This window comes from Athene noctua, chromosome 11 (assembly GCF_965140245.1).
Source record: "Athene noctua chromosome 11, bAthNoc1.hap1.1, whole genome shotgun sequence".
NCBI lineage: Eukaryota > Metazoa > Chordata > Aves > Strigiformes > Strigidae > Athene > Athene noctua.
In genome coordinates, this window is record NC_134047.1 from 23,288,341 (window position 1) to 23,407,117 (window position 118,777).

General features: G+C 43.6%; 2 protein-coding genes across 4 annotated transcripts; both read left to right on the forward strand.

Annotated features, from left to right (window-relative positions):
• Positions 1–7,854: 7,854 nt before the first annotated feature.
• On the forward strand, positions 7,855–65,027 carry BRWD3 (bromodomain and WD repeat domain containing 3). Of its 3 annotated transcripts, XM_074914943.1 has the most exons (40): positions 7,855–8,059; positions 8,203–8,261; positions 8,411–8,440; positions 8,794–8,853; positions 17,467–17,617; positions 20,068–20,166; positions 26,582–26,742; positions 28,545–28,766; positions 30,440–30,540; positions 31,247–31,317; positions 32,487–32,587; positions 34,364–34,404; positions 38,429–38,533; positions 39,511–39,664; positions 40,147–40,281; positions 41,106–41,234; positions 41,643–41,868; positions 42,547–42,717; positions 44,555–44,738; positions 45,207–45,300; positions 45,954–46,103; positions 46,970–47,046; positions 48,001–48,178; positions 48,779–48,895; positions 49,341–49,448; positions 50,956–51,080; positions 51,298–51,380; positions 51,836–51,947; positions 52,334–52,395; positions 52,475–52,630; positions 53,330–53,450; positions 54,220–54,345; positions 54,434–54,515; positions 56,058–56,114; positions 56,647–56,787; positions 57,049–57,201; positions 60,040–60,203; positions 60,757–60,854; positions 61,337–61,495; positions 62,710–65,027. In XM_074914943.1, exons 1-40 carry the CDS (start codon positions 8,023–8,025, stop codon positions 63,495–63,497), a joined length of 5,388 nt encoding a protein of 1,795 aa, XP_074771044.1. In that variant the 5' UTR covers positions 7,855–8,022; the 3' UTR covers positions 63,498–65,027. The 3 variants fall into 3 exon arrangements, with proteins under 3 accessions (XP_074771044.1, XP_074771041.1, XP_074771042.1); XM_074914940.1 differs by lacking the exon at positions 45,954–46,103; XM_074914941.1 differs by lacking the exons at positions 7,855–8,059; positions 8,203–8,261; positions 8,411–8,440 and having other exon boundaries at positions 8,817–8,853; positions 17,508–17,617.
• Positions 65,028–71,876: 6,849 nt separating this feature from the next.
• On the forward strand, positions 71,877–72,803 carry LOC141964773 (syntaxin-1B-like). The gene has a single exon (XM_074915477.1). It carries the CDS (start codon positions 71,877–71,879, stop codon positions 72,801–72,803), a length of 927 nt encoding a protein of 308 aa, XP_074771578.1.
• Positions 72,804–118,777: the final 45,974 nt, after the last annotated feature.

Below are 118,777 nucleotides of genomic sequence, written 5' to 3' on the forward strand. Positions count from 1 at the left end.
AAGAGTATTGAAGCATCTTCTGAGCCTCTGTTCTCCTTAAATTCCTTCAGCGGTGCTCAGCTCCTAGAATTTCTCGCTGATGCTTGCTCAAACCTGATGCATTCAGCCAGCGGTGAATAAAAACCTGTGCCAAGAGGTTAGCATCACTCTCGATGGGATTTTTTTCAATGCCCTGTTTCAGGGTGCACTGTATCTCCCAAGGAAACATTCCTCGGCCGTGCTAGAAGCATCACAGGAAGAGTCACAGCAACAATAAAATGCACAAATACGAGGGCATGGGGGGCTGGTACGGTCGACAGGCAGCAGCAACACGGTCCAGCTGCGAAGGAGGGTTTGGGAGAAAGTTTAAGGTCTGAAAGATGTTACCTGAAGCAAACTAAGTCACTCTGAGAGGAGAAAGGAGCAAAGAAAGGAAAAAAATATTAAGAGACTGAGATCGACTAGACTGGCACAGAAAAAGAAGAGAGAGAGGCGTCCAGAGGGACATCAGAAAACACGCGGGGAGAAGAGGATCCACAACAGAAGAACAGCAGGATCCTTTACACTTAATGGAGAATGTGGAGGCTACAGAGGAGGTGCTTTTTTCCCACCCCTACAGTCTGTGCAATTGCCTTCCATGCTTATCTCATTATAATCCAGCGATAAGAATGAAACACCTCAGGAAAATAAAGACCGATAACAGAATTCTGTCTTTATGGCCATGAGCTTCACCTCCTATCTGCTGGCCTTGTGTGTTGTTTTCCATCAGATACCAGCCCAGCTCTCAGCCACACAGAACTCCAGGACTTCACAAACTCTGAAGGAAAACTCTTTTATTGGTGTCAAAGAAATGAAAGGGAACAGCTAAAAGGGCAAGTATTTGCAGGTGCTGGAAAACACTTCACCAGAGATTAAATTAAATTAGTCCTTCTATCAAGAAAACCTTTAAAGGACCTTCCAGGAATTAAGTCATCTCCAAATGGACATGACAGAGAAAACATATTCTAGTGGGCTGTATCTCAAGCCCTAATAAGTTAAGGCCCAAAAAATTAAGAAAGGGAGATTCTGAAAACTGAATTCCTGAGGATATCAGTGGAAAGACTTTTCCCAAAGATAAGAAGCTGTAAGGCTATGGGAGAATGCATATGTCCACTAAATGATGGAAGTATGAGGACTAAATGAAATATGTGGGTCACTGTTTATTACAGAGGAATTTGTGGAGGTTTCCACGTTAAAGCCTTTCTTTACAAGGGGTAAGATGGAGAAGGCATCTCAGACATAAGATGACTAGAGGAGGCTTTCAAATTAATGAATACAAATAACGGGAACAAAATTCCTGTATGGGACAGCATCTTGACAGTTCCAGAAAAGTGTTGAAATATGAAATTGTCAGACTACTTAACCCTAGTTTGAAACCCCTTGTCTGAATCAGGCCTGAGATTTAAGGCCTAGAACTACAAATGAAACTCAACTTTGATGGATGCAAATTCATGCAAATCACTACATACACGGAGGAACGAGCTCTGACCCTGAGGAGATCTTGGCATCGCTGCGCTGACATCTTCACAGAGCTGCACACAGCGCTGAGGCAGTCGGGAGGCAAACGGACCGTGAGGAATTACTGGGGAGGACACGGAGAACAAATAAAACTGAGCGTTGTTACGGCGCTGCGCGAGCCCGTGGTGGGGCCACGTGTTTCAGCCTTCTCTTCGCAGGATGGATAACCAGAGAAGGTGGAAAAACACAAGGGTGAGGGAGTAGAGGTCTGCAAAAATCACCTTGTGGGGTTAAATAGAGTAGGGCTTTCTTATCTGGAAAGAGAATATGACAGGGGTACATAAAGACCCCGGTGAAAGGGGATGGCTGCTCCTCGATTTGCTTTTAGTTTTGTCCTCTTGGTGTTACTGCACAACTCACAGAGCCCGTTTCATTTTCCTCATCGTCAAACTGGAGCATTAGTTTTATTAGTGACTTAGAAAGTTCGTTATCAACTCATACTCCTGTGGGCAAACTTACATGGAACAGTTTTCTAATCCATCACCTCGTAATTCATATTTAATTTCTGTTTTTTATAAGACTATTTAAAAAGTATTAATGAGCTTATTTATAATGTCTACACGTTATGGATATCAATAAATATACAAAGTACCTCAAACCGTTTTTAAACTTTTATTTCAATAAAAGCAGCACTTTTAAAAACCCTTGCGAACCCTGTGCGCTCCTTCACAAAAATAGCTAATATTTCTGTGAAACTGACAAGCAGAATTAAAACATATAAAAATCCTCACAACTTAACAGAGAAAGGGCACGGGATACACGGGGACATAATTCTATTTAAATGACATACTCAGCTGAGGGAGTTTAGTAAAATTTGCATGTCCAGCTACATGGGGAGAGAGGTGGTGAATTCCCAGTTGCAGTCGGACGCTGTGTGCCCAGGCTGTAAGGTTCCTGGGCACTTCCAGGAGTCAAAAAATGGAAGGATTTGGCCCTAAAATACCCCCAAATCACAAACCAAACATCAAAGGATTATTTTTTAAAAAATTAGCAAGGTTTGAAGTTGCTGACTTAGCCCCACCAGGGAGTACCAGGTGGTATTTCTGGGGCCAGAGCCCCTTTGTGCGCCGTGACCCCGCAGACGGGCACGGCCGTGGCCATTTCATGAGAAGGGCCGTGCCAGGCAGCTGGAAATGTTGGGGACAAGGGGCTCATGGGGACACAGAGCCAGAATCGAGCCCTTTGACACGTATGTAGCCAACTGCAATTGTAATACCAACAAGAACAAAACCTACCCTGTTACTTACAACTAACAGGAATTTTCCTGCTTATGAAACTCACGGGGTTACAGGCACTTTCAGGTATAATGTTGAAATTCAGCGATGTGGAATATATACTGGAATGCTGACGTTATTTACCTGGTCCTTCCCCTTACAGAGCTACGAGCACACAGGTACACAGATCACCGTTGCCCATTTGCACATACATTTCATCCCTATTTGAAATTTTGCGTTTCGATGTACAATGGAGACACAGACAAACGTTTCCTTAAGATTCAGAGAGAATTAATTTGAAAACTAAGCAGATACTAAGTTCCCCCAGTCGCAGCAGTGCTGTACATACCGTCTAGCCGACCAACAGCTAACACCAGTTAATGGCTGCCATAAGAAATATGAGATATGGATCAGTCCACGGAGTAACAGATGATTCTGTTCCAGGCAGGTGGCATTTTAGGCTCAAGTGAAGGGATTTTAAGATTCTCAAGAGGAAGAAACACCGTATTTTACATCATGCAGAACAATTAATCTATCAACTTAGATGATTAGAAGATAGAATTTAGAAACAAAGGAGAGTGGCGTCCTGACTATTTCTCAACAGCCTTTCATATGGGATAGTGTTACACCCAACTCTCGGGCATCGGGCACCATCTAGAGGAAAGATTGGTACGATGCAGCAGGGAAATTAAATATTAAATTTTTAAAAATAGCAAAAAACCTAAAGCAGGTCTTGTATAATATCTAACAGCTACTGAATTATTCTTTAGCAGCTCTTACCCAGGGAGAAAGCCATATGAAGGAACGGAAATTTGGAGATTTGTTCCACAAGACAGGATGTTGATTTGCACACAGGACCTCTGCACTCAAGCAAAACCCATGACTGTATTGTTAGTTATTTTGCACCTCCTATTTTTTTTTTTTTTTTAGAAAAAACAAGCTATGATACCAAGATTTAATTTTAAGGTTGCTGCATTTACAGATAATCTTAAAGCAAACTTTGACTTTTCAATATCCATATTTGCTTAGAACTGCGTAGTACAAGCACCATTCCCCAAGTTCCCTCTAAATAACGCTTGCTTTGACATCAGTTAAACTTTGGATTTAACTTCCACAACAATTAATACCCTTGTTCACCATTTAGCTGCATAAGAAAGGCCCGAGATGAGCAGGATGTACATAGAAATGTGCATGGAAAATACTAAAAAAACCAAAAAAAAATCCCAAGCTGAAAATGCTTAACTTGCTCTAGGGTTAAAATCCAAACAGATTCAGACACACACTCCCATGTACATTTACTGAGAAGGGAAGCCTGCACACCTACACGATTCCACTCTAAACTTTGTTTTTTTTTAATTTGCAACTGCACATTTCTGCCTGGTTTTGAAAAACTGCAGTCATGTTTTCACACTATGTTAAAACAGAAGTCAGAATTTGACTCACTGTGACACTATAATGATAAATAAGAGAGACACGCATTTACCTGGTGTTTCAAGCTGACTATGGGGAAGTTCATTTAATTTTCTAGTCAAATTAAACAGTGATAAACTCTGCTGGCTTGCACTTCCTCCCAACAACAGCCATAGAGTGTGATGGAGCATTTTGCAGAGGAGGTAGAGGCTGCCAGTGACCAAGGTATGAAAAGTGCTCTGAGTGCAAGCACTAGTGCAGCCCTGCGTGAACCAAAAAGAGGCAAAAAGCTGAAAAATGGCTTATTGTTAAATGCTGAGAGGTTTCTACAACATCAGACTGGTCGAAGCGATGGTATTTGAGTATTACCAGTTTCTACTCCTAAAGATCCTTTAAGGGCTTTCACTTTTGTTTATTTTTGAAGAGCATTATGGAAAGAATCTGGTAAAATCCAGCTTCCTCCTTAAAGCATCTCTGCTTCTGAATACCTCTGCTGTTCATTGGGGAAGATTATGCCAGTGAGCACGTCCTTCACTGCTCGGTGCCACTGCTTCTGTTGGCATTGACATGATGGAGTTGTGCTTTGGAAAAAAGATGAATAAGCACAACCATAAAATCTTGCTTTCGCTGGGAGATTTACTACCATCCCTCAGCACGCTACTTCTTGGATGCAGAGGATCCAGAAAGAGATGAGTCATGGAAGCTGCAAGATCCGCGTGTGGCTGCAGTGTGCTGTGGAAACGGGGCGCCTGGGGAAGGAAAGAGCCGCTCGAGGATGGGCCTTACTCACCACAGAGATGAGTCCTGGAGGGGAAAACCCGGGAGAAGCAGGAAAAGGTCTTGATCACAGCCCTTGCAGCAGCCTTGGGGAATAATAAAGCAACTGGGAGAACGTTAGGGCTAGGAAGCGGAGGTGCCAGGGAGCCAGCAGCACGGGAAGAGGCTTGGGAGCCGCTGCAGAGCAGTAAAGCCGAGCCAAGAGCACGCCAGCGGAGCCTGGCCAAGGGAAAAGTTACGCAACGGCTGTTTTGGGCATGACTAATGCTCTGTTTGTACTTGAGCCGAACGCAGGATGCCGCGGCCTGCGTACCTGCGCGCTGCAACACGGGCGGAACAAATAGCTGGGGGATTACGAACGGGCCTCCCATCTTGCTGGTGCCTGAAGGTGGCTGAGCTGCAGCGAGGGCCCAGCGTGGAGCCCTCCCAGTTTGGGGCTGCAGGGTCGGGTGTTTCTAAGCACTGTGGCGTGGGAAGGACACAGGTTTACTTTGGGACTGTTTTCTATCCCAGGCTTCCCAATTGAGAGCCCATTTTAGCAACCGTAGATATTTCCATCGGCTCTAGGTAAGCCCTAAAAGAATAATCCTGCCTCTTACGGTGGTGCAGCTTCACGTGTAGCCACTCCTCAGCTCAAATAAAAGTAAATTGTGAGTAGAGAGATCTTGTAAGGCACCAACCAAAAGGCATATGCATAAATATTAGGTGACTGTTAGCACTGGAACGCACCAGGACGTAACACTATACATTTGCAACGCTGTGTTTGCTCATGACGTAGAATTCTATTCAGCTCAGAAACATTGGGATGTATTTTCAGGGCATATTATAAAACATCCGTATTTTTTTTCTTTGCGTTCCCATCATGCATAAAAGTACGAGCTTGCAATTCTCAGCTCTGGAGACAGGTGGGAGAAACATTACCTCTAAGGATAGTGAATATCGGCATGCTCTTCTAGCTGGTAATTTATTCTGAGAATTGCAGTTTTGCACCGTATCTCTCACAGGAAGCAGCTGGGCTGTAACTTCAGAGGTTCCAGTTTAAGGCTGGAAAGGTGGGAGAGTTGTTACTATCGAAAAGCCACTAGAAGTGGGGTTTACAGCTTGGTAAGGTGGCACCTCGTGTCTCTGCTAGTGATGAGCTGATCAACAAACCTGCCTTCAGAAAGATTCCAAGAGCTACCAGGTGAGCGATTTTTTAAAAATTTAAACTCTCCTTAGCAGCTTGAGAGCTTTAGAAAATGAAGAAGAACAGAGGTCCACACATCGCCCAGTTAATCCGAGCTCCTGGCACAAAATAAACACCTTGGTGTAGGTGAATAGAGGCAAACTGTGCGGAGCAGCTGAATGTCAAGTCCCCGACTCTTTCTCCAGAGCTCCTGGTGCTTGGTCGGGTACCTTGAAGCACCCCGAGAAAAGGCTGCCAGCAGGAAGGACCACATCCTGACCGTAACAGCAGGAAGAACTCTGAAACAGCACTTCACAGAGAGCCGAGTCATGAGTAGCTGCTATAAATATATGCTTAAAATGAATTTATTCTTAATGTTTCAACAGCATCGATTTACGATGATTCAGCTCTTGGTATTCAAAGCATGAAGATGAGTTGTCTTTTTTTATTTTCCAGTTATGACAGTGATTGTTACATTGCCAATGCTCAGGGAGTTCTAATACCAATTGTTAGGTATTTATGGTGGCAAAACACAATTTTACACTAAAGAATGCTGTCAATTCACTTAATATGTTTTAGCAACTTAGTGGTAAAATGACATCAATTTCTGGAGCTTTGACAGGACGCTTCCCATTGAAAAAAATACTTGTTTCCCTTAAGAATATCTACAGTGACTGATACTGAACCCTTTTCTCGCTGATGAGAACAGGTGCTGTATCAAATCCTATTTTCATTTCCTGGACACTGGGCGGGAGCGAACAATTTTAATTTGTCTCCTGAAGCCAGCTGGCACCCTCCGTTCCCCATCCCCTGTGTCCCTGGGGGTGCATCACTGTCTGTGCTGAGGCGGACACACGGGTTTTGCATGAGGTTCCTCTAAACATTGCGACAGCTGCCCGACACCAGGCATCTCAACGCTGTCTTGAGCGCCTGTTTATGGTGAATTAAACAATTGCAACAACACAAGTAAATGTATTTTTCTGTACTCACAGTACATCGACCTAGAGCTGCCTCACAGGCCCTTCCCCTCAGCCAGACCCTTCTGTTGTTGCCAGCTCTCCGCCCTCACCTTCCACCCGAGTGTCCCCCATCCTCCACAAAACGCACATGGGCTCCATGGGCTAAAGATTCCCTGCTCTTTCTTTTCAAAACTAATTTTCTGGGCCTTTGCTGAGGTCTCATATTTCCCAACTGCTACCGGGCCAGGAGGCCGCCCCGTGGTCCTGTGCCTCTGAGGTGGGAGACTGGGCTGGGAGGAGGCTGAGGCCGAAGGGGGGGAGCTGAGGCCGAGGAGGGGATCTGAGGTCTAAGTGTGGGGGGCCTGAGCCCGAAGGAGAGGTTCTGAGCCCAAGGAAGGGGGTCCTGAGGCCGAAGGCCTGACGGCGGCCTGACGGCGGCCTGACGGCGGCCTGACGGCGGCCTGACGGCGGCCTCACGGCGGCCTCACGGCGGCCTCACGGCGGCCTCACGGCGGCCTCACGGCGGCCTCACGGCGGCCTCACGGCGGCCTCACGGCCCAGCTGCTGCTGCTGCCGCCGCCGCCGCGAGCCGCCCGGAAGCGCCTCCTGGCGCGCGAGCCCCGCCCCGCCCCTCCCCGCCGTGCGTCACCGGCGGCCCCGCCCCCTTTTCCGGCCGGGCGCTTCCGCCCCGGCGCCGCCGCCGCTTCCCCCCTCGCGCGAAGCCGCGCACCGCCCCCGTGCGGCCGGCGGCGCGCGCTGCACCCCGCTCGGCGGCCGCCTCTCGGGCCGGGATATCTATGGGGCGACCGGCGAGGCGATGAGCCCGGGCGGGAGCCGGACCGGGGCCAGCGCCGCGCACGGGCAGCGCGGTTCCTCCATGGGGCTTCGGCCGCAGTAGTGAGCGGCGTCTCCCCGGGGCGCGATCCGCCACCTCCCCTCCCCCTCGGGCCTCCTGAGGAGGATGGCGACGGCGGCCGCCCCGACCCAGCTCGAAGCCGGTGGGTATCGCTGGCGGCGGGGGTTGCCCTCCGCCCCGCCGGCCGCCCCCCCCCCCCTCCCCTTCTCCTTCCGCGTTGTAACCGTGTCCCCTTCTCCTCCTCCTCCTCCTCCCACCCCCCGGTCCCCTTCCGCCCCTCCGCAGAGCTCTACTACCTGATCGCCCGGTTCCTGCAGTCCGGACCCTGCAAGAAATCCGCCCAGGTGAGCGGGGAGCCGGGGGCTCCGCGGCGGGCGGGGACGGGCCGTGGCCGGGCCGGGGCAGGAGGGCGGCGGGCGGGGGAGCCGCTGCGCCGCGGCCGCCGGACTCACGTCCTTTGTGTGTGTGTGTCCGTGTGTCCGTCTGTCCCCAGGTGCTGGTGGAGGAGCTGGAGGAGCACCAGGTAAAGCGCCTGTCCCGGCAGGACGGGGAGGGGTGTGGGGGGGGGAAGCCCTGGGGACGGGAACCGGGGAGAGGCGGGGGTCGCGGCGGTGGGAGGGGGGGGGTGTCGGGGGTTGCCTTGCCCCGTCTAACCCAGCCCCGCTCCTCCCGGGGCTGCGGGAGACCCTGCGGGAGGCGCGGGTGCCCCCGCTGCGGGCGGTGGGGCAGCGGCGGAGGGGGGCTCCTCCCCGGGGCGGGCTGGCACCGGCGGGGGCTCCCCTCGGCCTCCCGGGGAGGGGTCGCTCCGCGCGGGGCTGACGGCCGTCCCCGTCCCTCCTCCTCCTCCTCCTCCTCCTCCCCGTCTCCCTCCCGCAGCTGATCCCCCGGCGCCTGGACTGGCAGGGCAGGGAGCACCGCCGGAGCTTCGAGGACCTGGTGAGCCAAGTTTCACTCCCGACTTCCCCGACAAGTTTCCCCCCCCCAACCCCACGCCGCTCCCCCCCTCCCCGTCGTGTGTGTGTGTGTGTGTCCCACTTCCCTCCCCGTCCTCCCTCACGGGGCTGCGCCCCGCCGAGGCCCGGGGGGGGGGGGGGGGGGGGGGGGGGGGGGGGGGGGTGCGGAGCGGAGGGAAGGTTTGGTCGGGCCGGGGGGGGACACCCCACCCCACACGCCCCCCCGGTGCGGCGTTGGGGGGGGGGGGGGGTGTCTGTTCGGTGCCGTCTGACTGCGACGTGCTGTTGTGGGGCCGGGCGGGTTATCTGAGGGCACGTACCGGGGGCCCCGGCCCGGCGAATGGCGCCGCGTCTTACAAGCCGGAAAGCGGCGGCGGGCGATGGAAGGCGGCAGCTGATTGGCTGCGGCGCCGCCGAGGAACTGGCAGGGAGGGCGGGATGGGGCGGGGGGCGCGGGGTGACGCGCTGGGGCGGGGGGTGTGTTTGTGTTTGTGTGTGTTTGTGTGTGTGTGTGTGTGTCCCAAACCCCCCCCGCCGCCCTGCGCTCCCCTCACCGCCCGCCGCTCCTCCGCCGGGGCGGGGGCGGCTCCCCGCGGCCTGTCGGTCCCTTTGGCCGGTTTTTGGGGATCGCGGTGGCTGCGCTCCCCGTGACCCCGCCGCCTCACGGCGCTGTGGCTTCACCCCCCCCCCCCCCCCCCCCCCTTTTCCCGGGCGAGCGGCGCTGACAGGGCCTCGCCCCCCCGCACCCCCCCCACCGGGGGAAGGCGGCAGCGCGGCCAGAAGGCAGCGCCCCGCGGGCTGGAGGAGGCCGCCGGTAGCGCGGTCGGGGGGTCGGGGGGGGGCCGGGCGGGGAGGGGGGAGACATGTCGACGTGCTGCCGGCCCGCTTGCGGGATCCCCCGGCCCGGGTGAGGGCTCCCCGGCCTGTGGTGCTGCAGTGCTGCTGCGCACGGGACGGCCGGGCCTGCTTTAATAGGGGGCAAAAAAAAAAAAAAAAAAAAGGATTTTGTTTAGGAAATGCGTTGAAACTATTAAATGCCGATGAAATATGTGGAGTGGCTGCTTTTGCTGGATGTGAACCGTATGAATATCTGTCATTGAGAAAGGTCGGGGGGCCGGGGCTGTGCACGCGTGCTCGTACCGGCCTGCGCCTGAAAGCACCAAACCCAAAAAGTCATTGTGATTTGTTTCCGAAGGGTGCAAATGGCCTTGTTTCCATTTCTGGGAGCTCTGGGTAATAACGTGCGGTGCTGATACAGCGCTTCGCACTTGGAGTGCTGTAAACTTTACTAATAGCTTTTATAATATTGATCTACTGCATCCGTGTGACCGTCGCTGTCTCCTCACCTGGAAGGAATTGAGAGGACGGCCTTGCCTTTCCCGTCTCGCCCAGCGCAATGGTGCTGTGGGATTTTGACGTGACTGTTGCTCAAACTGCTTTGTGGCTTGCTCAAGAGTTAGTTTTCCACTTTAGCAATCCTGTAGGTAGAAGCTCAGATGCAGATGGGAGAGCTCCTTGTGTCGGGATGAGGCTTTTGTACCTGCTGGCTTTCCCTTTCCAAAGCGTATTAAGAATTTAAGATGAATATTATGATTCATCGTACCTCTTGTGGATAATTCCGGGACTCTGTACTGAGTGAACAGACACGAAGTAAGTACTGCATTCAATAAATTTTAATGCTGTACAGTCTTCCTAGAGAACCTGAAATTGAGCTATAGGCTGTTTCAGGTTTAGCTTGTGACTGCACCCAGTACCCGAGAGGAATATTAACAGTGGCAGGATGAAGTCTGATTTCAGACCTACTGGTTTTGCTCAATCAGTTACACTAACATACATTTTTTTTCCTTTCATTCTATGGGACATGAATAGAAAAGCCTTTAAACCTTCTTTTTGTGTATTAGGGGGCTCTGTTGTAGCCGTGCCCTTTTCTTTAACGTTTCAGAAACGGGAAACAAACCGGTGTAAAGTGAGGCTTGGAATTAACGGGAAATTGCTTCTCGGTGTATAGAATTATCAAAATTAAGCATAAATTTTTTTTTCGCCTAGCTCAGACTAATCAACGGTAATCAATCCTTTTAGATTGCTTTTTTATCTAGTATTACTTAACTCTGTATCATGATTTACAGTAAGGAACAGAACTATAAATGAATCATTACAGCGGGAGAGGCTGGTGCTAGTTAGGATGAGCAGAGCTTCTCTCTGTGAATCCTCAGGCTGAAGCTTTCCCTGTTGAAGATGTCAAAGAAAGGCCTTTTTTTCCTCTCATTTGGAATTTGGACCTTTGATTGCATATGATTGTGTATTAACCTGAACTACAAGGGTTAAGAGAGATGTCTGAATGTTATGTTCATAACAAAGCTAGGTTTGCAAAGAACACAAATAACTCTGACCTTCATTTTAATTATCTCAGTCACGTAATGAACCAAAAATAAATTACAGATGCTAGCAATTGGAGGTAAAGTTTTTCCCACCTGTTTCTCCTTTTTGAACACTTGCAGACAGAAACCCAAACTCAGTTACCATCTCTGCCCCATGTTCCAACTGCTGCTTAGGCAGGCCTGAGATAATCAAACCCAATGAGAGTTTGCAAAGCCAGAGAAGGCTGATTTTTTTTTTTTTTTTTTTTTTTGTTTGTGTGTTTGCCCAATATTCTGCTTTGGCAAACCTAAGGTATTTCTTGTTCTAATTGCTGATGTTTCCGCTTTGTTTTCCATTCTCAGTTGAACAGTGGTATTTTCCAGAAAATATGCCGATACTCTTGCCGTTGTGTGTGTTATTGCTCTTAGGCCTTTTGGAAACAATAAAGATGTAACAACCAAATCGCCTACTAGGTGACTTTTATCTAGGGAATGTTTACCCCCGCTTCACTCGAGTTTTTAGTCAAGATCTGAAAACTCTCTGTTGAGAATTATTTTTGATTTAAACTTGGCCTTCTACTTTAAATGCCAGGTACCACAAGGCAGAAGAGTAATTTAAGTCCCACTAATAAGAATCGTACCTAGCGAGCAAAACCACGCAGAGAATACTAGCTTACGTGCATTTGTGTTTGCTTTGTCTTTTCTGCTTATTTCCACTTTGGAATACTTTTTTCTGTGCAACATGTGGCTGCCTGTCTAGGTAATCGTCCAGGTGTACTCCAGAGTGGTTTTTGCTTTGTTACTGTCTGCTGGAGACATGCAATGTGTTTGTAAAGGGGAGGGCCTTCACTCTCCTTATGAAGGCCTGAAGTGTGTTAAACTTGCGTGCAATTAGTGCTCCTATTTTAAATTAACCGTAGCAGTTCAGTTTGGAGCCAGCTGTTGTGCAGATGAGTCAAGCTGAGCCGCTTCAGATAATCAGGACAGTCTCCAGTGGACTGCTGGTCGAAATTATCTTTGTTTATCCCTGATAAAGATGACTGGCTCTGGTCTGGTGTTCAGGAACTTTCTGATGGGCTGTCTCTTCTGGCTCAGTCCATTACGATCTTTGTGCTGAAGATACGTGTAATTCCAGGAAAAACGGGGAATCGGCTGTTGCTGGAGAGTGGAGAGCTTGCATCCGTGAGCGGCTGTGCTGGTATGGAACAGCTTATGGGATTTGGCTTTGAGTTTCTTCCTTGCCCATCTGCATTGATTTAAAACTAGCGATGAGGCTGAGGTGCTGTTATTTATAGATATCACCAATCCCGGCATTAGCAGCTGAGAGATGTTATGGTTTTGTCACCTCAGGAAAATATCATCTGGTAGCGTGGTAGTTCCAACCCGTTCTCTCTGGGGGAAGCGAGTGGATAATGGCTTTTTAAATTCATCTGTATTTGCATACTGTTGACATCTTGTGCAAGTCCAGTATCCGAGCTTCCTTTTGCTGAGATTCCATATTTGACGTCTTGAGTAATTTCCTGCTTGTTCAGCTGCCTTGGTCCTCTTGGTCTCCTCTGCTGCTTTTTGATACAGTTGTCAGTGGATTCTTAACGGATGGTTCTTTTGGCAAACGAGAGAAGTGTCGTACGACTGCCTCGAGGTTAGAACTCTGCTGCTGATGCACCACTGCCTGCCCACAGGGACCGGGTACGAAGGAGCCTCCCAAGGTCTGCCATGCGTTGCTCTTGTGTCAAATTCAGTCTGTGCTTTGCAGCAGTTTTTCGCTGGGCTTCCCAAAAGAGATGTTTCAGAGCTGTCTGGTTCCCATCCCTGGGAAGACAGACATCTTATTATAAGTAGTCATCACAAAGAGTCTTTTTTTTTTTTTGGTTGTTTGCTTCCTGTTTACTGAAGCCTTCCTTGAAGGAAATACTGTCAGCAGCAGTGCCAGGGGATTTCGTTTGCTTCTTTCAGGGATCAACAAGCTTCTTGCCTGTCTTCTTACCTGTTGGTGAGGACCCTTTGCTCTGCAGTCTTTGAGATTATGGGGTTATGCATCCAACAACAGAAGCATAAACAGGTTTAGGGCTATGACTTTCTCCCAGCCCCAGTGTGATTTCACTAATAGTTCTTTACTTGCAGCTGCTTATCGCTGGAACCATTTATTTGCATACTGGTTCAAGCAGTCGTTAGCATTCACCTGGGGTTGTTTATGTAGGTTTTTTTTTTTTTTACCAGAACAGATTCATTTCACCCAATTCTTAAAAGTTTTTAGATCCACAAGACCAGTATGGTTATTGTGTCAGAGAACTCTTCCGTGGTACTGCGGCATTCTTCTGCTCTCTCATTTTAACCTTTATAGGGTCTTTCACATCTTAAGGCAACAAAACAGTTTTATAATTTATCCCCGCGTGCAGAACTTGCTCTCACTTCTTCTGTGTTATTTTAACATGCTCTTTTAAAAGCTCTTGTTAAGCGTGTTATTGGCCTGTATTACTCATCTCTGTTTTTTTTCTTATTTTCTAAAATACTTTCTAATATTCTAAAAATATTTTCTAATATATTTGAGGAGGTGATAATATCCTTGTCATTGTTTAATTTTGCTGTATGGAGTTTGGACTAACATACACTAAGAGGTGTGGCTATAACTGGTGCTAACCGTTGCCTTTTTCCATCCTTTGTTTAATGAAAATTTGATTTGGGAGACTTTTTTTTTTTTTTAGCTGTATGTTTCCAGTTTTATGTTTTGGAAAGATACTTAAAATCCATTTACAGCTATCTCACCTAGAGGTGAAAGGATGAGGTTTTGTTTCAAGTTCTATTTGGAACCTGAAAATAGAATTGCTTGTTTTGCTCTGGGCTGTGGTTTAAGCATTTTATCTGGAAGTTGTTACGGAAAAAAATCGCCAGGAGATTTTGCTGCTATTGCTGCCTGGCTATGTAGCTGTTTGGTAATAGCAGCAGTGATAATATTCAGATTTAGGGCCACTTATTTGGGCTGTTCTGGCTTGTAGAAACATGAAGATGTGCAGGGAAAGAAATGTGATACAGCCTTTCTTCTGTAGTATGGCATGGTTCTGATTGCGGGTGGCAAACCTGGTGGGTAGGGCTTGTTAATGAAGTGAACGGTCACTTTGATATGTGCCTGGTCTGTGCAATATGCTCCACGTTAAACGTTGTTTAGAAAAGTTTACAGTCTAATAAAACCGCACACTAAAATCTAGATGCTTCAGCAGCTCAGTTGTGCCGGTTTAACTCTGGCTCCATGATGGATTTGCCAATTTTTCTGGTCTGGGCAGTGATCAAGCAGATGTCTGGTATCCTGAGCTGCTTAACGTCTGGATGTCCCAGGGAAATCACCGCCAGGCCTGTGCAGATAACTGCTGCATGCTCCGTGAGTCAGGCGCGTCCAGCTTTCACCCTGGCCCGCACGTGTGTTGGTGTTCGCTCTCTTGGCTGTTCTTTGTGAAACTGGGGCTTCGTCTGCGGATCTTTAAGCAACAAAGTCCCTTTCTGATTCTGAGTGGATAGATGCACTGAGTGAATCGGGACTGCTCGTTGAATAACTTGTGCTCTGCCTCCCGCAGTAGGATATTTGCTGCCAGGCTTAATTCGGCACCTCTCTCTAGACATCGAATAGTGGCGATACTTCAGAAACAGCGAGCTCCTGAGTGAAAAGGAAAGCGTTTTGCTGCATTACACTAGGAGAATGGTTTGGACTTTTCTGTGAAATTTTCTATTTCCAGAGAGAGTGGTATGTTGGTTTTTGGTTTGTTGGTTTTTTTTGGTTTTTTTTTGGTTTTTTCCTGCCTTAGAATTAAAATGTAAAATTCCACAGCTTCTGGATTGCTTACTCTTTTTCTTTCTAATCTTTTAATCTTAAGCTTGATCAGTGGTTAGAACTGGCAGTTCTTGACTGAGAAGCATGTTGTTAATTATCAGAGATGTAAAAAAGAATTTCATACTCAGTTTTTGTTAAATTGCAGATTCTCTCTTTAGAATTGCCTTAGTTTCAGAGCCTTTCAGATCCCTTTCATACTGAAGGGAGACTAGTGCAGGATAATAAAACATTTTGAGGAATTAATGCATTTATAATATTTCAGGAATGAGTAAGAATGATAGGCAAATAGAAAAGTTCAGATAATCCTTTTATCTCATTTTGACTTCTGTTATATCATGTAATTTACAATGAAAGACAACTCATGCTTATACACTAAACCTCACTGGCTTTACAACTGGGAAGATACCAATATAATTTTGGAACTCTATGATTTGGGGGAGGAAAAAAAAAAGTTAGAATGGCTGGAGAACCCGGTCAGTGCAGGAGAGCATTCGTGGGGTCATTTCTTGATGCTCGCAGTGTGAAAAGTCATGAAATGGGACCATGTCAGGGTTATTTTTCCTGCAGAGGTAGGATTCCTCTGGTTCCATGACTGATAGGATGTGTGGAGAAGCCTGTCTCTGTTCTGTAAGAGTTCCCATTCAGATTAGAAGAGGTTTTGGTTGGGTTTAGTTGTCTATATCATTAGAAAAGCCTTTCCTTGTTGGTTTTTTTTTTTGTTTGTTTGGTTTTTTTTTTGTTGGTTAAAATCTTATTTGTGGGATGGTGCCGATCCCGCTTGTGATGCAGTCGATTACATTATACTGCCGTGACTCACTGTGCTGAGCCCCGTAGCACCACTGCTGTTGCCCAATTGGAACGAACAGTTTCCCAATGACATGGAGTAATCATCTGTTTGATGACATAGTTCAGTGAACAATGTTTTGGCAGCAGGTCTGAGCAAAGTGCTTACCTTTTCCTCCTTCCCGATGCGTGCCGCTCCCCCCGGTGTGCGGGAGCAGGAGCTGGCCATATCCCTGGGGTCTGGGTGGACAGGAGAGCTGGGCCTGTCTGATGATGCTCTGCTGTGCAAAGAAGCGGTCCTACCCCTTGCTTTCCACCAGCTCTGCTTCTCTGAATCACAATCAGCTGCTCTAAACCGGGCAGAAAACCTTTCCCTTCTTTTGTGGGGTGAGCGTTCTTAGCCAGGGGAGCAGAAAGGGCTCCCTCCGCAGTAGGTGAGCACTGGGGCTGGTGCTGAGGGGAGCTTGGTCGTGGTTTTAGCCAGACTGGGGGATCATTCTGGCTCACTGCAGCTGCACAACAACTTGTCCTGCCCCACCAGGAGGGAACTGCCCTGTCACCAGCATTGGCCTGTGACTGGACGCATTTGAAGTGGTCATGTAGGCGAGAGGGGTGTGCGCAGGCACATGCCTCCTATTATTTCTTTACAATGAGCACTCTTCTGGCCCTTTCAGGCCAGCTTTTGTATTATTTGGCATTAGTTTGTGGCTTGGTAAAACAAAAAGCCTGGTTTATGGCAATCTCTTTCTCCATAATATTGCAACAGATACAAAAGTTGTAAATAGTTCTAATTATTTTTTCATCTTCAATCACAGGTATGTAAGAGCTGAGTGACCTGTTGATCTTTAAAAAGGAGATGGATGTAGCTGTCTGTCCTGTGTTGAAGGAGCTAAATAAGCTCTGATGTTGAGTTTGTGCTGCCAGCTAGTAAATATAGTAGAAGTCGGGCAAGTGCAGGACTTTCTGGATAACGAGGCACAATTTATTTGCTGTTTGAATAGACTGTCGGAAAAACTATTGTCTCTCCATAGAAAACAGCCTCTAAAGGAGGAAAAAAACCCCCCAAAAAAGAATGTTTTTCTCAAGATGACAAATTAGGAGCGGAGCCTGCACATGTGGGTCTTAAAGATACTTACTCCCAGTAGCTAAAAATCAGAGACTGGGTATTGCTTTTAGGATAATGTTTAGGGTTTTTGTGTTTCTTACAGTAATATGTGCTTTTTACAGTAATATGAGTGTCTGGCAAGCATGTTTCAGCTAAGCAAGAAATACTGTCTGTGAAAAGAATGAACCAAAGGGTAAAAAAGGCTTAAAAAAAAAGTCCCCAGGCAATACTTTGTTTGGTCAGAGCACTGCACTGGGAACTCTTGAGTTTCAGGGATTTTTGTTTGTTGTTAAGTGACATCCTAAATTACAACTGTAGCTACTACCACCTGGAATTTCTGGTCTGGCTTTTTCAACACTCCATGTCACTTTAAAAGTAATCTTTGGTATAATCAATTTTGAGGGGGTTTTCCGGGGTTTTCGACTTGATTTCAGTAATTTTAACACTTTAATATGAACCAAAGAAAGAAATAGCAATAGCAGCAAGAATAAAGCCATATTCAAACGTCTGCATTATTTATGTGTTTAGGTGGCTGTCAATGCACACATCCCTCCGGATTATCTTCTTAGGATCTGTGAGAGACTTGGACCCCTTTTAGACAAGGAGATCCCACAGAGTGTCCTAGGTGTGCAGACCTTGCTAGGTGTTGGGCGTCAGTCTCTCTTAAGAGCAGCAAAAGGTAAGACTCACAATTTATGTGTGATTGAATTTTATTTTAATGATCAAACCCCTTTTGTTTTGATTCATGTTGTGGTATCTACATGTGTTTTGCATGAACCCTGGTTTGTCTCCTGTGCTCGTCAGCTTTCTTGTTGCAGTCTTGCTCAAATGCAGTTATTGCTGGCTCTGTTGCATATGTGTTTCTTTGGCTGAAAATACCATTTTAGGCAGCTCTTGCCTGCAGCTGCCTGATCTTGATACTTGCTTCCTCTGCCTCCCTTCCCCAACACACTGGACGGGTCTTTGTGTAAATGATGTGATGAACTGGATTAGAGATTGGATCCGTCTGAAAAATAGCCCTTTTTTTTCACATACATATAGACACGACTGTATCTAAAATAACCCAGCAGTCTCTATATTTTGTGGAACTGTTTTTCAGGCTGATTTGTTCCATTATTTAATTCCCTGGCCGTGCAGGCAGATGTCATCTTGAAGGGCAGGGTGGCATTTGGGGCAGCATTTAGAGGGTGGGAGAAGGTGGGGACTGATTCTTCAGTGATAATTCCTGTTTGTCCTTGCTGAAAGTTAATTTGAATGAGAGCCCCCATTCCTTTCATGAATAGAGCACCGGTCCTATTCTTTTTGAAAAACTGCTCTGAGATAATGATCCAGAGAGCACAGTTTTGTGTTATGACTCAACAGATCTGAGAGCCATCTGCTATTGAAGAGAGTTGTTCCTCCCTTCCCTCCTCACTCCATGTCCCTGCCACTTCTTCCCCGTAGGAGCCAGAACTTACTTGATCCTGTGATGTGCTGATTCAGAGAGCTAATATGTTGCAAAATTTGTTATTGCTGGTTGTAGTGAATTAAATTAGCTCATGGAAGGATCAGAGTGCTGGAGGTGACATAGGCAGCAGGAGCATCCTTTTGGGAGGGGGGCAGGGATGGGAGAGCAGGACCTTCCTGTTTCAGTGGCAGTTGAGCACTTAATTTACTGCATCCTGTGAAGTCACACTTTGATGCTAATGAGGACTATAGCATTCTGCTGATCCAGTGGATATCACCTGGAGGGATGTGCTGCTTGCAAACACATTCCCCTACTCGAAGTTCTGGGATGGACTCTTTGTTTTGCCTATGCCTTGCTATAATTGGGTGGAGAATTTCAGGTTTGCAGGGAGGCCTGCAGAGTGACATTCCTTCATTCCAAGTTTGGTTTGCATCTAAAAAGAAAACAGCAACAAAGTGGAAAGAGAAAATAAACATTTTAGTGCTAAGAAGCGAAGTTCCTTGAGTGAATTAGGGGACAGAGGCTGGATGAATCACTGAAAGATGAAGTGCTTCCTAAGCCATGTGATAAATTTATTGCCAAGAGACTTCTGTTAGATTTATGGTGCAGTTTTTTTCCCCTTCAGAAAAAGGTGCTGTGACGTTGTACCGTTTGGCATGTAAACCACACTCACTAATATGAAACAGTTTACCTTTTTCAAAGTGGGCATACCTGGATTTCCACTCCCCCTAGTTGTGCATCAGTATGAAGTTTCCATTTACCATTAGTATTGATAGCTGGTTTAGAAAGTATGAGTGCTGTTTGTAACGTGTATCGTTGTAAGACTCTGTGGTACAGTTTGAGTTTTAATCCAGAGGTGCTCTTGGGAGTCTCTTTGGGTCGCGTAAGCTCGTGCACTTCATGCTCAGATAGCTGAAGGGTGATGCACAGATCCACCAATCTGTGGCACTGTCCTTCTGTTTCAGTACTTACGCACCGTGGAAGCTCATTTCTCTCCTTCCAGATGGCCAAAAATGGAAGGAGTCCAGGTCTAATTTCTGAGGCACTCTGAACAGTCTCAGAAAAATCACTATTGTTCTGGAGAGAAGGCTCTCTGAGGCCAGTTGGCAGCAGATAGCTGGAGTGTCTTTAAAGAAAACAGTCTTCATTTTAAAAACAATGATTTTTGGGGGCTGGGGTGCAGAGGAGGATCTGAAAGGAGGGCATATTGCCACCAATTGCAGGAAAACAGATTTATCGGCAAAAAAAATTTCTCCCTTTTCCCACTTTCAGAGAGCAAATGTGCGCCTATGTGTATTCTCAAACGCACAGCTCATAAGAAGAGGTCCTGTATGTGTTGGGATTGCAGAAGGACTAAAACGTACCGAAGTTCTGTCCTGCCTCACTCCGAAGTGCACCCACTTTTTTCATTCTCTTTTTCTTCCCATCGATTCAGACTCCCTGCTCACCAAAATGAAGCAAAAATAAACTGAAACCATTTACAGTCATATCGCTTAGGAACTAGAAACCGGAGTAGCGATCTCCTTTAAGTGTCAGATCTCTGACAAACTGTTCAAAAAGACAGATTTTATTTCGGGATGCTGGGAGTGGTGCTCGATGCTCTTGATTTTAAGGAGAACAGGTCAGTTGGACGTGGTTTGGCTGATTGTTTCACTAACCCTCTGTTAATCTCGCTGGTACAGACTTCAGGCATACACTATGGAAAGGATCTGCATTTGCAGCTCTTCACAGAGGCCGGCCTCCCGAACTGCCTGTAAATTATGGGAAACCACCAAACGTGGGTGAGTTTTGAAATACACAGAAGATGGTTTTTTATTTCTCTGTATTTTTATTACCGTTCCAGCTGAAAGTTACTCTTACTGACTGAAACGCTACTGTGGGTTGGCATTAATGGCTTTTTTAACGTTTCGTCGTGACTTAGTCTAAAAAAAGGTTTCTCACTGACAATAGAATAACCCTTTTTGTGTTATTCAGGCTCATATATTCCATAATGTGTGTACACACGTTAAAAGTTGTGGCCACGTTGAAAAGTTTTGCGCGTCAGCTTCCTGTTTGGGGGGCAGTGTGCTTGAATATTTTTTTTTTTATGATACACCTACATAATGTGTACATATGCTTAGAAGATTGAATAAGCATGGTGACAGGAGTGTGTAAAGGATCTTTTCATACAGGAATCTTAGCCAGAACAAAGCGCCTGGCTCCCAGGGAACTTTTTTGACTCAAGAATTCATTTTAGTTCGGTTATGAGAGAAAACAGACTGCTTGTGACATCCCTTTCCAAAAAGAAAATAATCACCAAACCCAACATTTGGGTTACTTCAGTTTTAGTTGTCCATACAGTTAGATAAAGAACTTGTATAAAACTCAGGTATATGTAGGCATTCAGCTTGCATATCATCAAAGAGCTTCTCTGTTTTGCTTAAATTGAAAAGTATTTTCCTTGTATGGTCTGAATGTTCATGAACTGTTTTTATAGCAAACAAATTTGATTCTTGCAGGCATAAATATAAGTCCTGTCAGACATGATTTGTTTCTTATTAGGATATTTCATTTGTATTTACCATTTGTTTGTGCAAATAGATAGGCTTTTCCTGGTTTGTTAGGGAATCCATTCACATATGTTTCTCCCATCCCTTTGAAGGCGTAAGGGTGATGAGGGCAGTCTTCAGTTCTACCACGTCTGTTCCTCTATTTATGCTTCTGAGAAGAGACTTTCTCTCTCATTACTAAAAAATAATATTTGTCAGACACGGAAGTGCCCAAGCCTGGGCTGTTTGTGGCTGAAATCGATAGCACGCTTTGCATAAGGTCTGTGGTGGTGTGGCAGCAGTGTGACGGAATAGCAAAGTTAATTATGGGTCTTCTGTGTGGAAAAGAAATGGCTGTTTGCCTGGAACTAGTGCACAGGGAACTATTGCATTAGTACCTTCCCTGATTTTGTCGGATAATTTATGAGTCATACTGTGGATGTTAAAAAAAAAAAAAAAAAGAAAACTATTTCCATATATTAGTATGGTTACTTTTCCATATATCAGCGTATTTATTCTTTTAGGCTGGTTCTGAAGTTACTTTATTGTTAGCAGTTGGGCTGAGGGATTGCTAGTAGGCTGGATTATAGATTTATTGCACACACTCAACTTGTGTAGTTGTATTTCTATAAGGACTCTTGGATCAATTCTTTCATAGGAGGGGAATCAGACCATCTGGTTTTGGAATATGCAGTGTTATTAATGAACCATACGAGCAGATTGGACTTCAGCATTTGTCATGCTTTCATGACAAGGGTCTGTGCTGCTTGCTTGGTGATTATTTAGTGATTTAGAGAACAGAATGATATTTTGGTTTTGGTGTTTTCCTATGAATTGTTTTTTTAAAAAATGCAAAGGTACTATATGGAAAAGGGTTCTTTAGAGCCAGGAATTCATTTTTATAAGTATTGGTTCCTGGAAGAATGCAGTCCTCCTAGTAAGAGAAGAAAATGTGTATAAAGATTGAAGTAAGAAGTTGACTGTGGTTAAGCTGTACTGGAGGCAGGAGGTTGGTTTTGAGATTCCCCATTGTTAATCTTGAAGTGGAAGTCACAGTTCTTCTGTGGATATTTGTGCAAAATGGGTGTTGGTTTGTTTTTTTTTCTGATGAGTAGTGACAGCCGCAGATGCTGCAGTGTATCTGTGTGTCTTGTTTTAAACTACAGGATGAAGAAGTATGCCCAACCTCTTCAATATTTTGGCACAATTGTGAATTCCCATACTGTGCTGCCTTAAATTGAGTTTTCTGGAATTACTTGCTGAAGTAGTTGGCCGAAGTAATAGACACCCATAATAATGTGTATCCATGAGTGAGATAAAGTGATTGTGTAATTGCCTGTGTAGACAGGTAAATAAGGTAGAGAACTAGCAACTAAATGTATTCTTATGTCGTTGCCCTTCCAGTATAAAGATTTAAGCTTGCCACTGTGTGTTTTTCTGCGGTGCGAATGGGGTTGCTTGTGGTTGCCCTCCCAGCTGGAAGAGTCCATAGCTGTAGTGGTTTGTCCTTTTGTTGGGGTGACGCTTTGTGATCTGTACTCCAAAATAAAAAGTCATGCACAGCCAAACTGGAGCAAGAAATCAATGTTGCCTTCTGCCGGCATGTCTGTGCAGAGCTGGGAGTCTTGTGGCTGGGAGGAAGGGCTGACCTGTGGACGTGGTGCTCGGGTCCGTGGGGTTTGTGTGTGGAGTCTTGGAGGCCTGTGGTGATCTGCTGGGGGAGGAGAGGAGGGGAAAACGCTGTCCCAGCTTGGTGCTGCTGGCAGGCTGACGTGGTGAAGGATGGTCTTTTAGACCGTTTCTCTGCAGGTTTTGCAGTGGGGGTGGGTTTAGGATTCCCTTTGTGCTTTTCCAGTCAGAAAGTTGGAAGATTAGTTGTACAGTACCTCAGCAAGGGGAGTTACTCACATACGATAAGCCCGCTTTGGAATACTCCTTTGATTTTTGTCAGGACTTTTTTTTAATTTTGCAGGCAACACAAAGCAGATTAGAGAGAGGGTTGTTTTTCCTCTTTGGTTGATTACTAGAGCTAACCTGAGTGTGAAAATCTTTCTGTAGGTAACTGTTGTTAGTGAAAACAGCACAAATTTTGGAACCAGAAAGTTCATGGCCAAGCCTCAGTGAAGAGCATGAAAATTTACAGCCAAGGTGATCCAGCTACCTTAGGCCTGCCAAACAGCAGGGCTGCCATGAGCTCAGAGATCAATGATGCTCTAAATGAGTTCCATGAGGTCAGCAGCTATGAAAGCTGGAACACTTTGTTCTTTTGGTGCTTTTACTGGGTCTAGCTGTCTTTGTGGCCACACAACCACTCTCTGAAAAGATATTTTGCATGTGGGAGCCAACTGTGTTTGTTTCCCAGTGTTCTTAAGAAATCCAGACTCGTGTTTTTTCTGTGCACACTGTGAGTGATGATACCCATCTTCACAACCGGGGCTTACTCACCACACGTCCTGGCTGTGTAAAACGTTAGGTCCTCATTGCAAAGTTACAGTGCTTATTTCAGAGGGTAAAACAGTATGATGTGAAATCATCTCCTTTAATACCAGAGAAACTCTTTTAAAAGCAAATGTTTCTACCAGCATTCCCTTTTCTATTTTTGCTTGCAAAAAGTGGAGTGAGGCAAGGGTTTACAGGGAGAGGAAGAATTCAAGCAGTTTGAAAGTTGGCTGCAGATAGCTGACCTCGTCTGTGCTGAAATGTTTTAATTCCATCCAAAGCTGTGACGTAACTTTGAAATTTGTGATGTCTGCTGGTTGTTTTTGAAATTTTGTTTTCACTGACGAGTTACCGATGTAAGGTTTTGGTCCAGTCCTTCCTAGGTGAGCTTTCTTGCCAGGGTTTTTAAGTTTGTGCTCTTTTCTCTAGTAGAATGGATTGTGATTTGTTTTTTTTTTTTTATTGTGCCTTACAAGCACAATACCTTCGTTGCACTGAAGAAAGCAAACTTTACGGGGATTTTTGTCCTATGTGGGTAATTCCCTATTTAGGTATTGTGTATTAATGCTCTACTAAAAATACAAGAACTGAAATTGGGGATGTTTGTTTTGTTTCATGGGGGGCTTTTTACTTTGCACTTCCTTTGAAGGCAGTGATAGTTTATAAAGTGTGGGAAGACAAAAATCTCAATCACAGCCTTGTGCGTGTGGCACGTGTTTCTGGGATCCCCTAAGCGTTTTTATAGAGGCTCAGATACATGGAATAGTTGCTCCTTTTTGTTCAAAGATGCTGTTGCTTTGATCAAGGCGGTACTCCTTACAGCACAACAAAAGTTCTATATTTCTCTGAAACTTGTGATTGAAGCGTTTCCTAAGCGCTGCTTTTTATTTTTTTTTTCTTTAATTATCCATGAGAGATTGAGGAGTCTCGTCCCCGTTGTGCAAAGAGGGAAATAGACACAGAAAAAAGTGAAATTACTTTCACATCCTCTGAAACTGAGCTTATTGCAAGTCTGGGAATTGACTGGAAAAGTTAGGTGCCAAGTGCCAGATGAAAGGCTGTGGGAGTTAGGTGCCTGACTGTTCCTTATACCTTTTAGTGCTTCCTTCATGTGATTTACAACAAACAGCACTGGCAAATTTTCAGCAGGATTGCATGGGAACACTGGAGTACACAGAAGGAATTATGATTATTGGGAATATTGTAAACTACGAGTATACCTTTTCGATTCACGCAGTTCTTTGTGTGATTTAAAAAAAAAAAAAAGTTCAAAGCCGTTTGAAATTGTTTAAAGGCAGATACACTGTTATTATGCATTTAAATGATTTAAGCATTGAAAAGCACAGCAGAATTACCATATTGCTAAATTACTACATCTCTGTGTTGGCATAACGGTGTCCACGATGTGGGGGAAAGGGAGGTGTAATATTTTTAAGAACTTGGCTTTTAAGCTGGCATATTTTAATAGTAAATAAAATAGTGTGTGGGCAAACCTGACGGTACCTTTATACAGCATTTAGCCCTACAGGATCTCTGTGCCCCCCTGTGAGAGGTGGGGAAAAAGGGTCAAAGATTTCATTTTTACTTTGCTAGGGGAGACAGTTTCATTTAACAGTTCCTGTATAATATCAGGCATCCATTGAATAGTAGATAGATGGTAAATTAATTTGGTTTAGTGTGTTATGCTTTTAGTATTGCTGAATACGTGTTTTTACATGAAAAACAAATATTGACTGAAGGTGAGGTCGCGGTGGGAGCCTGTGACTTTTGCAAGCATCTACACATTTTATGCAACTTTTTTTCTTGTGTGCAATGTTTCAGTCCCATCGAGTGCCTAAAAATAGTCCAAATTTCAGAGCACAGAACTGAGAAACCAAAATACTTTTGGTAAATCTGGAAACAATTTATTTTCCTCGCCCATTTATCCCTTTGCTTGTGTATAAATACTCAAATCTTAAACATTTATAGAAGTGTGTTATGGGTTAGTAACCCTTCGAAATGATGCTTCTTTGTAGGTTTTATTAAACATTCTGTAATCTTTTTTTTGTGTACGTAGGCAATGATACGATGATACAATTAAGAAAATGGGTCAAGGTGTTCACTATACTTTTAAACTAAAGGATTGAAAGGCACTAAAAAGCTTCGTGCTGCTCCTGTGAAGCCCTGCCTACTTCAATGTGCAGTAGGCGAGATAAGGGAGCCTGCTATCACAAGGACTCAACAAAGCCCAGCAATATAGCAGTGTTAGATCTTTAAGGGCCATTGCAAAAAACTCAAAACTTTCAAATCAAAAGTTCAAGCGGTATAAATTAGGATGGGTAAAATTACATACCCCAAATGGTCTCAAATTAACACGTTAAATCCAAATTTAGCATTAGGATCTTTCTGCATTCTACAGCTGCCATAATCTTCATTTGGTGGTGTGTCCCAGCAAAGGCAACACCTGCCTGTTTTCTCCTTTTTTTGTCTAGTGGAAAGATTTGTAGTCACCGTCACTGAAACCGCTAACAGGGCGGGTTTTGTGCATTTAGATTTCAGGCTGTTCTTGTAAGGGCTCCTAGGTTTAGCAATATGAAATAATCTGTTGTTGTTGCAGTTTTTTCTCGTGCCTGTTGTTCTTCTGACTGGGGCTGTTTTGCACTGGTGCTACATATTTCTTATTCTTTAACTACATTGCCATAGAAATGCGATGCTGCTGCTGCTCGTGATGAGAGAGGTTTTGTGAGGAACACGTGGAAGACAATTGACCCTCACATATGATCTGGAACCCATTCCAAAGAGAGATTTTTATCACCGAAAAAACACTTAAAATAAACATTATTATACGCCAAAAATACATTTCTTGAATTTGTTTTAAGGAAATTCTATGTTACTAATAAGGAGTTTTCCAAATCCATATGGAATATGTGTATCTGTTGCCTGTTCATGAACTGAACACTTGGAATAACTTTTAGTTGTGATGGGAACTCTTTATTTTGCTTTAATTTTTGTGTTAGAAAGCAGGTGCAGTGTGTGGTGTGGTAGGCAGGTATTGAAAGGCTTGATCAGGAGTGGGCTTTCTTTTTACAAGACTGTACAGAATGTTCTGATAAGGTGGAAGAGGCTCAGATTTATGGATCATTATAATAAAACTATTACCATACATTATATTTAATTTAATATTTATTTACTTTGAGTTCTGGACAAAATTCATGTCTTAGTGTTCCTCTATTCTGTTTTTCTCTCCCAGTAAATATAATTTCTGCCAGGCAATTAACTGGATGTGGACGTTTCAGCCACTTGTTTCCAACATCCACCTACCAACATATGAAAATGCATAAGAGGATTTTGGGACATCTATCATCTGTTTATTGTATAGCCTTTGATCGCAGTGGAAGAAGAATTTTTACAGTAAGCTTAAAAATTATACTTTTTGTGCAAGATTGCTTTGCTTGGTTTGATTTCTTTCTTTCTTGAGTCCTGCAACAGCCTCTTAGTCAGTGATTGAGATGCAGACGCGGCTTCCAGAAAAAGAAGGGAAGAAAAATCTTGAAATGTATGGAAAACTCATCTCTTTCTATGCTAATTTTCACTTTTCACTTGACTTGGTATTTTAAAATTGCTCATGGCTCCAGTGTACTAAAACCTAGTCAGCTGTTTGCTTCCCCATGTAGAACCTTACAGCAGGGTTGTTCTGGTTCAGAGCTTGTAACTCTCACTAGAAACACGTGCTCGTTTTTCTTTATTGATCATCTTCCTTGCTGAACGGCACCTGCAGTATTCTGGGATTTGGAGTTAATTTGCATGCTGCTTGCTGGGTTAAATCCTAACCCTTTTTTTTAAAACTACGTTTTACCTTTTGATAACTTTGGAAATGGTGGCAATCCTTTCCTTACATTTCAGTAAAAGCTTGATGATAAATAGAAAGCCTCATTACTTCGTCTGCAATTTACTTCTCTACTAAATTTTCTTTCTAGAATTTGTAGTATGTCAGTGAATATATGAATATTATTTTAAGTTTTTCTCTAAGAATATATTAACATACATTTCTGGGATACTGCCCTTGCTTTTTTGCATCTTTAAAAATTCACAGAATTCTCAAATTAATAATAATGCATCTTTTAACTGTTAATGTTAATCCCTGTCTTGTCTTTGCCCTCGTCTCTCACTAATAGGAGTTTAGAAACAGATTACGTGGCGGGCTAATGGTTGTCTTTGTGTTCTTGCTAGCTTCTCCACTCATTATAAATTGGTCAGATAGAGATGTTGTTAATGATAATTACTCTGGGTCATAGTGAGGGCCTTTACATTTTTGTTTACACCATAAAGAAGTCTTTCTCGTTTGCAGCTATATGAAGAACTGAAAGTGATCTGTGTTTGAATTTAGCTGCCGTTGATAAATTGTAATTTGAAGTCCAATGATGTTGATATTGCAGTTAGTTTTATTGTGTTATGTTTTTGAATACATAGTGGCAATCCCAGCCACTGGTATTAGTATTCTCTGTAGTATCTCAATAGTGGAAAGGTCTGTGAACTGTCTAAAAATTCTTGGCAATATTGGGATTGAGTATGAAATTCTATAGCTGCTGCTGTAGGTAAAAGTATTTTACAGTGATCGATGTCGATATGCTTTTGAATTGTGTCCTGTCTGGAACTGAGATCTCACTGACACAGTATCTCGGTTGCATGTGATGCTGCACGGATTCTCTCCGAGTGGTCCAGCTTTCTTCTGTTATCAGAAATGGAAGCTCGTGGTGCAGCTGCCTCGCAGCTCCAGGAGCACGGCAGAGGCTCCGAGATCCCTCAGATGCTTAAGTGCTCTTTCCCTCGGACCTTAAGTCTCGTGATTGTTTTGATTTGACTACTGGCTAGATCCAGCCCACACAGATAAATATGTCTTATGGTAGTACGCAATGAACCATTTTATCTGCTTAAATTTACCTTAATTATTACTGAACTGTACTGAGAGGAGTTGTATTAGCTGCGGTAATCATATCTGAGCGTGAAACATAAGACAGTGGCTTCTGTTTTATAAAAATCTACATCCCTGACTCCACAAGATGATTCCCAAATCTCACTGAAGTTGTTCTGGCAGGTTCATGGTGCAGCAGTGCTTTAGATACTTGTTCTTCTACAGTGTGCCTGTGTATTATGTGCACATAAACCGTGTATGCTATTTTATATAATCTTTGGAAATTTTTGTGTGGCATTAGGGGTCAGATGATTGTTTGGTCAAAATCTGGGCTACAGACGATGGGCGCCTGCTCTCAACGTTGCGAGGACACTCGGCTGAAATTTCTGACATGGCTGTTAACTACGAGAACACGCTGCTTGCTGCAGGCAGCTGTGATAAAGTAGTCCGGGTATGGTGTCTCCGAACCTGCGCCCCAGTCGCAGTGCTGCAGGGCCATTCAGCTTCCATTACTTCCATACAGGTAAGGAATGACTTTTTTTTTTTTTTTTTTTTTTTTAATCCTAAATCCTTGAATGAAATCCTAAGAGATGTGGATTAGCAATCAGGAATAAAACTTATCTTTTCGTCTCTGCTTGGCAGCATAGTTTTGCCCCAACTCAAGAGTGTTGTTTCCTGGGAAACTCACTCCTGCCCAGCGGCCAACTGCTGCCTGAGGGGATGATCCTGTTTCTTTCAGCTGCCTTTAACTATGTGATTCCATTGCTGCTTCCTTAGAGATAGCACTGAGAGCATCAGATCAACTAGCTGAGCCAGACAGACGAGGTTGGCACCTTTGGTGGTAGTCCTGGCCCAGCAGCTGACCCAACAGCCGTGTGTTCGTAGAGAATATTTATTTTTCAGAAGAATACCATCAGCTAAAATTCCTTACTCCACATTTCTTACTTGCTCGTTATCTTAGCCTGTACCATAAGGAGCTGTTCTGGATATTGTAGCACACGTAGATGCTGCAGCAGCCACAGTAGAGCACAGATGAGGCTTTGCAGAGAATCTGTGCTTGTGCCTGTGCAGTTTCAGATGTGTGGCAAGTGCCTAGTGAGCAATAGCAGAGCAGGAAAAAAAAAACCCCAAACCTAAACTGCCAGTACTCAGTTCTCTAGTGGTGGCACAGTCAATAATGGCTAGTAATTTGTGGTTTATTTGCTTTAAAAAAAAAAAAAAAAAAAACCCCAACAAAAAACCTGCCAGGCAGAAACCTTCAACAAAGCAAAATTCCAGGATAAAAAAGACAATCCCTACAATTTGGCAGGTTATGCATAGAGGGGAGAATGAGTGGGGATGTTTGGCTCAGAATCCCTCTCTGCTGGAGCCTCGCTGCCTTTGATTCATCACAGTCTTCTCCAACATGCCAGTAGTCCCTGGGGGTCTCATTTATCCCCCACTTGCCTACACTTCCAATTTCGTCTGATTTAAACTATGTTTCACTAAGTTAAGTTACTTACAGGAGATTGTTTTGGAGATGTATTTTACAAGCTGGTTTTGTGTTTTGTATATTATTTGTTAATGTATACATGCATCCCTCACAAGCTTATTGTAAATCTCTGGTAATTCAGAGGATAATCACAATCAGTCGTGGCTTTTTGAGGAAACAATGCTTGATTACTTTATCATATTACCGGGTAGCCAGAGGATTAAAAGGATTGCTGCAGTTATGAAATTAAAGTGAGAGACTAGAATGAAAAGATTTCCTCCTCCTTAGAGAGGCAGAGGAGAGGCTCAGGAAGAGGGAGGGAGTGGGGGGTCCTGCTGCACTGCTGGTTTTCGTTGGGTTTGGATGGAGGAATCATTTTTGTCTTTGTTACCATGTCTGATCCAGTTCTGCTCTAGAAGGAAGTATTTCCTCATCTTGTTGCCCCATTAAAAGGGTCTAGGCTTGTTTCATTTCCCCAATTTACTAACTTCGGTGTGGTAGAAACAGAGACTTGCTAGTCAAATTGTAGATGTTTTTCATTTCTTTAGCTTTATTTTTATGGAAGTTCATATTCTGTGGTTATTCTTGATCGTGCTCTCTGTACTCCTGGGGAGCAAGCTAATATGCTTGTGAAAAAGCTTCTTGTCAACGTCCATTTACAAGTTTCTAGCATGTAAGGGGAAAAAGAAATTAGCTGGTTTAACTGTTAACAACTTTATTTTTAGTTCTCTCCAGCAAGGAAAGGAACAACACGATACCTCACTTCTACTGGTGCTGACGGAACAATCTGTTTCTGGCAGTGGCACGCTAACACCATGAAATTTAAGTAAGCCTGTTTAGATAATAATCTTAAATAAAGGACAAATTTACTTTTGAGTTTTTACTGTGGAGAGGAACGCTGAGATAATTAAATAAGGACGTGTTCTTCCTCAGTAAACAAGTTTCTTGGGATACGTTCTCCCGCAGACAGGCTGTGCATGAGTGTGTGGGGCAGGGTGTGCTTTCTGACGTGTGGGGGGGTCTGTGGTGTTCCAGCCCAGAGGGGAGGCAGAGATCAGGGCTATTAGTTCTGCATTATGTGCTTTGCAAGCCAGTGTTGTGAAAGAACTTTCAGCTTTTACGTTTAGGACTAAATCCTTGTCCAAAATGGACAGGCAGAAGAATTTATTTGCTTTTCATCAGAAGAACGCATGTATGTAGATGACATCAAACTCATATTCAATAGGGAGTCAATGCTGTTAGACTGATGGTGTGCCAGGTTTTGTTTCAAATAGATTTAAATTGCTGAGTTATCATGATAAATAAGTTAAATAGTCTTTTTAGTTTAGAAAATGATGGTTTTCTTGCGAAACTATGGAAGAAAAATACTAAAATGTAAAATAAGTTCTAGCAAACTGATGTGAGAACTCACAAATAAAGAAATTTAGTATGGAAATATTGACCTTAACCTGCTGAGCTGCAGTGCACTGTTCTGGGTGAATGGCATTGGAATAAAGTAATGAAAAGTGGAAATGTTGTGTTGTTGCATGTAGGGATCGCCCTGTAAAATTTGCGGAGAGGTCCAGACCTGGTGTTCAGATATCTTGTTCATCTTTCAGTTCAGGTAGGTATGCGTTGTAAGGTAGCTGAAAGTATTTTATGAACTCTAATTCCTTTCGTGACAGGACTGTTACTTCTATTGAGATACAAATGGTATTAAACCCTTTTTCGGTTAATTATAGCACTGTCAAACTGTGATATTTTGACATTTTCCATACTAAGCATCTGCCTCAAGCTGCTTTTTCTCTTTTTTTTTTTTTTTTTTTCCCCCTCTAATTTAAGCTAAAATGTCTTGACCACTTCCAAGGAAGACTGTGCTTTCAGTCTGTTGTTTTGCACATCAGAGATTTTTCTTTGTAACATCCTTTTAAGGTTTTACCTTGTAAAGTTCTTGAATGAAAAGTTCTCGAAATCTGGCAGACAGGTGGTCTCTGTTCAAAGGTTACGCTTCTGCTAGTCTTCCAAATTTGGTTAAGTTCTAGGAGGATCAATTCAACGTGTTTGAAAATATCAGCTTAACTGACATCCTTTGTTGTAGCTTTGAATTCTCCAAAATAGTGATTTTTGAAAACAATATTACGTAATTTCTCATGCATTTTTGCTATCTGAAATGGAGAGCTATTCTAGAGCTGTGTGAGCCTTGCCCACGTTCCTTTTTTTAAAACCAGAAATCCTGAAATAACTAAAACCATTTCAGTGCAGTAAACTACAAAATAGTGCCCTTTTTGTGCAACCTTGTAAACAGAACAAACATTACAAGCAAATAGCCTGATCACCAAGTCCCTATTCAGCAATAATTTCTGATGTGTGTCAAATAGATATTGAAGATGCACTTAAGTATTTTCTCTGATATTTACCAGTGAGAATATGAAACTATTCCCCATCTAATTTTCCACATAGGCTGATGGAGAGTGCTGTGGTAATTTCTGAGGGGAAAGCAAAGTAGTTTGTTGGATGAGTGTTGTACCTTGCAATATTCTCTTCCTTTGGTCATAAAGGTTTGCAGCTGGGAAATATTGTAGAGCTCGTAGTTATGCTAAAGCTGATAAGGTTTGAGGAAATACAGATGAAAGGAAAAGCTCTCAGAGTTAACTTCTTTGTTCGGGACATATGTTTTGATTACATTGAAATTTTCTGTTTAAAACTGTAGTTTGCTGCTTTAACAATAAAGCAGTAAATAAAGTAAGTTGTTCCTAGGATGGCTTTTCTCACAGAAAACACTGTCTTTCTTAGGTGGCATGTTCATTGCAACAGGTAGTACTGACCACGTGATAAGAATTTATTATTTGGGCTCAGAATCTCCAGAGAAAATGGCTGAATTAGAATCTCATACGGTAAGAAGCAAACCAGAAAGCAAATTTTTTTTTTTTTTCACCACTCAAGCTTGTTTAAGGAACTTAGGTTTTGTACATCCTATTTGACTTATTTTCTGTCTTCAGAGTTTAGTTGGCTCTCAACACTGTGGTATTTAAATGCCTGGAAATTTGTGGTGTGTTTATTTTTAAATTCCTCTGAGGCAGGAGATGTGTGCAAAATACGCTTTATGTGTTTTATTCCCCCGGGAAACTGAGGGACCAGGTAATTTTTGACGAAAGTCTGTGTTGGAATTAGGAATTAAAGCAGTATTCATGCACAATGTCATTTTTCTTGTCAAATTTACTCTTGAGTATTTAACTTTAGTTGTGACCACAAATCCACATAACAAGAAAAAACAAAGTAATTCTGGTTTTAGAGTGTGCAGTCAAGCTTTGGATCATGATGGTAATTTCATTTAGAAAATAAAGCATGCCTAAAAGCATCCTTTCTCAGGTAATACAGAAGGGTTCTCATAAAAATTCCAACTATTTTAAATATCTGTGCAATGATGTTAGTTTTCAAGTTTGATTCTTGATAGCTTTTATTAAAACCGCTGAATGTCTACGTTTCAATGAAATCCAGTAAAGAAGCATCACTAAAACGGTATCAAATTTTTCTTCATTTCTTAGTTGTTACTGAGAGCAGGTGATGATTGCATTATTTATTATGTGCATGGTAAACAATATATCAGAAAGGCAAGCTTATAGCAACACTGATAGGGCTGTCACTTGTGAGGAGTTTGGAGCATTTATCTTTGAACCTTAATAGCCCAGCTGCCCGCCTTAGCAATATTTTATGGATTAAGGCTGAGGTCTAAATTGATTCACTGAACTTCAGTGGGAGTCATGGGTCTCACATTTAAGTCTCAGAGCTCCAAGCCAACAAATCTAACAAGTATTTTGCTCACAAAAGAAAAAAGGTTTTCTACATTCAGCAGTTCAGGTCTGGAAGAAACTAATTCCTTTAATTTTTATTTTTTTTTTAAAGTCTGCTTTTCTTAATACTACAGACTGCTGTCAGCCCGCCCCTGAGAAAATCCCAAATCGGTCCCTTGGTTATCAGGAGGTGGAGATGTCAGTGGGAGCAAAGATAGCAAGTGCATGTAGGCAACAGAAGTATTTAACAAAATAATAAAAGGGAAAATCACGTCTAAAATGTAACGTTTGTTTCTCAACAGTTTAAAAGTGGGAATAAGGCCAAGGTTTGCATTTTGGTGATGAAATATTTTGATGCGCTTTAACGTTAGGTCTAAAATTTGCAAACCTGCTATGATCATTTATTTGGTCTTGTGGAGGGCTGTACCTGCCAGGCCTCGTGAGCTCCAGGGGTCTCTTATTCCTGTTAACTCTGTGGATCCAAAAGGCTCAGGGTTTCCTAGGCAGAGCTTCCCCGGGTGGGGGGTGTTTGGTCCTGTGGCACTGGGCAGGAGTTGAGCTGCTGCAGCTTCCTCCTCCTGCACGTCTCAGTGTCAGGGAGGCTGAGCTGGACATGGTTTCTGTCTCTGAGCTCCTTCTGGAGCAACACGAAACCCTCACCTCTGAAGTTTTGTATTTCAGGGTCTTAACACAGTATGTCTGGGGAAGTTTTAACTTCAAATGTGACTTTTCTGCATTTGAATGTGTAAGGCAGTGTGTTGTAGGAGACGCATGGGAAGATGCAATTTGCTCAATAGAAGCTCATCATTAAGATCTCTTCGGATGAGTTTTTCATTTTACAAAGCACTTACTACTATTTTTTTCTTCCCTCCTATTTAGGACAAAGTGGTTGCAGTCCAGTTCTGTAACAATGGTGACAGGTGAGTGGCTGTCCTAGGATTTTGACATGAAAAGTATGGTATTTAATTTTCCAAATAACATTTCAGAGAAAATTTAATGCAACAGGAAGACTGCACATGGGCTCTGATTAATCTTAGAGAAAATATTTGAAGTATGTTACAAGATGTGTGTTATGTCCCTGAGCCTGGACTCTGCTGTAACAACAAAAATATTCTGTAACTATGCTTTTGCTTTGTATTTTTCTAAACAGCAAATTGGAAACCAAATTTTGTATCCCTTCTGAGCAAGAGTAGCTTCTTAGGTAGCCTTAAGGACAGCAGGAGTGCTCTTACTGCAGGAGTGAGAGCATTGTAATAAAGGTAGTTCTAAGCAAAAGTTAGATCTGTTATACATACACAGATGGTCAGACAGGTAGTTCTGCAAGAAGCTGTGGTCTGACCTTCGTTAAAGGAGCCTCTCTTGCAAGGCGCTTTTACCTGGTAAGATGGCAATAACATCTGAGTATATTCATTGTTCATAATGGGATCAGGGATTTGGTTTCTCAATCACTTTTCTTATTTTTTCTTAACTAGAATATCAGGTTAAATGTAGGGGAGCGGGGAAAAGCTCGGCTTTATCATTTCAGTCCTGTTAGAGCCAGATGAAAAACAAGCACATATACATATTTATTTATCTGTGTGACTCTTGTTTGAGTTAGTGACTTCTGGGCACCCTTTTTTCCGGAGCTGCAGCCAGTGCTGATGGCCAAGTTAGAGGCCAAGGCGAGGCCACGCTACCCATGACAGTAGCGCTTTCGGTTGCGTTCAGAGGAGATCTGTTTCCCTTGTTTCTGTACTAGGGCACAGATCAGAAGGCCACTTCGCTTCTGTTTTTCCACTGCTCTTGCTCTGTCCTCTCTGTAGTAAGTAGTATGGGAATGTAACACCCTGACTTCTAAAGAATGATGATGTTAGGTCAGCTCTGTCTGCACTGTCCGAAACGATGTACAGAGTCGGTGCAGTCGTCTGTGAAAAGAAGATAAACATGAAGGCTGAAATAAGACTTGGTATGTGGTCAGAGGTGAGATGGAAGGAAATCAAGGAAATAATGACATCTAAATGATGAGCATTGTGCATAATGAAAACAAGGGACTGTAGAACTCCTTTTACCTTGTTTTTGATTTTTTTCATTACTTCACTGTGCTCTTACTTATGATCCCTGTGAGAGTTGTGTTGAAGCTGAGAGTGTTGATAGATTATCTATATGTTGGGTTTTTTGGTTAAGATTTATTTCTCTTGCATATGTTATCTGTATCATTTATACCAGCTGGGGATCAGAAAGCAGCCAGTGATTAGCATAATTTGAAAACATTTTCCAAATAATATGACATTGCTGATATGTTGCTGAAACAGAACACCATCCAGCCTTTGTTGTCTGTCTTATTTAATTCCTTGGTGAGTGATTTCTTCTGCCAGTCCCTCTCTGGGCACAATGAATAAGGAAATTGTCTCCTCTCATGCTCAGAGTTCTGAAAAATACGGGAAGAGTTTTCCTAAAAACACACAGAATTCATAAGAGCTTAACTTCTGTGAGGTTCTACAGTGATAAATGTGAGATGATGAATAACCAGGCCCTCATCCCTCATCTTGTATTTTTATAACTCTGAAATTTCCAGGAAAAAAAAACAAAAACCAAACAAAACCACGATTTATGTCCAGGGGGGAGCAAGCAAAGAACAGCTCTTCAGTGGGGTGTAAAGATGTAGTTGATCCTCACATGCCAAATTTGGATCTACTCTACTTAATAGATAAGACTTCTCTGCTTAATTTGTTTGCATTTGAGATTAAAACTTTCTTTTACACATGTTCTTATTACAATTGTTTAGTTTTTCACAAGGATTTGGATGTTTTCTGTAATACTTCAGTAGTATCCTACCATATTTTTGCAGTATCTCCTTGCAACCCACTATCTTTAGTCTTCACTGAGACACCGGTACATCTGGGTAGCTTAACATCACCAAATGTGATACTAAATGGGCTAATCTTTACATTTCCTGGAGTGAAGACTGCGAGTCTGTGTTCATTTATGTGACTACTGATGAACTACAGTCCTTACTTTCACCAGCTGCTGGAACTGAGTATGTGGGACAGTTACTCTACACGCACATCACACGCTCTGAACTCGCAGCCCTTGGTTGCTGCCGCCTGTCCAGAACCAGTTACAGAGACACAATCTTAAAACTTTTGGGTCTTGATGATCATTTAGTCGGTCTGCTTTATTATTCATAATAAATTACTTTTCTCTGACGACATACCTGGCAAATATGTGAATTTCTAGTCAAATATACCAATTTCCAGCTAATTTCTTTAGGTGATAACAGTAATTTTGTGGTCTTAAAATTTATCAAGTGAACCATTCCAACCTGCAGAGCTTTCAGTTTTTAAAACCGTCCTAAGTCAGGATGCTATTTCTGTAGTGATGAAAGTCAGAATGGTTGTGGTATAAAGGTGCCTGTAGGCACGTGTGTGCGTCAAACCTCTGCAGCACAGCTGTGTTGGAGAGTGGCGTGACAAGCTTTGGTTAGTGATCAGCACCTTCGTGTAAATGGTTTTATACCAGCTTTTGCTCATATTCCTTATTGTGCTTGGCAGGAGGTTTAAGGGATGTGTGCGAGCAGGAGCCTTCCAAGCAAAACTGTAGCTTTGCCCGTGGAACTGCACCTGTACTCGAGATCTTTGTCATGTAAATTATGTGGGAATGTACTGGTATAACTGTACTAACAGTTCCTTGCAAGCAGCGTGAGAGCACGGGTCTCCCTGGGGGTCTTGGGTCACACAGTCACTGAAAATTATGTGCTGCAGTGATGCTTTTAATGGAAGAGTGATAGCTTCCTTTCTGTTTTAATACAAAAAAGTAAAAATAAGATAAATGTCACGAGCATCATGATGAAAAAATTCAGATCAGGGAAACTGAAAAGGTAAAACAATCACTTACTAAAATAAAATTGCATAGGCTTGCTTTTTTACATGTAATTCTATATATAAATGGAATATACTTTTAAAGGTGTTGGCTGTCCTGTGAAAACATATTACTTGGGGAGCTTTTTGAAAAATTCTCAACAAAAATTATTTCTGTGACAACGAGAGCCAAGTAGCATGATGCAGATAAATGCATTTGCTGGATGCTTGAATTTTTTTAAACAAGGAGGAGTTTAAAAATGAAAATACTCGTGTTCAACTTCACAGGCAGGGCTACCTGTTTGTATTTCCCTTCCCCATCTTCACCCTCTCCCCAAGTTAATATATTATAATTTATGCTAGACTCCTGGCATGCAGTTTCTTTTTCTTCGCTGCCACTATGAACTGCTCGAGAGATTTGCTGATGTCATTAAAAAGGGAATGTGCAGCTTGTATGAATTACGACATTGAAGTCATTCCAAGGCCATCTGCTAGCTGTAGCCAAATGTAATTAATGTTGTGGGATATAAACTCTTTTGTACCGTACAATATCTGATATGAAAATTGTAACCTCACTGTCTTTTAATTACATTCTCTAGATCAGAGATACACAAACAATATAAAGAATAAGTGTTGAAAAAAGATGAAATACATTCTAGCTTCTGTGCTGGCTGGAATGGGTGTCCTCTTGGCTTGCCAGCGTTTTGTAGCTGCCTGTTTCCTGTGGCAGTAGTTCATGGATATTTTCTGAGTTGTTAAACACGCCTGTGTGTGGGCATATATAGAGTAAGACGAGTATATATATCCACGTCCAAGTGTATATACACTTGTGTGCGTGTGTGTTTGCAGAATAACATAAAAGTGCTTGTAGCAACCTTTCCCAAGGTGAATGACAGTCCTCTGCCAAGCTCTTAAATATTCTTGCCACAGGATTGATTTAGCATGGCCACGCTGGTGCTGAGGATGGAAAACTCCACAGCAAAGCTACTGAACAGTGAGAAAATAAGATCCTAAGATGGGCATGTGGGTATTAAACCAAGACCAGCAGTGACGTACGCTTATTCAGAATTTCATGACTTCTTTTCTTTTTTTTTTTTTTTTTCCATAGCTTAAGATTTGTCAGTGGAAGCAGAGATGGAACAGCAAGAATATGGCACTATCAGCAGCAAGATTGGAAGAGTGTGGTCCTGGACATGGCTACTAAAATGACAGGGTAAAATAAACCAAACCAGAACACGCTTCACAGCCACATTTACGTGCAAACCAAAATCTTACATCATACTGAAAACTATTTATTTACTTCCGTTTTGAGTTAGTCCTGGTGCATTTTTTTTTTGTGTGTGTGTGTGTATTGAAAATGCTATGGCTCTGTCTGTTAAGTTACACAGTTATTTAGCCCCAAAAAGAAAATATTAATACTTTGGTAGTTCCCTACTCTAATGGTTGAGGAATATTTAGTATTTTACATATGAAGTAAGAATGTCAGACAGAGTTCTTCTCACGGAAAGAGGGTTTAGTAGAACCTCACTGATCCTATAGTGATATGCTAATATATCTAGATCTAGAGTGTTTATTAATATGGTCTTTTTCCTTAAGTTTTCAAGTAAGAGGTGAGATGTCGTGATTTGGTTCTCGGGTTCAATTAGGGTTTTGAGTTTTTTCTCTTCGGGATCCTCAAGTGACTTCTGTAAATGGCCTTGTAAATGAATATGTGCAATAACAAAAGGCAGAAACCCATTAGGCATTTTTCTTTGCAGAATTCTTTATATTTCATATGGTTACATTTTTAATAAGTAAGCTGTCGAAGTATAATTTGGATTTATTTAGCAGGTTCTTGCTCATTATAGTGTTTACTCATATTGATGACGGATAAGAAAAATGCCTCGTAGGAAAAAACTTAATGGAACTGAATGGCTTGAAATTGGGGTAGGTGAGGGTGATCATATATGAAGAACAGAAGAGAAACTTGTCCTTTTTAAGAAAATCAAACTCTGTAAATCTTAGTGTCCCTGAGTATTTCCTGTATCTGGTTTTTACCACTGCAGAAGCCATCCTTCATTCTCCTGCCTTAGCCAGTAACCACAGTGGTGGCAGCCGTTCTCTCCCTGATTTCATACTGAATTAGCAGTGTTAAATGTTTCCGTATGCAGTTACTGATTTATTTCTTCTTTAAATTATTAATTTCTGTAGAAACAATGTAGCATCTGGGGAGGACAAGGTGACTAAGCTGAAGGTTACTATGGTGGCTTGGGATAGATACGATGCCACTGTCATCACTGCAGTCAACAATTTCCTTCTCAAAGTGTGGAACTCATCCACAGGGCAGCTTCTTCATAGCTTATCTGTGAGTAAAATTCAAGTGGGTAAATTCCCAAATGGATACGGTTCAACTCTGAAAGTGATTTGAGGCTAATCAGCATCATCATTCCCCTCGATGAGGAGTGTTTTGTCTTGAAGTATGTCACCTGTCTTACACTTTTTGGGGGAGAGGAGCTGAGGACCAAAATGCTGCCAGACTCTGGTGAGTGCTGGCTGAGCAGGGAGCCCTTTGAAGGCCACCGTTTGTGCCCAGATTAGAGGGTTGCAGCTGTCCTCGCTGCTGATTTCTGCTTCCTCCCCATGCCTGTCCCTCGCAGCTGTGCTGAGCTGCAGTCTGAGGCACTTCCCAAGTGGGCAGTGATAATGCCAAGCCTCTGACAGAGATGTTGAAGAAGTACAGGTCATGGGTGACTACCTGAACTGAGATCCTCACGCTAAAGGCTAGCGTGTTTGGAGATATCACATGGAGAAATAACTACTTTCTTTTTCACCCTGCTTTCATTGCAGGGTCACGATGATGAAGTTTTTGTTCTGGAGGCCCATCCCTTTGACCAAAGGATTGTACTTTCAGCGGGTCATGATGGAAATATTTTTGTTTGGGATATAGACAAAGGAACAAAAATTCGCAATTACTTTAACATGGTAAGAATGATCAGGCAAGGTGGGTTGTTTTGTTTTTTTTGTTTTTTCAGATTTGTGTAAAACTAATCTTGAGGCAAAAGCAGATTTCGTGATACAGCTGTTGCACCCAATGTCACAACAGGATTAGGGGAAAACTACATATAAAAAAGAAAACTCTTCAGTAAGCAATACCAAAGTATGTTTTTGCATATTGCAAGGTGTAGCAGCAAGTCTTTCGTGGGATCTGTTACATCTGAGTACTATTCATGTGTATGGGCATGCTTATACCGTACTCAAGATAATAGTGACTCCCCAGGTAGAGCAGCGAAGCCTGTGTGTTGTAGCACAGTGCCATGGTCTGGGAAACGGTACGGTTGGCTCTGTGCTGCATTTATCTTCATGCACCCAGTGCCGGGTTTGTTGGTTTGGTTCCAGCGCTGAGCAAATGCAGCTGTGCTGCTTCAGGACCCGAGCTGGCCTCCTGGCACGTGGGGCCGCGAAACCGGCTTGTACGGAGCCAAGACACAGCAGATCTTTGGTGCAGGCTTGCCCCGTGTCTGCCATTAACAGAAAATGTAGACTTCTGGGCAGTTGTTTCAGAACGTACATTACAAGTTGTACTGAGATTCCAGGACAAAGAGATAATGCAAGGTTTTACTTTGTTGCTCAGTGAAGCTTTAATAATTAAGCGGGGGAAAAAAAAAAGTGTAAATCAGTCTTGAGTGAGATGAGAAATTACACCACATTAGGATTAAATACCTGTTTAAGCACAGGTGATATTTTTGTAAAAATGCTCTCACAGCGAATGCATGGTTGTGAAAAGAATGCTCTCTGCTTGTGTACAGATTGAGGGCCAAGGCCACGGAGCTGTTTTTGATTGCAAGTTCTCACCAGATGGACAGCATTTTGCCTGCACAGACTCTCACGGACATCTGCTACTATTTGGTTTTGGATGCAATAAATATTATGAAAAGGTGGGTTGAATGGATTTTAAACTCTTCTGTGCCTGACTTGATTTTGTCTTAGAAGTATCTGTTTTACAGTTTATTCCTTCACCCTGCCCCAAACAAAGTAGTAATTAGACCGTGAAGCAGTTGATGTTTACCTAAATGAAAAAGGTTTAGACAAGAGAATCTCTGGATAGGGGAACAAAGCATTAACTTCTGTCTGTTCACCTCTGTTGGCATATTTCCCTCTTGAATTTTTGCATCAGGCCTCGGTAATAAAAACACATTTGTGGTAGGAATCTGTTGTCTGTCATAACATTTCTTTTGCTAATCCTAAGCGTAGGACTTGTGGTTTATGGATATGGGAGCCATTCCAAAGCAGCAAGACAGCTGCAAATGGCCATTGATTTATTTACTAAATTGCTTTTCTTGCAGATTCCAGATCAGATGTTCTTCCATACGGACTATCGACCACTGATCCGTGATGCTAATAACTATGTGTTGGATGAACAGACTCAACAGGCTCCGCATCTTATGCCTCCTCCATTCTTGGTGGATGTGGATGGAAATCCTCATCCCACGAGATTCCAGCGGCTGGTACCAGGGAGGGAAAATTGCAAGGATGAACAACTTATTCCTCAGCTGGGATATGTAGCTAATGGTATGCTGTCTAAGACTCGTGCATAATACATGTATTGAGCACCAGCTCAGCAGGATGGTACTGTAAGGATTTGTTTCAGTTGTCTTCTGAAACTAGTGGTTTAAATTCAGTGTAGGGGTAGAAGAGGAGATGGGGTGGCTTTATGACATAAAGGAAGTGTATGGAATCAACTTGAGTGGAGGCAAGAGGAGGAGACTGTGGTGTTCCAAAATCTGTGGGCTTCTGCCAGGTGTATGACAGCATGCTTAAAGAATTGTCCCATACACCTCAGTGTAACTATGTATGTGAGTAAGGAAGAAGGAAGGTAAAGAAGACATTGAAAAAATAGATTTTGGGTTTTTTTAAACAGATTTTTTTTCACGTAGATATAAACTTCGGCAAAATGCTGATCTTGAGAAGAGGTCTTCCATTATTACCTACTGAAGCATAATTTTTTTTTCTGCTGTTTCTAAGGGTTCGTGTTTATATTTTGTGTGGTCCTTAATTTTAAGTTTTTATTGTATTCTCTTTTAAACTTTGCCTCCGTTTATTACATGAGAGCAGAAGGCCAGCTGGTGATCAGATGTTTTGCAGAGCAGACAAAAACCTGCACAATTTAAAGTTTGATTGTGTCTGTGGTGGTTGGTAAAGCAGAAATTAATCATTTTATAAGCAGCTGTGGCTTTTGTTCTTGTCAAGGTGATGGCGAAGTAGTTGAACAAGTCATCGGTCAGCAAACTAATGACCAGGATGAGAGTATCCTTGATGGCATGATCAGAGAGCTACAGAGGGAACAAGATCTGAGGCTAATTAATGAAGGAGAAACTCTTCCAAACCCTCCACTCAATAGATCCCACTCTGTTAATGGAGGTAAGTGCCTCTTCTTCACCTCCATCATTTCTTTTCCTAAAGCACAGTAAGGTACCAATCAAAAGGTGTTAATGTAAGGTCTGAGACCCTATCTTTGAGGATGGTTTTCTCTCTTGGTCTTGCACACATTGTTAACCTGCGTGGAGCAGTTGGACGTTCTGGTGCCAGCAGAGGAATTAAAAGTTTAAAGGTACAAGCTGAGGGCACACAGTGGTCTAACTAGGCTGTATCTGATTACCTAGGACTATTAGACTGTAATTATTCCTCTTCTAAACCTTTCCTAAAAAAATCAAGTTCACTAGTATTGTCTTGATGTCAGTCACTGCAGAGATGATACTTTGTAACTGCATAATATCAAGATAACAGCATATAATTAGAGAATGTCAGTGGAATACAATGTTGTGACAGACTAATGGCTTCCTGTTGCAGAATAAATGCTAAGGCTGAGCATCGGTGTTTATAAAATAAACATGTCTGCTCTGTCTTCGTGTTTCCTTAGAAAGCCCGAGATTATTCTCGTGCTAAGTGTTCTGCTATTGTGATTTTATTTTTAATACACAAAGTGATTAAAATTTTAAAACAAACTCAATCAGATGTGCACAGCTGACTGTGAAGCAGCTGACTGAGTGCAGTTGATGTAAGAGAGCAGATGCTGTGGACTTGTGCTGCAAGTCATCCAGAGCTTTTAAAAAATTTACATCCGCTAATAAATTAGTTCTAGGTTAAATGACTGATTGCACATGTTTGAATTAGATTTCCTGGCAAAGCTCATTAGGGTTGCTAGATTTGGAGTTGCTTGTCTTTTAGACTCAAGAAGGAATAGGAGAAATATTAGTGAAGAATGCTGAACATACACTTTTGCTTTGATCTAAATTGCTGTTGTCAGGAAGGTGGCCTAGAAGCCAGCTTCAAATCACAAGAAATTTTTTTGGCTTTTTTGTGATAGCTGGGTGTGTTGTGCAGTCTTGGTTCTCAATTTTATTTGTGTGGCCCTGTAGTTGTGTGAAAGGGAATTTCCAGATACGAGCAGTATAGAAATCAGCTACCTTGCAGAACTTGCGTTGAGCAGTGACTTTGCTACAGGGACTGTCCATTTGTGTGAGTTAATTAGAGTATGTATAGAAATACCTGATAGTTAAATAGCTCAGTGTTTTTATATAGGTTTGCACAACCGTGAATGCAGTTTATTCATGCAGTTAATTATATTTAAACATGTGGAAGTTGTGTTGATGCATTCCCAAATGATGAGATAAATTAAGGCAATGATGACGGTGAGTCTGATGTTATCAGCCTTTTTGCCTCACTTTGCTACCCAAAGTGTCTGTTTTCTCCCGGGTACGTCACACTTGTTGTGCCACCCAGTGAAGAGCCCAGACCAGGAGTGGCACTGTAGGTAAGTGTTACAAGTACAGAACAAATGGGAGGTACAACAGAAACCTTAAACCTTGCAGCAGTCTATTACTTTAAATGTCAACCTCAGCTCTTTTTGCACCGTAGAATTTAAGATTCGTGGTTTCAGAGCCTTTAAGCTGTTGTCAAGACTGGTTTGAAGGTCACTTAAGGGCCTTTAAAACTTTCCTCGTAGATTATGTTCTTTTCTTGCCTCGGTTATCTCTTAAGATACAGCAAACCACAGTGATGTAACAGTAGCGTATGCATCTCCAGTAGTCCAAGGCCAATACACAAAATTGTTCATCTGAAGTAAAAGACAAAGCCACTTAACGTAGAATAAATATTGTTAATTGCCAAAAAGAATCTTGGTGCAGTCCTTAGGCTTGGAATTCTAGATTTTATTGATGGTTTACAGAAGTGAAGAAAAATCTTTTTTCTTCCTTAGCTCTTCGAAGTCCAGGTTTGGATGTTACATCTCCACCAAACGTTGGTCTCCGGAGAAGTGGTCAGATTGAAGGGGTCCGGCAAATGCATCACAATGCGCCCCGAAGTCAGATGGCCACCGAGAGAGACCTGATGGCGTGGAGCAGGAGAGTAGTGGTGAATGAGCTTCCCCCAGGCATCAGCAAGTAAGAGGCTGAGGGAGACAGAGGAAAAACATTAAATTGTGCGGTGTTTAATGATCTTTCCATACATCTGTTACAAGTTTTAAAAAGTGATTTTTCAGAAATGTGTTGGCTTTTATTTGTTTTGAATTTCAGATATTAGTGGCAGCTGGAGAGTTGAGAATAGTAATTCACAATTGAATCAGTAGTTCAAAACCCACATTTTCCTGAAACTTTATTTAAAAAAAAACCCCATGAAAATAATTTTAATGCAGTTCAGTTTGCTTGAAAATAATTATGCATGTTCAGCTAACAAGTTTTCTTCCTTAACTTGTGATTTCGGGAGTGAAGTTTGTGTGGATGCTGCTAGGAGGAACTTGTGCACAGATTTCTTATAGCAAGGGAACCAGAAGTATTTGAATGCATATATTGAGATCGACAAGTTATATGATGATTTATTGAATAAAATGGATGTTTGTTATGTATAATTAGGGTCCAGGAAGAATGTCGAGCTGCCAAAGGTGAAATTGAGATTAATTTATACACTGTTGAAAAGAAGAGAAAGCCATCCCACACCTTGCAGCGGGTGAGTTAATTCACTAGAAGAGAGAACCTGGGTGTGAAGGAGTTCTGTGCACTGAGCAAAACAAAAGACAAACAAAAAAACCCAAACCAATTTTATTAAATGATTTAGAAGATCAGTAGTACTAATTGTTTTTCTGGCTCTCTGTCTTCCTTCTGGAACCGTAATTTGTCTGTCTTTGTACTCTGATATGGGAATAGTGGTGGTAAATCTCTATCCCTAAGGCTTCAGTAGTGGGAAGATGCTGGGAAAGGAAAAGAGCAGAGCCACAGTGGGTGTTCAGTCTGATTGGTGGAAAGTAGGAGAAATATTGGAGGTGCCACACTTTTTTAAATGGCTAGCTTTTATCTTATCCAGAGACTGCAGGTATTTTTTGGAAAAAAAAAATCTATTTCTCCATAACTTCCTTTCTAAGGACTGTTACTTTAAAAAGTAAAATTGATACTGAACCAAAAAAACCCACTCCTGCATGTGCACTGCAACAAACCACAAGTGTGTAGAAGATATATTTTCATTTAAAAAATCTAAATTCCCTAGTTGTCATTTGTAAATGGGACCCAACATACAGTCACTTTAACGAGGCATCTTTTAACTCCATAATTCATTATTAAATCTCTGCTCTTTTTCTTCTTGTCCCTCCTGCCCCGTGATAAAAGAACGATTACCAGCCAGGAAGTGGAAGGTCTTTGAGAAGAAACCAACGCAAGCGCCAGCACGCCTACCAAACACGCTCCACCATCGAGCACAGCCAGGCAGGAGCCAGCCAGAACGCTCGGGCACGGGAGGAGTCAGACAGCTCCTCAGAGGTCTGCCACGGCGGGTCCTTTCACTGGGTTCCCTCTTCACAAATAGCGTGGTTTGACAAGAGATGTGCTGAGAGCACTCTTACCATCTGGGCTCCAAGCTTCTCCACGTAGGAGGAAGCGCTCTGATCGTTGAGTCTTTTGGGTTTGTGGTGGTACTGTTGGATGTTGATCCTGGAGAGTGAAGCATCGTTTACCATTTCCAGTACAGTATTCAAAACTAGCTTAAAACAGGTTGGGTATTTTTGGAAATCTGAAACATTTTCAAGTAACTTTAACTGGGTTGCGTTAAACCACTTGCTATTTTGGGATTTCATACAGCACGTATATTCTAGGTCATATTCAGTACTTTGATTTCCTCTACATCTGCAGACTGCTGTTGAAAGAGATTGAATATTGGTATTAATCATTGATATTGGCAAGGGAAGAACTTAAAATATACCAGATTAAATATAACTTGTTCTCATTAAGGAAGCATGCAAAGTAAAAACAGACTGAACATTGTCACTTTGTAAATGCGTTGGACCTACAGAATAGCTATAAAGTTGGTTAATTGACACTAAAATTTATTAATCAAACATTTAAATAAGAACTCATTCTATGGTTCTAGTACCATTAAAATTCACATCTCTTTCTATAGCACTTACATAAGCATATAGTATAATTTAATTAAAATACAGAAAGGAATTGTGGACTTACTGAAAGCTAAACCAGTCCTTAAATACAAAGCTTTCCTCAGGTGAGACAGCTAGTATAACTTGGCTTGCAAATAAAAATACTTATTAAACTTATTATAATAAACTTTAAATAATACTTATTATTTATTTTTATTTAAAAATAAAAAGTGAAACCTTTTGTTTTTAATACAGGAAGATGAGACTGTTGGCACAAGCGATGCGTCTATGGATGATCCTGTGGCAGCGTGGCAAAGTGAAAGCAGTTCCAGGTAGCTTTACTGGTCTCTTAGTTGTTAACGTGAATTTATTATCTCATTTAAGACAGTTGACATTGTGATACTTTGGCTACGAGTCAGTACAGATGCGTTACACCTTGTGATGGACTGAAGCAAAGTGTTTAGTACCCTTAAGTAGTACTAGTAGTAGTAACCAACAAAATTTCTGGAGTCTGTGAACAAATACTTTTATGTGTTTGAGTACTAAGAAATTGTAGAAGATTTTATATCAGTATTTAACAGAAAAACCACCGTGAAAATTCTCTTAGTTTTGAAGACTGACTCTTTTTCCAATTCTTCATGAAGCATTTTTTTTATTGTTTTGGGTTTTTTTCAAAGTCAGGAACAGTTTTGAATTTGTAAGAAAATGTTGTCTTTTAATTAAGAACTGCTTGAAAAAAATCAATGCCAGTTAGTCATATGCAATAGAAAGAGCAATATGAGTGCGTACGTGTCTTCGTGCATCAGCATTTCCTAATTTTTCTGCTGTTTGTATCTATTTGTCTACAATTTCTACAGTCTCTTAATGTTATGATTTTATGGCTGCAAGGACCATGAGCTCATATAAATACTCAGATTATTCAGATATTAAAGAAGTCAGAACTGTATTTTTAGAAGAGTTTTCTAGTTTTTGAAATTTTTCACACATTTTGCGCAGTCAGTTCTTACGAAGTCCATCTTTGAACCAGTGGGACAATTAATATGAAAATAGATGTCAGCCATAACTGTAGCTTTACCATGAGATTGCAACTGGTAAAATAATTTATTGAAATACACAAATTAGAGGGCACTTATTTTTTTAAATTCACATGAGAATGACATTTTGTGCTAATCCTGACATCTGTTCCCCATCACCAGAAGATGAGGTTGAATGGTTGGACCGTTCACTCCGTTGTGTGTGAAAACTGAAGTGCTGTTTTCTTTCTTACAACTTTTTATTATCCACAGTGATTCATCAAGTGAATATTCTGACTGGACAGCAGATGCTGGAATTAATCTCCAGCCTCCAAAGAGACAAACCAGGCAGGCGGCTCGGAAAATCTGTAGTAGTTCTGAAGATGAAAATATGAAGGGAACAAAAGGACTGGAGCCAAAACGAAGGAAACTTAAACAGCCTAGAAAAAAGGTCAGCATTTTTAATTTTTTAGTGTGTTTTTTACTTTATGAATATAATTTTTTTTTTGAGTGGATGATTTGAAAGTAAAATTTTTCACAAGTAAGTATGTAGTAAGAAAGAACCTATAGATAGCGTAGTAATTGCTATCCCTAATTTTGCTACCCATCATTTTTTTGTTTGTCTTGCTGCTGTGTGACATAGATGTACTTCATGTTCCGTGCAGGTAGTTCTACTTTACAGATGGTGTGTTTCCTCGTAGATTTGTGCTCGTCATTGCATCTAGATTTACTCCAAGGTGGTTTTGTTGTAAAATTATAACACGTCTGTATTGTATCTACACTGTCAGATTTCTTTTTCCTAGTATTTTCTTAAGATGTTTAGAATCTTTGTAAAGAAATATCTTTATTTATGAACATTTTAATCTTATATTTATAATGAACACATCTTATTTCTTGCTATTTAGCTGAGGTTTTTGGAAGGTTGACATTCCAGCATTTGCTTTACCCTTCTATCTAGTTATCTTCAGCAAGCACTGTATGATGCAGTTTTTCTTGTGTTCTGCCATAGTAATTCCGACTTGCATTCTAAATTTCATGTCATATATTTAAGAAACCAAGTGGACTGCTTTCGATGGAAGGTGAGCCCAGCGAGGAATGGCTTGCCCCACAGTGGATCTTGGATACTATACCCCGCCGCTCACCTTTTGTCCCACAAATGGGAGATGAGGTAATGAGTGTAGCCATTCCGTAATTCCCATCAAGGCTGATGAGCTTGGTTTGATCCAGACTGTAATATCTAGCAACATTTTCAGTGAATCATTCTCAAGATAGGCTGAGTTGTGATAACTTTTTTTATTCTCAGGCAATCAGCTGTTTTCATATAGCTGTCCTGTGTCTCTTCCTGCTACTCATATGTGTGCAAAAAGAATTGATTGTGCCTCTTCAGACAAACCTGCACACTTCTTAATGATCCCAGGTTTGAAAGCACATAGCAGGTGCCACTTTGGGGGCTGATATAAATATTTTTACAAAGAGAAGAGTGCTTTATAATGAAATAAAGAAGTATGTTCTGAAAGGCATAATGCCTGTTGTGTTCATAGAAATTTAAACAGGAAGAGAACTATCAGTAAAATAGTCCTTTTTTTCTTTTTTTTTTTTAATTTTCTTTCAAGATCATATACTTTAGGCAAGGCCATGAAGCTTATGTGCGGGCAGTGAGGAAAGCAAAAATTTACACCATTAACATGCAAAAACAACCATGGAACAAAATGGAACTCAGGGTAAGTTAAATAATTCAAAGAGTGGAATGTCTCGGTAATGTTAAATTGACATTAAAAACCAGTATGAAAAATACGAAGAAAGCATTACTTTAAAATGTTAATGTCAAAATTAAAATTATAAATCTTAAAATTAGGGGGTTTATTAACACAGAGCCTTTACATCAGTTCCTGATGATAGGAAGCCAGAAGGGTATTAAAGAATGTGAAAGTTTATCTAGTGTGGTGTTCTTGCCTGGTAGATTAAAAAAATGTAGAATATTAAATGAATTTTAAAAGAAGTCAGAGTGCGAGTAGTTAAGGACTGGAACAGGTTGCCCAGGCAGGGCATGGAATCTCCATCCTCAAAGACTTCTCAAAGCTCAACAGGGCAAGCTCTGAGTGACTTGATCTAAGTTAGACCTTAGCCCTGCCGTAAACAGGATTTGAGACTTGATGATTCTCAGGGGTCACTTTCAACCCCAATTATTCTATGACTCTGTTGGATTTTTTTTCTTAACACTAATTCATTCAGAACCCCCCACACAGAGACTGTTTGTAGTTCTCTCAACACTCTGCAATGACCCGAACATCTAGGTTCTATTTATTGTTTTTAACACTGTGGTAAGATGTAGGACATCACCGTGTGAAGACCTAAATGGATGTGCAAAGCTCTGTTAAACTGTGGATCTATCTAAGCACATAGTTGTGTATGTGCTTAAGTTCTTGGAGGGACAAGACAACATCTTACAACATATTTTTACAAAATAAAAATATTATGGATTGCTGGAGCAGATAGTAGGTTTCCACAGTTACACTGGTTTTTTTTATCCTTTTGCTTTGAACCGCTGAGTCCTACTTAATCCACAGTGTTGCTGTGTTTTATTTTTTTTGCTTTACTCAGCTTTCATATCAAGAGAAGAGCACGTTTATGTTCTAATACTCATATACGTGTATGCCAGTGGTTCTATTAATGAAAATAATTGCTTTACTGGAAAAATATCCAGGAACTAGACCTAGGTATTCAGTGATTCCAGCTGTAATCTTCAAAGGCATCATCACATAAGGAAAAGGAAATAGCATTTCGCTTAGGATAGAGATCTTACCACCAGCTGCTGTTTGACAGGACGTGAACATAAAAGGCTATTGTTGAATTTCCGCTTTAAGAGGAAGGATTTCCTTTTATTACCCCTCTGTGTTGCTGTGCAAGGGTGAGAGGGCCTGGCTTTGGTCAGGTATAACCTTTGGTGCTGTCAGTGTGGTTAAAACCAGAGCGAGTGTGTTCCTTAGGAACATTATTAGAAAAGTTAAATAATTTGTGTGTATCCTGTTCACAAATCTACCAAGGGACTATATTTTTCCTCTTTCTTTTTAACTGATTTTTAGTATTTTGAAAAAGAAAACTTTTATGGGTGAAATTACCTGGGCTGTAGAGTGAAAACATACTTGGATTTTATTAATATTTTTGGTACTTTAACATGGATGTTTTTACTGTTAGCTAATTAAAATAACACTCCCTATTGATAAATAGGAACAAGAATTTGTGAAGACTGTAGGAATTAAATACGAAGTTGGGCCTCCTACACTCTGCTGCTTGAAGCTCGCATTCCTAGATCCAATCACAGGCAAAATGACAGGAGAATCATTTTCCATAAAGTAAGTCACTGAAATGCTGATGATACTCTTCAGGAGATTTTGTTGCAGTTTAGAAGCTTCCCCCTATTTCTTTTTTTCCTCTTGCAAGGCATGATGACAGCATTAATTATGCCAAATTTGAAAACAAAACACATGAAATTGGTGTTTTGTGTCTGTGTTGTAAATGTGGAAGTATGTTTATGGGTGATAGAAGCAATGTTTTTTCTATTTCATTAAGGTACCATGATATGCCAGATGTTATTGACTTCCTTGTGCTGCATCAGTTTTATAATGAAGCCAAAGAAAGGAACTGGCAAATAGGTGACTACTTTTTTTTTTCCACTTCTGTGTGTTTTGCAACATTTCTGCAGCTGTTTAATGTGACACAGTGTCTCTGTTACATGGTGTAAAGGATTATACCACACATGATACTGTAGCGACCGCTGGAAACTCTTTTGACTTTTGCTGCAATTCCTGTAGCAGAAAAAAAAAAAAAAAAAAGAAATGAGAGAAACTGTTACGGAGCCTGTGACAGCAGAAGAACCTGCTGTTATGTTGTGATTTGAGGCATGGAGGAGGCTGTGACTAATTACTAGAGATGTGAAAGTCCTCCCTTTAGGGGAAAAGCTTGATTCCTATAGTGCAAAATGTAAGAACTGAAGTAGTAAAAAAATTGAAGCAGTGCGTTTATGAAAGATGAAGTTAGTTCTCTAAAAGGAAGCATTTAACAATTATTTATGTTGTTCTTTTGCTGAATGCGCTCTTTTTCCTTACAGGGGATAGATTTCGCAGCATAATAGATGATGCTTGGTGGTTTGGAACTGTGGAGAGTCAGCAGCCTTTCCAGGCGGAATATCCCGATAGCTCCTTCCAGTGCTACTCTGTGCAGTGAGTATTTACACAGCTGTGATGTTAGCACACGTGCTTACGTGCTCTGGGCCTTCTAGACATTTACATGCAACTTTATGCGTACCTCAAGAGCTAGGATCTTTTTTTTTCCATTTAAATACATAATCAGCCACTTTGGTTTTATTTATTTAATTAGTAACTTATTCAGAAACCAACACTTTTGGTGTGAACAGCAGTGTAGTAAATATATAGGAGATGCAAGAGAAAAATAAGGAGTTGGGATGTAGCTAGCAACATATCTTGTTTCTAATGGGTGTGAGCTTTTTGGTTTAAGTCTGGTGGAGAAAAGGTTTATTGTTATGTGCAGCTCTAACTTACGTGTTTGAATGTTTGGTGGTTTTTGTTGTTGTTTTTTTTTTTAATAGCTGGGACAATAATGAAAGAGAGAGGATGAGTCCATGGGACATGGAACCAATTCCAGAAGGAAGTAAGTGTGTGTTGAATTCATGTCTGTATACGAAATAAATAGCTTTTTTAGTACTTACTGTTGAATTCTTCATATTTAGCTGCTTATCCAGAGGAGGTTGGTGCTGGAGTTCCTGTGACTCCAGATGAGCTGACAGCTCTTCTCTACAAACCCCAGGAAGGAGAATGGGGGGCCCATTCCAGAGATGAAGAATGTGAGCGAGTAATCCGGGGGATTGAGCAACTCCTTTCCCTCGGTATGTTTGGAGAGAAAAGGTGGAAGGATTGACAATATTGGTGTGGAGGCCCATGACTGAGGAGCGGATAGGATGGAGTGTTGGGAGTTGGTGTGGAGTATTAGAAATGGAATCAACTCAATCATTGAAAAGAGCCTTTTAAATTTCACATGGTGTCCTTTTTGGTTACAGTCCCTTTTTTGGGGGGGCTTGACCTGCTTCCTTTCAAGTTAATGGGGATTCTCAGTAGGTCTAAAGATGAACAAGCGAAACATTGACTTAAACCCCTCAAAAAACAACCAACAAATGCTCACCAACAAATACCTTGTGATTAGTTTGGAGCCGTTTAACAACATGCTATGATTTAAATTCTATATTTATACACAGGGCATGTCTGTATTCTTAGTTTATGTTGCTTGTTGAAGTATTCCTGTTGTAAGGGGATATGCCACGTTGCTCTTTAGCAGTACAGTTGACTGCTGGCGTGCAAATCTCAGATGCAATACTTTAAAAACGCTTTTTCAAGAGTAGTTAACAGATGGTACAAGAGGAAGAATCCTACCCTTTGGGTAATGACATATCCAGCTGTAGATCTGCATTGCTTATGCTGAATTCTTAGAAAGAAACCCCAGAAACTGTTACAAGGAATCTAGTTATCTTATAACTTCCCTTCTGGTGTCTTCTGAGGCATCTAAATGAATTTGATCTTCTGTCTTTCAGACATTTCTAATCCCTTTGCTGTTCCGGTGGACCTTAGTGCCTATCCCATGTATTGCACTGTTGTTGCTTATCCAACTGACCTTACCACGATCAGGAGGAGGCTTGAAAACAGGTTTTATAGGTTAGTTGGATTTTTATTTGTTTGTAATCTACATTTACTATAGCCCCATCGAGGACAAGATGTTTAGCTGAATACTAGATAGTGCAACTTCAATATATTTCTTTGATGAGCCAACAGGGTAAGATCAGATTCTGTTTGGCCTTGGGACAAAGTGAGTCTTCCTGAGTAATAGTTTCTTTCGGCCACGTTAAGGAAGAAGCTGGTGTAGCTGGATCTGGAGTGTCTTTCTTGTTTAACATACTCAGTTTTATCCTCTGGATGCAGTGTAAGCAGAGCATGTTTCCTTCATCTGGATCTCTACTGCTTTTGAAGCAGATGCTTTGCTTCTATTGCAGTTGCCAGAAGTGGGTTAAATAGTGCAGCAAACTGGACATCGCAGTTTTTCTGATTAACTTGGGGATAAGTAGTGTCCTGCTCTGTTTTATTCCATCAGAGGATCACTTCATCTCTAAGTTTTTCTCTAAGTGGGAGCAGTCAGCGGTGTCTTTCAGTAGGTTTGTTTCTGCTTTTCATTCCATTTATTGCTGGCTTGAGGAGGGACATGTTTTTTTCCACAGAGCTGTCACAGCCTGGCACCTCGGGGCAGCCAGCAGTATGGGAACAGAAACCACTTACCTTGGTCTCTAGCAACCTCTTTCTCCTGGATCTGAATTATCTGATTCCTTTTATTACTGAGGAATCCTACTAAACTCAGAAAGAAAATAATATACACCTTCCTCTCCATCCCATCCCTTCTCCTTTTTTTTTTTTCTTTTTTTTTTTCTGTCAGGAGAATCTCTGCACTGATGTGGGAGGTACGATACATTGAACATAACGCCAGGACTTTCAATGAGCCAGACAGTCCTATAGTCAAAGCAGCCAAAATTGTAACAGATGTCTTACTTCGCTTCATTGGGTAGGCATGGCTTTTACTTTATAGACCAGACATCTTGAGTTTCTGAGCTATTTGATTATGTATTTTGGCTTTTGTTGTTGTCCCGCAGGGATCAGAGTTGTACTGATATATTAGAAATATACAACAAGGTGAAAGCAGAAGACCTCAGCAGTACTGATGAAGAAGAGGAGGTAAGACTGTTAAGTCCAACCATCAGAACTTCTTGCCTTTTTAAATTCAGCACTGGAAAGAAATTTGAGAGAAGGTTTTTGTCGAGTTTTTATTTTATGGGTATTTGCACTGAGTTTTTGAGATGAACCTATTTAGGCCATTTGTATTACTCACCTGGGGCAATAAGCTCTCTTAAGTAAGTAAAAATTATTCTTGGAACTGCCTGTCTTTAATCTTCTCTCAGTACACGATGTTTTATTGTGTGAGGACGTATTAGTAAGTAGAGGAAGTACAAACTGGAGCTGTTACTCAGTCTGCTGAACCAGAAGGGCAGCAGCTCTCCCCCTGTCAGCGAGGCAGCAGAGCTGGTTTTCTTACGTAATTCTGTGTCATTGCCTGTCACTTCTACCACGGAGTGAAACGACAGGTAGAAACCAGGTTAGCTGTCACTTCCTTTAACTTTTTCTCTCTCCTTACAACTTCTCCCCTTCAATGCAGTTTGTAAACAATTTGAGATGTGCTGTAGTGACCTGTTAGAACCTGAGCCACTTGGGCTTGTTTCACTTCTTCAAGTGTTGCTTTCTAATACATGAGCTAGTATGAGATTTAGTGAGGACGTTTCTTCCCTCCTCCCTCCCCCAAGACGTACTCTGTTGTTGCAGTTTATTTAAGTTAAATATTGAAATATTTTGAAACCTTTGATGCTGCTTGAACACCTCAATACTTATGGCTGGTGCTATTGTCTTGGATTTGTATTGAAACTTAACATCTATACTGCAACATCATAATGACTTTTATAAAACTGGAGATAGAATAGTGGCATCTATTTTCACAGACTATTTTGAAGAAAAGGAGGGATTTCCATGACTTAAATAACAGACTCTCCTTCCCAAGTCAACCTTCTTGTGTCAGGTGTGAATTTCATCCGTTCCATGTCAAATAGTGCTAGGAAGTGTCCAAAATTGCTACTATATCGCCTTCCTTTCTCTCCAGCCTTTCAAAGGGCTGGGTTTTAATATGTTTTGGTTTATAATATGTTTTAAAATGAGAAAGAAATTACTTTCAGAATCTTTGTAGGAACTTCCCAGTCCTCCCCAAATTATTTATTTGTAATTACTGGTAGAAAGCTGTGTACAAAGGAGTTCTTGTTGTAATTTCTCGATGCAGATTCTGAAAAGAATATTACGTACACTTGATGTAAGTAAGGCACTACGTGAAACCTGAATAAACTCACTACAGATGCTCAGGGCATGAGCATTTAGGCAGGGGAGTACAGCTCTGCAAGACTGGGACTTAGCTGAGTCTTAAGGACTGAAAATAAGCCATTCATATTTCTCCCGTGTTTATGTATAATTTTTATGGAAGCAAACTTGGAAAAGAGATGAAACAGCTTATCCACCTGATTATTTTTAATTTACGTAAGTTCTAGTTTGAACCATTCGTTGCTTTTGAGTAGCTTAAAATTGTGTTTGTTGTTGTTGGCTGCGTGGTTTTTAACCCTTTTCCCATTGCTGAGCGTGGGTCCAAGCCCACACGTCTGTAATCGTTACCTTTGCCTTTAGGTGGCAGAAGTAGATGTAGATTCTGATGCTCCAGGAACTTCCTCTGGAAAAAGACGAGTGAGTAAACATTTGTGCTTGGTCTGGCTTGTGAAGGGAGGGAGACCAGGTACTGAAACACTCATTTAGGGCTGGAATGCTTTAAATTTGTCATAGCCAGTAGTCTGAGGGACTAACTGTGTGAATTCGATTGCATGTAAGTGTTGGCAGCCTAAGTTATTGTGCAGGAAAATTTACTTAATTGCTGATAATTACTTTTTTTTTTTTTTCATTTGATTTGAAAGACAGCTAGAACAGATTCAATGTTCAGTCAAATTTGAATGAAAGCTGATGAAAATAGCAAGGCTGGATCTGAAATATTGCATACCTCTCATGAGTTTGAGTGTCTGTATATTACCAGAAAAGGCATATTTCCGCAATTCACATACTGAATATTGTTGTGCCATCAGCTATGCTTTAATCTTACTGCAATTCTGGTTTTAATTGTGGAAATCTGCTCTGAACCAGAACGCTGGTAAATTAATAGGCACTTAAAGTGAAAAATTTGAATATTCTGAAAAATTATGAAATACATACATCTGTTTCCCTGCAGGTAAGACGACGAATAAAAAGACAGCCCGTGAAAGCAAGTCCTGATGCTTGGAAAGAGCAGTGCAAGCAGTTGTTAAACCTGATTTATGAAAGAGAGGACTCTGAGCCTTTTAGACAGCCGGTTGATCTCTTCTCCTATCCTGTAAGTACAACTTCCATATTCAAAATTTAAAAAGCCTCTTGTTCATCTTTTGGCAAAACATCCATGTTGGGCCTGTTTCTAACCTTTCCCTTTACGAGTTGGAATGCACCGTGTTCTGTGCTCTGATGTTTTCAGGGAATATCTGCAGTAACTCTCAAGTAGAAATAATTATTTGAATGCCAGTGTTGTGGATGAACACTTAGATGTATTTATTGCTGTAGGATTTGACGGCCTTTATTATTTTCTTGTGTGTTCTTCCAGGATTATCGAGATATTGTAGACACTCCTATGGACTTCAGCACTGTGAAAGAAACCTTGGAGGCAGGAAACTACACTAGTCCCTTGGAATTCTACAAAGATATTCGTTTAATATTCTGCAACTCTAAAGCTTACACTCCTAATAAAAAGTCTCGAGTAAGTAATAACTTTTAATGCCTTCCTTACAAAGACCCTGGCCCTACATAAATACAGTGCATGAAGTAAGGTCTGTATCTGACGAGCAAAGCACTGCATTGTGAAATAAAAATAAGTAGTACGTGTTAATTCTGGAATCTGTGGTTATAAATTTGCTTGGTTCTGCTCACGCAGATCACTTCTGAATTTCATTTTCACTTGCTGAACTTAAGGCTTCTGAGAAATTGTGTGATTACTTTTGCAACTCTTTCTCTGAATATTTGGAGCAGAGAAGTGATCAACAGTTGCTTTTATTTTTTCAATCATTTATTCCTGGAAACAAGGCCATCAGCCTGCTAACTGCATATATATATATATATATATATATATATATATATATATATATATATATATAAAGGATCTTTTTTAATCTACTGCTAATGTAAGCATTGTGCAGTATTTCTACTACTGGAGGAGATGAGAGCATTATGATATTTAATCTTTTTCTAGTGTACTTAGTCTACTTGGCAAGACTCACACAGTGTTGTCTGTGTTTCTCAGGTATTAATCTTGCTTTTTTCTGCATTCAGGAATAGGAATCTACTCAGGCAGAAAAAATGTGTTGGATTAGAGCCCTGAACAATATGGCAAGAGGGAAAGGGGGATTAAAATGTTAAAATATAGATATTTTATGAGATAGATGAAGTGACTGTGAAGTGTGTGGCTGATCATGTAATCATGGCTGTTTAATACGTGTTCCTGTGCAGTACGTTGCCTGTCATCTTTTCTTAAGCTGCTAAATGATCAAATGATTCTAAAATTTTCCAATGTTTCAACGACGTATTGTTTGTGCTCAAAAAAAATCACAAGTTGGCACGACGACACAGACGCATTTTTCACCACTGTTGATGCAAAATACAGTTTGAGTGGTTGATGTCTTCATAATATAAAGCAGACAGAATTTTGACTGTGTTTCCTGACATTAAATCATAACGTTATTATAAAGAAAAGCTGTATATTCAACACGATGCTTAAGTTGTGACAAAATCACATCTCTGAAACGTGTCATTTAGCACAGATAAGAGTGCTGGTCACAAAGTTGCCTAATATTTTTTGTGTAGAAAAAGGAGCGCTTATAAATGACTAAGAAATTTGGGACTAGACTGAGAGAATATTACTTAAAGCACAATAATACATAGAATTTAATATTACTGTAAAATGTTGGTGTGACACAAGGTTTTGTTACGCTAGGCACTGTCGAGGAGGAGGAGGAGGAGCAGAGTGTGCTGCAGAGAGCTCTCAGTGCATGCGTAAACGGTGCTGGATGGGAGGAAGCAGGAGGTTGTGTGACCTCATCACTTGAGGAGTAATAGTCTGAGCTCGTCAGCGAAATAACTGCGTTTTGTGTAGTCGGGCTGGTGAGAGTAAGCTTGAAGGAGGATGATACTGTGGGAGAGGGGAACTCCAGCCTGGCGTTAGTGTGAGAGAAAGCACAAAGCTGCTGTTGCTGAAGGTGGTTGGGGTGTTGGCGTTGAGCAAGGGCTGGAAGGAGGGCTGCGGGCGGGCTCTGCAGGTAAAGAGCAGTAACTTTTGCTGACTTTAATAGCAGGGAAATCCGTAGAGGATTGCTAGAAGACAAGTGATTTGAGGGTGTTTTATGGGCGGTTGACATCAGAGTAATCTCGGTGAGTTATTTACTGCTGCTCACTCCCTGGGAACTTCCCTGTGTGTTAATAACGGAACAGCTTGTGAGTCAACTCCCAAATTACTTTAATAGAGTGGCCCATCAATATCCATTTGCTTAAATACTGTGAAGTGCCTCGGTGAGGTGATCCTTGCTGGAGGGCTGGGGCACACAGCTGGGCCTTCTGCCACTGCAGGTTCGTCTGCTGCCAAATGTGTGCCAACATGCTGAGGTTTTCTAGCCCGTTTTCCCATCTTTACAACAGCATTCTGGACGGTGGCAAGAAGGGCAGGGTACTACGTACCAGAGCTAAAGAAGGAGACGTTGCTAAAATGTAAGGCTCTGGGCAAAAATTAAGTTATGTGAACGTAAAGAAAACTCTACCTCAAAGAGATTTTATATTCAGACTGCAAGAAATGGGAAGAGGTCTGGGCATAAGATGATGATAACATCTTGCTGGTGTTTACACAGTTTTCAGAAGACTGGATGCAGCAGAAGGGTATGGGTATGAGGAAGGAATCAAGATGTTTGTTTTCTTTACGCTGAGTTTGAACTATTTGTCGTAACTCAAACACATCCAAGGTAAAATTGTGAACAGAAGTAAATACAGTCTGAAATAAGGAGAAACGACGAGTGAATTTGTGGGTGAGGCTATGGAGAGGCAAGAGGACAGGAAAATGGTTTAAAGATTTAAACACCTGGTTTACAGGAATTGGGAATGAGGACATTTTAGGTGGCTTCTCTGTGCAGCTCTGTGGGGGTGGTGTGAGGACTCATCACTAGGGAATAAAAGCAAAAAGCAAAGGTGAGGGGCAGCAAAATTCAATTGTGTTTTCCTTGATACTTCAGGTTGTCTTACAGCGTGCTTTCCTGCTTTGTGGAGGTTAAATAGGGGGCTGTATTTCAGTAATCTAGATACAGAGTTAAAGGAAAATGGGTAAATATTTTGTACTATAAGTAAATCCTTTTATGAAAACACTTTCTGTTGTGAGAAGACACGTGTACCATGAAAGGAAATTATCTGTAAAGAACCTTGCAGTTGACTGTCATCATGCATTTTTCTTTTGCGCTACAATCTGGGCATCTTTGTGATTTTTAAATTTTATTTTTTTTTTTCCCCATGATCTTCTAGTTATTCATCTCCTAATCAATATGACCATGCTTTCTCACTCCAGATTTACAGCATGACACTTCGACTATCTGCCTTATTTGAAAATCATATGAAAAATATAATCTCTGAGTACAAGTCAGCAATGCAATGTCAGAAGAGGAAAAGGCCACGGTACCGAAAACGGCTAAGAAGCAGTAGCAGTTCACCCTCGACTAGCAGAGCATCTAGGTAACGTTAACCACCAGTGTCGGTAGAGATGGCAGTGACAGACAGGCCTTCCAGAATGAGCAGTCAGTAACAGCCCTGCTCATTTCCTGATGCAGTTTGCTCTTTCGGGTGGTAAAATCCTGAGCTCAAAGGCCATGCTCAGTTTGTAGTTTGTGCATAATTCTGGTGAGTGAGAGACTGCACAATTAGAAATATTCCGTCTGGAGGAAGTGGCTGACCAAGTTTTCTTCTGCCTTTGTTTAATAACTTGTTGAAAAAAGTGTTGTATAACACTTTCTCTGACTTCTGTATGATACTTTGTCTACGTAAACTGAGTATTTGTTTTAAAAGGTGAGATAAAATCTTGTTCTTGCAAACTCTTATGCTTTTAGCAAACAGAATGATACTGTAACTATTTTTAGTTTTTCTACACCTGGGCAAGCACTGGGAAATAGAGATCACTTGTGTTAGGCATTCATTGCATAAACCAAGGCACTTAGAGGGGGAAATTGGTGTTGGGTTTGAGTCTTTGCTACTAACGGTTTTATCTCTTTGGTATATTTTGTGTTTTCAGCCCAAAAGGGAAACAGAAGCAAATTAAGATTCAACCTAAACCCAACCAGAATACCTCACTGCCTTTGACTAGGACTAGTTCTTCAGTTTCATCTCATGGTGAGGAGAGATTTTTCTAAACTGCATCCTTTCTCTTGCAGCAACTTGTACGTGCAGATTAAAGCTTATATTCATGTGTCACATGCACAACCCACCTGTTTGAAAGGGCAAGTAGCAAGGTCATGGAAATCTGTTGTCTGTAGGTTGTGTTAGTTGAACTTGGCCCTCCAGCTGTTGGTATGTTATTGGTAAGGGTCAGAGAACAGGGAACCTGGGGCTGTCCTTGGTAAGAATTAATCTAAGGACAAGACCCCGGACTTCCTACGGGCTTCTCTTATACAGCCATTACAAATATGTTAAGCTTACTTTGGATTACACCCTGGAGGAATCTGTCTGTTTATGACTGCAGAGGCAGCTTGGGGAGAATAAACCCCTGGACTTGGGCTGTTAACTCAAGTGATACAAAAGCTCCCCAGAATGCCTTGCATTATTAACAAGAGGATAAAAATTACTCTGTCACGTTAGTGGTGTCCTGTCTAAAGTTTCAGATACAGCAGAAGAACCTCTGGGTTCAGCCACTGGTGAAGAGATGGAGGGTCAGCCATCTTCCTCAGGCTCAAATGCACAGAACCGAAGTGGGAATACCATTGATCCAGGGAAAAGTAGACCAATCAGGAGTAAATCTACACCAGTGAAACAAGGTGAGAAATAACAAGCATTCTGTTCTTTGACTGACTGGTTTCACTCGAAATGAAAGATGTTGCTTCTGTCTGATGCTTACGATATTCTTGCCTGAGTCTAGCATTATGCTATATCCCCAAGCCATACTAAAGAACTGAATTCACCTTAGTCTTACAGTTCTGTGGTCTCTTGTCTGAAGTGTGGTGTGCACGAAATGCCACGTTCAGTTCAGTGAGGTCCTTCAAAATTTCTCCAGATGGAAAAGCTTGACTGCGCTTAGAATCCTTGAGAATTACAGTTCCCTCAGGAGTTAGAAAAAGGAAAGCCAACCAGAAGAATCCCCACCCCAAAACCTTGTCTTTTTATTAATCAAGTTGAAACCAATGATGAAAAAAAAGTTTTGAAAAATTTAAATATTTTTATCATAATCAAGACTATAAGTCGTTGTGATTAGAAGGGAAACACTGTGTGAAAACTGTGGTATTTAGTCTCTGGGACGTGGTAACCAGACTTGCCACTGAGGCTGAGGGTGTTGAATGAGCATCAACTGAAAGCCTGAAGCCTTTGTGGAGTCCGTACCGCTGTGCTGTAGCAGGGCAGGTGAGCTTTTCATAACCCATGTTAAAGATGATATTTAATCTTCATTGGCAGATTCATAACTCTGAAAACATGTAGTATTTTGGGTCCCCAGCCAGCCAGATACTTTATATATTTTTAAGTTAAGGTGTTCAGCAGTCCTAGTGAGGTTTTGGGGTTTTTTACTGTCTTGAAATTGTGCTTGCCACAAGTGTTCCTTCTGTGAACTTGCATTTGATGGAGAATAAATACAGCTTGCAGAGTGTTATTTTAATATAGATGGGTTTGAAATGGATTTTAGAGGTTTTTCTGCCTTGGCATCCTAGGTAGGATTCATGTGACGAAACGTTAGATGTTTGTCTCTAACCTAGTCACTCTGGGATCCTTTTATTGACTGGATCTTCCCTTGAATTCTTTGTCAAGAGAGTTTGCAGTCCTTGCCTCCAGATAAGATGAACTGTGTTTACTTTCTCTGATGAGTTTTCCCCTTAGAGCACCTTGTTTGTCTTCGCAGCATATAAAGGTCATCTGTGGTGAGTAGCTCAGAGCTGGATCGTCCCCAGAGCGCAGAGGCAGATGAGGAGAATTCCACTTTTTGTATCCTATTTGGCTGGGGTGTGATGGTGATAACCAACAGGGTTATTCTGTGTTTGCTTAGATCACTCTCCGGATGGACCGCTTACAAATGGAGATGGCAGAGAACATCGGACAGGCGTCAAGAGGAAGTTAATAAGTGCGTCAGAAGAAGATGAGCATTTGGAGGAGGTGGAGGAAGAGGAGAAGAAGAAGAGAGAATTAAAGGAAAAATCTCGCTTATCTTCATCAGAAAGTGGGGAATCGGGATCCAGTTCAAGTTCTGACAGCAGAAGTGGTTCCGATTCAGACTCTGAATCGACATCTAGAACAGACCAGGATTACATTGATGGAGACCATGACTACAGCAAAGTTGTGCAATCCAAAAAACCCAAAAGAAAACTCAAAAGAAAAATCACCGGTGGGAAACGGAATTGGCAGGGCAGAGGGACAGGGAGGAGAGGTAGGTGGGGGAGGTGGGGGAGATGGAGCAGAGGGGGAAGAGGTGGTAGAGGCGGAAGAGGCTGTGGCAGAGGAAGAGGTGGCGGCAGGGGAGGAAGAAGAGGCCGGGGAGGCAGAGGAGCCTCGCGAGGAGCCACCAGAGCGAAACGCGCCCGCATTACAGACGATGAATTTGAAAACCTGTTTGGAGGACAGTTTGGTGAAAACGTGTTTGGAGGGCGATTCAGTAGACCGCCTCGAATCAAAACAAGGAACGAGGGCAGGAGAACTGTCTTGTACAATGACGATTCTGATAATGACAATTTTGTGCACACCGAGGATCCTTTGAACCTTGGTACTTCCAGGTCAGGCAGGGTGCGGAAAATGACAGAAAAAGCCAGGGTCAGCCATCTCATGGGATGGAATTATTGACAGATGAAAAACTTTGGAACAATTTTAAAAGAACTTCAATGGCCTTCTACTGCAGGGATTTTACCAGAAAATCTACCAAGCAAGTTGTGCGGGGACTCCACTCACGTTTCACAGTGGTGCTTTTCCATTATGTCAGTTTGCGTTTGTTTTAAAACTTCAGATCGCCACACTTCATTGGTCAAAACAAGCCTTATTCATTAGGCCTTAAATTACAGAAATTCTCCCCCACACACTACAAGTTCATCACATTAAAGAGGCTTCCAGCTTCTCAATAAGAACATGACATTCTGAGTCACGATTATGACTTCTCTCCCTTGTTTTGTTTTTGTATTATAGAAATAGCACCTTCTTACAGAGTTTTTATGTGGTTTCTGCCATAAATCCTTATACACAGTAATAATTATAACTTTTGCACAATACACCAATCCTAAAGGCAGCTATAAAATGTTTACAGTTTCTATATTGTAAGAAGGATCTGGATTATTTTAATTATCGCAGGCCAAACGTTCATGAATTGTGCTGAACTGAAGTATGTCTATACTACAGTTACGGGGGTCCTGATGTGCTTTCTATCGGTTCTTTATTCATGTAAAAAGTGACAAAGGGTTGGTGCCTTGTAAATATGTAGCAAACCTTTGATGTGGTGTGTCCTATGTGTGCATTAACTTTATTAAAAAGAGAATACTTGAGAAGTATGAATATCTAGACAAAAGGTGCCAAATGCAAAAGTTACTTGCATCTATTTTCTTTTTGTCCGCTCATATTTTTATAGTATTAATAGAGATTGTGCAGCTAAGGGGTAACTTGCAACATTTGAAAGGTTCCTCCTCTTCAAAGCATAACGTGATTTTTAATAGTAGCTCAGCTACCTCTATTTACAACTACTGGAAACTTAAAAGAAAATAGATGCTATTATTCAGTCCGTGTTGAAGAAGAGGCAAGAAGGAGCGTAGAGGGATGGAATTGCTCGCGAAGTTGTAGAGTAACGGTGTCTTGATGAAAACAAATCTAAGTCATCATCAGAGTTTTCAGAAGCATAATGTTTTTGGCAGATGGTGGTTTGTTTGTGCAGATAGGCCGACTGTCTCCCACACATTTCTGCTGCCACTTGCTCGGTGCAAATCTGTGTTTGGTTTCATTTGCCCCTGGAAGGTGCTGAGGGAGCTGAGCGGAGCTGGGGTACCCACCTCGCTCCCGCTCACATCCTCCAGACGAGCTCTTGTATCTCCAGCTTTCAGAAGAGATTTCCTGGTGCACTTGCACTCTCGTTATCCTGAGAAACGCTAACTTGAAAACAGAAATCGTTTTGGTAGTGGTAGTACAGTACGTGACGACATTTGTGGTCTTGCTCCTCGGTGAACAGAAAGGGGTGTTTGGCGTGGGCTGAGCTGGAGGTGAGCAGCCTCTTGCTTCGTAGTGACTTCAGTTTTTTCCCGTTGTCTAAACGAACCTGACAGCTCTAGCTTGGTTAAGAGAGTGGGTTAGATTACACAGAGAGAACAAATAAAAAAAGAGACTAGAAAATTTTGATGGGAGTTTTTCAAGATTGATTTTTTTTTTTTTTTTTTTTTTAAAAAAAACCCCTTTCATCCAATATCCTTAAGTTCTTCTGTGCACAGCTTGGTCAATAATTCTGGAAAACCTCAGGCAGCAAAGAGTGACCCATGTATATTCTCAGATGCAGAAGGAATTTAATTTTTGACTTTCTATATTAAGCACTAGCTATTTTATCTCGCTTTCCAAAAATTCTAGTTAGATGCAAAATGACTTGAAAAAAAAAAAATGCAGAGGTTTAGTTTTGTGATGGAGGAGAGTATATCCTAAATTGCTCAGAGCATTAATATGAGTTTATGGTACAGTACAAAATCACACTTTTAATTTTTTAAAGAGTGTTTTGAATCGGCCGTAATCTATTTCTGGACTTGATTCAGTTGTGTTTTGATGGGGGGGGAAAAAAGGGTGCAGAGGCTCTCCTAGTTCTGTATTGGGCTTTAAAATATAAACACGTGTCCTATCATCTCTCTCATATATATGTATATATATACACACATATATATTTATAAGAAATGTATTATTTCTTTGACTGATTGGTCCTTCTACATATGGTAACCAGAAGTAGCATGTATGCATCAGTTCATAGTCAGAATCATACCCTTTTTAGATCAGTCCTGTTGAGCTAATGTAAACACTATGGTTTCTGTTCTAAAGCCTGAAAATCTTGAAATGCAAAAGAAATGCTTTTCCTATATTTCTGACCGGCCGAAGATCCACTTACTTATTTATTTTGTGTAGGGGTTGGGGAGAGATAAAACACGCGGATTCCAGAGAAATCATTTTATAAGTTTGTGTATTTTAGCAGCAATTAGAATAATATTAAATATGTTCTTAAACGTATCTTTTCTATGTAATGAAGTACTGTGAAGATAACAGTGAAGCATCACTTTGCTGTGGCGTAAGTATTAATCAAATGTGTTACATGATTAAGAGCTAGACAGCAGGGTGTGCTAGAACAACAGAACTATTGCTTAGTGTAAAAAAAAAAAAGCAGCTTTTTTGTGCATGAGAACCTTTTATAAGCATGAAAGAAATAACTTGGTTTTAGAGATGTTATTTTTACTTGCTTTTGTATCTGGATTCTTTCTCTGAGTTAGGCAGTTGATTTCTCATAGCCTCGTTCTGTGGAATAATTATCATTTCGTAGTAACTTGGACACTTTCTCTCAAAACCCAAATCGTATCAGGAGCCACATACGCCTGCAGAAATCTTCGTATCAGCCCAACGGGCGCAGCAGAAGCAGTAAAATGATTTAAACCTCGTACTGTCTCGCTCCCTGATCCAAACCCTGGGCGCTCAGCCAGCACCTCCCGAGGCTGCGCTGCCCGGTGGGTTGCAGAGTCGGGACCGTAGTCTCTCTCCTTGCACTTTTAACAAAAAAACCTCCAGAACTCTGCCTAAGAAAAGGGTTTGAGGGTCCGATTATGTGTCGGACTCCTGAAGGCTAACGAGGCATGCAGGCAGGCCGGGGGTTCCTCTGCTGCTGGAGAATTAATTCTCAGGCATCGTGCGGGCTTCCAAGTTTTCTCTAGATGTGCAGCTCCCTCTCCCGAGGTACCGGGGCGATTGAGGGTGTTTGGAGACCCCTTGGAAAACCGTGCCCGTGCCCGGAGGGGCTTTGCTGTCAGCAGAGCCTTAGCCCCACGTGCTCCATCCTCCGTGCGATGGGCTGGAGGCCCTGGGTGCGCCTGGTCCCCGCTGCCTCCCGGGCACGGATCTGCTCGCTCTGCCCCGCTCCCCTTTCCTCCCGGCCAGGGTGAGAACGGTGAAGCTTATTTGGCAGAAGGGATGTGCTGTTGTCTCAGTTCAGCCCAAACTTCACCTGCTTTTTATTTTCTCTTATCACCTTTCGTTTTTCTTTTTGCCACACTCCGCCTCTCTTCTTTAGCTTCCCTTTATTGCCCCTGTACCTTATTTAGGATACGCTTTTGGAAACTTATGATATTTTAATGAATTTTATTTCAGCTAGACTATAAAATTTAAATTTTTTATGCCTCTTTTTACCCCAAGACTTTCCATATTTTTTTTATATCTGCCTCACTTTATTTACTAGCAACGTTCCCAGATTGCTGGGGGCAGATTTAATGAAAATGGAAAGTTTATGGGCTGGCTTGTGGGCTGCTCTGTGCCCACCCCACCCCGAGTGGAAATGCTGCCAGGTCAGACGGGGCAGCCGTTGTGCTGCTTTACACACAGCTACGTAAAACAACGCTTACTTCCACCCGGTATCCCCTAAAATGTGGGCTCTGTGTCTACTGAATTACTCCTTTTTTTTTTTTTTTCCCTCTTTTCCCCTTGCTATGTGAATTGCAGCTAACGTAACGCTTGTAGAAATTGTCTGCTCCCAGCCTCATGAGATACCTGTCTTTGAAATAATCCGTGAAACTTTTACGTTGGTGCTTTAAGTTAGATGGATCTTGGCGGTTTTATCACTCCTCTCTCTCTTTCTATCACTCCTTCCTCCATAAACTAAGCAGAGGTCACCCCCCCCTTATCCCAACCCAACCCCACCCTGCAGGTAAACAAGCTAAATATAATCGCGAAGAAATAATTTATGGAGGATTTTTGACTGCTTGAAATTGTGCGTCCTGTTGCGTGTTTTCATTTTCCCTGAATGTTTTCGTAAATGTCCACCTCAGCTGCTTCTCCCGCACAAAAGCTGAAAGACTGTGTAGTACGTAGAGCACTGAAAGGAACTGACGCCGGGTGCGCAGTGAAGAGAGTTTTCAAGTAATTTCAAAAAATGTGGAAAGAGCAAGTAGGATGTATTGCTTTTGACAGTGTTTGGAGGCTCTCTTGACTGCAAACAGCAAGATGAACCTTGCCAAGCGTTTGAAAAGGCAGCTCCTGGGTGTCTCTGGAATGTTTTCGACAACCGTTCCAAAATCACACAGTATTAACTTGAGAAAATAAGTTTAAATCACTAATTTTTGATAAGAACTTGATTAAAATATCATCTTTAATCTGAGCGGTGAATGACAGGGAAAACTGAGTAGCTGTAGGTTTAAGGATGTCTTGTCAGCCCTGACTCGGAGTGTCCTGCTATTGTTGGTCTGTGTCATGAATTCAATGTTTTAAAAATGTATTTGTGTGTTCACGTTGCTTGATTTTATTTTTTTTTTTAATTTTTTATTTAAACCATCATGCAAAGTTTTATAAAATGCTAATTATTTACATGATAGACTGAAGGAGCAGTTAACAATCCAAGGATAAATCTATATTTAGTATTGTAGGGAGCTGTCATTGTGTTCTTACAAGTATGTATTATAGAAAATTACTGCGCATGTGCGATAGATAATTTTCAAATATTAGTATATCAGAGGTTTACACATTGAAAAAAAAAAAACAAACCTCCTTTATGTACAGTAAGTAACAGCCTGCAAAATTTAGTCTAAAAGTTGTCTTTTTTAGTATTAGAAATGCAAAGACCTGTTGGAAGCTTGTACATTTTTAATATGTCATGTTCAGCCCACAGCAAACTTCACAACTGTGCTATGAATCCCTGAAAAATTAGATTTCCAGTGGAATTGCTGTCACAGCCTTAACTCTAGTATTATGAAAATGGTGCTTAAATACATTTATGTGCATGGATGTGGGTACCTGATAAGAGTTTGTGAGAATTTAAAGTAAAACCGAGCAGCTCAGTGCTGCACTTGTGAGTTCATGCTCCTGGCAGATCACCGCAGCCACGTGTTGGGAACTGACGAATGTGTAACTCTTTGGGAAAATATTGAAACCGGTGGGCAATTAGGAGCAGTTTCTCAAGTTTTTGGCTTTTTTTTTTAATTGGCAAGCGCTGCGTATCTTCCCGATTTCTGGGTCTGTGAGAAGCAGGCAGGATGGCGAGAGGAGCTGCCCCGGCGGCCCGAGGGGTTGGTGTTCCCGCGTGCCTCGCGGCTGCACCGCTCTTGGGCAGAGAAAATCAAAATCCTCCGTTTTTCTTCCTAAAAATGCCTCCTCGGAGAGTGGTGGCTGCTTGGGTATCTTCAGAAATCAAAGTCTGATGATTGTTTTTCTGTAGAAATACTAATACAGGCTATTCATTCCTCCATGAGTCGTCATAGAAGACTTCATTTAGAAATAACCAGTTGATGTTGGAGTGAGGAAATTCACGTGATTTAGGCTCTACAGTTCATGTTCTGGATGATTTAAAATACTCCAAAAATGCACAAAACTATCAGAATTATGTCTACTTTCTATATTGATTTTTTTTTTTTTTTCAGGTGATATTTATGCCCATATCTTCACATCTGCTATCTCAGGTCCCTTTAAATGAATACTTCAGGGATTTTGATGCCACTTGTTGGCAGACCAAATGTAATATTTATATGCAATGAGCTGTTAGTTTTTGTATTGTACAAATGTAAATTTGTAAAGATTTTTTTCTAGAGTTTTTTTGAAGTCACTTATGTAATCTAGGATGTTTCATTTTCCAGCTGTGGGATTGTCTTAATAAAAAAAAAAGATAAACTCTTACTTTGGTTTTGCATTACTTCCTAAATAGTTTAGACATTAAAAAGACCAAAAAAAGCTAATTTGAGTTTTCAATGGAAAAAGAAAATCACTTTTTGATTCAACTGGATAATTTTATATTTACAAAAAAAGGAAACTTTTATAAACTGGATATAGAAGCCTCTTTAAACTGTGCACGTCTCGAGCAGGAGACGTTGGAGACCCTCATCTCAGCCAAGGGCAAGGGCTCGCTGGGGCTCTGCCACCCAAATTATCATCCGACCTGGCTCCAAAATACCATTTTCCTGGGAAAAGGAGAGCGACAGCTAACGCTTTCTTGGGAAACCTCGTGAGAAGTGCCGTCAGGGGCAATAGCTCTGCACAGAGCCTCCTCGAGCAGCACCGGAGCGGGTGAGGAGGAGGAGGAGGAGGTTTCTGGGTGAGGTCCCTGCTGCCAGCATGGGGGCCAGGTTGGTTCAGGCGGTGACATTCAGCTCGAGGGGGAGGTTGTACCTGGTTTTAAGGGGTATTTAATGCTAAACAAAAACCTACTTATTCATCGTCGTTCTTGCCCTCTTGTTAAATAGCAGTAATAATATTGTTTAACCAGGGCTTTTCTCGCTAGGCAAGCAGCACCCGCAGCCCAGGCTCTGGCTCGGAGCTGCCTTGGCGTGGTGGCCAGCGCAGGCTGAGGGTGGCCAGTGGGCCCGGGGGCCTCCAGGCCAGGCTGAGGCCGCTGCTGACCGCTGCCTGCGAGCGGTTCAATGGTGAAGGCGGATCAGGCTGACCCGGGGCTGGGGGCTGTCGCCAGGTGCACAGAGCCCCGGCATCCCGTCAGGCTTTAATACTCAAAAATTGCTATTAAAGGTGTTCGAGTAAGGACAAGCCTCCCCGTGGTTAACCCGTTCTTTGCCATTCAGCTCGCTCTCAGGCCTATCTCGCCACGTATTGCTCTCACAATACAACGTTTTGCCTTTTCCCTTCATTAATCTCCTGATTTATTGACATTTCATTTTACTGCACTGATCCAAACAGCCTCAATGGCCGTTCCTTTCAGATGTGAATGAATATCTTCTTTTTAACGCAACGCTCATACTCCAGGCCCTGAGAACATAAGAGCTTGTTTGTTTTTTTTTTTTTCTTGGCCTTGTTGCTTACAGGGAAGAAAATTAAACTCGTTTTGCACAGATGCTGAAACTCCCCCTGCTACGTACATCCATCAAATGGCATTAGAGAGAAGAAATGATGCTCTTCAGAGGTGCTTTACCTTTGTCAAAACACCCTTCGCTCTCACTCCCATAGATGTTAGATCATAGATGTTATATACTTCATATCATCAGATGTTTGTCATGTACGGTAATAGATATTATAAAATATATGATTATATATGCTATAATAATTTGATATATGATATAATAACTGAATATATGATATAATAATTCAGTATATGATAATGTGGTAGAGAACAATTCAATTACTCTTCCCATGCGCTTTGGAAATGCATTTTATGGAAGTATTGTTTTTAAATTGTAACTTTGGCACACTGTTTTAGTATTAAATTGTGATTTTTTTTTTTTTAATGCATTTCAGCAGAGTGTGGACTAAATACTACCTTGCCCTGATGTGCAGGACGGCTGGGTGATCGATCCCAAGGCTCCTTTCCAGCCTGGGATCGCCCTCCTCCGTGCACCCATCAGCTGCTTCACGCGAGCAGGGCGCTGCCGGGGGCCGTGGGGCTCCGTCCAGCGATCGGAGCTTTGCTGACCTTGACAGGATCGGGGGAAGCCAAATTTTGCCTCCATCCCATCTTTTAACTTCAAAATAATCCCTGGAAGAGAGTGCTCTGCCTTACAGTTGTTATATCCTCGCCGGGAGGTGCTGTTTGAGGCACCTTAAGAGGTCGGAGGCATGTTTGTGTACATGCCCTTTCCTCCTTTGAAGCCCTTTTTTGGGGTGCAGGGCAGAGGTGCCACCCCGGGGCCCTGCGGCAGGAGGCGAGGCCGGGGGAGCACCGCATGGGCAACCCCTTCCTCTGTCCCCGAGAGCCTGAACTTTGAGGTTTCTTTATTTCTCGGAGAATAAAAGCCCTTTGTTTTACGCCAGGGAGGATCAGCGGCTGAGCCAGGAGAGCCTGTCCCGTGACGCAGACGCGGGCCGTGCTGGCAGCCCTCCCGCCCCAGGCCGCTTTCCCCCGCTCTGCCTCTCACCGAAGCCCTTTTCCCCCTCCCCGCCGGCGCTGGGGTCCGGCCCGGCGGCTGACGCAGGCCGACCTGCCCGCCTCCATCAATATTTGCTCGGGGATGGGGAAGGGAAGGTTTTAATAGCTCCGGCTGACGCAGGGAGCTGCGGCCTCGCACCTCCCTCCCGGGGCCGATGTGCCGCCGGCCCCACGGATGGTGCCGGCAACCGGTGCGGAACATGAGGGACCGTCTGGCGGAGCTGCGGCAGCGAGCGGCGGCCGAGGGGGACCCGCACGAGGACACCCTGTGCTTCGACAACCCAGCGTTCGTCGGGGACGACGCCAGCCCCGTCGGCCGGGCGCTCCGGGAGGCGGCCGAGCTGTGGCGGGCGCTGGACCGGCTGGAGCAGCTCTCCAAGGCCATCGACGGGGCGCAGCAGGCGGTGCTGTGCTGCACCTCCCGGGAGAGCGTCGCCCGCGAGAAGCAGGGCCTTGATGCTGCCAGAGCTGCCTTCGCCCAGGAGGCCGTGGCCCTGCAGCCCCAGTTGGCCGCTTTGCCGCCAGCGCTGGAGGGGGGCACGGGGCGAGCGGGCCCCCGCGTCCGCCAGACCCAACTGTGGCTGCTGCTGCGGCGGTACCGCGCTGTCCTCGCCCGCCATTACGCCCGGGAGAGCCGCTACCGGCAGCGCCTGAAGGAGCAGATCGAGAGGCAGGCGGAGCTGGCGGGCATCGACCTGGGGGACGAGGACCTGGACCACCTGGCTGAAAGCCCCGAGGCCCCCCGCATCGTGGGCCGGGAGCTGGAGGAGCTGAAGGCCAAGCAGCAGCTGGCGGCGGCCCAGGCGTGCCAACGGCAGCTCCTCGACCTGGAAGCGCAGATGGCGGAGCTGCGCGGGCTCTTCCTGCAGCTGGAGGGGCTGCTGGCCGAGCGGCACGGGGCCACCGACAGCGTGGAGCACCACGTCCTGCGCACCCTCGACTACGTCGCCCAGACCGGCGGCGAGGTGAAGAAAGCGTTCAGGTCCCAGCGGCCGTCGCGGCTCTCGGCCGTGCTGACGGCCGCGCTCAGCCTCTGCGCCTGCTGCGCCTGCCTGCCCTGCCTCCACCCGGCCCTGCTGTGAGCCCCGGCTGCGCCGGGGGATTGTACAGCAGCTCTTGTGCGTTTCCCCGTGTCTGTGCAAGAGTTGGTGTTGTGAGATGCTGCTGCTGTCTTGTATTTCTTGCACGGTGGTGCAGGGACCATGCACACCTTGAATGACGGTGCAGGGACCATGAACTCGTTACACGGTGGTGCAGGGACCACATACACCTTACACAATGGTGCAGGGACCATGAACAGTTACATGATTGTGCAGGGACCACACACACCTTACGCGACGGTGCAGGGACCACGAACACGTTGCAACGATAGTGCAGGCACCACACACCTTACGAAACAGTGCAGGGACCATAAACACGTTACACAACAGTGCAGGGACCACAAACACGTTACGCGGCGGTGCAGGGCTCACACACACTTTACACAAAGGTGCAGGGACCACGCACACCTCACGTAACAGCATGGAGACCACACTTGCACTGCAGGACAGGCAGCTGCAGCACCCAACAAGGAAAAGCACTTTTAATACTATGAAACCTAACGTAAAACTTTAATTTTATTATGTTGTTGTTTTTTTTTTTTTTTACTTTAAGGGAGAAAGGGGGGAAAAAAGCATGTTGAAGTTTTGGGACATTTGTTTGTTACATGCGAGGGGACCCAATGGCTTGGTGCTACCATGGAGCAGTGTGAACGCTCCTCCAGCCCATCTGAATCTTTATTCTCCCCGTTTTCTCCAATTTCTACTTCCTGGGCATTCCTTGCATGCATTACTGTTGTATTTTTGTCCTTGCTGGTTTGTACACAGGTTTGGACTGGGTGTCCCTCACGGCTCACCCCGTGCTGTGACATCGGGAGGGGGTTCACGCAGCCGATGCAGTTTTTGGGGAGGCTGCAGGAGACGGGCCCTTACTTCAGCCTGCACATTGCCGAACCAGCCAGTATCACGTGTGGGCTGGAGAATTGGTGCGGCCCTTTTCTCCGGTCCCTCAATACCACCAGAATTTCCCAAAGCTGCTCAGATTAGAGACCAGGGCCTGGTTGAGTTTCTCAGGAATGCTTCATGGAAGATCCTTTTGTGTTTCTGGGGTCAGGTCCCACCTGTCTTGGTCACCCTTAGGTTTATTTTCATGTTCTGACTGAGCCTTAATAAAATAATTTCTCAATAACCTCTTGAGTGTGGATGGGTGAGTTATTTCTGTGCAGCAGGGAGCTCAAAGCTAATGAAGAGCAGAAATGGAACGACTTCTCGGTGAGTTTATTGGTCTGAATTCTTATGAATCTAGTAAACTTAATTTTCAGGATGATGAGTGCACCTTTTTTCCCCAACTGGATATTTTCTGTTGTCCTGGAAGACTCCCAGCATCAGGAATGTCCATCCTTGCAAGAGCAGTGGTGCCCTGGGGAGCCAGGCCGAGTGGTCTTCTCTCCTGCCCATTTTCTCTTTTTTTTTTTTTTTTTTTTTTTTTTTGTTTGTGAGGTCTAAACGAGTATTACTTTTTCATTCAACACTTGATGAATGGAAGTTACCTTCTTATTTAATTTTCATTTTAAAAACCCCACAACTTTTTATCTGAGAGAAGAAATTATTTTATAGAAAATTGACCACAATGGAAATCCAGGATGATGGCGAGCACAGCAAAGGTTGGTGATTTAAACACCTGAATTTTGTGTTTCTTCCCTGGAATTTGTAGAAAGCACAAGTCAAACAGCATCGCTGCCGGGCAAGCACCGGGAGGGACATGTGCAGGTGAAGGAAGGATGTAGCTGAGACATCACCACATCCCGGGATGCTTCCACTGCCCAGGCACCCCAAGACCTGCGCCCCCTTTTCCCCAACACGTCATTCCCAAGCAGCACTAAGAAACCCACCAAAACTGTAGAGTTTTGTGGTTGGACCACAATTTTGGTGGTTTTTAACAATAATTCCTAGTGCTGAAGCTGGTGATGCTCTTGGCTCGGGGCTGAGCTCCCGTAACCACACTGCCTGGAGCACGCTCCGAGCACCGTGCGGTGGGGTGTTCCAATCCCATGTCAGGGGAGGTTTCGATACGATCCCAAGAGCGAGATTAAGACACAAAAGAGGTCAAATGCCATACACCCAAAATAGGTTTTTATTATTAAAAAAGTGAAGAGGAGTAGCGATAGGACAGAATAGAAGGAAAAGGCAGAAATAAAGCAAGGATGCGGGATAGGGCTGCAAGAATAGTCACCACCACGGACCCAGCGGCATCCCGTTGGTCCTCAGCTTCAGTTCTTCGGTGGTGGGTGCACACAGATCTGGGTTTGATGGTAGATTCACCAAGAGCAAGATTTTCTGCTGCCTTTTTAAGTTCATCGTACCAGCTGATCAGCATATCTGCTCGCCTTTAGTTTTTTTTCCTCTGGTCCAACAGGTTTTGTTGCATCCGGTGTCAAGGGCAGGAAGGTTTGCCTCTTATCAGTTCATCAGCAACGCAGGCATGGGGTCTGGCCTCCACAATAGAGCCACAAACGGCTCCAGGACGGGGCCAGCTCAGCCCATGTCTGCCCCTTTGAGGCTTATGTAGAGTCCGGACAATGCAACCGCCAAGAAGTGGAGAGCGCATCCTTCAATACACCCCGCATCCCCCAGACCAGTTCACAGGCCGCAGCAGCTTCTCTTGGAGGTTTGCACAGACACAACAAGCTTTGAGACAGCCATAGGACATTTCACTCTCTCACATGGGGAAGAGGGGGAACCTCGGGAAGTGAAGCACAAAAACCTCTGTGTTGCTGCTCGTGAAGTGAGGACGGGCCGTATGGGGGCCAGAGATTTTATTAGTTGCTAAAAACTAGAGGCAGTCATGTAGTTAAAGATGACATGAGAACGCAAATGTACAAGGGGAGAAAATGCAGCCTCAATTATGCTATTTCTGAAGCACTGAGTTCGGGCTCAGCATCCCAAATGGCTGGGACAAAGGTGGGAATAACAACCTTGTCAACAAAGCTTCAGGGAGAAGTGGCCTTTTCTTGGTTCCTTTCTCTCCTGTTCATCCAACGACTCCAGAGGAAGTTTCCCAAAGTGGAAATCAAACAAAGGCAAGAAGCAGAAGGACGAGCTTTATTCACACTTGCCGTGTTACGGTGTGGTGCCGCAGTGGCACCTGCTCCCCACCAGCCTCTCCAGCATGGGGCAAGGGCCGCCTGCCCTCTCCCATCCCCTGTGGCCAGACCACGGGAAACACCCTCTCCATCTTCTTTTAAAAAACACGTTTTAAGTGGAGATGCAAAAGCAACTTCCTGGGAAGCACTGAAGCCTATTTACAGACGCCCAGGAGGGAAAAAAAATTGCTCAGTGAGGTAGGGGAGGTGGCAAAGCCAAATGCAGCATAACTTATATTTAACCACGCTTTAAGCAATGCCAGCGTGGCTCCGTGCAAACAATCTGGAGAGCAAACACCAGCCTCGGGAGAGCCCTGGCTGAGCCCTGGCTTGTGTCACCGGGCAGCACCCGGTGCCAGCGGCCCTGCAGAACTGGTTGAGCTGCTCAGTAAATGATTATCCATAAAGCGCAGGGAAAAACAAAACAAAACAAAACAAAAAACCAACAAACAAATCACCTCTGTTATCGTCAGTGCTTTCAGGCAGGGCGTATTCCCAGAGCACAACCTCCTCCCCAGCGATGGTCCCCGAGAGCTGGCTCTTGGCTGGTGGGCTGCAGCTTTCTCTTCTGGCAGCTGCAACAGCCGGTGGCTCTTTCTTGCGTACAGAATTAACAGGAAAACTGCCCTGATTTGGGTTACGGGGATCGGTGAGAAGTTGAAGAAGTAGGAGAAAAAAGATGAGAAGCTTTGCACCTCGGAGGAGATCTTCACTGAAGGCTTCAGTGGTTTATGAGACTTTGTGAGTTTATCCATCAGGGTTTTTTTTTTCTGATGCTTGGTTGCCTTTCATTAAATATTGGCCTCAGATGGAGACTGATTACTGTATAGCAAAGTAATGAGTGATGTGGGCATGAACATTCAACAGGATGGGGAAGTTTCCTTCCTCTTCTGAGCAAAGGGTGGGACTTCATTTGGAGCACGTTTGCTTTATCAATATCCCTGGAGATGATGAAGCCAAGGTGGAGGACCTGCTTTAACGATTCAAAGATCATACATGAGAGGGCTGGTTTAATTATTTCCCAAACGAGCATCGTAAATTTAGGAAGTTCACATTTAAGGGGAAAAATTAAGAGAAAACCAGACATGTTAAGTTAAAATGAGGCTACCCAAACCCCTGAGCTCTGTTCTGTAACGACATGCTCAGAATGAGATTCATTAAGAGGAACCCTTTGGTAAAATGAGTTAAAAGGAGCTGGCTTAAAAGTACAAAGCCTTTATAACTGTGCCGGTAGCACGCATTGGTTTTCACTTGCAAATTCTTTCAGCTGAAGAAATGTCACTGAAAAGAATTTTTTTTGAAGAGTATAAAACCTTTTCCTGACATTTAGACAAGAAATTAATTCCAGAACAATTTAATTACCCTATAGAACTTTTTTTTTTTTTTTTTTTTTTTTCCTAAAGTAAAGTAGATTATTACAGTTTAACAGTCTGTCATTCCTGCTCAGATACCCTGGGAGGACTCGTGCATTCCAGTTCAAACACTGAATTTTTATCCCTTCAACACTGCTGATTTTTCATGTCACAACAAATAGTCCCCGAACAGAATAATTTCTCATAAATACAGCTTTTTAAAAGCCTCCTGAACGTTGAATAGGAACTAAGTTCCCTGAATTTGGTTCAGTTTGCAGCATTTGTTTGGCTAAACCTCTAGACATACATGTTCATTGGCAAAATCGGAGGGGAAAGTTCCCTCAGTGTTTAGGACTGTAATTCCATTGTGCTGTACTCCACTTGCCCTGGTATGAGAGCAAGGATAAATTCTTAATTCAAAATATTTATATATTTTAATCCAAGATGAGAAATTTAATGAATTATATTTTCATTTTCCTCAGACTATTCCCATTGAAAACCATCACCCAATATTGCCAATTCCAGAAATTTTCTGAAAAGTGGGAGGGTATTTTGTTTAAAAAGGCTTTGTACACCAAATCACACTTGGTATTTTTATTTTGAGTACATTTAGCACCAAATCAGAAATTCATTCTTCTGTGTGGGCTACCAAGTTATTGCGATGCTTCAAAACACTTTTTACATTTCATTCACCAATACAAAAATTTGTCAGCAGTTTAAATTGGCTTGATTTGTTTTTCCCCAGTTTTTCCTGTATTTTCCAGTGAATCAACAACTCTATTCATAGAGCTCATCAAATATCTCCTGCTGCTGCCTGTCTTTGAAAAATGCAGAGATCTGGCTCGCAAGCCTTTCTGCAGGAGTAGGGAGCACTGCCAAGAAATTCAGGGGAGCCACTTCTTGTCTTTCTAGCAACAGGTTGGAAACTCCATTCTTGTTGTTGTTTTTTGTGGTTTGTTTTTTTTTTTTTTTTTTTTTGGCAAATTGGGCTCATTTCAGTGTTATTTTGGTGCTTACTTCATCTGGATGTCCTCGGTGTCCCAGCAGCCTGATCTGCATGGGCGGCATGGAACGGGTCACATCTCAATTTTAGATGCTTTTTAAGGGTGTTTCTCTAACTGGAGTGAAATAAATTGTGTTTTCCAGTGTTAAAATATTGCTGTTGGATTTCCCTGGCAGGGATGAAGTTTGATCTCCATGCCTCTTTCTGCAGTCAACTCATGTAAAATCTACCAGAAATAATTTAGGATGAAGCAGTTCACATTTTTTTACAGGGGTCGCTGTCTTAGAAAATCCCCTCCTTTGGTTTGCTGACCTGCAGCGTTCAGAATAAGTTTCTATGAAGTTTTCTCCAACACTGCCTTCTAGTGGGTCTTCACAGAGGTGTTGCTCCAACGTACCAGTGTAGAGGGGAGCACTGTGTGTATCAGCATTATAGACCCAGGTTTGGGGGAATAAACTAGGCCTTACACAAAACTGCTTTGACTGAGCAGCGGTTTTCCAGGGAAGAGCAAATCTGAAAAGACTTAAGGAAAGGGAGATGCTAAATTCCTGCCAAGGCGGTGTCTGACTACGTCCTCAGTGGGAAATGGGGAAAGGAAAGAACAAACAATCAATGATGCTTACGGCGATATTCCAGCTGTGGGGTTTTGGACAAAAGGTCAAGTTTAAATGGGGGTTGTGGGGCCAGTGGAGGGGGAATTTGGCAAAGCTCAGACCCAGGGATGCCGCTTGTTGTTTATTGTCTCTCCAGTTTGGGGGTGGAAGCCCTCTCTGAGGCCTGAAAGGTGACAGCACCCCACACCCGGGACCCTGAGCGCCCCTGGGGGCACACGGAGTTAACGGTGAGAGCAGTGATGGGACTACATGCGGTGATTGGTAGCAACTCTCTCCCTCTTCCCAGTGAGACCAAAATAATTGTAATTTGTTGTGATCTTCTTTGTAATCCTTTGTGATTTTCTTTGTATTCAGCTCCTTTTCAGCTTTTTGCTTTTTTTTTTTTTTTTGTTAACAATGAACCTCTTCCCATTCATTTGGTAAAATTGCACCGGCAGAGCCTGAGCAGCTTTGCATGAGAAAGATGCACAATGAGCTGTTGTGAGAGGAGTCATGGAATAATCATCTTGTGTGCGCTGAATTCACTCTCCAGGTTGGAAAAAAAGAGACACGTGGAGAGCAGAGTCCTCACGGGTCCTTCTTGTGCAGTTAAGCCCTAAACCCAGGGGAGCATTGCCCCACTCTGTGAGCCCTGGCTGTGGGAGATGGTCCCAGTGCGGGGCTGGGAATGGGGGACCCAAGGGCTAAGTCTACCTCTATCCAGGTCCAGGGGGAGATCCCTCCCCACCCTGCACTCCCAAACGTGCCCATCTCCAAGACTCGGATACAGTTGTTCAAATGGGGAGACACTTGGTGCTTCCCGAGCTCCCCAATAAATCCATTTATTAGCTAATACAAAAGCAGAATAGGGATAGTTTTCTTTATTCTTGTTTTCTTCCATGTTGAACATCTTTTATTTTGTTGTTCTTGGCATGCAAAGCACGTTTTTTTACCATTTTCTTGAGCGAGGCTGTGTCAAGAACATACATTTTCATAATTCTTAGAGAAAAATATCCCCACAACTCCACTGACATAAATGATGAACTGAAATCTTTCAAACTGATCACTAATGAACACAAATTTTTTGCTTGATTTCCTACACTGTCTTAAAATGGCTGCGTCGCCGATTAATTTCAAGCAGTAAAAACAAGTCTTGAATTTACATCAAGACTTATATTCAGTTTATGGTAAAGGCAAAAACCCTAAAATCTCGTGTTAACAGTGAGTAGGATGACTTTTTTTTTTTTTTTTTAAAATACTGAGGGCAGTGACTTCTGTTTCAGTTAATTGATCTATACTTCTCGTAGGAATATATAGATTTAAAATTTTGTATTTTGTGGTTCTTCTAGAAGGGTGTTGCCTATGTTAACAAGAAGCTTTCCCCCACAGGCAGTAAGTAATGCAAGGCATAAATATGCATGTTAACAGCCTGTTCCAATCCTTCTGCTTCTTTGCAAAATCAGGGGAATGAATCAAATCTGGGATTTTGCCGGGGCGATGCAGTACTGGGGACAGGCAGGAACCAAGGAGGACCAGATGCCTGCATCAGCACAGCCCTGAGCTGCCCTGCTTGGCTCAGGCGGGATCCAACCGTCACCCAAACAGCACAATGGGCAGCTCAGGCTGGAAATTCCTCCTCAGCGGAGCTTGAAGCCTTGTTTGCACAAATCTCTTTGTTTTTCCGAGCAGAGACCTAAGAAGTTCTTCAGTGGGGCTGATTTATCATCTCTGCTCAGCTGGGAAGGCAAAGTACTCATGATGGGAGAGAGAGAAAAGGGATTCATGACAATTTATTGTACTCGCAACTCTCTCATCGCACCACTTCTGAATGGAAACGACGGACGCGCGTTGCGGTCTGCCAGGATCTCACATTAGCATCAGATGATGAGACGAGTAGATAATAGCTTCTCCGGGGATGATTTGGTTCTTAACTGCTATTTCTAAAGCTTCAAGACAGATCCAGAGGACAGTTTGATACTGTCGCCAGCAATCTGCATTATGAAGCACTCGGAGGCTCGGGAGTGAGTCACACACGGGGACAGGACAGTGGCCGTGGGGTGACACACGCGATGGCGATGCCGTGGCTTCTCTTTGAAATGGGGTGCGGAGGCACCTCTGCTGCCCATGGACTGCACAGTATTAACCAGGGTTTTAAGTGGTCCCTAAATTAAAGTTCTGGTGCAAGCCTGACTTCACAGATATTTCTTCATCGGCTTTTCATGACCAAGCAAACCCTCTGGGCTTTGTGATTTGGATCAATGTCTGGTTCTCTGAAAATGGGTTTTGTTTTTGTAGTTTTGTCAATCCATATGCAGCCTGGGTAGCCAACCACTACAAAATCTCCATTAATAATGGAAGTCTTAAATAAAACTTCACTCACTCTGGATACATAATTTTTCAGGTTGGATTAAGAGTGAGAGGGGGGAAAAAAATCGACTATGAATTTCCTTTAGCAAATTGTGTTCCCATTATCTAACTTTGATGGTTTATTGCACAAGTGTTTGGGGAGGGAACCTGGAGCCCCTGTGTCCCATCCCAGCGTGCAGATGCCGCTTGTCAGGGCAAAATAACATCAAACATCATCTCGTTAGTGCACTTGCATCCCTGGTACCCCTAAAACATCCTCAGCCCATGACATTCCCTCCATGCGCGATGCTCCCAGCTCGAGGGGCCGTGGCTTTGCTCCTCCTACAGGACCAGGCACCTGCTGCCATTCAGCCTTCTGGAAATTATCCTTTCTAAGGTAACTCCCCATTTTTGCCTGGGCTCCTTGTCTGCTCTGAACAGAACTCAGATTCAGAGCTTGGCTCCTTGCTTATTTCTCCTTTGAAACCTTCCTTGGCTTTGCTCATCGCTGTTTGTACACAACCTGCTTTTTGTCTTTGACGGGTATAAATCAAGCGCAGGCGAAGCAGAGTAAATGCCACAGTTCTTTGACGAACCCCCTCCGTGATTTGCCGTTGTAACACATTGCAAAACGGTGTCGAAAAGAATTCCTGTTTATTCACCATATGCCGCGTGCGGGAGCGGTGGGAGGAGAGGGGGGTTCGGTGCCCAGCGTGGCTCCTCGTGCCTCTCGAACACGCGATGTTTGCCGGGAGAGCTGCATTTCATCAGCTGCGTCTGGGGTTCAATCAGAGGATCAGAGCTGCTTTCTGTCTCAGCTTTTTTCTTAAGTATATAGGAAAGGCTTGCAGCTCATCCTTAAAGATTTCCATCTATTTAATATGTATTTTTCTACACTGTTTTACAACGCAGAATAAGCTATTTCTATAGCTTATGGGAAAACACGTTCGCAGGAGCACAGGCGCGGGAAATACAGTTGGCAGAAGCTGAAAGAGAACGTCAAGTCCCACGGTGGTTTCCACTGTAAAGGATCACCAGCATCTTTAAAAGCAGATTTTATTGAAGGGAGGAGGCTAACAGGGTACAGCAGACATGGAGCAGACAAAAACCTGACTAAGAAGGTCTCGTTGAGAGCATATGTTGAAATGCAAGTACCAGAACAACTCGCTCCTGATGTCGGCATTTTATTAGCGAGAGTAAACAGGAAAGCGACTGGAGCCGACAGGTACAAATGATCCACATCACAGAAAACCATTCTCCATCTCAGGCAGCGGCTGGATATTCTGGTGCCTTAAAATAGAGCCAGGCGAAGGCGTGAGTCACTTTGTCCAGTGGGCAGGAGGACAGTTACCAGCCAGTGGGGTGGGAGAAAAAATGGTATTGGACCATCTTTTTTCTATCATTATTACTTTACTTAGCTATGCTGTTTTAAATACATGCGTTTTCCAAGAAACACAGTTGAGATAGGAATAAACAAAGTTTTCCGGTAATATTTTCAGATCCTAACGTAACATGAAATAACAAGGCTTCATTGACTTCAAAGCCATAACAAACGATATTTAAAAAGAAATATCCACCTAGAAGTGTCGACTATAAATCCCCTCTGAGCTGTGGTAGCAAACGACAATATTTGCTGTACCTGTGTGTGAAATGTGAGTATTTCAGGCTGTGCTGAGGCAGCGGGTGACCCGGGGATGGGGATGCAGCAGTACTGCAGCATCAGGTATTCAAGGCTGTCCTCAGCTGCAGGGAAGAGCCTTCCTCCCTAATTTCAATCTGCACCCCATTTCAATGATTTATTCTTGCTACCAACATCTACTTACAGCTGCGTGATAAAAGAAAATACACCTGGAACAGCTGCAAGTTTTTTTGATACCTTGATGTATGCATCCTTTTGGGTGCATTGCCTTTCTGGCGGGGGGCTGACTCCTCTACAGGCACCGGGTGGGAACTGTCAGTCTTACCACGTATGGGTTGTTGAGGGGGTATCAGCATCGGTCTGACATCTCAATGTGGTTTTCAGCCTGAGCCACAGGTACGCTCATTGCACAGAATAATTACCAGTTACTTAACTTCATATTAAAAACGACACTGGAGTGGCAGGAGCACCTCTGTAATACTTTTTCAAAACGGAGGATGGTTAAAACCCACTATAACAAAATTAATTGCGCTGACTTTTGCGTGGACTTTCTTTTATCCCCGGCACATTCAAATGTGAGCGGGATGTTGCAGGGTTTTTATTAGGGGAGTCTTATTTTTGCTTTTACAGATGTGCACATTAGCATTCATGTTCAAAACACATCTGTTAGGAGAGCCCTCTGCATCTTGGAATGTCAGGGTTTTTTCTCTCTCTTCCTATATCTTTGTTGACACTTTAATTATTATTTCAGAAGGCAAAAATCTGGGAATTCGGTTACAGTTTGTTGGCAGCCATGGGCTCGGTGCAGTTTTGTGCCCTGCTAAAGAGGGACGGGGTAGCTTAGGGGTGATAATATAAATTTCCGGGGCTCCGTCACCCCTTTTACAGATCAAACATGCAGCAAGGGTTGTTCATGGCTTTTGCTTATCCTCGCAGTGTTGCCTGAGCGACAGAAAGCCGTGGTGTGGGAGCGCTGCCTCCAGCCAGACCTGCTCCTCAGCCCGCCGGCCCTTCGGCCAGCTGCCAGCGTGGTCGGAACCAGAGCGAGTTGTCCCCTGCTGTCAGCAGTTGATTCATCCTGACTCATATCTGCGTGTCCTGTTTGTGGGGAGGCAACACAACAGCAGCGCGGTCGGCGGTGGAGGCAGCGTGTCCTCCCTCCGGCGGGCACAGCCCCTGCTGCCTTCTCTGAGCACAACAGACCGTGTGCGTGTGGGCCGGGCAGAGCTCAGCACCTGCATTTCCAAGGGGTCTGCAGATGTGCCCCCCAGCTGTGTGCACATCCCCGTGAAACACGGGTTTTTGCCCTGAATGCTGAGCTGCGGTGGCATCTGGCATAGCTGCTGGAGTTGCCTTTTAATGCTTGTGCCAAAACGTAAAAGAAATTCACCTTTTGTTATCGCCCCTCTCTAGAGTTTGGTCAGGAGCAGCGAGCATCCCTGTACCAACCCCCGTCCAACCCACCTTCTCCCCACACGAGGAAAGGCACCGATGGAATGTGGGGTCTCCCGGGGTGGGGGCTGCCTCTGCTCGGTGCCTGTGTCCCCCACGGTGAGGTCTGGGTCCGTGACCCATCACCATGGTCCATGGTCTGGCCACAAGGCGGGAAACCGTTAATTCACGTTTTCTTATTTTAGCAGTTTCTCTCCTTGCAGCACACGCAAACGTACCCTGATACAAGTTCTTTAGGACTGAGGGGTCTCCAAAGGGGGCACATCTGGGAGGGTTTGCTGTTGGGACTCCTTGGTTTGCTCCAGTGGCTGCTTCACACCATGTGTCTGTGAATTTGGACTGGAAAACTTTGAAGACTTTTCCTTGGTCTCCTCTATTGACAAGTCCAGGTCCATTTCCATGTCTTCATTTAGACTTAGAAATACGCATAATTTTTTCCCTGAAAAAAAAAAAAGCTAATGGGTCAAGATGAACTTTGTTGTAACAAAAACACTTTAGAGTGCATTTTACCTCCCGTTTGTAATGATACAAAGCCATTTGTCATGAGAGGCTATTTCACAGCTCAAGTGTGCTGTCTGGACTGGAGGAGTCTGTCTCTGAGAGGTGCCCCGTGGCGCTTGCATTTTATGGGAAAAAGAGGAGGGCTCTCTGTCCCCCAGAAAAGTCCCAGTAGTTTTTATTCTTTACAAAATCAGGGCGAGTGCCATCATTTCCCTTATATTCCTCAACAGAGAATCCTATTTCCAAAACATTACAGCAGCAACAAACCTGAGACCTGTAGAAAGCTTTGGAGGCACTGCCTGATGGCTAGCGAACTTCTGTTGGTGGCTTTCAGATGAAATCGCGAGCAGAAAACAACCAAACAGGAGCGGTCAATATCGTAAAGGATAATTATTGAAGTCCATAATTCCGTGGGCCACAAAACCCCAGTTTTTACTTGTAGTTAATTTTTGACAGGCATTTTGGAGCTTGTGGGATGTGAATCAAACACGAAGTTGCACAACTGGAGGAGTGGTTTCCAAAAGCAACCCTCCTTCTCCTCGTGTCTGCGCTTGGGTGACATCGTGTAGACCTCAGCCAAGCCAGGTCCTCAGACCTTCACTGCTTTTTTTTTTTTTTTTTTTTTTTTTTTGCCTCCAAGCTATATTCTTCAGAAGGTGGATATTTCTGCATTTAATTCTGACGTTGTGCAAATGGGAAGAGAAATAATCATGTCAGTGCCTCTCTGAGGGGTGAAGATGACCTGTCAGAGACGGCAGCGAGTTGGAAGATTTTCCATGGCTTTCCACACTGGGATGGCATAACTGTGCAGTAAAAAGACTATCTGGCTTGCTGTTTTACACTCAGCTCAGCTCTGAAAGGTCTACTTTTTAAATCATTTACCCAATTTTTTTTTTTTTTATACTGAGCCTGCCAGGCTTCAGAATAACTGAAGTGGAGAATATTAAGAATAGAGGAGCAGGGAAGATAAACAATCTTGATAGCACCGTACATATGCTGCTTGTTCTGTGCTGGAGAGAGAACATTCAGGCACTTTTTTCCAAAAGAAGCAATTAGCACTTTTTAAATAGCTATATTATGCAGTCAAAAAAAATTGTCGTGTTTACTGCGGTTGGGAATGTATTAGGTTTATTCACTATAACAAAATGGATTTTGTTTAAGACAGGGAACAGATAAAAGACTCGAACCCCACACTTCTGTTGAAAGTTAGTGAATATACAAATCCGAATGAAAAAGGAAACTAGATTGGTTAAGATGGACAGCAGTTATTAATAAGTTTGCTACAGAAATGTCTGTATTTTTTTCGCTTCCATAGCTCTTGTCCCAGCATCCTCAGAGTTTAAATGTTTCCCGAGGTACTACTTCACTTACGTTGCACTCACCTTCATTTCACAGGTAGTGGATGTGTTGTACATGTAGGTGCATTCCCTACTATATCTATATAGTCAGTGGGTGTAACACAGCATTTATGACTCCCAGACAGCACCTGAGAAATCTCCCCCACGAGTCTCGGGTCAAGAAGATACAGATGGTTAAGGCAAAATGCAGATATTAAATGTGGCTCGACATATGGTTGAAGTTAATCAGAACAGAAGTGAAAATGCATCACGGTGCTTCGCCTCCTCGTCACTGAAGGTGCCCTGAGAAGGCCAAAGCACCAGGGCCCGATATTTACTCTTTTGGTCAAACAAGCTGTAAGAATAGACACGTGGCAAGCTGATCCCCCAGCAGCTTCTTCCTCAAAGCACGTCGAGTCAGAGAGAGCAGGGAGGCCCCCGAGCATCTCTGCTCCTCTTCATCAGGCCCCGGGGAGCTGCGTGGTCCTCTGGACTCAGCCTTCACCCACCCCAGCAGTTGGGTTTCCTCAGAAATAGCGGGATCCACTCTCTCCTTCTGCGGGCTCCCACCTACACCATGGACCCCAACACAACACACCCCCCTGTAGATGCTCCTTACCTTCCCTCTCTTCTCCTCGCTGTCTTCCCTAGTTCTGCCCTGATTTATCTTTGCTCACAATCAGTTTTTCTTCCAGCAATGTGTCTCTCTCACATTTTTTTTTCTAAAGTAAGGCTGTTTTCCACTGGAAACTGTAGCAGAGACAAATGAAGTTGCAAAAGCACCAAAGGACCCTACACCATGACTATCTCTGATCTGTTTGCTGTATCCACGTACTTTTTAGCTTCTTCCACTCTTTCTCTCTTCTTTTGAAGACAAGGAGTAGTTTCAGGGTTGGTTCTTTCTCCTGTAAATGTCCTTAGGCAGAAACATATTCTGTGTGTCTGGAAGGTGCCCATCTCATCAGGTTCCCACTTTTGAATGGACCATCGGAATATCCTTACAACACAGATAATAACAGGCAACACCATCATCTGGTCATCACAAGAAAATTAACCTTGGCTTTCTAAAGCCTAACGCTCCAGCCTGCAATTAGAGTTAAGTGGCTAGGCCACTTCAGCACACCACATCTGCAGTGCAGATGGGGTTTGGTAGATTATAACCATCAGCAGCACGTAAAGACCATGGTGTTTATAATCCGCACACTTAGCAATGGTTTTGATTCAACCTTATTAATAATAGGAGCAGCAGGAAATCAAAATCATAGCAGTGTTGATTGGAAGGGACCTGGGGCCTCATCCAGACCAGCATCCTACTGAGCACCCAGCTACTGCCCAGGTCAGCTGGGACTTCCCTCAGCCAAGTCCTGACAACCTTCAGGGATGGAGACCCCACCGTCCCTGGGGAAGCCACCCTGGGGGTCATTTAAACAAGTTTCTGTTAAAAGTTTTGTGGATACTGTGAAAATTCAAGAGGAGGTTGGCTGCAGGCTGGGCCTTGAGACATTTCCTCTGGTTTTGTTTCATTTTCTTGTATTTTAACCGTGCCTAGTTAAAGTTTAAAAAATGTAAATAGCGAATAGAGCAGATGTGCATCAGTATCACGCGCAGGAGAGAAATACAGTATTTTTTCCTTTTGTCTCATAGTTGTTGAGAAAGCATTGGAAGAAGATTTTGAAATAGGCACACCATATATATACCGCCGTACGAGGAATCATGCCCGCTCTCTTGTGCTGTCACATAATAGAGTTAAAAAGAAATAAGTCTTATTTCCATACTGAGTCATTGCTTGCACTTTGTTTAGCGACTGTTGAATCGAATTTCGTTTCAGCTGGTTGTGAAGCAGGGACAGGTGCAGAATATCATCTTTTTGTTTTCGCGGCAGATGCAAGCAGGGGAGAGAGCAATGTGTTTCTCATCCATAAAGCAGCAACAGAATAATGTTAAATTAAGACTAAAACATTTCTGATGAATAAAGGCAGAAGCACAAAGTTCCAGGAAGAAAATATGTTCCACAAGAAATCGAAGTTTTCAAACTTGTAAAATATGAATTTGCTATCAAACCAGACATTTGTAATTTATTTTAATGTTTTTGTGACTTATGTGGCAGCTAACAACAGAGTCAGCAGGGAAAGAACAGATTTTCTTCCAGTGCCATTTATGCCCCTTTCTCAGTCGACGTGGACAGCTGAATGCAACCATGAGAGCTGGGAAGGCTCTGAAGAAATTCAAGCTACATGTGCTCTTTTCTCAAAGGTGAAAAGGACACAGGCACAGCCTCATGTTCTGAGCTCTCCTCTGCTCTGCAGGTCTGGTCCTGCAGCTGAGCAGAGGGCAGACGGGGCAAGCGTGGCCAGCTGGGAACTGCAAATTCCCCGTTCTGGGATGCCAGCCTGGGTTTAGCAGCCACACGTCCCCTTCCGGGCTGGAGGAGCAGAAGGTGACGCTGCTGTCACTCTGCTCCCTGCCTGGCCGCCCGTGGTGGCTTCCACAAGTCACTCAGCCCAGCACGTCTTTGTGCCAGGACGTGCAGCCCGGGCAGCAAAAGCTGTTTATAATTAATGGGTATGAAAGTATGATGAGCAACACGTGTCCTCTCCTCTCCAGCCTCCATCCAGGCAGGAACCAGAAGAGCTGGTGGAACCTCTGCTTACATCTACCAGCAAAGCTGGGGCTTCCCGGGTAGGTGGGAGGTGTTACACAAACCTCAGTGCTCGCACCGTGCCCAGCGGTGGTGCTCTGGGACCCGACACGTTGGGCCACGGCTACCATAGACGTTTCTCACCGTATCCCCCATTTCTAGACACCAGCATCATCAGGGAGTTGAGCAAGCAGTAGTTTTCTCCTTCCACAAACATTTTTGTCTTGAAATGTCCCTGACCCATATCAGAAAGTTAAAAAATTTCATTTCTTCCAAGTGTTTTTCATCGTAATTTGTTTTTTTCATGTGTCTGTTATTGCTAAATGTGGTTTAGGTTGGTTTGGGGGTGGGATTTTTTTTTCTTTAAAAGGCTATTTCTCATTTAGAAAAGGCGAAAATAAAAGTTTTCAGCGATTTCAAAACACTGTCTTGAGAAAAGCAGTGTAATGAATAAAATTAACCATGACAGATTCGATTAACTGATAAAAAAAGAAATAATAATCTGAAATATCGCTAAGCAAGCGTAACATTGGCAAAGCTGGAGGGTACGATTCACTCTTGTGCACTGAAACATCCTTCTGGGTTTGGGCGCAGCCGGTTTTAGGGCAGGTGGATGTACAAGCACAGGCTTCGGCATGAAGGAAAACCTGAGTGGTGGTTTCTGGTGGTCACCATCCTGGGGTTCTCATTCTGCCTCAGTTTATCCGGCCAAGGATAAACCCTGAGCTGTAATTTCACTCCAGTTTGACCGCTTCATCGCTTTTTCAGCCGGCAACACGCAGCGTCCCAAAATTACTCTCCCGTGTAGTGACAACACATGCAGCCACTTAGCCTCTTGGCAACACGGAGGACGCTGATGAGACTCCTCCAGCCCATCTGCTGCGTGGGGACTGAGGCTGACGTCTCCACCGGTGATGACACAAGGTATTATTTATGTGTGGATTCACACGTGCTCCTCCTGGAACAGCCCTGGCAGACGGACCACTCCGGAAAGCTACAAATCCCTCACTTAGACCCCTCCTGAGCTGAAGGATGGGGAGCAGTGGATTGTCTTCACCCAGCGTGTTTTAAAACGATGGCTGCAACTGCAACTCCTTTTGCTTGGTTGGTTTGGTTTTTGTTGGTTTTTTTTTTTTTTTTGCATGCACTTCGCTAATTGTCTGAGCGGTTTAACCTCCAGTAAGGCAGGAAATAGTCGGAAATTGTGGTGATATCCTGAAAATGTAGGTGAAACGTCAGTCTTGACATCTTGTGCGCTAAAAATCTTTGAACTCTGGTTTCTCTGCACCACCCAAGAGGGCCCGCGGTCACGCAGAGGGGCCCTTCTGCCGTCACCTCGCACACTTGCGCACTCGCACGCTTGCACAAGCGCGGCTGGAACCAGCCACCAACGCCACCCTTCCTCACCCAAGAGCGAGCAAGAGAACATCGAGAAGGCCCCCCTACCAATTAAAACGCAAACTGATGCAATTTCAGTGTATAATTAACCTGTGAGTGAAGGCACCAAAGGCAAAACCCCATCCCCGTCCTTGCTGACGGCCACGTTTCAGTGCGCAGATGAGAGCTGAGCCTCCCACTCAACTTCACCCCAAACAGGCTTATTTCCACTACTTTTTGGTGTAATTAAAGTATTTTATGCATACTAATGGTTGCACTAATTAAACGTTGCTGTTCATTATTAAGTAATGAAACTCATTAGCATATGTGGTGCGGCTGAGATGCCTGTGGCTGAGCGCCGGTGCCTGGCTGTGGAGGACTCTACCAGGTAACCTGCAAATTCACTGCTCTCAAACTGGACGATCCCCATCTTTTTCCAGTTTGTGCTGAATGTATGACAGTGTTTTTACTTGTTTGGCCAAAAGTATTTTAAACAGGGAACGTTTTAATAGACTGTGCAGCGAAACATCCATATGCATGCTGGTTTGGGTCACTTTTGATCCCTTTATAGTGCTCCATAGGCACTGGAAAAATGTGATATCTAGCACATTCCCAAGGGGAACATTTTTGCATTTGTACAAAGCTAAATTGATTGCAAGCGTGCAGCCAGTACCGTGACAAATTTAAGCTTGTTATTTTGCTGGTACATCATATAACAATGTTTTTATGAAAACTGTATCGTCGCTACACGATAATTTTCAAATTTCCTGAGCTAAGCTGAGCAGCAGTGTATTAAAGATTCATATATGTTGAAATATTCACAATACAAGATCTTAACACACACCCAACATTAATTTAAAACATTTCAGCCATCGGGTCAAAATAGAAGCTGGGGAAAAAACCCAAAAAACCCAAAAAACAAAAACCAAAACCCATGCGGCAGTGCTGAAAATCCAACTTGTTTTTACCACTCTGTTGCACATAGCCCCGATGATTCAGAAAGTCCTGTTTACCCCTCATTTCATGTAATTTATTATCAGAGGGGCCAGCTGGGACTACTGTGGCTAAAGGATTATCAGCATTTCCATTACCACCACTTTATAGCTCAGCCATAAAGATTTACTCAGAATTGTGATGGTCCAAGTCTTTGCTTAGGAAGAAAATTTTTTTTCCCTCGAAACTTTAAAGTGATGTAGAAACCATTAAGTTTTAGGAAGGCAAAAGGCAAATAAAAAGTTCGATATTGCTGATGGTAGGTGCTTTTTTACGCCCTTCAGAAGCAGTGTGGCTGGTAATTGCGGATGCCGTGGGCTGCTCTTTCCGAATCTCTTGATTGCTGACGTCCCCTTCATCCTGGGAAGCTCGTGGTCAGTTTGGCAGCCGGTGATGAGAGAATGCAAACCTCAGCATCGGGGATGTCCTCGCTGTATGCGCTTTTTCAGGGTGCATTTAATAGCAGAAACGGGGGCAGCCAAACGCAGCTGCCGGGGTGGGCAGTGTGACCTCAGCATAGGACGGTAGGGAAAAAACTGCTCAAGCTCCTCCCAGCTAAACACACGTTCTTTGGAAAATAGCTTTATAACAGGAGCAAAATGGGGCAAGAATGTGCGTTTCTGAGGTAGGTTTGTTTCCGGGCAGCCTGAGCATGGGGAGTTGTGCTTCTGTTTCTGCAGAAGGGCAGAGGTTGAGCTGGGATTTACACCACGAGCAATGTTCCCCTTTATCTTAATGCTGGAAAGAAGCCACGAGACTGCACTGAGGGAAAACTGAGAAAGATTAAAACTGCAGCAAATGCCCTTTTCCTGAAATCCGTCACTGGATACAATAGAATAATTTTATTCATAAACCGGCAAACAATTTCCATGTTAAAAAGCATTTTGCTCCACCAGTCTGCTAGCAAGGAAACAATGCACACAATTCATACAAATAGCCACAGAAAGCACGTGTTTGAAAGAAAAGAGAGTTTCAGAGACCCAGCGTGAGCACGCTGAATGCTTCTTTAATTCAACATACAGCCTCAGAGCACGGAAACGGATCGCTGCAACACATTATGCCATGCCTTGAAATCAATAGGTGAAAGCTTTCTCATTAATTTTATACTATTAGGACAAATGAAGCTTATTTTTTTCCCATCAAAACCACCTTTTGTCTTTCTTTTGTAGTATCAGAGAGGAAGGAGCTCCCTGCAACCTGTTATATTTGTAATTATTTCCTATTTGAGAGAGTACTAATAGGTGTGGAAGCATAGTCAGTGCTGATCTCCCACTGTGAGCATCAGGAGGAGGAGGAGACTCGACCCTGCTCTCCTATTTACTTCCCACTTAAGGAGCCCATCGCAGCCCATTAAGTGAGATTAGAGGCTGACTCAAAGTGCACAAATGTTTCCTCTTGCTACTAATAGCCTTGATATTAGCAGAAAATAATTTTGTTCATCCCTTTACCAAGCAATCCAGGCCCTAAGGTCGCCTATGTCAGGGAAACATTTGGGAAGTCCCTTAGACTACGCTGGCGTTGTCACATGGACAACTGCCAGGGTGTCAAGGCAAAGCCCATCTTCTAGCACCACCCGAAAACAAAAATAAAGAGTATTATGCCTGGCAGGGAAGGAGAAAAGGCATTAACTGAGCCAGGCAGCAGCGGGGGCTGCCAGGAGGGATGCAGGGCTGTAGTACATCCAGGGATGCACATGGCATCCAGGAGAGCTCGAACGGCTCCACGAGGGTCAGGGAAATCAGCGGCACGGCTCCACCCCGCCGAAAGGGCTCAAACCCTCCCCGGGGGAAGCACAGACACCACTGATGCTTCCAACCCCGTCAGCAGGGAGAAGGCGAAGGATTACCTGCTAGGTGGGTGATCCATCTGTCTATCTGCAGTTGTGGATTATAATCCATTAATTATAATGCGTTATGAATATAACACGGATTATGATGATTTATACCTATAGTATCTTCTGCCCAGCATTGCTCACAGCCGCAGCGTCCTGTCTGAAATCCATAATTCTGAGCAGGTTTTTGGGAAGAAAATGGGAAAAAAAAAAGACTGGGGAGGGGAGTTGTGTCACAATATTAAATGCATTTCTTATTTAAAATAGACTTATGAGGGGCTTTCCTTCTGCGCTGTGTGTGAGCATGCTGTACAACGGAAGTGTGTGCTTTTTATTCTTTCTTTAAATAAAAAACCTAATGAAAATAAGAATCTATAAAATTAGAGGGTTGTAATGACTCCGTTGTCTCTGGAGAGAGGCAGTTAGCTCTGTCTGAAGCATTTTTATTACCTATAGCTGCAAACCACTTGCAAAAATGGCTACATTTTAGTTTGGTAGCATATGGTGGAGTATTGTAATCATTTGAAAGATAGGTTGATATTCTATATTTTCATGTACAATTCAAAATGCAGAAATACACATCAAAACTGAAAAAGACTCTTTTTGCTTACGTAGGATAGAAGCAGCCTCCATCACCACCACCGATGTAATAGTCATGCAGGGGCTGAACTCTTAATGTGTTTTTCTCAAAACTTGGAAAAAAAAAATTTTTTTAAAAGATTTTCCTTTATCCATACATCACCCTCCTGCATCCTGGTAAAACTTAAGCTACGTGATCTGAGCCACTAGACTTTGGGAGCCGATGAAGCACCAACCAACATCCGAATATAAAGCAGAAACATCAGTTAGACAAAACACAAGAGTCGGGATTACTTTTGCTAGTGTTGTCACAGGTATCCAGAGGGCTCAGGGAATGAGAAATTTTCACAGGAAAGTTTGGGAAAGGTTTGCTGCAGAGTTATTGTGCTGAAAAATCTCATTTGCTTCAGAACTGCTTTGCTATTTTACAGCACACAACGAATATACATGAATGCATTATTTCCAACACTATTTCCCCCAGGAGCCGACAAGAAACTTCATTATTATTTTTTATTTAACTCATAAGAAATATGCTGCTTTCAGCAGCCAAGCTGGGACATGTTAATGCAGAAACCAAGCTCTGGTTTCAGACTCTGGGCTGTCACTCCGGTCTGGTTCTTTACCGCATCCCTGGTCAGGCTTGATCCTTCTTCGTTATGGAATAACAGAATTTAAAATTATTGTTTTGTAGCAACACCTCAAAAATTGGCAATGGGAATATTAAATTCTGCAGGGGGACTTTACTGACCGGTTTTAATCTACTTTCAATCCCCAGGTTTCAAACACGTGTGCAGATCCACACCGGTGCCTGCTCTGACTATCACCAGCCGTGGGGATGCTTCGCTGCCGGATGACTTTCTTGATATATAATTGGATCAAAAGTGGATATCAAAGGGAACATTTCAGGGTGGTGAGATCATGGCCCTGGGTGGCTTAGGACAAGCAATGAGGACACTGTTAATTAGGGAATTCCCAATTAGGGGAATCTCAAGGTTGGCAAAGCTGCGTGGCAAAGAGGAAAGAGAGGGAGTAGGCTAAAATTGCAGAGCAGACACTCAGCAATAATCTTCTGAAGTCATTCTCATGTTGACAGCAGTCAGGGATGCTGTGCTGAAAAAATAGGAGTAGATGGCACCAATTTTTCCATAGGTATTATGGGAAGGGATGGGACAGTCTAGCGATATAACAGCATTAATCGGATTGTCTTTCAGAGGCAGGGAAAATGTGTAGATGGAAAACCAGATGTGGTTTATAAATAATTACGATTCGCATGCTTTAAATAGTCTTGTCTCAGAAGAACAAGTCACGAGGCTGCAGCCTCAGCCCTCCACCGCCGCTCACGGCGATGCTGTGAGAGCATCAGTGGGCTCCGCAGCTGAAATGGGGAGAGAAGTGCCCCCGCTGAGAGTTAAACAAAAAATGACCGCCTGTGGGAGTGACGGCCCTGCGCAGCGGTGGGAGAGTCAATAGTTTAAGGGCCAAGTCAACATCAGCTGGAGAGCTCTGCTCAGGTCAGATCTGTCCTGTGCAGGCCTGGAGAAGGAGAAACGCTTTGAGGAGAAATAATCCTTAGGAGAGAGATAAGAAACTGCCAGGCAGTGCTACGGTGGGTGGAACCCTCTGATGGGAGAGAGGTTTGATGACTGTCTAGTTGTTGATTTGCTTATTATAAAGTAAGAGCTTGGATGAGAGCGTAAGTATGTGTTATTGTGTAAGTATGTGTTATTGTGAGAAGAAAAAGAGAATTTAAAGAAAATAAACGGCCTCTGCCCTGCAGAAAGAAAGAAGAACACTGCGACTCATTTATTTTGGCCACTACAACTTAGTACAACTTATTACAATTTGCTATAACCGCCAATACCCGCGTTTGGAAATACTTGGGAAAGTCTCAGGACAGGCTGGAATTTCACGAAATGAACACAGAGTTCATTTTGTGTCCGGCCAGGCTGGAATTTCTCCTGCTCCATCCCATGCGTCATGACTTTATCACAGTAAACTTAAAAGGAGTTAGATGATTTCTGAATCGATCCCCAATTAATTACCTCTGCTGAACATTGTACAAAGGACCGATTTTTTTTCTCTCAGTCTCTGCCCACGTGACTGATACTCTGGTAATGGAAATCTTCGCCTACAGGCAGTGTATTTCAGAAACAACAGCAGCCGAGTCTTCTGCCGCCCATAAAACTTAGAGAAACTCAGGGATATTGCTTGTATTTTCTTATATTCTTTTTTAAAAAATAGATGTCTGCATCCAATCAATCACAACAAATGTCTCCTTTCAGTTCCTTGTGTATTTTTCGAAGGTCTGAATGGTGAAACTCCTGAAGGAAGCAATGGCAACATGACTGTGAACTGGCAATTAGTGGGAAGCAACCCTCACTTATGATTTTTTAATAATTTCTATGAAACATTAAGAGTCATATTGCTGAAACCTGCTTATTTGTCTTGCCCTGAGAGCTCATCAGAAGCACTTATATTGCTAAATTGACCAGCAAGCCACATTTATTGGAGTAATTTAAAATGAAAAATATCAAGTGACTTATAAAATGCAGATGCTCAGGCAGAGCCTTTTACGTTTGTTAGATTTTCATCTTCCTGCCACTGAAATCGAAGTTAAAACCAACAACTTAAACGGCAGAAAATCGTATCCCCGCAGCTTATGAGCTTAGAGCAGACAGAGCCGATGGGTCAGAAGCCTGAAATATCTGTGGCATTATGGACAAAAATAGGACTCAGTCACCACCAAACTCCTGGAGAAGGAAAGGTTGAGGAGCAGCCCTGGTCCTTCACACGTCTCTCCAAGGGTCTCATCCTCCAACCAACAGGACTTTTTCCATTAAGTGAAAGGAAATAAAATCTGTAAGATGGAGAATCTTGTCTCCCCCCTGCTTTTCTGAGCCTGCTATTTAAAAGCTAATTATTCCCAATAGTGGGGCACCAAGAGAGCAGACCAGGGCGGGGGGCAGCTTCAGGGCTGGGTGTTTCATGAGGCATCCCAGTGAAAACTGAACAAAACCAACTTGTACCTCTGGTCTCAGCTTGCAGTTGCTCCCTTGATGCTATTCCATGCCCTTGGTGGAGGAGTAAATAGTTAGAGAAACCAACGCCTGTTCACAGGTCTTTTTATTTCATTTTTTGAGCCTTTTAATCTCCTGTGATTCAATGAAGCCTGTGTAGAACAGGGATACTGCCACCAGCTTGGGAGGGTTGTGAGGCTTAATTAAAGGTCTTTGAAATGCTCAGACAAAAGACGTTGAGGGTAAATCACTAATGAAAACAGATTATTTAAGGATTACTGAACACACCCTGGTCTGGAAGATCAGCTGAAACTTGAGCCCCCCATGGAAGAAAAGGAGGGTTTGGGAGCTGTTGGAAATCGGTGCTGGAGACAAACCAGCTGCACCCTGGTCTTCACCTGGAGCTTAAGCTGGGAGGAAGAGAGCAAAAATTCACACCACCAGAATCAGTTGTAGTATCGCACCTGTGCCGGTGCAGTCTGGACCAGACCTTATGTACTCCTGGTAATTCTCATCTGAAATAAAACCAGATCTATGTTTTCTATATTGGGACATCCCTTCGAGGGGTGGGGACAACAGTCTTTGAGTAGCAGAAAAATATACGCTGAGGTTATTGACTTCTAAATGTCAAAGGGGCATTGTGTTTGTGGACGCTGCACAGCAGCCAGCTTGAAACGCAAAGTCTGGCCTGAATCGGCATGTATTCAATTAAACTTTCCTTAATGCAATTGGCGAGAGGTGAAAAATAACATAGACCTAATGAAAAATGTTCACCATGGCTACAGGACTAGCTCTGAAATGCCCCCCCTGTGTTAATAAGTCATTAGCATGTGAGTTAGTCTCTCACAGAAGAAGCTCTCAGCACTTGTTTTTGCAGGGTGGCTCCAGAGAAGACTCGTGAAGCTCTGTCCTGGCTGGCACTGCCACCGAATCCTGGAGAAAAGAGAAATATGTCACATTTACCAGGGAGACAAAGACTTTCCTTTGAGAGCTGGAGAAGGAGTGTCCTCCAGTGTGCTACAATAAGCCTTCTAAGGACTTTTGAAAGTTAGAGTCTGTGAAATAATGTTTCCTTGAATGTAAACCCATAACTTCACAGGAGTCCTTTCCTTTTAGAGGAAAGAGGGAACACATCTCATTGCAGAACATCTTTCAAAAGCATCTCTCCATCCCTGTTCCAAGACAATCGAACGAGGAACTCTGGTGACACACATGAGTTTATAAAGCCAAAAATGGCTAAAAAAAAAAAATAAAAATTTTTAAAAAAAGACCTTTGGGTCAGGAAAGAGAAAAAAAAAAAAACCACCACCACCACAACAAAACAACACAAAACAAAACAAAACAAAAAAAAACACAAATGACCCAAACCATTCTGTGTTGGCATTTGCAGAAGTCTGTGCAGAGACAATTAAATAATATTTGATCCTGCCTTTCGTGTCAGGGTGAAGTGGGTTTGGTGGAAGATGAGGAGGGAAGTGACCACTGGGAACCAGCATCTGGAACTGGTGCTTGGCTGAAACGGGCTGTGGTGCTGGGCTGAAAGGAAGCATCAACCTGCCTTGCAAGGGTCTGGGCAGGCAAGGCAGAGAAACCATTCCAAAGAGGAATTTGAACATTACTTTCAGTTGCAATTTCCACTCTGAAACCTGAAGACAGTTATGAACAAATGAAAACAACGTATGATAACAAAAAATATATAGATTAATAGTGTTTTATTGTTGTGCTTTCTTTCACTTAAGTATTACTGGCTTATCGAAAGAAATGTAACTGTAGAAAAAACATCCGTGTAGTAGAAGGCTGTCAGTTGTGGCGTGTAGTGATTTTTATCAATTGATGGATTAAAGGCATTTTCTCTGAAGAACAAGCTATTCTCACCACGCTGGGGACGTGCCCAGAGGATTGGCTGCGTTTCAACGACCGAAGAGCGTGTTCGGGTTTGCTCTTTCCTCCTGCCTCAGCAGGGTTGGGCAGCCTTCGCCCTTCCCGGTCCTCAGTTATCCTCCTTGCTCATGAATAATTGAGTTGTACAGAACAGTCAGAATTTACACACATATTCTTACAGATACAGGTATTCTCCACTGGAAAAACCAGTTTAATTGCACTTCCATTGTATTATTTGATCTCTTTACTGTTTATAGTGTAAATAAGGAAGACTGGGATTTTGGAACAGACACCCAAAAACCTCCGTTGAAAAGCCATTACTTTAGAAACAATGCTTGTGAATTAGGATCTCCAGATATATGGTTATTTTGCTTGGCTGCTATAAATACTTCATGAAAATGTCTGCTCTGTCAAAGAGAATATGAATTTGCTGAGTGCTGAACCAAGTTGCAGAAATGCATATTAAAGATTCACAAACCAGACCATAGGCTTCATTCAAGAGTCTTTCTCATGATTTTTTTTTTTTTTTTTTTTTAGTTAATGGTATGCTTCGTGGACATGAGAATATTTGCATCTTCCTTTGACTAAAAAGCTGGTTTAAAGCGTGGCTTGGTGGAGTTATTCAAACAGATAGGACTTTCAAAACCGGCAATTAAGAACTCGGGATTTTGGCAAAGGCGTCACACGCCCACTACTGAAATATTCAGCACTTTGTGCTCGCACTGGGGTTTGTCTCGCTTGCTAAGGAGTAAACACTGGCTGTAAGTGCTGCAGCTCACCCCAGATGCCTTGCGACGGGGGCCGTGCGCAGCTCGCGGGTCACCAGCACCGGCCACCCAGGGGAAGGCTTTTTTCCACATCTCCCTTGTGGAATACAAAATTAAGTAGTCCAGAAATGCTTACACATAAATTAAAAAAACCCTCAGCAGTGCTTTGGGATGGGTGGCCTGGAGGTTACCGCATGATTTTCACGCCCCGTTGCTTGTGTGGGTCCGTGGGGTGGCTTGGCCCCGCGCTGCTGCGGGGTGGGCACCTTCTCCACCCCCGCGGGTGAGGCCAGGGCTTGTGCCTGGGCTGCTCAGCCACGCGTAGCAGCACTGCCTCTCTCCTCTGCTGCTGTTTTTAATGGTACACGAGATTTTTGAGTTGTATTCCAGCTATCTCGGGTATTTCGAAAGTGCTTTTTTTTTTTTTTTTTTTTACAGTAGCTAGGTGCAGCGAGTCCTAAACGCGTGCACATTGTGTGTAACACGAGGCATGCATATTCTAATTAAATCCTGAATGCCATTTGTTTATTGAAGTTTAAGCTATAACTATATCTGATTTTAACTGGCCTAATTTTTTTTCCCTAACAAAGCATGATATATTCGAATGGATAATAATTTGAATTACTCAGGGCAGTGTATCTCTCTGCAGCCATTTAGACTGTCTTACTGCGCTTACATTTTTTTAAGGAAAATGAAATCTTCCACATGTATTAGCATAATGTCTTGCAAAAGTGACTGTTCTAAAGTCACTGACTAATGCAGTTTGCAAACCAGAATATTTTTCAGGGAGATTACTGCCTTCTGGGGAGATATGCAATTAGTGTCTTCTTTTTATTCAAATATCTTAGGAATTATCTGTGGGAAATTAGTTTGTGATTGTTCCTGAATCATTATACAAGCCACTTGTACACTGACTGCATATTAAGAGGAGTTATTTATAACACTTAATAAGTCAACCCAACAAAGGTCAGGTAATATAAATGGCGCTACCGGATTCACGCAAACTTAATTCATTAAGGATTAACATCTGTCTAGTAGTAGAAAAAGATGAAAGTAGATACTTGGCCTTCACTAATTTCTGCAGGATAAACATCCTCCTGAGTTTTGTAATATTTTATCTATTGTCTGTGCAATACAGATTCAAGGAGATACCAAGTATTGGCTGCAAAGTTTTAAGGTCAACCCAGCCCCGGGTTTTCATGGAGCACCGGGGGTTGAAATGTGATGAAGCACAAGCCCTCAGCTCTCTGGCACACTAAATTGGCAGCCTGTGGCACTCCAGGATCCAAAAAAGGAAGGTGCCCTCTTCGCAGGGTGTCTCTGACCCGATCATTATTTTGGAAGGTGCTTTTAACACATTCCAGAAAGCACAGGATGACCAAAAGCCAAACCTGGCAGCCCCGAAACAAGGCAAGTTCCCAAAAAACACAGAACCGGACCGTGAGTAAAACGGGAGCTGAGCTGAAGTGATGGCTCTTCCGAGGATGTCCCTGCACAAACACAGAGATCTGAGAGCTGGAGAGGCTTCTGGATGAGAGGAAAAGGTGCTTCTTGAAGAACTGTAGGGTACAGCTGGTTGAACAGTGGCATCTGATGATGAGGTGACACAGTTAAAGTGGGATAAAACAAGCTAGTAGGAAAGAATTCTCAATGCATTCCAAACCACCCAGCTAAATAAAGTAAAACGTGACAATATAAAGGTATTTTCAATGATCGCCACACTATACACTTTGCACATGGAGAATGTCAGCCCTGTAGCAAGTGTGAGACCTTGACGGCGTGGTCCATCTCCTCTCACTTCATAAAACCCACAGAGGATTTCCCCGTGCAGCAGCAGTCCTGCTTTCCCATTTCACCATGCAAGATCTCCTTGTGCCTGGAAGTTTCCATCTGAGTAGCAAGAAAAAGCAGGTTTCTTGTCGACTTGCCAACATCCCATTAAAACTCAGCTGGAGATGTATCCTGCTTAGGTCAGGTGCTCTGGTGGCAGCTCACCCCCCTGGGCGTATCTCTTGTAGGATGGACACCCTCAGGTACAACTGAAGATCTTTGTTACTACAGAGAGGGTAAAAGAAGGAGAGATAAAGAGGGAGGGGGAGGTAATTATTATAGGCTGAGCAGAGGAGAAAGAAATATGATTAGTGGCTTGAATGATCTGTCTGCCCAGGGCATTGGAAGTCCACCAAAATAAACAATCGGCCAAGGAGATGGGAGTAAATAGATAACGTAAAATTTGTGCTCCTCCAGTTTCTTCATATTTAATGGATGTAGTGACTGGACTTCACGAACGGGTTGTTTTGGACACTGTGTTCAGCAAAAGACGTCAGCTGAGCTGCTTTGGAAAAAATAGTTTGCAGAACGTGACCTGCTTCACGACTGTGGAAGCACACTTCTCCTTCTTTGCAGGACAGCAAGGACCAGCAGGACACCTGGCTTCCATAAGAAACTTTGCATTACAACAGAAAGTTCTTCATTTTAATGCAGTTACGGTGGCAAAACGAAGGAGTCATGAAAAACCACACTCTGGCTAACACCATCAATAATAATAACACCCGTATTATTGATGTTAAGTTTACAGTATTTCAAATATTTGGGGAAAAGAGTTTCCGTTTCATAGTGAGGCTGTTGGAGTAAGCAGGAAGGTCAGGGGGACAATCTCCATCTGTCCTTTGGCACGTGCTAACATCCTGCTCAGTCACGGATTTGCACCCATCTCTGCCTCCCTAGTTCTGTCCCTTCTGTTTGGTTTGGTCTTCAATCTTTTTTTTTTTTTTTTTTTTTTTTTATGACGTGACCAGCTTGCTGGGGTTTTTTGGAAGGTAAATTGTATTTTCACGCCGAAATGGCAAGTGGTCTGCATGGCAAAGCCAGGTGGAGGGAGCGATACCCTCCGCTTGGACTCTTCCGTGTACCCATGGTGAATCCCTCCCGCCCTTGCACAGCTTTTTCTCTCTGTGAACCAACATTAGCCGAGAAGCCCCAAAGCGGAGGTGTCTCATCCCACTCTGCATTACTGGGCTGAAGCCAGCAGCGAGCAGAGCTGAGGTGGCCCTGGTGTGGGTGGCTGATGGTTGTGTGGGGACCAGAGCATCACCACCCCAGCTCTGCTGGGCACAGACCCAAGTACAAAACCTTGAGTTGGCCGGGAAAAACCACACCAAGGGGAGACAGGTGGGTTAGTGAGGCACGCGGGGATGGATGTGAAGGAAACACTTTTCTCACTGACAAGAGCCAACTCCTTTCCCAGTGTTTCATACATGGCTGAGAAATTATCTCCATGCATTTGCCTGATTAACCTGCAGGGGTGTGAAAACCGTTGTTTTGCCAGTGGAGGAGCTGAAAAATGTTATTACCCTCGCTGTAAAACTAAACATTAGACTATTGTATCCCAGTCAGCCTCGCCCTCTCAACGCCAGCCAAGAAAATGAACATCAAGCCCCAGGCAGCGGAGCTGGTGGCAACGCTGCCCACGGGCTCCCCGCCAGACGCTGCTGACTCAGCGCTGCATCCCGCCCGCCGCACTGATGCTCCCGAGAGCTTCTGCTCAAGTGCTGAGGAAATGACCATTTCGGAGTTGGCTTTGTTCGCCTGGATGGTTTCCAGCCTGCATCGACTATCCACTGACACAGTTCGGGAGTACCAGGGCTTTCAGGAGGTGCCAAAACGTCGTGTCCTTGCACAGGCAGCACACACCTCCCTTTGAAGCAATTCTAATTCCCTTTTGTTGTTTCTTTCATTCCTCGGAGCAAAACTTTGGCCAGTTTCGGGGCAGACCAGCAAATACCTCTTCCCGTGCTCTTCCCATCAGCAAAACTGGCTAGACACTTTGAAATCTGTTTGGAGCTGCTCTGGCTACAGAACGGCTATCGCCGGCCGAGGGATGGCAGGAGGGAGAGTGCGTATCTGATGGGGCTCTTTCAGTAATGAATCCCTGCTAAATTGCAACAGGTTTGTCAGCGTTGTGCTTGGAGACTACGGGAAGTTTGTCGGCTGATAATTCACAGCGCAATACAGAAACATATTAGTAATCAAATAACTGGTTAGAGGTAGTCCGTCCAGTAATTTATGGATCACGTTGTAGAGCCTTACTCCTGCTGAGACAACGTTTAGTCACAGGAGTAAATGATTGCCTGTGTCGGGAGGTCAGTCTGTGCAAGGGAACAGTGCAAAGGAGCCACAGCTCCGGTTTGGTGAGTGCCTGCTCCAGAACCACTCAAACCAGTTTTGCTCCAGCTCTGCCCAGACCATGGGAAGTTTTTAGTCCAGTCCTATGATTAGGCTTCTTACTGTTTATGTTTACTCTGCAAAATAATGAGAATCCTGAATCTGTCATCATCATAGTTAAGCCAAAGATTCCCAGTCTATTTTAGAGATTATTTCCCCTTTTTTTAAAAAAAAAAAAAATTCTTCTCAGGTGTGGAAAAACCCCACTGGAAACCATCAGCTTCATCACTCGTCCAGCCCGTCCTCTGAGGAGGGGAGCCAGGCTGGTGTCCAGCATCCCACACCAGTCACCATGACAACATGATTGCACAGGACAGCAAAAGAAAAATCCCTCAGAAACCTCTGGAGCTCAAGAGGAATCTAAATAATTATCACCCCGGACTCCTCCTGTCTCCAGGGACGACTGCGAAGGCCCACGGTGACGCATGCTCTGATGTCAGCTCAGAGCCCCAGCGAACCCATCGTAGGAATTCGCCGCCAGCGACGCGGCTGCCGGCTCCTGGCCACGTCCCTGGCGCTACCGGTGTCACACGGCGAATGACAGTGAGCAGAAGAAAGGTTCGCTCCACGCTCGGACCCCAAGTGCTAATGAATGTTAACAGCTCGTAAAAGAGCCTGTGCTCCTGCATATTAATAACGCACCCGAAGCAGCGAGGAGTGATTGTGCAATAGAAATGATAATTGCGATATTTAAGGGAAAATAAATAGATAAGCTAATGTGAAAGCTCACTTTGTTTGCACGGCGTAATTTTGCTTTTTGTCTTTGTATGTGATATGACTAAAGGCGGGACGACGGGAAGCGTGGAGGTGCAGATGGCCTGTCATTGCGAGTATTATCGTTCGGGATATTTGGAAGCTGGTATGTGGGACGGCTTCGCTCTGAAGGGTGGTGCAAAGGACACTGGACTGAGCACGTTAATTCCCCGGCGGCTCCAGATGTTCTTGACTCTTGGTCCTTCTCTCGTTGTGGCTCGTGGAGTCCAAACTGCATGAGCGATGCTTCACCGGGCGCTGCGGGTGCCACGCACGAGTCTTCTTTTCTGCACGGGGGCTTTTTTTGGTCTGAATTCAGACTTGAAGAGCGGAAAGTTTGTTAATTGGAACTCTGCTCACAAGCGGAAGGTCTTTCTGCAGCAGTTTCGAGCATCAATAATGATTCATTTATAAAACTTCTTATTTGTGGAACAAGTTCAGGTGATGTTTTGGAGTCACTGCAGCTATTCCGGGTTAGAGCAGCCAAACTTCAGGGCTGTGATGGTACCTCCAGCGAGACAGACCCCTCCTGACCTTACTGAGCCCAGAGTGTGCCCTCAGCCCTCCCGCTTTGCTGTTGGAAGGGGCTGGTGTCATCTTCACTACAGACATTACAGCACTGGGTTTAGGAGATTAATTTGGGGTACATTCCATCTTAGCTCGTAAGGAGAAAAAAATCAAAGAGCAGAAAAATCAGGGGAGCAGACACATGTAGGAGAGCCCCAGATCAGAGCAGAGAACCCAGATCGGAGTAGATTCCACAGGAGGTAACTTCTCACCCAGCCTATGCCGAAGAATTTCAGCAGCTACTCCAGCATCAACTGCATGTTTGGGGGGTTTTTTTGGCACAAACAAAAAAAGTAAATGTTGCTCTCTACCCATTTCATAACGCTCAGCTGGGAAATCCCAAGGATGTGGAGCAGAAATAATTGGATATAAAATGACAAAGTAGCATTATTATATATTATAGACTTTTTGCTGAATCAATACATGTCAGAAAGTATTTTGTAGCCCAGAGCTATCAACACAGAAAGTTCTTCATGGTATTCCTCTAAGTTTAGGGGGTTTTTTTGACTTCTAGATAGACTGCATCTGTTGAAGGCACCCACCCTTCTGCAAGCAGCAGCCACAGGAGCTCCAGAAAAGAGCAGCATATTGCAGAGGAAGGGAATCCAACCTTTCCCTGCTAAAATTTACTCTTCTTAACCAGTGTGTGAAGCACTTGGCCAGCTTTTTTCCCCTCTCAGAAACTCAAGAGAAAAGCTTTAAGGCTTTCGGGTGAACCTGAGGGATGAGTAGGTGTGTTCATCAGCAGCGTTTGAAACCCACGTTATTGGGATGATCTGGGAAAACACTGCCGCTTGCGCCCACGTCCCCTCAGTGAATTTCCACCCTGATTAACAAATGGCTTTACTTAAAATAGCGTTCTTCCTCCGAGCTCCTCTCCACGCTGCTGTTTGCATCTAAGCCCCCAGTTAAGCAGAGCAGTGGTGCTGGTGGGTAAAAAGAACCCCCAGAACCACACGCACACCCCGGACACACTCAGCACCCTGGTCTCATCCTGCCGGGCACCGGGCAATCCTCCAACAAACAGCTAAAGGTGAGTGTCCCCCACTCTCCCCCTTGGCTGAACCCTGTGTCAGAGCAGAAGAAGTTGCTTTAATCATTGTTTGACGGACCAAGGCACAGCTCAAACAGCACGGGCGCACCTGGAATAAGCCGACAAACCGGCAGAGCAGGCGTCAGTGTTGCTGCACAGCTCTGCAAACATTTCCTCTCCTGCCTACGCTCTCTGTGTCGCTGAGATTCACCCACCTGCTCCTTTACAACCCGGAGCAGAGCCAGCCCTACTTTACTACTCACAGCCCCCACAGTCAGGGGAGAGGGGTCTCACCTCAGCACACCTCATTACCGGCAGGTAATTAAACGCAACAACCCGACCAATGCTACAGAATCATTATAAGAAATAAACCTTCTTTAGTGCCAGGTATTACATCAAACACCACCTCAGCTCCTGCAGGCAAAGGCCCCTTGGCTGGTAGGAGCAGGAGAGAGGGCAGGATGCCCAGCACTGTAGCTGAGCACCCAGTATGTTGTTCAACAAGTGCAGGTGACAAATGACCTGACTGTTAATTAAAAGCTGATTATGTTCTGCAAGAAATTGCTACCAGGTGTGCTGGGTAAATAAAAGGAGAGGCTGGGCTAGTGTTTGCCTTTGGAGAGCTGGGGGGGAGGAGGGAGAGCAGGAGGGGCAGCTGTGTGTAGCTGCTAGGTAAGAGGCTCTGGGGGTAGCTCTTTGCCTTTAATTTTAAGACAATCATATATATTTTATGAGAGCTTTCCTGCTTGTGTCTTGGGTGCAGTGTTGTTTCCTGGCTGGTACTGCAAGCAGATGTCCTTTCTTTTTCCTCTGGGATTCTCTTATTTGAGCAGATTTAAACGTTCTCTGGTGTTTCTGTCTTCCTGGAAAAAAACCCCAAGAAACTAGGAAAAAGCTTTGATACCTTGAAAGATCTGGCTATGCTTAACACTTGCCTCCGGTTACCTGCTGGGTGTAAGACAGCTGGTGGGCTGGGGCTTGGAAAACTTGGGCAAGGAAACTTCTTGGCGGGGCAGCAGTGGGGGAGCTAAACCATGGGGGTTCTGGGGCATTGGGGAAACAGCAAATATCCCCCTGAGTGACAAAACAACCCCCCAAACTCTCCCTGGTTTGTGGAGGTGACACCCGGGGCTGTCACATCCCCTTTGGCAGCTCCTGATTTCAGGGACCTGATCCATGGGGCTGTTACCTGCAGAGATGCAGCTGCTCTGAGTAGGTCCAAAATACCAGGAAATTATTTCTGGCAAAAAAATAGCCAGGATTTTGGAAACACTCTGCTTCAGATATTTGGTTGTGATTCATTAATGGATGGGTAGTTGTCTCCTCTTTCATTTTCCTGCTTTGGCAATGGCAGAAGTGTGACAGATCTGAGCTATTCCTGGATGACTCCCTGTGAGTGGAGTTTCTCACAAGCACCTGAAGTGGGTCCAAAGAACACCTACAAAACCCCCAAAATGTGAGTACAAAGTGGTGTGCATGCATTGCACCATGTCTGTGCACATGTAATTTTATATAGAACATAAAAAAGAAAAATGAGGTTATCGGGAAAAGGCAACGAGCTGGACTTAAAATAGTATCAAAGGGTGAATTCCCTCCAATACAGGCAACTCCTCTGCTCTCTGCTTTGTGCAGCCATGAGCCGCACGTACAGATGGGAGGTTTTGGGGCAGTGCTCCCCGGGGACAGCTCTGGTTCACTGTTATTTCCCTGGAGTGGAAATCCACTGTTCATTTTATTTCCCTCTCAGCACAGACTATGTGTATGGCAAGTGTAGGGCTTTCTCTTTTTAAATGTCGCATGTTACCCCAACTATAAAAAAAGTTGCGATACTCTTATGTTCCTTAAAACATGCAGAAATGGGGAAAAAGGGGGACTAGGGGGGGAAAAAATATCTCCCTGATATTCATAGTACAGGCAGCAGACTTGGGTTTAGCTGTGAAGAGAAGCAAGGATGAGCTGAATTCGGGGGTGGATGAGGGGTCGGTGTGGTGGAGGCCTCCTGGGTGCCACTCAGCTTCCCTACCTGTGGATTTTGCTTCCCCCATCATGTCTGAATGCCAAAGCAGAGTATCTAGAACAACACATGCAAACTCAACGAGGACACATTTATCTGTCACAGCCAACAGTAATCGCCTGTCAGCCTGACCTGGCACGACACAATGTCCCAAGGTGTTAAGAAATTATCTTGCGCGGCGTTTTACATCAAATAGTTATTTGTCATTCAAACCCTTAATATCTGCTCACGTGGTCTGCACAGCAGTATTACACCATTGTGTTCATTTCTCCGTGACATTTCAAGGAAACCAATAGAGCTTTTAAACAAGTCTCTGAGCAGCATTTGTGATGCTGATATTCTAGTTTTCTCCCATTCAGAGTGGATTTGTATACACCTCATAGAGCTGGGAAGGATGTTACGTTTTTAGCTCGTTCTAGGAGAAATCTCATCTCTTCTATCAGCCAGTTACTGTAGGTGCATATTCCTTTTATTCAGGTCCCATAATAACCACTGACTGTACCAGCCTGAGCAGAAGCTGCCCTGGGGAGGGAACAACCAGACCCCACCGTAGCTGTGGGCGCTCGCAGGATCGCTCTTCCAGGCTTGGCAGTTTTATTTGCCCTTTTTGAAGATCTCTGGGAAAGATACTGTCCTCAGCAGCAGCCGTGCACATGTTTGAATTGTTAATGTGATACGAGCCCCTCTTTTTTCCACCCCTAAAACTATTTCTTGTTGAGACTTAAAATGGATAATTGACTGGAACTAGCAAAGCTCCTCTGATGAAAAACAAGCTGCAAGATCTAAATCAATAATGTACAATTCCCCATCTTTCTTTATCTCAACGAGATGTTCCTCTAAGGAGAGGGGATGTAGCCACGGACTGGATATAAATGTTGTTTCGCTGCCAAAGCTTAGGTACCTTACGCAGTGGGGTAAATTTTGAGCCCAATAAAGCTGACGGGGGAATATTATTTCCTTGAAAACATGACTTTACCTGCTTGATATATGTGTATTCCCTCAGTCTAGCAAGAGGTTGTATTAAGAGGTTTGTATTATTTCCAGCTATTTTTTTTCCATCCCTCTGTTGTTACAGCACTCCTCGTGCCTGGCTGTACTTGCCTGGCTCTATTTTGGGGAAGGGAGGACTCATGAAATACTTTTTTTTTTTGCATTGCGTGTAAAATGATAAAATTTAAAACTGTTTTACAGGGAAACCACTTGGGCACTTCCAGCTCGTGGCACATTGTCTCCGCCTCAGACCCTGCTCCCCTTCAAGCCTGCCACCAGCCTGAAGCACAGACAGCTCGTTCGGAAATTTCCAGCCGGGATTCATCCTCTCCTGTGCCTACACCACTTCTCCAGGGATCCTCCAGCCCCTTAGCTCCAGCACCAACACGGTTTTGCCATTATTTCATGTCCCTTCCCCGAGCGCAAGCCAAAGCCTGGTGAAGTGCAGCCAGTTCAGGCACTGCTGAAGCGTTGGTCGCTCTGGTCCGTGTTGCCGAGCCTCAGCCCTGCTCAGCTCGGGGCCACCCAGGTGCTCACCAGTGAGAAACACCCCTACGGTGATATTTAGTTAGTGGTTAGCCTGGAAGGAAGACGCGCGAGCTCTTGAAGCCTGAGTGAGGAATGGGAGGAATATATTGCTCTGTCCCTGAGGGGTGATGCTTGTGCCAAGGCACATCTTTGCCCCTTTCCAAGTGAGAAAAACACCTGAATCTTTCATGCATCACCTGTGCACCCCGGATCGCATCCTAAATGTAATTCTCAGGCTGCCTTGAAGTGGGATGTTTGTTAAAACTGAGGGAGTTCCTCCTGTGCTTTAAGCAAATGCAGGCTTGAGTCTGTGTCTCCGTGCATTAACGTTCACGTGCCATTAGCATGTACATGCCAGTGCTCGCCTGACCCCATAATGGATCAAGAAAAGGTCAATAAGACTTCAGTTTCCATAATTTATTTGTAATTTCAGATGCCTTTAAGCAACAAATGAACTAAATTCTTCATTATTCTGACTTAAACAGAAACCAGCAATCATTTCTTTGAGTCTGAAAGCATGAAGTTATTTGCTTTTAAAATTCAGTGCATGCTTGTGGTTTTTTTTTTTTTCCCCAAAACTGTCTGTACTCAGAGACTGAGCACCCCAAATATTTACTGACTCGCAGATGACGAGGTGGGAAAGGCCGAATTCATTTATTTAGCCTACGTCCCTAGGCAATCGACATGATGGGCTGCTCTGTTGCCATTTAAATATTTATATAGAGCTATCAGCTGCTTGACCTCTTCTATATTAAATATATCCTCCTTGCTAAATGAATGTGGTTTCTTCCGTTTCCGTTGTGAGTTAGAGCCAAATCCAACAGTTTGCTGTGATCTGGGAGGTGGCATTATGTTTTGCCGTAAGTAATCCTCTGGTTCTGGACTTTTTCCACTGTCTGACATATCAGTATTCCAATAAGTGTTGCCTTTTCAGAGTGAGAGCCCACACCCCTCACCTCTCTTGCTTTAATAGGCCTTTGGGGAAGCTTGCACGGGAAGATGAAAATTGTAATATTCTGAATTTTTTAGCCATCATTATATTTTAATGGATTTTTTTTAATAGCTTTCTTGAATGGTTTTGAGCTGTTTTTTTAATACACTTCCCCTCTGTCATTTTTTTACAACCGTCTGAAGGAACCAGACACATTCTGCAGCCTCTACCCCTGCCCTGCCCTGGGTCGTTTTTCATTCAGCTCCTCAAACTGATTGACAGATTTTTCCAGTTTCGGGTTATTAATGACTTGGCAGGATCTGTTGTGGCATCTCTACAACAAACTCATAACAAACCTTCTCCCTCTCTAAGCAGAGCTCACTATAGATTTTTTTTTTCTTTTATATCCTCTATGACATACAACCTCACACCTTGACAAGAGGTGGGTATTTTTTTTTTCCAGTGATGATGCACGGCTGATCCAGAGGAAGGCTTGTTCCCATAGTCTGTTGCTTCCAACTCCTGCTGCATGCTGCCTCCTGCTCCTGAAAAACCCATCGGTGTGGATGTTCACGCAAGACCACACTTCTCTCCTCTTTGCCACCACGAAGCCATTAGTGCTGCCTCAATGGGTGGGCTGGGGGTGGCATTTTCACCCATTCATACAACCCTTTCCAGCCTCTGCTCACCTTCCTCACCTGCTCAGGTGTTCTCTGCTATAACACCCAACACCTGGTGTCTCATTAGGTCAAGCTTTTGTTAATTCACTAGAAAAAATGTCTTTGACCCTGTATGTGTGGGTTTATAAAGCCTTCCGGACTTACGTAGCTGTTCTTTTTTTTGTTGTTGTTGCAGTTTATTTTATTTTTCAAATAATTTTTTTTTGGTTTTATGTTTCAAAGCCCAACAACAAAAAATAATTTGCAAACAGTTTTAAATGCTTTTTTTTTTTTTTTTTTCTTTTTAAGGGCACAAAAAGGAGACAAGAACTCTGGCAGTTTTATTTCAGGAGACTCACCTTCCTGTGATGCCCTGACTCACAGGTGAAGCTTTCCCATCTGCTCTTCCGTGGCTCCAGCCAAGCGAGCAGCTCTCCTTAACCTTGCTGGGAACCACACACCACCTCCAGCTGGAGCTCCAAGATGGACCTGTCTCTCCAGAGGCTCTCAGTCGATTTTTTTTTTTTTCTTTGGATGTGGACTCAATACAGCTCTTCACAGCCATTTAAAGCTTCTCAGCATGGAGCGTGACAGTTCGAGGAAGACTTGCCAGCAATCATAGAGGTGCTCCCCACAGGTAGGGAGGAATAGTGTGGGTTTAGAGGAATAAAGGCTTCTGGGTCCTAATAAAAAGCTGCAGCAAGGGCTGGTTTTGGACAACAAACTTTGTTGAATAGTGCAACTCAGGACATGGAGGAAAAAATTGTATTTTGCTACTCAGAAGCTTGTAGCCAAGAGGGCTTGAGTTAACGATGGCTCTGAGAACAGGCTCCCACTTGTACTGAGCTTACCGTGGATGGGGAGGGAGAATTAACGGCAGCAAAATATTGACAGTCCATTAATGGCTCTCTGGCACAACCCCGGCGGCATATAAAGGTCCATCACCTTTCCCCAGCGTTACTAATCTCAGCTCTCTTGAGTTTTGGTCTCCCCTTGCTCAGCTGGGTCTCCATGGAGGGGTCAGCCACCACCTCCTCCCCTGCTCCAGGGGACTGCGGCAGCATCTTCTGCATTTCTGGGGTTGACCCTGGCTATTCGAGCCAGGGGAGCACTGGGACACCCAAAAGGTGTTGGCTTGGTAATATTCATGGCAGCATCTCAGCACCCAGAGTGAGTTGGATTTCAAGCGTTATTTGCCTGTCTCTGCAGTGGACTCTAGCCTGAAAATCATAAGAAAAATGGTAAGTGTACACACCTATGGTCATCACACGGCCATTAACTACAAATAGCCACTCGTAACCTTCACAGCCAGACTTTGGGAAGAAAGAGTAATATATACCTGTAATAAAAGTGCATCGCACTGGGCTGCGATTCAGCTACGTCATGGTCAGAGGAAAAAGTTTTTATTAATTTTGCAGAAAATGTATGGTAGTCTCTGCCTAATGAATACTAATAGAACCTTTAAAGCTCATTTACCAAATATATACAATTAAAGGACAATGAGAGGCATTACTTACAGAGCACATTCGAGCATTACTGAAATATCCCATTTGTTTATTGCAATAATTGCAAAATAAAATACATCAATTGCTCCATATTTATAAATTCAAGAGCTATTTGGGTCTGCGTGCACTCTTCCTAATGTGTAATGAAGGTTATAAAAGGAACAAGTATCTTAATGTAAAATACAAGGAAAACTCTAAAACTGCATGAAATTTGAGAAACAAGACATTGTGAGTCAGTCATTTACTCATGTTCTCTCCCACCGAAGTACACGCGCGATGATGCAAACAGGATGTGGGAGGATTTGCAGATATTTATGAGCAGGTGCTCTTCAGCTGGAGTCAATTTTGAGATAATTGACACCTGGGGGCAGAGTCTGCCTGGGGGATTGCGGTGGGCAGCAGAGATGCTTCTGCAAAGTGGTTTTGGATTTACACCACCCTCAGGGCGTTTATCTTCTAGCTTTTTTTTTTTTTTTTTTTTAATTTATTTTTATTTTTAATACCCCCAAGAATGGTGCCGGCCAGGTTGAGTTTGTGCCAGTATCACTCTGGGTCACTCTGGGCATGTGGGACATGGAGAACAACAATGACAAAGAGGTTTTGCTAGTGTGTTGGAGACCTTCAGCCCTACCTTCCCCTGAGGTCTTCCTCATGGGAAGAGCCCAAACCCACGCTGCTGAATGGGGTGACAGTGCCCAACCTCCCTTCCACTGGCTTTCTCAGGGCTGGGGCAGAAAGGGACAGAACGGGTGTAGGAACAAGTGCCCTCAAGCCCAATATTGCCATAAAAAATTGCCCATCAAGAGCCACCTGATTCCTTTTATTTGCAGGCTTGAGTCATTTTGACATTGTTTCATCTATAAAGACAAAAAAATACATCATTTTGCCTTTTTTTTTTTTTTCTTTAGACCAAGAAACAGCTGCGGCACAGAGCAGTTAGAGAACCTCAAGGATTTCAGTGGTTGTAAAGGGGGTGTCAGAGGTGTGCGTGTGTTTGTGTAGCCAAGTGAGGGGCAGAGGGGATAAATAAAAACACCACCAAAAGAGTAAAAATATCTCATTGCATTCAAACCATGGAGCTGAACCCTTAATCCCCAGAAGAACGATCCGCAATTACACTATTTGTCTTCTGCTAAAAACCGGTCGCTGGGTGCTTAGATTTATTCTTGGGGCTTTGGGCACATCTCCATACCATCTATCTCCCCGTTAGCTCACGTATTCCCCCTCTAAAGCTGTGCTATCCCGACGTGGCAGCCCCCAGCCGTGCTGGATGTGTCGGTTATCATCCGCTAGCCAAGCGATTCATCTCTCCCAGGCGAGGGAAAGCAGACACAGGTGGTTTTCAGTGGCAGTTTAGTAATTTTCTATATTTTTTTAACCGATTCCTCTGATTCTACAAACATATTGTTGTCAGGTTTCTGCTTTAAAGCTCCAGCTCACCCATCCATGCCTCATCTCCCTTATTTCCCTGTAGAAACCACTACCTACCACTCAGCCCTCTGCAGGGGGATCAGCCTCTCAAAATGCACATATCACCCCAAAACTGCTGCCGGCTGCAGCAAGGCCATGGTGACAGCATCTCTGTGAAATAGTCGGATCCTGACGAACAGCCTGAGACCCACCAGCCCACCCACAGTGGCTGCTCCTGGGGCGAGATGGCTTGATATGTCTGCAGAGCCAACGTGTGCAGCTTTCAGGAGAGGGATTTATAACTTAGCATATTTTTTTTTTTCTTCCAAGGACCATTTATTAGCTCATTACAGAGCTGTTTGTTTCTCACCCAGAACTAAAGCCAACATTCTTCCTGTGTGTGTGTGTGGTTGTGGGTGTTGCTAAACTTTGTGAAAACCTATCAGCAATGATTTGGCCCCAGGTATGTATAACTGAGGAGGAGAAAGAAGGAGCATTTTCCTTCTCACCTGTGGACCTCTGGAGCCTGGCGGACTCTCGTTGCAGTGTGTCCTTGCTGGACACTGCTCTCGGACGAGGTCACATCCCCCATGGAGACAGAGGCTTGTGCCAGGTGAGGAACAGTTTGTACACCCACCAAAACTTCCTCCAAGCCGTTCTGAAATCTTAAAACGCTGATCGACGTCACTGGGACTGATCAAGATGTCCTGGGTAAAGAGGGAGGAAAGCTTTCACTTTGCTCTTGGGTTTTGGGTTGGGTGGTTTGTGTTTTTTTTTTTTTTTTCTTTAGTGAATTATTTTGCTTCAACAGATTTTGTGATGGGAGCACTGTTGAGAAACAAGAGGCTGAAATACTGCACATAGGGATGTCAGTGTGAAATGTGTCAGGGCAGAGTGTTTACAGAAGTCAGCTGAATTCATGAGCAGTTTCCTGCCCCCCCGGATAATACTTTTTAGCAAATGCAGAACTTAGATTCACCAGCAAACCTGCCCCAGGACGAGCGGCAGAAGGCTCTGACACCTCACCATGGTCCTGGCACATCTTGTCCACATCCCCACCGAGGTGTGGAGCTGGGTCATTTCCATGGCAACGCTGCCAGCGCTGGACCAGGGGAGGTATATGCCAGTTGTTAAGTGGTCCTGACACTAATGATATAATTAGCTGTGTTAAAAGTCGTGTCTGGTAGCATCTACTTTGTTTCCAGGGTGACTAAACCACCATAAATAATGATGTCCAGCAGTGTTTCCATAGAGCCACTGCCCCAGAAGGAGCAGGGCAGAGGGTCCTTCATGGTCAACGGGCAGATGGACAGGTCAAAAGTTTCTATTTTGCCTCCCAAACCAGCAAAGCCGAGATCGCCAAATATCGCCCTCACAAAGGGAGCAGCTCCAGGCTGGGATCCTTCTCCCTCGGCCTTCCGCGGATCAGTGGTGTGTAAATACATCAAGAGTCTGGTCACCAGGAACTCATGAGCAGGAGCCCAAACCTCAGCTCTTGCTTTCAGCCCTCCCTGGAGCTGACAGGGAGAAGAGGGAGATTCTCCAGTGAAAAACATAGATTTGTCAAAATGGGGAAGAATACGGTTTTACCCTGCTTCAGCCAAAGGTTTCTGGTGGAGAATCCCTTCGCTGGCAGCTCGGCGCGTGGCAGGGGAGCTCAGACGTCCACGTCGATGGGTGTCGTTGCCCCACCACGTGTCACACGTGACACCTGGGGACCACTGATGTGGGGAAATCCTGTGGCTCCCCCACTCCTCGCACCCTGGCTCTCATCTGTCTTCCCAGCTGTAGTTTTCATTTTAAACTGCAGGTTTGTTTCAGAAATGTGGAGTTTATCGTGGATCTGCTGGTCTGATAGTCCTGGTCTGGGGGATGCCTGTGCTTTAAACAAGCCAGGGTTTGGGAAGGAATCTATCCACAGGGGAAAATCACTCATACATGCTCATTTTGCCGTTGTGGTTTGCAACTTCAATTATTTTGACTTTTTTTTTTTGCCGAAGCAGAGGGCTCTATTTGGTTCAGCTGCTCCGCTACCTCCATTAATGCTGCATACTTCATTTTCAGGTTGATTAAATGCACATATTCCCCTTCTCCTTTTAACAGGCAAGAAAACCAACTCACGTAAGGGGGTAAAAGCCGGTGGCTGCTGGCCATGAGCTGCAGCACCCGGGCTTGAGTCGTGGCCCCGGTGTTTGCGCAAGGCTGAGCTGCTGGCGGGGTTGTCGGTGTGGGCTGTAACAACCAGCCCGGTGGAGGCTTCGAAGGGGAAATGGGGCGAAGAGGGGAGAAGGAGAACCCACATTTTAAAATGAAAAGCAATCCTGAAATCTTCCATTCATATTAAAAGAGAAGCAGAAAGCCATGTGCACAAGGCTGAGCCTGATCCAACACCCCATCAATACCGGAAGGAGGATTTCTAATGACTTCCAGTAGCTCCAAAATTGGCTTTTACAGTGTCTAAGGCGCAACTGTGATTGAAAAAATCACCAAAGCCTCTGTCTTTATTGTTCTCTTATTTACTCCAGCCTTCTTACCTACTTTTTATCGAGCTCTGCAACTTAATGCTGTAAAACCGTAGTCAATCACTGTTAGCAGGAGCTGCACGAAACCTTTGCACACACACTTTCCAGCTCTGCTGCCTTTGCTGATGCTTTCAAAGCATACACGTATGCAAAGCAGGGGGTTACTGCTCCGGTTCAGGGGGTGGACTAGCAGGGCAGAGCCAGGAAAGACTTTTACACTGATTTTAAGCAATCTTAGAGCCCTTTGGGCTGATTGCCAGCCCTTACAAGGATTTGAAGACTTAATGCTGTTAAAGGAACAGAGCTAAAAGGCTAATAAAATCTGTGATGTTTTCAAGGAGGTGTTAAGGAAAAATGCTGTATTCTTCAAGCCGATTTCTCTCCACCATTTTAACTCAGAAGCTGTTTGCTGGGAGAACTGCTGCTTTGGAGAACACAACTGCTGAGATACTCTGATAGTTACCAGGGGGTGGCATTTCAGCGCTTGCATTTTTATTTTCACGCCGTCACAGCACAAAGTCTCCATGCATCAGTGAAGGAAGGTAGAGAAGAGCACAATTATTTAATAAGGGATGATTAATGACATAATAATAATAATGGAAAATAGTCCCATGACTTGAGTATTCACAGTTATACAACAATGGGGAAATAGTTAAATTATTTATCGCCTCTCAGCTCCAGCAGTGACCAGCACATACATCCATTTGCCCAGACAGCAGCGTGAGCCCCGAAGCAGAGCCCCCTCCCTTCGCCATCACGGGACCCAGCTGCCACAGCAACATTTCATTAGTCAGCCTTACTTTATAAAATAAACTATTTTCCTTTTGTTGTTTCACACTGACATGTATTGACTAACACGCTGTTATGGAAATCCAAACCACCGTGAAAGCCAAAATACCCTTAGATGATCTGCATTCTGCTATTTGCCATCACTAACAGGGGAGATTGATGCATTTTTTTTTATATTGCCCGAACACTGAACTGTACTTCACGTGATGGGGTTCCCTGTAGTATTGTCCCTGCAACACCCTCAGGATGGGGTGTCAGCCCAGATGTATGCACTGGATGTGTAGGAGGGAGGGTTTTGACACTCTGCTCCGTTTTTTTAAGCCTTAAGGTCATCCCAGTACAAAAGGGGAGGTAAAGCAGGGAGCAAAAGCTGGGAAAACAAGCAAAATAAAGTGCCAGAATCAAAGAAGAGAACAAAAAATATTTCTATCTGAAGATGTTGATAATAAAGACAAATCACTCAATTTTTAAACCTGAAGAACAAAACCACGTTTTTAAACATTTTTGGGTTTTATATGTTTTATGGTAGATCTGCTTTCTAGTCTAACTTAATAACCTTGATTACAAGTCAAACTTTTACCAAAAACATGCTTCTCCCACAGGTTTTTGTTAGGTTTTGTACTCTGACCTGTTTTCTTGTTATGACCTTACTTAGAAACCATGGGAAAAAAGAATCACATTTCGGTTCAGAAAAGCACAAAAACGTACACCTGGCTGTGTCTCTGTGGGCAGCCCCCGCGAGAGCCGTGTGAAGCATGTGCCTGGCTGGCACATGGGATGTAAAAACTTCTGATGCTCTCGTTTCCTATCACAAGAGTTGAGAAATTCATTGACTGAATACATTATTTCATGAAAGAGCAATAAATTATGCAATAAATTATTTAGGGTTTAGTGTTAGACCAGCTGTGCTTGTCCCACACGATTAAACTCGACAGCTACGATGGCGTTTCTTATGGTCATCTTTTTGCCTCTTCACCGAAAACATGACTGAGTGTTTGGGCTGGAGCTTACAGTTTAATCAACTTCTAAAGAAGCGTAACGAGCTCTTTGTACTTTAATACGAGAAGTTCACAGCTCTTTCTTCTGACCTGATGGGGTATATAAGCTGTTCCAAGCAGGCGATGAGTCCAGAGCCTTGATGGGAAAAAATGTCATTACGTGGCAACTGCCAGGGATAAGCACCACCACAATAAAAAGCGATATATTTCAACATCCATTTTTATCCTTTAGGCAAAACTACGAGCTGCAATTTCAGCCTATTGTCTGGGAAATGTCAGGAGCAGACAAAACGCTGGAGGAAGATATTGTTGGCATAAATGGCGAGAGCACTGTGGGGTTGCATCAACGTCTTGCGCCAAGACTTGTGCTCCCAACGCCACCTCTCCTCCGCGGGGAAAACAGGACGGGAGCACCGAGGCTGCCAAAATGCTGCTGGTTGTGTGTGTGTGTGTGTGTGTGTGTGTGTGTGTGTGTGTGTGCAGAAATACAGGAACATATGGGCAGCATCATGTTCCTATCGATTCCAGAAAGCAAAACAGAACGAGTGCAAAATAAATTCGTATCAACAACAGGATGAGAATATTTACGGTAAAACGAAATAGAAGATGGGGGAAATGGGGCTCATATTGGAGGGCAGGCTTGCGAG

Coding starts and splice junctions, on each gene's coding strand:
- BRWD3 (XM_074914943.1), top strand. CDS start 8,023: ATGGCGACGGCGGCCGCCCCGACCCAGCTCGAAGCCG. Junction 48,179..48,778: donor TTAAACAGCCTAGAAAAAAG/GTCAGCATTTTT, acceptor CATATATTTAAG/AAACCAAGTGGACTGCTTTC. Junction 52,396..52,474: donor GGAACCAATTCCAGAAGGAA/GTAAGTGTGTGT, acceptor CTTCATATTTAG/CTGCTTATCCAGAGGAGGTT.
- LOC141964773 (XM_074915477.1), top strand. CDS start 71,877: ATGTGCCGCCGGCCCCACGGATGGTGCCGGCAACCGGTGCGGAACATG.